The sequence below is a fragment of the Adiantum capillus-veneris genome, chromosome 21 (assembly GCF_014529385.1).
Source record: "Adiantum capillus-veneris isolate H3 chromosome 21, ASM1452938v2, whole genome shotgun sequence".
In the NCBI taxonomy this organism is placed as follows: domain Eukaryota; kingdom Viridiplantae; phylum Streptophyta; class Polypodiopsida; order Polypodiales; family Pteridaceae; genus Adiantum; species Adiantum capillus-veneris.
This window is the reverse complement of record NC_140951.1, coordinates 129339641-129483819: the sequence shown is the minus strand read 5'-3', so window position 1 is coordinate 129483819 and position 144179 is coordinate 129339641. Positions and strand designations below refer to the sequence as shown.

General features: G+C 43.1%; 2 protein-coding genes across 2 annotated transcripts; one reads left to right on the top strand and one right to left on the bottom strand.

The window, feature by feature from the left end:
* Positions 1-23732: 23732 nt before the first annotated feature.
* PDIL5-2 (PDI-like 5-2) lies at positions 23733-57961 on the bottom strand. The gene is made up of 5 exons (XM_086494229.1): positions 57618-57961; positions 52063-52166; positions 51611-51981; positions 24576-24883; positions 23733-24498 (listed from the first exon to the last, which is right to left on the bottom strand). Exons 1-5 carry the CDS (start codon positions 57810-57812, stop codon positions 24151-24153), a joined length of 1326 nt encoding a protein of 441 aa, XP_086350355.1. The 5' UTR covers positions 57813-57961; the 3' UTR covers positions 23733-24150.
* Positions 57962-85462: 27501 nt separating this feature from the next.
* Positions 85463-143448, top strand: LOC147431721 (MAK16 protein-like protein). Its single transcript, XM_086494228.1, has 9 exons — positions 85463-85627; positions 85831-85940; positions 93541-93659; positions 93746-93843; positions 93932-94019; positions 94162-94296; positions 94399-94510; positions 142628-142755; positions 142836-143448. Exons 1-9 carry the CDS (start codon positions 85566-85568, stop codon positions 142881-142883), a joined length of 900 nt encoding a protein of 299 aa, XP_086350354.1. The 5' UTR covers positions 85463-85565; the 3' UTR covers positions 142884-143448.
* The last annotated feature ends 731 nt before the right edge of the window (positions 143449-144179 follow it).

Genomic DNA, 144179 nt, shown 5'->3' with positions numbered 1-144179 from the left:
GCGGAGGGAGGAGAGGCAAGTGGGCCGTGGAGATGGTTCTCGAGGGGTTCACTATGTATAAAACTACCATATCACGTGCGTTCAAGACATGTTTGTAAACCCCTCATCTGTAAATTTTTTTAGGAATATAATGTACCCTTTTCTTTTAAAATCTATAAGTTTTTTTCAAATTTAAAGAAAATAATGCCCTTTTGTATATATATTTCTGTAAGTTTCAAGAACTTTAAATACCCTTCTGTTGAACTCACGTGATAGGTTACATTTTTATTAGGTGACCTCCCCCGGAGATGGTTATGGGTGGGGATGAGGAATTGTAGGCGACAAGGTGATTGAGGTGGAATTTTTCCGGTCAATAGACTGTGGGAGAGGTTGAGGTAACGAAAGGAGGTGAGGTTGGAGAGAGCAGGGGAGATGGAGCCCTCCAAGTGCAAGCCAGAGAGGCTCAAGCCCAGTACTCGTCTGTGACCATGGCAATCGTAGCTCATGCATGCCCAAGTGCACTACGGCCCGCCTTTCTTCCTGGATCCAAAGCGCTGTCACATTTTGGACTCTCTCTCTCTCTCTCTCTCTCTCTCTCTCTCTCTCTCTCTCTCCAAGTGCAAGCCAGAGAGGCTCAAGCCCAGTACTCGTCTATGACCATGGCAATCATAGCTCATGCATGCCCAAGTGCACTACGGCCCGCCTTTCTTCCTGGATCCAAAGCGCTGTCACATTTTGGACTCTCTCTCTCTCTCTCTCTCTCTCTCTCTCTCTCTCTCTCTCTCTCTCTCTCTCTCTCAGGCACAGAGTAGAAGTTGCGTCAATTTATTGCAGCACTTGCTCTCTAGTTGGAACTCGAACGTTCATCCCTCATCTACAGGTAGCTCAATCTCATCACCTTTTCACTTACTTTGATTTACAGCAGCCACTCTACTGCTTTGCACACCCTCATAGTTGTATCTAGCTCATATCAATTGTTACTTGATAGTGTTGGTCTCAGGTTGTGTGTGTGTGTGTGTGTGTGTGTGTGTGTGTGTGTGTGTGTGTGTGTGTGTGTGTGTGTGTGTGTGTGTGTGTGTGTGTGTGTGTGTGTGTGAGAGAGAGAGAGAGAGAGAGAGAGTGAGAGAGAGAGAGAGAGAGAGGGAGAAGAAGAGTATTTTAACGTCATGGAAAGAGAGAGAGAGAGAGAGAGAGAGAGAGAGTTGTTATCTGCATCCATACCATCATGTTTCAAGCAACTATACAGCTCATGCGCAAAACCTTGTGTTCTTAATATATGTATGTAACCCTCAAAAAACTCACTTTTGTTTTGTGTCACAATGAGATAGAGAGAGAGGTCCTGCAACTGTTCTACAAGGGTATGACACGGTGGAGTTGTCGTAGTCATGCGAGCCAAAAATCTATAATGGCAAACAAACAAGGTTATGACACAAGCCTTCAGCTCATTTCCCTTCAACTTCATGTAGTAGCATGGCATGAGCATTGTTATCTGGGGTCACCTTCTCGGCAAAGGGCTCTATAATCAAAGAGCTCAATTATTGTCTGCATTAGTCCACAACTTTGTTGAGAGAGAGAGAGAGAGAGAGAGAGAGAGAGAGAGAGCGGGCACATGCATATGAGCAATGGCTTCTCTCGGCCAAAAAGTGCTCTGAGCCCACCATAGGCCCGCCACGTCCTTGCACCTAGCCACTATGACTCTCACCATTGGTGTCGAAACATAACCCCAATTGCCTTAACAGTCACCCGTGACGAGAGCCATTTGCTTGGAGAGAAAAGGCTTTATTGGTTGCTACAGACGACAACACGACTGAGAGAGATGACTTGTGTCATTTGCATTGCTATAACGGCTAGGGTTGCAGCATGTGCGCTTATTGGCTAGGGTTGCAGCATGTGTGCTTACTGCCAACGGGTGGTGAAGTTCATGACTCGATCGGCAAGTCATCGAGACCCTTTGCATGTACGCTCCCTAAGAGAGAAAATCCGTCAATTGCCTTCACTGTTTGCAAATTATCAATCCACAAACATACAAAATTCCCTTTTGGGTAGATTGAAAGAGGAATTTTTTCAAAATAATCGGCATATTCTGTAATCTAACTCTCTTTTTTTGAATTTTTCAAGTGGATTTTCTCCTTCTCCCTCTCCCTTAGACTGGTTTTTTTTATTTTCAACCAACTCAAGGCCAAGCAGAGTCCTGAACCTTGGTTGCCTTGCTATCTGAGTTGTCATGTTTCTTGATTTGTTGACATGTGCCTTCCTCTCATGTGCATATGTAGGTTTTCTTGAGTTCTTTCCTCTAAAGTTTCTTATATGTAGGCTTTCCAAGCTTTTGGGAAAAAGTTTTTCTTGAGCATTGGGCTTCTCTCCAAATGTAATCAAGATGTACATTTATATTCTTTTTGAAAATGCTTTGGTCTACTTGCAAGCATAATGTCGTACTTTTTGAAAGTACAAGAAGTTGTCACGAGCTCTCTACTTGGAATGTTGTCTCTTGAAACTTGGATGGTACTAACTATAGAATCTGGTCACCACCTGGTAGAGCAAAGAAGCTTTAGTCTGTTATCATCGTGTGCAAAAGTGATGCCTTTCCACAAAGTTGATTACTTGTTGAAGGCATGTGGGATTAAGCAAAAAGTTGGCATTGGGAGAACATGCAATGGCATGCGTAGCACAAGTTAATGGCAAGCTTTGGGCTTAAGGTGTCTCTTCTAATCCCTTCCAATTTCTAATCATGAACCATCAATTTGGCATAAATATTTATTCGTACTTGTTGCCACAAAATGGATATAATGAATCTACCTTTATTGAATCTCAAAAGGTTGCAAGTGGCTATGCGAGGATGTTATTATTGAACATTTGGGTGACCTTCCTAAGTTTGTGGTGGGTTGTGATAGGAGGTTCATGGATGATGGGTATCAAGGCGGCCTTTTGAGCTTGGTGTAGGCTTGGGGTTTTGAGGTTATATCTTTTTGTAGCACCCCTAGCATGTTGGTAGCATCCCTCTCCGAGGCTCTTTCAATTTTGCACTTGTAATTGTTGTCGGTTCTTCTGTGTTTGTCTATGCATGAATGAATTTCACCCTTAAATCACAAAGGCCTATTGCATTGCAACTTCCTTTGGTTTGTTCCTTCTCGCTAGCCACAAGAAAAAACGATAAGATGAGGTTTTGAGAGACTAACCGTATGTATTTTTTACATGTTTTTTGTGCTAATCTTTAACGTTGAGCTAATTGTCCCCAATGAGTACAAAAGTTCCATTGACAACTTGCTTATTGTATAGATCTCAAAATGGCAGGCCTCGTGATTTTATCGCTTGTTTTCATTATAAAATCTCTTGTTTTCATATATCATGCGTTTAGAAAGGAAATCTTAACTTCCTACAAAGTTATATAGAAAAGAGAGCATTAATGACCATTCTACTCTCTTAGAAACGATCAATTATCGTTTTTATCAGTCATACTTTCCAATCCTTAGTCAAGAAAAGCAAGTATCAAGTCTTGTTTATATGATATACAAACAAAAGGGGTAGACAATCATTTTTGTCCAAAAAATATATTTAGTCCTGCTTTTTTTTAAAATCGTACCAAAAGCACCCAAGAGCCCACGTACTCAAGTCCCAACATGTTACAATATCACTCTTCTTCCATGCTTAGGCCACACATGAGATTTTCCAATAGCTCAAAACGTCCCATGGGAAACCATTCACGTATACCATACCTTGCAACCCAAGGAAATCCATTCAATTATACCATTCACCTGTCTCTCTCTCCTCTTTCTCTCTCTTTCTCTATGTTCGTCGTTGTGTGCCCGAAGGCACAGGGGACACTTTCGGGTTAACGTGGTTCCGCCACGTGTCGGGGGGGATCCCTCCCCCTTTTATAATTGTATAGATAATTGAGTATCCATTTGCCACATCAATTACACATGAGTATTGGCATTGTAGACATGCTCGCTTGATTGGTTTGCATTAGTGTGGTGTTCTTTTGTAGCCTAACAGGACACTCGGCTACACGATGTGGACCTCCACACTCATATCATTGAAGAGGTGGTCTCTTAGCGGTGTAATTGATATTTTGGCCTCTTGCCGCAAGAGCAGCTACTTGATATACAGGTTTGACTTGTCCCCAATAGTCCTCCATGTAGTATTGTGAACTTTCTTCAAGCACATCCATCCCATAGGCAATATTAGGATCTATATCTTCCTCACAGCCTTCCAAACAAGAAATAGATGACTCACAACCCACTTGATTCACAGAAGTGATTCTTGGATGTGGTGGTTGCGGTCCTAGCACTGGAGGTGGTAAGGGTGTTGTTTGAATAACATTTTGGGCCCTAGGGACCATGTGTTGTGAAGTTTGTTCAAGAGGTGGGCCCGGCATCAATGCAGGCACTCGAGGTGTGTCTGTCCATGCTAAGGTTGGTCTATTGGCCATCGCGCGCTTAAATACTATACAATCCTTAGCTTGATGACCATACCTTCCACATGCATTGCAATTCCCATTGAATTTTACTCTAAAAGTAGGGCATTCACTGGTACTATGCGGTCCATAGCATACTGAGCACCATTGTTGCTCCCTTCTTGGATACATATGATTGTTTTGCGGAGCACGATTATCTCTAAGACTTTCTTGAATAGCCTTGGTGAGATCTGCTAAAGTCATCTCAGATATCTTTGGCTCCTTAGCAATAGGCTTTAGGGTCATTGGTTGATGCCCTGATGCTTGCGAGCTAATAGATTTAGGTTCAACAGACACTCTTTCTCCTTGAATCATTAAATTATCCTCCAATTGGATCGCATTGGTGGTGACTGCTTCCCAAGTGGTGATACCTCTAATGACTAGGCTATTGTAGATATCCTCATGTCGTAACCCCTTAATGAATCTATCAAGCAATTAATTATTATTGAAGCGCTCATTTGGATTACAATGAGAATTCAAATGCTTCAAACGACTTATAAAGTCTCTCAGGTTAACATATGGAGGCTTTGTGAGCTTGGCACATAGACCTCATACACCAAAGTGGCAAGGGGATGAACTCCGCAAGCCACAAGGGGTGAGAGATTGAGCTTTTTGTGAATTCAAAGAGAGAGAGAGAGAGAGAGAGAGAGAATGAGGTTGCTTAGTTTAGGGTAGATTGAGAGCAGGTCGTTGTTTTGCTCATAACGTGAGCTACAAAACTTCCATTCAAAAACTTTTCTTTATCAAAATGGAGATTGCTTTGAGCTCTATGACTTTGTAGAAGAACTTGTCAGCTAATTTGGAGTGCAGGTATATCTAAAATCAAAAACACAGAAGATGTTTTCTCGAAATAGGTTGTGCATTTGAGTTGAGTAAGAGAGGAGAGAGAGTGTAGAGAGAGAGAGAGAGATAGCTTCATCTCAACTTCAGCATTGAAGGCCTTGAATACACACTCTCGATGAAGAAGAGAAAGGGAATTTTCAGCAGAAAAAGAAAGGGATTGTGTGCATAATACCACACACACACACACACACACACACACACACACACCGATTCTTAGCATCGACAACCCGTTTTCTTGGCTTGCGATATCGATGACTTCTCCTTTGACATTCACATGCACAGGTGAGGTGCCTCTTTCACAGAGGAATGACACTTAGCATTGGCATCGACTTAGGTGATATTGACTACAGGTTTTGGCATGCTCTCTGGCATTGTAGAAAGTGACACATAGGGATAGTTTGTAGGCAATTAGAGGAAGGTTACAAATTGCCATTAGTAGTAGTTCTATGCATTCTTGAGAGGAGCTTGAGAGCGGATTTGGATTTCCATAAGCATGTTTGGCATTGATGTATGTTCTCTGTGGTATTGATCATCCATAGCCATCTACAGCTTCTCAGAGATAGCTCTCAACTACAATTTTTACATGCACAGGGATAGTGGCAGGTTCTTTTGACACATTAGATCTATGAGCATCTTTGGTAGTGGCAACCATTGGGGGTTTGGATGCATGTGATTTATGTGTGACTAGCACTTGAGAGTGCCTGTGCTCTGTTGAGAGTGTTTTACTCCCCACACGGAGCTGGTTCTATGCTTTTGCTAGCATACTCATTCGCGCATGTTCTTAGGATGTTGCAGTGATAGTTTCATGTTATCAGTATCCTTGTTGACTTTATCTATCAAGATCCCAAAAGACAAAATTGAAGGTGGACTGGTGCTGCAGGCAAAAGGTTTGTGTTGTATCGACTCTTGCATGCTTGTCTCCCTGCCTTTCTTGAAAGGGAGAATCTTAATAAAATCCAATAAGATTTTTTTCCCCACTTTTAATAATCCCCCCCCCCCCCCCCCCCCCCTCTCTCTCTCTCTCTCTCTCTCTCTCTCTCTCTCTCTCTCTCTCTCTCTCTCTCATCGTGCATGCAATAAACAAAGACTCCAAAGTCCAGACTCTTTGTTTGCATGCAAAAAAACCTGTGTGTGTGTGTGTGTGTGTGTGTGTGTGTGTGTGTGTGTGTAATTAAAAAAAAATCCCTTGAAGAATCTTCAACAACGCAAACTCTTTGAGGGAACTGTTTTTTTATAACACACGGAAGAGCTTTAAAAAAGAAAAATACACACTCTTTTGCATTTAGTACAAAGAGAGAGAGAGAGAGAGAGAGAGAGAGAGAGAGAGAGAGAGAGAGAGAAGAGAGAGAGATAGTTAAAAGAAACTCTGTTCACTCTACTCGCTCCACTCACTCTGATTACATGGAATCTCACGAGATTCCTTCCAACGCTGGCCTCTCTCAGAGTTGCATCAAAACTCCCATTCAGGCACGGCAATTCGAGTTGAAGATGTCCCACTTAGACTCTAAGTTATTGCCCTGAGCCAGCTCACCGCAACGGGCTTTGTGCTGATTGTGCGATAAATTGCATTTAAAAACAACTCATCGCCAGTTCAGCCTTGCATGACAATGGTGGCTCCTATGTTTGTCACCCACCACCACATCATCTTTTTGTTTGCGCATGTGTCTCCCTCGTCTTTCTTTCATTTATTTTTACTTTCATTTACTAACATTTGAAGAGTATCTTGCCATAGGTCCTCCCAATTTTGGATTCATTAGTTTTGAGGGAATCCAAGGAGATACCTTTGTTTCAAGGGACTAAAGTAAAAGCTGAGTGTTTTAGAGCCTCATCCCACCAAGTGGTTAGAGGAGCTCGAAGTGCTCTGAAGTTGACGAGTCGAGGTCTCGCTTGACACCTAGAACAGTTAGAGCGACTACTCGTACGTAGAAACATACAGAATTTCGTTTCTTGAATTTGCCAAGAGAAAATTGTAGAAAATTAGGTCTATTGTTTAGGTTTTTATACTATTTTTTTCTATTTTGCGGTGTCGAGCCTCGTCCCACCAAGTGGCTAGAGGAGCTCGAAGTGCTGTAAAATTGACGAGTCGAGGTCTTGCTTGACACTTGCAGCACTTGGAGCGACTACGCAGAAACATACACAATTCCGTTTTTTGAATTTGCCAAGAGGAAATTGTAAAAAATTAGGTCTATTGTTTACGTTTTTATAGTATTTTATTTTTTTGGGGGCGTCTGGTGCAATTATGGAAGCGTTGCTCTTTGTGGCTGCCAGGTGGAACAACAACAAGAACAGAGTTTTAACGTCGTGGGAAACTATCCAAGAGACCTTAAAGATCTAGGCGACCAGTAGAGTTGAATTCAAGACCAGTCATCGAAAGAAAGAGAGAGAGAGAGAGAGAGAGAGAGAGAGAGAGAGAGAGAGAGAGAGAGATCTGTGATGCTGCGCGTGAGACAGCAATAGCGAGGGAGACGGGAACACATCGCAGACGGGAGAGAGAGATTTGATGTCCTCTGCGCAGACACAGTGTTGCATGCCAGGGTTTAAGGGAGGGCTGCAGAGCAACGTCGAGGAGGGGCCAATGGTCGTATGCGAGTCAAATGGTTGGTCGCAAGAGGTTCCAGGATGAGCCAGCGGCCGAGGGCTGTGAACGGAACAAACGACCAAGGGCGGGGGTTCAGAAGCAGAGCGGGGGGAGGGGCTGCGCCTCACTGCAGATCTTGCTGAGGAGATGCTGTGCAGGTAGGGCTCACAAGACACGAGGGAACACAGAGCAGAGAGAGACGCTATTGTGCAGGCAGGGCTCACAGGACGCGAGGGAAGAGAGAGGAGAGAGAGACGGTATTTTACCTGTGTTGGGCACGCAGGGAGGACGGGATCTACCATATACACGTCAATGAAACATTTTGGCCTTCCTACCTAGCATTCTATCGTCCATTTCATTTCCATTAGGTGGAATCTCCACCAGATTCCATCTTTGTTGCCCATAATGGAGCGCAAAGCCTTAATGAAATACAACTTAAACAATGAATTCGAACCCTCCCCCATTGAGAAAATGGCTCTAACCTTTAATCGACTCGCCAACCGCTCCAGGCTCTCAAAAATATACAAGCAAATAGATAATAAAAAAGTTTCCCCTCCCCTCTCGCATGTCGCGCATCCAAGTCTCGCGACCCTCTCGTGCCTCTGCTTGCCTTGGTTGACATCTAGCAAGGGTAGCAGAGCGAGTGCATGCTTTTGTTGTGCTTCCCCTTCATGCCTCGTATAGCCACGTGCACTTGTCACTCTCTCCCCTCCTCACCTCACCCGCCATCTAGCATCTCCCACTTTCTTATACACTCACAAGATTGGTATCTTCTTAGATTTGCAGTAATGAAAACATTGTGTGACCTTGCTCACTTTGCTCACTTTGTATTCACTGTAGAAGAAAGAGAGGAGAGTTTTTTAAAAGAAAGCCTCGTTAAATCCCTTAAGGACTAACAAAAAAACAAAAAACTTCCCTCGGGCGCACAGATCCTTAAGCTTTTTTTTCTTTTTTTAATCTCTTTTTGTAGTCCTTTTAGGGAGGCTTTCTTTTTATTAAAAAAAAAAACTCTCTCTTCTTTCCTTGTATAGTGAAGTACGTGTGGCTCATGAAGGGGCATCTTAATCGATACCATTTGGAAAAAGTAGTAAAAGCAAAGGGACGAATTGAAACGAAAAAGTAGAAGATGGAGGTACTCGACGCATGGAAGGACGTGTGGTTGGAGTGATAGGGTTGGACATGTGGCGGAGACAATGGAGACACTGCCAAATGTTACCACAGGTGATGGGTGAGTAATAAAACTTTTTCTTGTATGGAGGGGTTCGCAAAGACAACAGCAACGTCCTCAAGGTGGCTTGGCTTAGCTCATCATGATATTTCTGACAGTGACATAGTGGGTTCAATGGTGGAGGTCTACATGTGCAAGTCAATGCTTGATGCGATGCTTTGAACGAACCTTGAGAGATTCCATAATACAAAGTGAATAGAGTTTTCTTTTATTGGTCTCTCTTTTTGTACTAAATGCAAAAGTGAATACACTTTTCTTTTTTAAAGTTCTTCAATGTGTTCTTTTTTTTAAAACTCCCTCAACATTAGCGCAGCATGCCAACGCACACCCTTTGAGGAAGATTTTTTTCTACTACAAAAAGAGAGAGAGAGAGAGAGAGGGAGAGAGTAGGGCAAGAAAAAATCATTTTCCTTGATAATTGGTGAAGATAAGGGTAAATGTGGATTTCTCTTTATTTTCATGTCAAAATTTAAAGCTTTTGCTAGTAATTACACTAAACTTGTACAAATTTCTTGGTTTTCTTAAAGGCCAGCTCAAAATCTAGCCAAGATTTTATAATTTCAATCGGTTAAAATACATTGGGCCCCTATTAGAGTCTCACTTCTTTTCTTTTAATTTTTATTCACATCGAAGAGTTTCAGAAAAAAAGGTCCATTCACTTTTGTGTTTTAGAATGGCTTCTGTGTCCCTTGTCACACTAGGATGCCTATCCCACCCTCCTTTTACAAATGTCCATTAACACTGTTATCACACTAGACTTGAAAACAAAAGTTGTGCATTTCAATGCATGGGCTTAGCGCAGGTGGTTAAACCTCCGACTTAAACGCGGTCTGTTAGGGTTTGATGCCTCTAAAATGAATTCACGCGTGCACTTTTTGCAATTGGCCACAGCTTGGAGAACTTGACCGAGGATGGAAGGCCGTTCCTTTGACAACGGGTGGAGGCCAACTTTTTTACAATTAGGTTTCTGACAATTATAAGAGTCTTAGAGATGAATAGACACCATCTCAAGGAAAGTTACCCTTTTGTGAATTTTAAAATTCAATATCGCTCAATCAAATGACACATGACGCTTCTCAAGCCCTCATTCTCCCTCTTTTCAGTGTCCTCATTACCTATCTCTCTCAATTATAAGAGCTAGATACTATACATATTATAAAGGTTCTCTCTCCCTCATTTTTTGCCTAACTAATAACCCTCGCCTACACGTACGCCTTATCTAGCCTTTGCAGCACTACACCTTGGGGCTTGCCCTACTCCTCTAGTATCTTCCACCTTAGCCTACATTCACGAGCACATGTGCAGTATGAGAGAGAGAGAGCATGTGAGAGGAGACACAGTCTTGTGTGATATGGTCAAAGAGAGAAGAGGGCACATTTGTAGCAAGAGAGAAAGATTGAGGGGATGTGATAAGAGAGATAGAGAGTATGCGGCATGTCTTTGCCCTACAACTCTTGGAGTCAAAGCCTCATGAGTCACGTCTCTTGAATAAGGGCCTGCAGACAAGAATGGGCACACATACATCATTGCTCTATCAAGCTTTGAAGGCGGTTCTCCATATGCTAGAGAGAGAGAGAGAGAGAGAGAGAGAGAGAGAGAGAGAGAGAGAGAATATAGAAGCAAACTATAGACATGGTTCTTAGGTGGCATGCCCCCCTCTGTTTCCTCCTTGATGTTCGAGGATGGGGTTCAAATTGCACCACATAGGACAACATGCGCCAATGCCGTATAAATATTCGCTTGGATTTTGGTTTGCTTGAAAATGTCCCTTGATGTATGGTAAGACTCTGTTTAGTGCACAAAATTTGTGAGGCCTTTGAACACAAAGCAAAATGGGGCAGGGGAGGCATCTTGCTTTGAGTACATCAAACACTACACCTCTATCTCATGGCCATGCATTAAAAAAAGGCCATGTTTGCCATTTTAAGGCCATAGGAACCCTTAAAAAGAGGGGCCACAAGGACGCGCAAAATGGCCAAACAGTGCCCTTGTGGCCCCTCTTGTTGAGGATCCCTAGGGCCTTCAAATTGCAAATACAAGCAGATTTGAACTGCTTGAACTTTAGGTTGTTTTCAACAGCTTGTAACTCCCAATCGGCTCTGAATCTGTACGAGCTTGTCTCACATGAATGTATTCATCTCATCCCGCTCTTCAACCCATCATGTAATGCAAAAAAGTCATATCTTACTTGTACTCTCTAACAATCAACCGGTTAGTTGACAATTTCTAGAAAATAATGTAAAAGAAACAATTCTTAATTTTTCCTTAATCTACGGGCTCCAACGAGCATCACCATGGAATCTGAAAATACTCAAAAAACCAATTTTTCCTTGTGTTAAGGGATGTATTTTCTACATACAAAACTTTCCCCAAATCTCACCCTAACACCTTCAAAAGTGGCTTCCAAGGAGTGCCATCGGCAAAATTTGAAACTGAAGGAAAACAATCAAAATGAACTCCTAGAACGTGTACAAACTTTTAAAAAACCAAAATTTTCTTCAAACAAAATTTATTGCTAAAAATTTGAAAATAGGCCCCCCTTAGACTCCCCACAACGATAGAAATCAAAGGGTTCAAGGAGGGATATGGTGTCACAAGTGCATGGTAGGCATCTCACCGAGGTTTATTCCTTAAAGATCTCTTTTACTTTACCATGTCTTCTCATGTAGAATCTTACCAAAAAATTTGAAAATAGGCCCCCCTTAGACTCCCCACAACGATAGAAATCAAAGGGTTCAAGGAGGGATATGGTGTCACAAGTGCATGGTAGGCATCTCACCGAGGTTTATTCCTTAAAGATCTCTTTTACTTTACCATGTCTTCTCATGTAGAATCTTACCAAACAAACAAATTTACACTTTAAGTGACTACAAATCTTATTTAATTTATCAAACAGTCTCAAAATATGGTAGACCTAGAGTGCTCTTACACATCAACAAACAAAAAAGTTCAAATCTCTTCTCTTTAAATTTGATAAGCATACATTCATGAACAACTTACAAGGGGTAGTGCAGTCATAGTAAACAAACAAATTTACACTTTAAATGACTACAAATGTTATTTAATTTATCAAACAGTCTCAAAATATGGTAAACCTAGAGTGCTCTTACACATCAACAAACAAAAAAGTTCAAATCTCTTCTCTTAAAATTTGATAAGCATACATTCATGAACAACTTACAAGGGGTAGTGCGGTCATAGTTCTTGAGTCCATTCCATGACATGGTATGCTCATGGAGTGACCTATCACATAAAAATATCTTTGGTGGGGGTGCCTTCATGTTAGGAAAGGGTATGTTGCTGATGGAAAGTTGTTGTAATGTCCTAGTAGGGATCTCTCCATGTTAGCATAATGGTTCCATGTGTAGTGAGAGCCGCATTGCTTGAGGAGAGTTGTTGTGCCAGTTCCTTGAGTCATTGTTGCAAACACCACCACTCAACTAACATAGTAAGGGGTCACCCTGTATCATGACGCGTTAGAGACATGTTCTTAAACAAAAACATGTCTGAATTCCACATTTGCAAGTTGTATAATAAAGACACTTTTTAAGTATATGTTGTACAAATTTGCAAGTATTTTTGTCCAACTGGGAATACACAATCCTAAAATACATATTATGCTCAGATTAACCACCTCTAATAAGCATGAATTTGAAGCACCTACCTGCAAGATGTAACAAAAAAGGTTGTTTTAGAGGAAAAGTTGTATTTAAGGTCTATTATGTCAAAGATTATAAGGTTATGCATGCTCTACAATGAAAGAGAAGAAGATGAGTGAGTGCATGTGTGTGTGCTGGGTATACACATAGAAAATTTTGTTTCAAAATGGTTTGAAATTTAAATTGAACATTTTAAGAGAAACAAAGATTATATAAAATGAATTAGAGTGTATAGACTATCACTTACATCCACACAACAATCAGCATTGGTGTAAACATGTAGCATGGCATTGTTGTGATGATCTTTGGTCACCCATGTGCGTGACTTTTGATGCAAACTTTGTGGGCAAGCAAATATACACACTTATGGTGTGCGGGATTCATGGTTTGCAATATTGTTGGGCAATATGGCTGCTAAACCTAAGGTGCAAAGGGGGAAGGCAATGGAAGGGAGAAGAGGGAAGTAGGGGAGAGGGAGGGAGAGGTACGAGAGATGCAGAGGAGAGGGAGAGGAGGAGAGTTATTTTTTTGGAGGGAAAATAAAAATTCAAAAATTGGCCTTCTAGTGAGTGTAAGTCCAAAAAAAGGTCCAAAAAAACTTTTTTTGATATGTAAGTAGGTTAAGATGAACTTTTGAGAAAAAAATATGTAAAAATGGATTATTTCTTTTTTAACACTTTTTAGCTTAAGGTTATACACGTTTTTTATGATGTGGCATGGGAAAGGGATGGAAGGAGGTAGTTAATGCCACAACACCTTTTTCCTTCACTTTTGAAGAGCTAGAGAGAGAAAGGGACCTCTAGGAGGACCACAATCTAAATGGCCCTAAAAAAAAGCTAGAGAATCCTACTCAAAAGTAACCTATTGAATACACTTGTTCCCCAAAGTCTACACAAAATTAGGTTTAATCCCTTAATATCAGGGATCTTTACAAGGTCCATGAAAAGTTCATATTTTTCCTAATGCTTGATGATGATCAAGATTTTTTTGTTGCACAAAGAAGAGGTAACAATAACAATGCTACTACTTTCAATGTTTCTTCTCATCAAAAGGGCATTGATTATGAAGAAATTGTTACTCCCACTTGTCATCTGACTAATGTTGGTTTCATAAGATGGATGATAGTATTGATTGCTAAGACAAGGCTTTTATGCTCATCAAAAGGGCATTGATTATGAAGAAATTGTTACTCCCACTTGTCATATGACTAATGCTAGTTTCATTTGTGCATTAGTAGCTCATTTTGGATGAGATGTACATCAATAAGCCATTCAAACTTCTTCCTTGAATGGTGTCAAGAAAGGACAAAAAAAGAATATTTGCAGATGTAATAAATCATTCTATGGCTTAAAAAAATATTCTCATGCTTGGTATGAGAAGATGGATAATCATTTGACTTCATTTGGCTTTTAAAATAGTCCAACTGAGAGCACTTTGTATGTAAAACATGTGGATGATGTATATCTTATCCTTGTTGTATATGTGGATGATTTACTAGTCACTGATCCAAATGAGACACATATTGTTGAAATGAAGGCCGATTTAATTTCCATGTTTGAGATGTCTACCTTGGGACTTTTACATCATTATTTAGGCATTCATTTTAAGCAATGTGATAAGCGTATTGCATTATCTCAAGCAAAGTATGTGCAAACTTTGCTAAGAAGATTTGGACCTAATGATTGCAAACCAATTGACAATATTCTTGGAAGAAGTTTGAAATTAAGTCTACATGATGTTGGAGATCCTACGTATGTTACCCTCTACTAGATGGTTGTTAGTTGCCTCATTTATGTGTGCATTATAAGGAAAGATATTCAATTTGCGGTCTCACAAGTGAGAAAATTTATGCACAGCAGCCTAGGGTTTAAGCATTGGCATGCGGTTCAAAGATCATTTACTACTTGAGTGGAACTATATATCTTGGATTCAAAAATTTATGCACAGCCTAGGGTTTAAGCATTGGCATGCGGTTCAAAGATCATTTACTACTTGAGTGGAACTATACATCTTGGGTTTTTCTATCCCATGGGGAATTATTATCGCCAGAATTATTTGCTTTTTTTAAATCTCAACAGGGATCAAACTACCAAATTTACGTGCTTTTTTTACTCAAATTGGGATGGCTACTATGACACATAAATTTCCATTAGGGCTTTTTGTTTCATGCTCGGTAGTCCATGCCAAGGTTAAGCAAGAAGAAACCTATTGTGGCCAACTCTAGTTGTGAGGATGGGTCTCAGATGGGTACAAGAAAACTTTCACAACTACGGTTAGTATGTGCGACTCAGATGCCTTTGGGCTAATTTGGGAGTTTGTGGACAGCCACAATGTAGTCATCTTGACCACTGGAGAAAAGATCTCATCAAAGTCTATGCCTTTATTCTGGTTGAATCCTTTAGCAATTAATATAGCCTTATATTTAGGCTTGGGATCTTCTGTCGTGTACTTCTTCTTGTACACTTATTTGGAAGGCAATGCTTGTTTACCCTCTGGTAACTCTATCAATCCCCAAGTCTCATTGGCAAAGATCAAGTTATACTCAAATTGCATACCCTGATTCCACTTCACGCTATCTTCCATCTAAATGGCTTCTATATAACAAGTGGCCTCACCCCAGCCAATGACTAACAAATAGTCCAAGTGGCTCAATACCCTAGCCTTATTTTTTTTAAAAGGACCTTTCGTTCACCAAATAAAAATGGTCTCTGTTGGTTCCCTAATCTATCCAAGATGTTTGAAGAATTCTTGCAAGCTAGTCACCAACGTGCAATCCTTGTACTTCACCTCTCAACAGCTCTACCAGCGTGCCATCTTCACCAACATTGCTGCCTTGTAGTTGCGGGGTACACCATTCGCATGTAAGACTTCATTGATGGCAGCGAGTTGCTTGAGGGCAAAGTTCTTTGATGCTTTGGTAAAAGGTTCCAGTTTTATGCTCAATCCCGGTGGTCACATGGGCAAAGGATTGTAAGTGTAAAAGGGGTGATTAAGGTGAGGCTTCAATCCTGTTTTAAAAGACATTTCAAAGGTTTTTATCAAAGGCTTTGTTATTATCAAAAGGAATCAAGGTGTAGGGAATTGAAAGGCTTAGAAATATCAACAGTGAATGCCGAGCCAATTGAAACATGCTGAGAGCCAAGCCATTGCTTTATAACCAACGGGTGTGCTGAAAGCAGAAGAGATCCTCTACAGGCTCTCTCAGGAATCCATTAGATGTTTTCTTGGACTCCACTATTAATCTTGCTAGTGCTCGTTGCTCTCAATATCCAAGGCCTCTCTATTGCCTGGATTGACTACAACACACTCAACCTCAACCTCGTCAACCTGTTTGTAGGGCTTATAGCGAGAGAGAGAAGAGAGAAGACGAAGAAGAATTCACAAGAAGTTTTGGACAGATTCTCACAATAATTCCCACATTATGACTTACCTCAACATCATGAGCTTCTGTGAGGGAGGCATGGCATACCTAGCTAGGTACGATTGGGGACAGAGGACCGCCGGCCCAGTTTAATGTCTTGAATGTTGACCAAGAACAGAATAGTTCTTCAGACATTGGACCGAGGTGGGAAGACTGGAAAGCTCCAGAGCAGCTTTATTACCAGCCACGAAGTGGCTTATCTGATGAAGATGATATAGATCTGTACACTCTTGCTTGTTGCCACAAAAATCACAACAAACTAATTGACAACACAGGTAAACCGCCATCCAAAAACCCTAAAGGTATATGCTGTGTGAAACCTCCCATTTTTTAGAATTGTTCTTCTGCAAAAGCACCCTAATTTTCTTTGTGAGGGTGGCTAGGTAAGGGATATTCCAACTGATCCAATTTAGGCATCCAAGAAACTGTTGCTCGGTGATATTTTTCAGTTGATTTGGAGTATTAGAGATTTTGGCTAATACATGCTCTTGTAACTTTATACATCCATTACAGATAGTAATTCCTAAAAAGTCTACTTCTTCTTTACCAAAGCTGCACTTTGTGTAAGATAGGACGAGACTTGTTTTTCTCAAGAGCTCATAGAATTCCCTTAGATGTTCTATATGCTCTTTCATGGTTTTTAAGTATATAAGGATGTCATCCAAATATACTAAACAGAATTTCTTAATAGGGCCAAATATCATTTCAACCCTGTGTTGGCACTCTGAAGGGGCATTTGCTAATCCCATGGGCATAGATATCCATTCATGCATTCCTTGGGGTACCACAAAATTTGTTGTGTACCTGTCTTTGGGATGCACCTTGAATTGCTAGAATCCACTTTTAAGATCAAATTTGGAGAAGCCTTTTCCGCCATTTATTCTTCTGATCAAGTCTTCCTGAAGAGGGATTGGAAATTTCTTTGGAACCAAGAATTTGTTCAGAGGTTTGTAATCAATTACTAATCTCTTTTTCCCTCTCTTCTGTTCGCTGTGATTGTTGAAGTAGAAGGCTCTGCATGCCCAATTTGAGTTGGAAGATTGGATTATACCTTTCTGCAGAAGATCTTCTATTTCTCGGCGGCAAAGCTCCGTATCTGAAATTGACATTCCTGGGTGTGAAGCTTTGGTTGGATTAACTTCGGGGATAGTAGGGAGAGTGATCATGTACTTTTCTTGATCCCAGAAAGCTAATGGGTTGTTGGAGGTTCTCTGCATGATTTTCTCTTTTATTTCTTCTATTTGGGTTTTATATTTTGCTTTTTCCTTTTGGAACCATTCTCTAAATTTGCTATCACAATAGTTGATGGAAACCAAACAGCTATTGCTAGCTCTCTGCTTAATTGGAGTAGAACTTTTACCCATATAAGAGAGCTGAAAGCTAGATTTTGTGAATGTGCTAGGGGCTAGTTTTGACACTAGGTCAAAACCAATTACCAAATCATAGCACATGTTTGAGCTGTGTAAAGATAGTCTGATGGGTAATTTGGCATTACCTAGCTCTATCCATGCATAGATATATTCCCTGATAATTGCCTTGGAGCCATTGCCATATTTCACTTGCCTAGCTTCTTGATATTGCTTGATCATTGTTCTTGGGAATGAAGCTTTTTTTGCAAAGCTTCCTCCTGCACCTGTATTGACTAAAGCATCCAGAGCAATTGCTTGAAAAACCTTTTGGCTTGATTAGTAATCCAACAATAGGGATAGCTACATTATTATCATTGATGATTTGTGTTTCATTGGCCATATTCATTTCTGTAGATTCTTTTGTTTCCTCTAGCTAAGGCTTAGGTTGCTTGAACAGGGTATCAACTCTTTAAGATTTTGAGTATCTTCTTCCGTTAGTTGATTACCTTTTGAAGTTGGCTCAGGTAGTTGTTCTTTTGGTAGCAAGATATCCCATGCAATTGGAGCCGGTGGAGTTGGCTGAGGTTGAGAATTTTGAGAGAACTAAGAAGTCAACTGAGAAGTCTCCCCCCCCCCCCCCCCCCCCCCCCCCCCCCCCCCCCCGAGAAAGGAAGGTGGTTTGTTGTGTAGTGAGATCAGCTTCCCATCTAAGGAGAGCCTGCTGCTTTTCTAACATGAGCTCGCGTTGGCGTAATTCCTGCTCTTTTTTATAAAATTCTTCATAAAAGTGATCCTATGTATGACAGGATATTGATGGAATATCTCAAGGGAAATCAGAACCTTCTTCATCAAAACTAGAGGAATTAGAGGGTGTTCTTCCTGGTGGCAATTCGTAGAGAGGTCTAGCTTTGATTTTGCCTGAGACTAGATTGTTGATGAGGTTGTGATCACACAGAGGCTGACTTGCTTTGATTTGTTTTAGTTTCATTTTAGTGGCCAAAGCTGGAATGACCATTTACTCTAAAGCCAGTGCTTTGGGTTTGTCGGCTTCGTGCAAAACATTTCAGAGCCGCTTGTGATAAGTACATGCTTCTTTAGAGTTTTGTTGAGAAAAGGTCTTTTTACCTGGAATTTAGAATCTGAATTGCTTGAAGTAGAGTCATCAAGTTGAAATTGTTGTTTTCCTTTGGAAAACCTTTTCCATTGTTGCGGGTTGAAGGGAGTAGGCATGAAGTCTTCTAGGCTCATGACGTTCATTGCAATAGGGCAATCTTGAAAGCTTGAGTCGGAGTCGTAACTGCTTGCTTCTATTGAAGGCATTTTGCCTTCAAGTTGAGCAATACTGAATTCAAAATCAGAGATATCTGAGGAAGATATCTTAGAGTAGCTATATCCATCTTCAAGAATAATATTCTTGAATGTAACTGATATTTCTTCTTTGGGCATTCTTTGTATATGCTCTCTATCAAGAGTAAGAGAGGTGAGGCGTACCAGTAGGTCGTAGGATAGAGTTTTTGATCTCTCGAGGTAACATTTTCCACCACTGTTTAAGGATGCCTGTAAAACCATTAACTGCAGCTTCTATTGCAGTTTGTTGTCGCATTCACCCAAATAACATTTGCTGATAAATCCAATTATGCATGTATTTCAAAACAAGAATGATGTCTTCTTGTTCTAAATTATCAACGTTGTAAAAGGTAATGTCACCTACCTTTTTTATACCTTGCACAAATTGGGGATGTTTAGGAGCTTGGGCTGCACTTATTGAGGCTTCATCCATAGGTTCATCTTTTTCCATTTGTAATGGCACCAGAGGGATTTCGACTTGTGAATCATCAATTTTTTATTCTTCTTGAGAAAAAGGGCTGTCAAATTCTATTGGAGGAGATGGAAGGTTGTCAGGAATGATTTCTGCTTGAAGACCATTGTAAATTCTTTCATCATAGAAAGAGTCAACTTGGTTCCAATCACCATGGAAAAATACAGGACCATAATCTTTAATTCCAACTCTGTGTTCTGCCATTGACATATCCCATATTGGCTCGAGTTGGTCTTCAGTCCATTTGTAGTCGATGGATTCTATGGTTACATCTTTCGGGTTTTTGGATGGCGGTTTACCTGTGTTATCAATTAGTTTGTTGTGATTTTTGTGGTAACAAGCAAGAGTGTAAAGATATCTATCATCTTCCTCAAATAAGCCACTTCATGGCTGGTAATAAAGCTGCTCCGCAGCTTTTTAGTCTTCCCACCCAGGTTCAATGTTGAAAGAACTATCATGTTCTTGTTCAACAGTCAAGACAGATTTTTGCCAGAGTGACCAGAACACAGTGCAATGAGGGTTTATACAAGGAGAAGCAGGGTAGCTCTAGGGAAGAGGGGATAATTAAATTTGTATGTATAGAGGAGGAAGATGTGTCAAGCATTTATTGTAATTGAATTTGCATAGTAGCAATTTTATGAGCAGACTCAGTAACTAGCTTATACAATCATTCAATTGCTTTTCAAGTAAATGCAATTTGACAATATGATAATTGCTTTGTAGCAATTCCAGGCGAGGTTTTGCTTGATCAGACATAGCTACATAAGGAGCTATAAAGATTTTATCAGTGTCAGAGACAATAAAATCTTGATCATGCAAAACTGGATAGTAAACGCAGATGAGGATGAGTCTAGTTTGCCAATTAGTCTTAAGCAATGTCTGCAAAAGGTTTTATCTTTATTTTCAAAGGTTTCCAAATGTTGGCAATCCTTTATTCCCATAGCTCTAGACTTTGTGGGGGTTTTATGCAGAAGAAATGAGCTTTTGTGAGCTAATTAAATAATTAGAGGAATCTATACTATTTACACTTAGAACTTTATTTATAAGTTCTGTTGTAGTGTAAGTTGTATATCTACTGCCCAATTTTTTGGTAGTTTTACTTTGGACCATGCAATTTGATCACAGCGAAGCATCTGAGAATGATCGTCTGAGCGCATTTTATGATGTTTTTTCCTTTATAATCTTTTTTCTCATTCGCTGTCAATTTTCCTTCATATATTGCTGGTAACCCAAAGTTAATTGCTCTTCCTAAGACAGAGAAGGCAATTTCTACATTGAAAGTTAGATGCTTTAGATCACAACCAACAATTTTTATTGCAAGAGTTAGGGCTTCGCCAAAATAGGGATCGTCTAGCGACACATTATAGTTTGGGTGAACTTGCAAATAGATAGGTCCATCTGCAAGGTTGCTTTCAATCCCTCCAAGGAATTGATCCTGCAAATTTTTGTGTCTGGTATCTAAAATCATTACTAAATATGACACAGCTATGCCTGCTCTAAAAAGGGGATTTACATCTATTTGTATACAGCCAAGAGGAACAAAGTGATAACCCTTTTTTAGGGCTTCTATATTATCATGTTGGAGGATCTCAGTAAGCTTAATAAAATGCATTTGATTGTCTGAGGGAATAGATGCAACTGACCTATTATCTAGATAGACAGTGGAGGCTTTAAGCTTAAATAAGTTTTTATGTTTATATCCTTTTAGGATTTGCCATTGAGCAGAAGGTTCGGCTTCTTCTACTGCCATAGAGAGGTGTGCAAAATCCTTGGTCACTTTTGACAAAGATCTGTTCAAGAATGTCATTGAAAGTTTTACATGGTAATGTGCCGACCAGTAGGAGTGTACTGTGGGAGTTTCTGCAGGAATTTACTGCGGGAGTTTATCGAGGATTTCTTGCTTATGGCTATACCAAGTGCCTACGGCGACCATCGGACCATGCGACCACGCGACCTTGCCTTCCATCACAGTACAGAAAAAATGGCAATTGCTTCTTGGAGCAGACGTTGTTAAAAGGAAAAAGGCTTTGCTGACCTTCTTGGTAGTTACCAAAGATAACCTTTAATGAGGAACTTAAATAATTGTTTGAACAAGAGTTTAGCTTGGCTCTAATACCAAAATACGCACACACAATAGATTGCAAGTGAAAGGAGTATATTAAGATGTATTCAACATACAAAGTATGAATAAGGTGTGCAAAGGATCGCTATAGGAATTACAATATAAGGCTACGTTTCACTTGAGATAATTTACAATGAAGGGACGTCACCCTTTTATAGGAGATTGGGTGGCTTCCTCTACAAGTTTCATGTAGTGCGCATTCCTTAAAGTGAACATTTATATTCCACTAAAATAAAAGTGGACATGTGTATTCCACTAGAGTGAACATGTGTATTCCACTAAAGTAGAATCTTCCTATGTCCATTATGCTCACGTGTTTTTCCCGTCATATGTGTTGGCACAGCCGTGGCATTGTGGATGTCATCAGTGCTTATGTCAACTAGGAGTTAGTGGAGAGGAAATAATATTATTCACCGGGCCGACGGTCCCCTGTCCCTAATCGTACCTAGCTAGGTATATCGTGCCTCCCGAACAGAAGCTCGTGATGTTATGTATTGTATGAAAAACACTGAAGAAGACTCCCTTTTCCTACATGAGAAAATTTTTAAATCTTCTTGTGGAAGAAGAAGAGAATTTTAACGTCGTAGGAAACTATCCCAAGAGACCTTAAAGATCTATCTGACGAGGAGGGTTACCTAGATGCGTGATATCCATGCTACAAGCCAAAGGTATGACATTGAGATCCTTCTTGCAGACCCCTTCTGCAAAAGCTCTAGAAAATAAGGTTGTTGGCTTCGCAATGATGTTTACAAAGCACCTGAATTTGCACAGGACTTTCTTGTGCATATGATATAAGCAAAAAGCAACTTGCGTTGGAGAATCTGGGCTCTCAATGACAACGGTTAGCATGATGCCGAGTGGCCTTCTCTAGTATCAAGAAAGCTCAAGAGCACATTAGGCTCACCAAGTAAATATTTTTTTACTGTCAATGACAACGGTTAGGATGATGCCGAGTGGCCTTCTCTAGTATCAAGAAAGCTCAAGAGCACGTTAGGCTCACCAAGCAAATATTTTTTTTATTTTTCAAATAATTTGCATTATCCTAGGGAGACAAACAATACACATATGGTACCTAATGTACCTAACTACAAGCTAAGGGGAGAGAGTTCTGGAGGGTGGGTAGATGTGGCTTCATCTTCACAAGCTTATTGCATAGGCCAACATTATGTATCACTATTATGCCTACATGGTTATGGCAATCTCCTCGTTGGACCTCTCAATATATACCAAACACAAAGCACAGCTCGACTCGCTAAACATTGCCAAAGCACGTACAAGAACCACAGTGTAACACATTACAATTAAGGATGTGAGTAACCTTGTTCATGAGTCCATTTGTTATTGAAGAATATCTCAAAGGACTAGGATTTTTGGGTTTCATCAATGAATGACTTCGTGGAGAAGCAGGATATCAAGCAATCCCCCTCACTGCCATATTAATTGCATTGCAAGAATGGAGGGTAGCAAAGGTCAAGGGCACAAATTGTGAAAGCAACACTAAGCAAGTCTAAGGGCACACAACACTCTTCTCAAGAAAACTTTCAGCTTTACTCCATCACCTTTGTTATGCCAATGAGGCTCTTATTCTTGTCAAAATAAAGCTCTAAAACAAGCCTTAGAGGACAGTTAGTCAACACTTCATTATTTCCTACTCTCATTGGACCTGTCTTTTCATGTGAACCGTTGAAATCTTCTCTAGGTTTTAGTTTGGCAATGTGTCCTTGAGCCTTACATAGGTACATGACTTGATTTCCCTTTTAATGTAAATGTTTTAGAATATCAATGTGACCCTTCACCTTGTATAACTAAGTGGAGAAAGGGATGCAAAGTAGGTACAAGTTGCATTGCACATTTGGAAAGGCTTAACTCTGGATAGTGAATAAGGTATTGTTCACTATTTTGAAGACCCTAAAAAGAGCTCAATGAGAAGCACACCATGGTAAAGGGGATTGAAGAACGCTTGAATGTCCGAAAAGATAAGATAGCATTTATGGCAAAAGGAATCGAAGTTTGCAGTTACACGTGAATTATGAAAATGGGAACTAGCGGGTTTGCACCTGTTAAGTAGGGTCAATAGATCGAGGCTTAGTCCATATCCTTGCCAACAAGTTCCTCAATCATGAGGAGAAAGACACGGCCAACAAGAGCATTTGGAATTTGAACAAGGGTATGAAGGCCTCTACTTGGATATGAAAGGGAGGGCATTTAAATACTCGTCCCTCTTTCAATATCTCATAATACCTGCAAAATGTTCAACAAAATTCAAGAGTAATTCTTGCCATACCATACCAAATGCTTGCTTACTTCACAAGGAGATAGCCTTAGGCTGTCAAAACACACATAACAGCTGCTCTTTCAACAAAAAGAAAGAGAGCTGATGCTCATGTTCATCTTTATCAATAGTACTTAAGACAGCCTGTTTGATCCACAGATCCAGATGACGTTTTGACTCAATCTATGAGAGTAACCTATTGCATATAAGAGGCCTGGAACAAATGCCACTAACACGTCTAATCATGTTCTGTACACCATATGCATAAGCCGATTGCTGAGTATGAGTGGCATCTGGGGCATCTTTCGCATATCTGTTTAAAGCTAGGCAAATAAGGCTCTCTGCCAAAAACCTCTCTAGAATGACAATACTGGTATCAAACGGACAGTCTCGCTCAGATGTGGTTCGAACTCCAAAAAATTCAGAGCTAATCCTCCTTGATGGTGCCATGTGGGTCATTGAAATTGCCCTCTGCACCGCGATGACTTGAAAGGCTTGTGTGTGTTTCTAAACCATCATTGTCATCTTCTTGATGCAGCTGCCCTTTTCGACCATCGGTCGATTCTGACCTCAACATGCTTTGGGCCAAAAAGAAGACTGCGACTATCAGTACTAGAATGTACACGCTCCTCATACTGATAAGAGACCAGAGAAAGTCTGTGAAAGAGGGTCCTTTCATATTCAGCTGCTTGGCTTTTCCTTCCTTGTACTCTTGTAGAAAGAATGTTATGTAAGATTCTGCTCTTTCACCACCAAAATCATAGTTTTCAGCACTCTGCAACATCAAAAGAAGCTTCCACTTAGGAAGAAACTTCAGAGACTAAACATAAACAAAAAAGTGAGAACACTCACCAAAAAATAGGTGGAGTCACCATTCCAAACAATAAAGGCAGGAACCCCTGGCTTCACATCAATGTTGAAAGAATCAACAAAAGAAGGCCATTTACGTGAATCCACATAAGCGAAGAGAAAAGCACGGTTGGCAGGAGCCGCAGCTTTTAGCTTTTTGACGAATGACTCTGATTGTTCAGATGAATCATTATCTAGAATTGCAAGAGCTATAGGTCGCCCATCTTCTCTTAAACTTCGTAAACTTTCAGAGCTCATTAGGTTCACAGGTGGTAAAAGGTTCTGCTTTACAAACAGAGTAAGATCATCCCCTATCCAGCACAAAAGAGCGAGTCAGCATTAGCATCATTCAGGAACTTCAAATCAAGCTTTTATCCATTGAAATACGTGGTTTTTTTTTACAAAATATTCTTGCATAGCCCAATGTATCATGAACTACAATGCATGGTACAAAAATTCCTAATCAGAATCTGCTTTCAATAACCAAAGATTGAGATTCGAAACCTAAAAGTTAGTACTAACACTCAACCATTAAAAAAACTCTTGCTACAGCAACTAAAAATAACAGAGCTCACTTTTATGTTTGTACGGGCCATCCATAATGTTCTTATACAAACTTTTTAAGGTTCAAAAAAACTTACACGTTTATCAACGTTGCATACTATACATCAAGTCGTGTATCTTCAATATAGTACACGTACTCTAGCTGCTATGTCTCCTTCTAGGGGCTAGATCTTGTGTCTACTAGGCTGAAAACTTCGTCTTCACAGCTAAAAACTGAGATCTAATGGACTAAAGTGAATCTGCAGCTTCTTTGGCCTCCTTCGGCAATGATCTGGCAGTAACAAAGGGGCTGATTGCTAGCAGATCTAAGGTCTGATGCAAGGCTGCAAAAACACAGACAAAAGGGCTGGTTTTGGCAACATGTATGCGACAGACCTGACGCAAGGGCAAGGCTGCAGTCCCTGCTGACTACAGCCTCCAAAAAAGCAGGTAAATATGAGGCGAAAACTTTCTTCTTGGTTGCTAGAGGGTCACAGTGGCTGGCTAGATGATAGGCTGAAATGGCTGGCTGGATGAATAGGGCTGATCCCAAAACACAGGGGGATGCTGAGAAAGTAGGACGCCCAGGTTGAAGATCTCAGTCTGCTGCTTCTACTTCTCCTACCTTCTTCTTCTCCACACACTAAGAAATGAGGCCCAAGAGACCTTTTCATACTTGCATTGGGGAATATTCTAAGATATTTATTGAAAAGTCCCTCGAAGTTGCCAGTGCCCAAGTGTATCTATTGAACCTGCACCGAGTGTATCTGCAATGACACAGTGGGTCAGACAATCACATGCTCGCACAAGCTTGAGCACTAGGCTCGCTAGTCGATGAGGAACCAGAGCTAAATTTTGGACACTCCTTAATGTGTCTTAAGACATGGCAATGACAACACCCACAATCCTTCCCCTATTGTGCAACTTCATCTTTGATGATTCTACCTCCTAGAATGTTTTGTGGAATTTTCTCTTGTGAGTCTATGCTCATCCAAGCATTGTTCTTTTCTATGCTCGTGTCCTTGTTCTTTCCTTATTCTTGTTCTTTTCCTTAGATGTGTCTGAATCGTGAGACGAAGAATGTGGCTTTACCATTACCACTACCAATGGTCTTGAAGGAGTCTGTCGAGGATGAATCATACTCAATTAGCATAAGGCATCACAGGTTTAACACTTTGTGACAAAGTCCAAAAGTCCTCTTTCAATCTCTTCAGAGGCAAGAAGTGCACCTTAAGATCCACTTGGAATTCCTCCTGATTATATGTGAAAGGGGACACTAGGCGAGAAGTTTGACCACCTTGTGTGCAGCCAACCCCTCCTTCATTAATTCTTTTTCTAGATAATAGCACCATCCATGGAATGCATAGAGACTAGTGGAACCTTATGATTTTCACTCTTTCAAACAACTTTCAAATGAGAATTCCATTGATGTAACCAAGAAAAAATGACAATTGCATCCATCTTACCATCATACTTAGTGAACTCGATCTTTTCATGAAAAAATGATGATACCTTCAATGCATATTGAATGAATGACAACTTGGCACCGGCTGACCAATACACAAAGATTTGAGACACAAGCTGTGGGAAGAACTGGATTCAACGAGTCTCGTGACATGCACATTTTTTGAAAACTGAAGCTACAAGATCATCGGGATCTCAAAACTATCACAAAGTGGTGACGTGGCATGGCCTAAAGGACACGACCCGAAGAAAGGGGCCTAGAAACTCTTGGAGCTGAAGAAGTTTATCCAACTTATGGAACCTTTCTGAGTGCCCAAGTCAACGGAACTAATTTAATAAGTTGTACCAACTTATCATACCCCGACCGAGGGGGCCTAAAGCCATGAAAATAAAAGCAAGAGCCAAATTGCGTAAACAGTTGCTAACATGGCAAGCTGTTGGTGCAAATCGCGACACATTTTGCGGCGGTTCGTACAGCCTACCATGTCATCAACTGTTTACGCAATTTGGCTCTTGCTTTTATTTTTACGTTTTAGGCCCCTCGAAGGGTACCATAAGTTGGTACAACTTATTAAATTAGTTCCCTTTGACTTGGACCACTCAGAAAGGTTCAAGGTGGAAAGGTACGTCAGGTAAAGTACGGTATCCAAACGTAAGGGACATACCTCTATATCGAATACTCTTTTAGGTACATAATCAATACATACCATTTGTAAACAACCGTGCATTTATTCAATTTTTCATGGACCTCAACCGACCGACCTGTTGGACTTATAATAACATTGTACAATGCTGAAAACACAAGCAGCAAGCTAGACACTAAAACAAGTTACAACATAGCATGAAAAGATAGACAAACTCATCTTCTGCATCAATGATGAAACAAACTACAAAGTTCGAACCATGTCCATGGGATATGCTAGAAGTACATACAAACAAAACAAGAAACACTACATCCGAAATAAATCCAATGTCCGTTATGGCGAGTCTAAAATCAATTAAAGCCTCCTCTCTGAAGCATCCTAAGAAGTATGGAGCCTCAAGAGTCAAATGCATCATCAGATGCAGAAGATGAGTCGTTTGAAGCGAGCATGCCTCCATCATCAAGGACATTGCTCTCCTCATCATACTCCAGCTCAGCAACAGTGGCATCCGGCACAGGCTCTTGTAAAGCCGCCTCATCTGACTCAGGAATCTCGGTGTGAATGAGCTCGGTAGCTTCATTTGCACGCCTTCAATTGGTGCGAACAAGGAGCTTCCCCCTACGAATGCTCTCCCGTCTCGCATTCTCTGGATCTACCTACAAGGCGTAAAGGAATGCTGAGAGCTTGTGCACGTGACCGGGTCACATGACGATCCACACTCAAGCTCTCTATGTAAGTCTCTCGAGATCTCCGCCTGCTAGTCTTTGATATGCCTGTCCTCTCCTCTTGGCTAGGATCATCTACCATCTTTAGTTGCATCAGATCCACCTATTAAAATCTTAAAGGTACAACCCATAGCACATTAGAGATGTGAAGAACTGAACAACGAAGTTTCAACATTGGAATTTTTTCTTGGCCGAGAAAGATCAAAGATGTGTAGATCAAACATAAGGTGTTATTAAGTCAAACAAAAAGTGGGCTTTTTAGCTCCCCACTTCTATTGAATTTACTATTGATATCTTGAGCATTCCAAAGGAAGAAACATTAAAAATAAACTTACTACGATGTAAAAATGAACGAACGTTTTTCATGATTCTTTTGAATAAGTATCCTTTTTCAGCTAGTAAAGAAATAAGATGGCAAGATTGAACAACAAAAGCAGGTTTACTAGAACAAAGACGAGAAAATCTAAATAGTTGAGAGCAAATGACACCGTACTTAGCTAAAAGAAAAATGTTCGAAGAAATGTGAAGAAATGTAAGGCATACAAATGATATTTGGATTGGCATATTCTGGTTCGAGGCGCTTATCATAGATATCTACTTCTAATCCCAAGGGAGTCTGAAAAATCTTAAGGTCTAAAAAAAGGCACAACAATCGCTATTTGTGATACAGTTAAGTTCACAAAACTCCTTAGGATAAATTTCTCCGCCTACAAAACTCGAATTCAAGTACATAAAATCTTGAAAAGAAGGAACGTCGAGAACAAAAAGATCATCTACAAAGCGTTTTACATTGCATAACTTGTGCAAAAATATTGTGCAAGTGTTAGCAAGGACAAGACGCTCCATGAAATCAAACTCAAAAGTAAAAAGACAGAAATTAAAGAAAAACTGCACAATTGGTGTCCATAGGGATATCGATTCAAGGAAAAGAGAGTCGCCGATGGTTATATATAAATTGTCCAAAAGAAAATCTAACCAAGATATGATGTCAATGTCATCTACAATCCTGGTGAATCTCTTTCTTCCTTTGTCTACATCTACATTCTTACTTTTCAGCCATAAGAAGTCAAAGTTCAAGGCTTACTTTTCTACTAGCAATACCTTGTACCTATCCTTCTCAAACTCGTACGCAAAAACTTTTGAAATAAGAGACTTGACTCTAAATTTAAGGTCCTCCAAATTTAGCTTCGTATATAGCATTGTAAAGTCAAAAGTTTGGAGACATAAAGGAGAAGATTTCTCCTTAAGACTTCTTGAAGAGTTCAAAAACTTTATAACAGGAATCACACCTACTGAATCATTTAAAATCCAACTTAAATCGGTAGGTACGTCTGCTTCCTTTAGCATATTTTTCCACAATTCATTTACGCTAGGTAAAATGGCTTTGAAACAATAACTAAGCCATTTGGAAACCTCGGTCAAAGAGGTGTTACAAGAAGCATCTAGAAATCTAGGCTTTATAGGATTCTTGTGGAACTTCCAAACAGTATATAAAAAAAGGTAATTTAGGTTGGCACTTGAAACCAAAAGACTTGCAAAAGTCTTGATGTTTCAAGATAACCTCTTGCATCGAAAGATCACAATCATTGTAAGTCTGAGAGTTTACTTCACCTAACAAGCATTCTAAATAGAATTTTTTGCACGTAACAACAAAGTTATTAGAGCACTTATCTACGTAAGAGAATACAAAATAATGATGACATTTCCTAAGAGCATCACAATCAGAACAAGATAAGCTGTTCCTTCCTCAAGAAACGTTCCTAGAGCAAGATGCTAATTTCAAAGAAGCTTTCTTGAGGACTAAAGACTTCCAATGGGTAAAAACACCTTGAACTCCTAAAGCCTCCTCAAACTTTACTACAAAACTAGAAATTCCTTTCTCTATGGCTTTGAAAAGACAAGAGTCATTTGAGGAAGAAAGCCAATATTTTGTACCTCTTGAGAAAAGGTCTTTCAAGGAATCCAAAGGAAAAATAGAACAATCGGCAGTAGCTACATGACGCAAAGCTCCATTTCCATAAAAGAAAAGGCAGTTTTACTACAAGGGCAATCAATACTTGAAATTGCTAGCCTTTCTTGCTTTTTAAGATTACGTCCGATGTCACTATAGTTGAAAGCTTTTTGTCCTAAAGTTTTTACATATTTGAAAGCTACGACGGGATGGTTCCACACCTTTCTCACACAAGGAGGGAGAGCATCCAAAGCTTCTTGAGATCTCAAAATAGAGCTTAATCCAATCTTGTCTAAGTCAGGGGAAGTAAAGATAGTTATCAACAAATCTTTCTTTCCAACCAAGGGATTTTTCACACTAGGACACTTGGACTTCAGAAATTTGCCTAGCAGTACTCGAAGTTGAGTACTATGAGACTCTCTTAGCTCCAAATCTTCATAAGAGTAGTTTTCAAGGGTATACAAGAGCTTAAATAGGATCCTCATATTATACCTTTCAAATAATTTATACGAAAAAGAACCCAACTCCATGGCTCTAGATAGGTAAATCAATCTCCGTTTGAAATCCCTATAAGCAAAAATTCTATGGTTAGAAGGGCCATCACTCTCAATTCTAGAGATTGAAGCCCTAAGGAGACCTCGTACTCTACTAGAAACAGTGTTGTGCAAGACAACTGGATTGATTTCAAGGATAGAAGGTGGATCTGAACAAGAACCTTTAGGAATCCAAGTTCTTTTGAACTGACTTGAAGGGAGAAGTAACTCGGGTTTGGGATGCCTTCGCCAAAGTATAGGTTTCTTATGGTAAATTGTCTTATTTTTACGTAAAGAAGACTTTCCTTCCAAGTTGAAACCTTCAGGGAAAAAAGTATGCAAAGTTCTCATCCAAAACAACTCCCGAGGCCACGCTAATTTATAGAACTCTTTAGAGTTCCTAAAATTACCCTCTATATGCTCAATGGAAAAACAACAGAAAGACTCAAAGACATGTTTTGCTATTGCCACATACAAGGGTTTCGCACTTTCACGTACGGTGCTCTTACTTTGAACTTTTCTCGCTTCTCTTACATGTTCTTGAAAACGGACAAAAGCTGTTCGAAAGGTTTGGCCAACATACATCATAGAACTATCATGAATACTATAAATAACATAAATAACTTGAGAGGTATGAACCGGACTTAAAGGACGATCTACCACAAGATGTTTTTTCCTTAAACGCCTCAAACGATTGAGGGCTTTTATGGAAGAACTTGTGTAATGAGTACTAACTAAGACATTTTAAAAGAAGCCCAACGACTAGGACCATCACGAAAAACATGCAAATTCTTCAAATTAGACTTAGCTAAAAACTTAAATCTTTCTTGATACAGACTATGACTACTTCTAGCTACCAAAAAGAAAGAAGGGTCGAAAAGAAGTACCTGAAAGTCATTAACATTGCTGGTTGAAGCTAAAGAAGAAGTTAAAAGTGTTTTTCATTTTTGTAGTAAGATCAATGTTTCAGATCCACGCCCGCCTGAAGGCTGTAGATACTTGGTACTGTGACGATGACGGCAAGGCTGTGGCTTGATCTGCTATCACCGGGGACGGCGATGGGCTGAAAACTGAAAACATTGAAGAGGCTATGGGCTGAAAACTGAAAACGCTGAGGGTACTGCGACTGCGACGACAACGACGATGCTTGGTAGAGATGCTCGTACAGCGAGGCTATGACTGAACGCAAAAGCGCTAGGAATTTGTTGACGATGAGGCTGAGATCGACGGTGAGGGTAGGGCTGAATGCTGATGGTAAATCGCTGATGTTGCCGGGGAAAACGCTGGTTGATGGCTACCCAAGCGCTGGTACTACTAAGAGGCTCTTCTACTGCTCCTCTGCTTGACTTTGGTGCCCAAGGGCTTCTTTTATAGGTCCTCTAGCCATTTGCCATACCTACTTTTAATAAATGTCGTGTCAAAGTCAATTATTAACAAATGACTTAAGTGATTGTTCGTATGCCTAAGTGACTTGACAATGCAAGTGAGGGTATGCAACTATGACCAGCTTGGACATGCTCGTCTTGCTAGAGGCTCACAAAGTGCCAGGCTAGGTCCTACACTAGACTACGACTGACGCTAGACTATAGCAGAAGCTCGTCCACGTGGCGCAAGTGAAGTGCACACGTGACAATACCTAGGCTATCCTCTCCGATGAAAGCATCATGTAGAGCATCATGCATAGTCGAACCACCTTTCACACTACTTGCACCACTCATTGCAAGACAACATTCCTCAATCATTTGGTCCCTCACAAGCAACGGAATTTTATCACATGGACCACATTCATTAATGCACCCAATGCCTGTCAAATGCTTGATTACCCGAGTAATGGTGCTAGTGTACTGCTACCCACAATACTTGCATTGCCACACACATGTGCATGTAGAGTTTCTAGACCCTTCTGTCCAGGCTCTGTCCTTTAGGCCAGGCCACATCATCACTTTTGTGGCACAAACATCAAGTACTTTTGTTCAAGGGAGTGTAGTTCCTAACCCATTAAGCCAAACGGGTGGTTATACTACCGTAATGATGTCAAGAGGACCACGATTCAGAAGTAGAGTTCCAGAAACAATGCCAAAGTGTGTGATAGAGAGGATCCCACCAGGATTCTCTCCAAAACGACAAATATGGAGAGATGTCTTTGAGAGAGAACCAAAAATGATAAGATATGTGGTTGGACCACGGAAATTGGACCATCCCAAGTAGCAAAATGCGTGATCGAGAAATATGGTGCATTGGGAGATCCTCATGCATTTTATCTCTTTTAAAGCAAGTCTTGAGAGCAGAGAAAGTGTACCCAATACAAAGGATTCCTCTTAACGTTGGAAGGGATAGCTTCACTAGGTTCCAATCACTGAATAGAAAAGTTTTTGCCACGATACAGAATCTCTTAACGGAGTTTGCAAAATAATTTTTCAAATGAGGAATAAGCATAACATTGTGTCACAGATATATACTTTCAAAAAAAACGTTAACGAGAAGGTGAAGGAAGCCTCATTGAGATTCAAACAATGCCTTGACAGATGCCTACCGCGAGAAGGTACCACAACAAGACCGATTACCAGTGCTTTTTATTGAAGGTCTAAAAAACAAAACTTTCAAAAAGGATCTTCACTTAAAAGGTTATGAGCCTCTAGAAGGAGTGATGAAGGAAGCTTTAGATCTTGTGGGCAACTGCAAAGCTCATTGTATTCCAATAAGAAAGCATTCTTGCTTACTAAAAGTACTGAGTTTGCAAGGTCAATAATGGTAATATCATTTTTGCGTTGCATCCTTCAATGTCTGAGAAAAATACTCAGCCTAATCATCTTCATCGATAACTTTCAAATCAACATATTGCTGAAACGCCTGGATGGGAACCACAAGGTCATCTCTTCAACTGCCTTTAAAAGTGGAAAATGCTATCTTCACGTCACTGGACCTCTCCCAATGTCTTGATTTTGCATGGTGATCTGATTTTCGTTCCCATCGTTTGGACTTCTCATACTCAATATATGCTTGCCATCTCGTTTGACATGGTAGTCTTCATCAGTCTCTATAACTGTGTCACACTCCTTCCCTCGACCAGATTTTGTGTGCGATCGTGGTCTCGTTTACTATACCTATGCCTGCTGGTATCAATTGCATCAGTATGAACTTTCACTTCGCCCTTCCAATCTGAATGTCGAGAGCAATGTAATTGAGAGAGTCCTTCACCTCTCTTTTGAGTGTCGTCTTCATGAATGCGTTGAGTGTTCAGAGGCTCGATGCTCCTCGGCCCCTCTTCTACTTGGATTGGCATCATTTTCTTCATCCTAGGAACGTGAATGCTCCTCATCGTAAACCTGCTCCGATTCCTAAGGTATTGTATCCTCAGCAAGCACTGTAGTAGCTTTCCTCCCTCGCACTAGACAACGTGAAGGCATTGCAAAGAGCTTATTGACTCTGAATTCTAAGTGAGAGACTGGTTCTTGTCAAGAGCTTTAGCTCACCACCGTGATCGCCGAAATGGAATGAGATGGTCACTTGACAGCTATTCTATAGTTAAAGATTCTAAGTCAAATGCCACATCTCAAATTAGATCACACGAATAGAATCAGACCTCAGAAGAGCAGATGTTGACAATTCAGACAGACAACTGAATTGGAATAAAAGACTTCAGATAACACAGACTTGACACCTGGTGTTATGTCCCGCTCTTAGGAGAGGGGATCTAGCCCAGACGCCGTCGGGATGGGCATCCAGTGTCCGGGCGGACGTAGTGTGAACCTAGCCAACCATTATTATAAAAGGGACGCCAAGGCCTCATTTGCAGTTATCGACCCCCATTGGCAAAGCGCCAGTGGTTAGCCCGTGAGGCTAGGAGTGCGCGAGGTCACCTCGAGGAGGTGAGGCCGGGTGGTATGGGACGCTCGGTCTTACAGGTGCACGTCTACGTCCCCAGCACGGGGTAGCTGCAAGATGGTGGCTATGGTCAGGTGGTTCATCCGACGCGTGTCTGTAGGCGGTCCGTGTAGCTGGGAGTTCCATTCTCTCCTTTTGTTTTATGGATCAGAGCCCGCTTGGCTGCGCGAAGGACCGTGTGCAAACCTACGGACTGGTTTAAGTCGGATAATCTTTATTTCATGCAAATTTTTATAAATTGGCTATTCAATTAATCGTCTTTCTTCTTATTAGCGTGAGTGCGGGTGGAATTTAATGTGTTTTTCACCTTTTTTTTTTACAAAAATCAGTAACTTGACTGGTGGGATCACTAATTTTCGATGAAAAATCATAGAACTAAACATCTTGCCTGTCAAATTTTCAAAAAACTTATGAAATTCAGCTTACTCTGACTCTCTATGTTTCTCTGTATGGAGTTGCAACACACACACACACAGTACCTCTCTCCTGTAAGCAAGGGGCTGCTCGTTCTTCTGATGTGGAGGGAAGAGACGGAGAGAGCGTGGGGATCCAGCTGACGTGGAGGGAAGAGACAGCGTGGCTTTTCCCTTATATGCTTGTCGCGTGTGGTGCACAAGCGTTCACAAGCCCCCCCATTTGTACCGCGCTCATCTTCTCTCTCCACGCGTCGGCAATATTCGCAGCCCTCGCTAATTTTTATTACGTTGGTAGCCTTTAGGCCTTGCGCTGTTATTTATAAAACACGCTGCCTTGTTTTTTTTTACTCTACCAAGTGGCCTTTTATTTAATTGGCCAAGGACACTTGAGTTATTTTAAAAAAGGGCCTGGACGAGTTTTTTAAGAGAGTATGAAACCTGCAGGCTGTTAAAAATCTCTTACAGAGAGTAAGTTTTGGCAGCAAAACTCAGTTTTCAGCCCTCTGTTTCTCTCCCGCAGCTCCTCTCTCTCACCCGCTCCCGCTCCCTCGCCATCACCTGCTTGCTTTCGGACGCGTACGCCGATGCGTAGCGCTCTTCGGAGTTCAACTTTTCGCGATCGAAAAGCGCAGAAAAGACCAAGTTTCACATGAAACTTCCAGTTTTTCACTCACTTTGCCATGGATTCCTCTAGCTTGGATGTGCAGCGTGATGATGCACCAGGTAATGTTCAAATTCCGTTCACGCATGCTCTATACACATGGATTACAAGTACCTTCCAGAGCTTCGACCAGCGTGTTACCGCTCTCGAAAACGTGAACGTTCAGACGAACATTCGCTTGGCCTCTCTCGAAGGGGTCGTGCAAGGGCTTAGTTCCCAACTTACCGCTTTGGAAAATATGACTCAGTCGACGACTGCGCGTATTTCCGAGGGTGAAACCCATCTCCAACAACTACGGACGCAGGTTGCTGCTTTTAAGCGTTCACAGGGTGCTCCAACTGCCACGATTCCGTACAAAACCACAAATTTCTCAGGGGAGAAGAAGGGATGTACGAAACCGGCGTAAATAACTGGCTGCATCAGTGGACCACGTATTTTACTCTCCATGGGGAGCATGATGAACGGAGGATTCAGACGATTCCTCTCTATCTGAGCAGTAAGGCGCTTACTTGGTGGCGCGACATGACAGAGAAGTCTACGACGTGGGCTGATTTCTGTGTGAAATTTAAGAGGGATTTTGTCAAATTGGATCCTTTGAAAGCTTACGCCAAATTGCAGAGTCTTCGATGAAAGCTCTATCTTTTGATAAGTATACAACAGCTTTCAAAGAGGCGCTCACCTTCTGCAAGGTGGATTCTACACACGCTGTGCACATGTACCTGCTCGAATTACACGAGGATTATCGTTGAGCCTTAATTAAGGACAAAGCCTCGACTAACGTCTAGGATGCAGTGGCAAAGGCTAAGACGTTCCATTTGATAAATGGAGCAAATTATGAGAAGAAAAGAATTTCAGACCATCAATCCGGTGAGGGCGTTCCGAGGAAGCGACCCTGATTACAGCAAAAGTCCAAATCACTGCCGAGATCTTCTCGGGAGAAGAAGAAAGCCAAAAATGCTTCAGTTGTTGCTGATGCAGTGAAGAAGGGGGCTTGCTTCGGATGTGGCCAGACAGGTCACCAAATCAAGGATTGCCCCAAGAAGGAGACAGAAATCGCAAGGCCGTCCTTCGGTTCAGATTCACGAGATCTCAAGTAACTCTGATGTCATTCAAGTTAAAATCCATCATTTAGCACAAAGTTCATGCACTAATTGTACTTTTCGCACCAAAGTGTTTGATAAGCACGATCTTCTCCGTGTCCCCGGAAAGATCAATGGTGACGACGTGACCATACTCCTTGATAATGGAAGCTCACACAATTTTGTGGATGCAAAATTGGTGGAGAAACTGAGCATGCGGACGCGGGACAGTGACCATGAGTATCGCATGAAGATAACTCGTGGCGAGGATACGGATGTATGGAATCGGATGGTTCCAGATTTGTCGCTCGAGCTAGCTGATTACAAAGAGAACCTGGATTTCCACATCATGCGCCTGGACAGAGCAGAAGTTATTTTAGGAATTCCATGGTTTTATGATAAACAAAACTCATTGTATATAGACTATGTACATCACTCTCTTGTTTTTGTTAAGCAGGACATGCCTCATGTATATGTGTCTCTTTGTAATCAGATTTCTGTAAATAATGGTTTTGCAATACCAGTTGTTACTGCTTTAGAAATGTATAAAGATACAAAGTCTTCTGATGTTGACTTTTATCATTGTGTACCATCTGCTTGGTTTGATTCATTAGTGCTTGGTACTTCTGTCATTGAATTTCGTAAAAATGTTTCGTGTTCTTTTGTTGAACTTCCGACAAATCCAACCTTATCCGGGAAATCATGACTGATTTCAAGGATGTTTTCCTCATGATCTACTCCTCGCTTGCCGCCTTCGAGAGGAGTAGATCATGGCATTGAGTTGATGGCTGGTAGTCAGCCCTTCTCAAAGCAACCCTATCGGTTTAATAAAACCGAGGAGGACGAGATTCAGCGGCAGCTGAAAGATTATCTCGAGAAGGGTTTTGTTCGGCCAAGTAAATCCCCGTGGGAAGCGCCAGTGTTACTTTCTCGAAAGAAGGATAATACTATGTGCTTCTGCGTGAATTACAAAGGGTTGAATAAGCTCACTGTCAAGAATAAGTATCCGCTCCCACGCATGGACGATCTGATAGATCGGCTGCATGGAGCGTTGTATTTTACAAAGATAGACCTGCGATCAAGCTATCATTAAATACGGATTAAACTGGAAGATATTCCTAAGGTAGGTTTCTATACGCGTTATGGTCACTATGAGTTTTTGGTCTTGCCCTTTGGTTTGACCAATGCTCCAGCTATGTTTTAGCAGATGATGGATGATCCGTTCAGACCATTTTTAGGCAGCTTCGTTGTTGTATTTCTCGATGATATCTTGATCTACAGCCGAAGTTTTTCTGAACACTTAGAGCACATATACGCGCTGTTTTCGAAGTACTGAGAACTGAGTAGCTTTATGCTAAGGCTTCCAAGTGTGAATTCTTCAAGAAAGAGCTTCTGTACTTGGGTCACATTATTACTCGCGATGGAATTTGCATCGACCCTGAAAAATTGGATGAAGTGCGAAATTGACCCATTCTAAAGAATGTGCGCCAAGTAAAGTCCTTTTTAGGCTTTACAAGATTCTTTCGCAAATTCATCAAGGATTACTCTAAAGTTGTTGCTCCGCTTACGCAACTTTCAAAAGGAGGGGTGAAAGGGCCGAAGACTTTGGGTCCTCATCGTAAAGGTAATCCCCCTGTTGTGCGTCTCAACGAGAGCTTTCGGACACTAAAGCACTTGGTGACTACTGCTCCAATATTGCACATTGTGGATCCTAGCAAACCATTTGTGGTTGAAACGGATGCTAGTGATTATGCCATTGGTGCGGCGTCATACCAAGATGGACGTCCTGATGCGTTTGAAAGTAAGAAACTTTCTGACGCCGAGATGCGTTATCCAACGTATGAGAAGCAGCTTTACACCGTAGTTCACGCCTTGAGGAAATGGAGACACTACTTGTATGGCTCTACGTTTGTTGCATGGACAAATCATCACTCCTTACGCTGTGTCTGTGATCAGGGTGATCTCAGAGGCCGAAAGGCTAGATGGGGTTGAGCTTATGCAAGAGTTTGACTTTGAGATCCGTTATAGAAAAGGATCCAGCAATCGAGTTGCCGATGTACTTAGCAGGATTCCTGACGTTAATGCCTTGTCTATGGCTGAAAACTCGACGGATTTCTATCTCTCTCTCCGAGGGCTATGTCGTTCCGATAGCCATTTTGGCAAGATATGGAACGAGGTCCAAGCGGGGCATGACTCGTGTACAGGCTTGGGTGATCCGCAGACCCAAGTGAGTTATGCTGGAGAGACAAGACAACGACAATATTCCATAAGAGGTGGACTATTGTTCAAAAATGGTAAAGTCTGTGTGCCGGAAATTGATGAGGTTCGACAAAGGATTTTGTGCGAATGCCACGATGTTCCTAGTGCTGGGCACCCACGCATTCAGAGAACTTTGGCTTTGGTCAAGCGATATTCTATTGGCCAAGGATGCGCTCTTACATAAAGAGCTATGTGAAGAGATGCGCTCAGTGTCAGGTCAATAAGGCAAAGCGCCTTAAGAAAGCTTGCCTGCTACATCCATTGGAAATCCTAGATGCCAAGTGGCAGAGTATTTCCATGGACTTCATCGTTGGTTTGCCAAATACTAGTCGGGGCAATGACGCTATTTGGGTTGTGGTCGATAGACTCACAAAAATGGCGAAGTTTATACCAACGATGTCACAAAAATACGGAAGCGTAAACTGACGTTTAATTGCACTTCAAATACTCAAGAGAATTAGAGGGAGAGAGAAAACTTGACACTCCATTGGGGACCAGAAGATGGATTGGTCCCCCCCCATAAAGAGAATATCTTTATTACTAAGGGAGAATCTTTACAAGCACAGGAACGGGGCATACGCCCGTCCTCTATTCTTTCTTCTGTTCTGTTCTGACTACTGATTGAGAAAGTGTTTCCACTTTCTTTCTGCTTAGAGGATTTCCCATCTTCTGCGAGACTGGTTGGAAGCTCTCAAAAAGAGAGTCTATCTTCCAAAACAGCTCATCGGAAGCTCTCACAGAGGAGAGTCCATCTTCCGTTATGTGTTGCCTTCATGCTCATTCATTCATGCATCGAACACAAAAGAGAAACAAGCAAAATGCACACGCACATGCTTGCTGTAATTTTCTGCACATAACCTGAAATTCTTACCTGTGCACACCCCTATGCCGAAACAGAGGTCTTCTTCGCGATGGAATCGCGCCAAACTTGATGTAGACTTAGGATAAGGAGAGAGAAGAGAATTTCTATGGCTGGTCTGCTGAAAACAGCCCTAATCGAGGTGATTAGGGGCTGAAAACAGAGAATTACAGCAGCCGCACTCTACTAAGAGAGCGTCTACGGCAGCTTCTCGCGATGAAACTTCACCAGAAGGTGTCTATGATTGTGAGATCCCTTGTTCTTGACAATGGGAGCACAAGGCTACCACATATGTCGCAAGGGGCTGCTCTCAAGCTTCAATGGAGGGCTCCACCGCGTAGAGCACGCTCACATTAGGGGGGGTAGGTGCACTGCCAGCCCTGAAAATGGGGGAGGGGGGGCTCCTAAATAGCCATCAAGGAGAGGGGACGCTAGGAAGAGAGAGAGGGTGAGAGTGAGAGAGAGAGAGTTAGTTTGCATTGGTAAGTGTGCCACTTGGCACACTTACTTTAAAAACTTAAAAACCATTCAACTTTTGACTTTAAAAACTTCTAGCTCATTAATTAAAAAAATGTGCAACTAACTAACAACTGCTACCAATGATTCTTTTATGAGAACACCAAAGGTCTGCCGGCGCAATGCCGCACGGGCACTGCACCGCCTTTAACTGTTCACACTTGTCCGGCCGCCCGCCCGGGCACGGACCGTTAAATTTAATTTCACGAAACTTACCCTAAGGCTTTATTAGCTTTATTAGCCTTAGGGTCACTGTTCTAAGGACCCCATCTCATTCATGTGCTTGTACTGACGCGCGTATTTTTCCTGAGCCTAAAATCTGAGGCTACTGCTTACCCCTTTCTGAAGACCCAATTTCCCAATCACTAGGGCTTCAGGGTAATTTCTGCTAAGGTCCCTCTGAGGTGTTCTAGCCCGCATTTAGGCTCACCTGAGGCCTTAGAACTGCTAGGTCTATTCTGGTGTGCACACAACTAATTAGATAATTCTTTCCTCGTAAATAAATTAATTATTTACAAAGTCTAACTTAGTTACATCCCTCTTGGTTCTAAACAGTTGACCTCAACTGTAGAGCGTCAACATAACTGTGCAAGATGTCAGGGTAGTCCTTGAGATCGGACTCAGTCATCCACTTTGCATCTAAAGGAGTGTAATTCTTGAACTTGACTAAATACTTTCGATGTAGACTCCCCGACTTGAGTTGTCTCTCCGAGTGGTGTATTATTTGTTCAGGTTGAAGGATTTCCTCAGTCTCTTCGACTTTTGGAGGATCTTCTTGTACGGGCGACACTGGAGGAGGTCCAACATATGGTCGGAGGAGACTGACATGAAAAGCATTGTGGATGCGCCAGTTAGAAGGCAAATCCAATCTGAAAGTCACATCATTGACTTTATCTGTAATTTTGAAAGGGCCGTAAAATCTATGGGAAAGTTTGACAACTTTCCCTTTGCCGACCCGCTTTTTCAATCTAGCTTTCTCAAACTGAAGCAGGACATATTGTCCTTTTTCAAGATTGAGATTCCTTCTGTGCTTGTCTGCTTTTCTCTTCTGTTGCTCTTGAGTACGAAGAATCGCTTGCCTTACTTGTTGATGGGCAATATCAATATTGCGCACAAATTCATCTGCGGCGAAGATGTTTTCTTTGGTCACCATAATAGGAAGTAAGAGTGGCTTCCCATAAATAATTTCGAAAGGGGCTTTACCAGTTGAGGAATGTATGGTATTATTATACGCAAACTCAACTATTGGTAAGTATTGTTCCCATTCGGATTGTCGTTCCGAAACATAGCACTTGAGGAGATCTAAAACAGTGGCATTAGCGATTTCGCTTTGACCATCTGTTTGAGGATGATAAGCTGATGAAAAATCAAGCTTAGTTCCCAAGTTTTCGAACAATGCCTGCCAAAATAGACTAGTCATGCGGGGATCTCTATCGCTGACAATAGTCTTTGGCAATCCATGGTGTTTAAAAATCTGAGCTAGAAATATTCTAGCCATGTGATCAGCTTTGATCGTCTTTTTTTACTGGAAGAAAATGTGCTTGCTTACTGAACCTATCTACTATAGTCCAGATTGCATCATTTCCATTCTTGGATCTAGGAAGATCCGTAATAAAATCCATGGCAATACTTTCCCATGGCGTGTTAGGCACAGGGAGCGGCTGAAGCTTGCCATAAACTTTATGTCTGTCATATTTCACTTTTTGGCATACTAAACACTCACGTACATGTTTTTCAATGTCCGCACGGAGTGTTGGCCAAAAGAAATACCTTTCGAGGGCACTAGTGGTGGAAGCAATTCCCCGATGCCCAGCATAAGGAGAATTATGTGCTTCATCCATCACCTTTTGTCGTAAGGGCTGAGCTATGCATATTGCTTGTTGACGATAGAGTGTATTATCCCTAATAGAATACGGTGGCTTTGAGTGACCAGCTTGAAGAGCTGCCCAAATTGTGGCAAAGTTTGGGTCTTGAGGATACATCTCGCTGAGAGATTCTAGTTCCTCATGATAAATTGTTGTTAGTGCACTGATCTTTGGACGCCTGGAGAGAGCATCTGCAACTGCATTCTTCGTTCGAGAAGTGTGTAAAATCTGAAAATGAAACATTGAAAGAAAGTTGGCCCATCTCATCTGCTTTTCTGATAACTTTCTTTGTGTGAGGAAGTAGCGAAGACTTTGATGATCTGTCTTGATAATAAAATCAGCTCCTAATAGATAGTGTTTCCAAATGGAAAGAGCATGAATTACGGCCATTAGCTCTTTCTCGTATATGGAGACATGCAACTCTGCATCTTTAAGGCGCCGACTTTCATAGGCTATCGCGTGACCCTCTTGGTTCAAAACTGCTCCTACACAATCTCCAGATGCATCGCAGTATACCTCGAAAGGTTTGCGAAGATCAGGGACGGTAAGAACGAATCCGTGACTGAGTAGATACTTAAGCTTTTCGAAAGCTTGTTTTTGTCCAGACCCCCAATGGAATGGAATCCGCTTCTCTGTCAGGTCATGGAGGGGACCTGCTATCGCGGCAAAAGCTCGAATGAAACGCCGATAATAAGAACAGAGGCCAAGGAAACTTCGTACATCATGTACTGTAGTTGGCGTAGGCCATTCTACAACTGCTTGAATCTTATCAGGGTCCATTCTCACCTGGTTGTGAGATACTATATGGCCCAAATAGTGGATTTCTTTTAGAAAGAACTCACTCTTCTTAGCATTCACAAATAATTTGTGTTTGCGTAATTCTTCAAACACTAAGGCGAGATGCTTATAGTGTTCGTCTTCCGTCTCTGAGAAGATTAAGACGTCATCAAAGAAAACGCCTGTAAAGCTTCTGTATGAGTGGAAGATTCTATCCATCATTCTGTTGAATGTAGCTGGTGCATTAGTGAGCCCAAAAGGCATCACTAAGAATTCATACAACCCGAAGGTTGTTCTAAATGAAGTGTTATGCACATCCTGAGGAGCTATGCGGATTTGATGATAACCGCTCTTCAAGTCTATACGACTAAAGGCACCGGCTCCTTGTAACTTATCAAGAATGTCATCAATCCGAGGGATTGGAAATCGATTCTTGATTGTGATCTTGTTTAGAGATCTATAGTCTATGCACATGCGGAATGTGCCATCTTTTTTCTGTACTAGCAAGTCAGGTGAACAATATGGAGAAGTACTAGGCCTTATTAAGCCCTTCTCCAAAAGTTCGTTAACCTGCTTGAGAATTTCCTCTTGCTGCATTAGACTAACTCGATAAGGGGGCTGATTTGGAGGAGAACTTCCTGGGATCAAATCAATGGTATGATCCTCAGGTCGCGAAGGTGGGAGTTCATTTGGAAGTTCATCTGCAAAACAATCTTTATATCTTTCTATTAACTTAAGTCTTTTTTGCTCTAAAGAGGAAGAAAGTTGTGAAACAGACACATCTCTCTCTCTTGCAAAAATCAAGTACGCTGAAACACACTTTTTCATTTCTTTCTTGATGGCAATGTGATTGGCGATAGAAATACGCCAATCACTTGCATCTACAAGTACAAGATACTCCTTTCCTTTATGAGCAAAAGATAAGGTTTTCTGAACATAGTCAGGAATGGGATGCATCTTGTAGTGCCAAGGCATTCCCAAGATAACATCGCATCCTTCAAGTGAAGCTAGTAAGAAAGACTCTTGATCCTTGTAGTCGTCGACCTTTAGATTCAACTTCCCTATGATTGGAGTAGAGTTTGAGTTCTGCCCTTTGAAAGCAGATTGCACTTGAATAGAGACTCCGAAACGATTGGGCTGCAGGTTCAGGTCGTCAGCTAGCTTGGTAGAGATGAAGTTGTCTGTGCTACCAGGGTCAAACAAAATAAGAGCCCGCTGGTTGTTGATACTACCCCATGCTTTGAGAAGAGCTCTTTCTTTTCCATCCTTGGTTGTATTTCCCTGTACATATGGGATTGCATTGGAAGAGGGTGGTTGTGGAGGTTTGGTAGGACAGTCACCCTTCATATGACCAACTTGTCCGCACTTGAAGCATCTTCCTTCACTAATGTATGTTCGCAACTCAGCAGGAGAGAGATATCTCCCTTTCTTGGGCTGATTTGGCTTTGCTTCTGCTTCGGAGGCGGTTCTTTTCTTCTTTTGAGAAGAAGTAGAAGAGGTAGGCTGCTCATGGAGAGCCTTCTGCTTAGCATGGTAAGTGCTTTGCTCCATCTTCCTGGGAGTACCCTTGTCATGTATTCCATCAGCTATGCGGGCTGATTCCATAAGTATCTGCAAATTACTTCGAGGGTAAAGCTTCATAGTCTTTTGCAAGGCTTCATGCAAACCTGCTTCAAACTTGCGCATCTTGTCCGAATCGTCAATCTTCTTGAATGGAGTGACTTTCAAGAGAACGTCCCAAAACCTATCCACATAGCGTGGAACAGTTTCGTTCTCTGACTGTGAAAGTCGATCCCATTCTTTCTTTACCTCTTCCTCATAGTCTGGAGGAAGGAACTGTGCGTAGAACTCCTTCTTCAAAGCGGTCCAATCTTGGGGTTTGCGAACTTCCAGGATAAGGGTTAACCACCAATTGCTGGCGGTGCCTTTCAGGTACAAACTGACATGGCGAAGCTTGGATCTTTCTTTAAAATTCCCTTCAGCAAATGCAACTTCAAATTGGCGGATGAAAGCCAAAGCTTTGTCATTATCACGCCGTCCATTGTAGGTGTCGAATTTCACATCTTTATCTCCTGACTTGAATGTTTTCTGCCTGTGGTGCTTCTTCTTATGGTGCTCCTTCTTTCGATGCTGAAAACAGAGAATTACAGCAGCCGCACTCTACTAAGAGAGCGTCTACGGCAGCTTCTCGCGATGAAACTTCACCAGAAGGTGTCTATGATTGTGAGATCCCTTGTTCTTGACAATGGGAGCACAAGGCTACCACATATGTCGCAAGGGGCTGCTCTCAAGCTTCAATGGAGGGCTCCACCGTGTAGAGCACGCTCACATTAGGGGGGGTAGGTGCACTGCCAGCCCTGAAAATGGGGGAGGGGGGGCTCCTAAATAGCCATCAAGGAGAGGGGACGCTAGGAAGAGAGAGAGGGTGAGAGTGAGAGAGAGAGAGTTAGTTTGCATTGGTAAGTGTGCCACTTGGCACACTTACTTTAAAAACTTAAAAACCATTCAACTTTTGACTTTAAAAACTTCTAGCTCATTAATTAAAAAAATGTGCAACTAACTAACAACTGCTACCAATGATTCTTTTATGAGAACACCAAAGGTCTGCCGGCGCAATGCCGCACGGGCACTGCACCGCCTTTACCTGTTCACACTTGTCCGGCCGCCCGCCCGGACACGGACCGTTAAATTTAATTTCACGAAACTTACCCTAAGGCTTTATTAGCTTTATTAGCCTTAGGGTCACTGTTCTAAGGACCCCATCTCATTCATGTGCTTATACTGACGCGCGTATTTTTCCTGAGCCTAAAATCTGAGGCTACTGCTTACCCCTTTCTGAAGACCCGATTTCCCAAGCACTAGGGCTTCAGGGTAATTTCTGTTAAGGTCCCTCTGAGGTGTTCTAGCCCGCATTTAGGCTCACCTGAGGCCTTAGAACTGCTAGGTCTATTCTGGTGTGCACACAACTAATTAGATAATTCTTTTCTCGTAAATAAATTAATTATTTACAAAGTCTGACTTAGTTACAAACGAAGTCGACAGTTAAAAGCCATGAGTTGGCGGTTTTATTTGTTGATCAGCTTGACAAGCTGTATGGTCTACCAGAGGATATCGTCAGTGATCGAGATACTAAGTTCACTGGCCGATTTTGGGGAGATGTGTTTGCTCATCTTCAGACGAAGTTGAGTATGTCATCTTCTGACCATCCTGACTCCGACGGACAAACTGAGAGGATGAATCAGAGGTTAGAGGACATGTTGAGAGCCTATGTCTCTCACACGCAGTCTGATTGGGAAAGGTATCTTCCACAGTTAGAGTTTGCCTACAATAGTAGCAAGCATTCTGCTTCTAGATTTAGCCCATTCACGTTGATGTATGGATTTGAGCCTAAATCCCCAATTGCTATTGGCTTAGAAAAACTCAAGGAACGCCAAGCTCGTGACTTCTTGTATGACATGCAAGAGATGCTCGAATTGGCTAAGGATAGTATAAGAACGGCTCATGATCAAGTCACTACTTATGCTAATCAAAAGAGATCTCCCAAGACTCTAGAGGTGGGACAATGGGTTTATCTGAAGATACCTTGGACAACTATGTACAGATACCAGCTTAACATGGCACCAGCTCAAAGACCACCGATGGGTATGAAAAGACGACAAAGGTTGTTATCTCGTAGCCGACTATAGTCATGCATCCAATTGATTTCTGTTGTGCAAGGACATTGAGGATTCCAAGACTATGCGAACGGGAAAGCATTATAAACTTTCAGCTAGATATTGTGGTCCATTCTTGATCACAAAGAAACTTGGCCAAGTTACCTATAAACTAGCTCTTCCTTCGGATGTTAGTGTACATCCAGTGTTTCAAGGTCATCCGCCTTAGAGTAAAATTGGACGAAGCCGTAGTTTTTGTGCCTACCAAGGAAAATGTATAGCAAGATATGCAAACTTAGTATATTCCTCGAGAACCAGCGGCAGTTTTAGATCAACGTACCCGCCATTCGTGCCAAAAGGCTTATGAGGAGTACTTAATTAATGGACGAGTCAATCTGCAAGGTTTGCTACTTGGAAACCAGTTAGAGCTCTGAAAGCTCAGTATCCCCACTTCATTGATGAGGACATCAATGGTTCTGAAGGAGGGAAGTATGTTATGTCCTGCTCTTAGGAGAGGGAATCTAGCCCAGACACTGTCGGGATGGGCATCCAGTGTGCGGACGGACGTAGTGTAAACCCTGGCCAGTGTGGACGGCCATTATTATAAAAGGGAGGCCAAGGCCTCATTTGCAGTTATCGAACCCCATTGGCAGAGTGCCAGTGGTTAGCTCGCGAGACTAGGAGTGCGCGAGGTCACCTCGAGGAGGTGAGGCCGGGTGGTATGGGATGCTCGGTCTTACAAGTGCACGCCTATGTCCTCGGACGCTGCCCCAGCATGGGGGAGCTGCAGGATGGTGGCTATGGTCGGGTGGTTCGTCCGACGCGTGTCTGTGGGCAGTCCGTGTAGCCGGGAGATCCATTCTCTCCTTTTGTTTCAGCTGCAAATGTATATTCAGATTCATAAACTGGTTCAGAGGTACAAAAGTTCACATGTACAATTGGTACAGCACTCAATGCTCATAAGCTCTACAAGATACAAAGCGTAATTCTAGAGTTCTAGAGCCGAGCCCAGAATCAAGAGTCTAGCCCCCCAAAATGGGATTAGTGGGTGCTATTTATAGGTGGCCGCATTGGAGTCTAACTAGCCGCACAGCCGCACAGGATCCGGTAACTGATGGTAACTCCGCTAAGTAACTTAGAGCCCGTGTATGTCATCTAAGGACTGGTTCCCACCGTCTACAAATGTGAAGCGTTACAAAGTTTCTGAGAATAAGTGTAAGGTGTGAGATTAGTCCTAGAGAATGATTCAAGGAGAGGAAAGGTGAAATTATCCCAAATGTAGTGGTGCAAGGCTGTAGAGCTACTTAAAGCTCATCTCATGAATAAACTAACCCATTCCATTTTGCATTACATCTCCCTTGTTTATGGTGAGCTTGTGATGGGTTAGCAACTACTCAAGTTCGTGTTTATGTGTCCAAGTTAATTGATCTTGAAACCTAATTCGTTTAAGTGATAATCTAACCTACACACACTCATTTGTGTGCACCATATTTGTCTTTCATCCACCCTAGCTAGCACGATCCCATTCTCATCAAGTGGTAACAAAGCTCCAGGTTATGCTAGCTAGGTTTCCCGTTATCCATTTGTGTGATTAGCATCCCCTAATCTTTATTTGCATTAGCTTAATAATCCCAATCCCTAATACCCGCTTGGGCAAGAGCATGCTCCACTACGCTTTGGTGATTAGGTGAGGGGGAACTCATATTTAGCATTGATCGTGTATGTAATTCTCAATTATTGTGCTTATCTATGACCATTTTCAACTTGCCTTTGCAGCCCCATTGCCCTCACTGTAGGCGCCATCGCTTTACATGATTTCTGTGTGTCTGAAGCAACCAGCAAGAGCTCTCCAACAAATATCCATTTGCTCTAATCGGATCTCGTATGTGTATTTAATTGATTGGTTAATTTCTTGCAAATTAGCCCATCAATTTCTCGAATTCTTGCAACGACTCGAAAAAAAAAATATGTGTGTGTGTACCTAAAAGGCATTTAATGCCCACCATCTCTTTGTAGAAAAAGAAGCCCCAAATAGCTTCAAAGGTCAACCTCCAAGGCAAAGTACATAGTCGTCCCGGGTCCACGACCTGCCCCGGAAACTGGCCACCTGCAGCTTATCTCTGTTTGACAGCGCCCATCAAAGCCGCCACTAGCTCAAGCTCACTGAGCCTCCTGCTCCTGCCGACCGGCGCTGACCCAAAGGCGCTCAAGCCAATTTTAACACTCTTTCTGGTCCGCCCCTACGGGGGCCCCCTTCCCCCGCCTACCTGGTGGACTAGCTCCTACCGGCTTGTAAGCCCGCCGACCCACAACCTTGAGCCAAACCTCCAAGACACAAAGCCCCTCTTTTAGAGGACTTTCTCACGGCCGAGTTCTTGCAAGGGCATTCTTCTTGCCATTAGCCCCCCTTCTCACGGGCTGAATCTACATCAAGAGGCCTCCACCAAGCTTTCAAGGAAGGAATCTCCAAGGCCATTAAAAGACCGAACCTCGAAGCCAAGAGCTTCAAAAGACTTCATTTGGCTACTTCAAAGTAAAAGGCACCACCATTTGTGAAGAGGAGCCTCACTCCAATGAAGAGGAGCTTCACAAAAGGATTCTCTCTCTCTCTCTCTCTCTCTCTCTCTCTCTCTCTCTCTCTCTCTCTCTCTCTCTCTCTCTCTCTCTCTCTCAACCTTCAAAACTTTGCAGCCAAGCACAATAACTTAAAATAAATTTTATATCATCTCTCAAGGGGTATTTGTGCTTGTGTAAAGAGAGAGATAGGCACTGGCTAGGAGAGTCTCCTAAGCTAAGACCCCTCCATAAGCACAATGAAAGAGAAAAGGCTAAGGAAATCTGTGTTGCAGGGAACGGCCCCCCAGCCTCAGGAAACGCGTTTCTACGTTTCTGGCGAGGGAGCACGTTTCTAACTGCCTCGAAACGCTTTGAAACAGCGCCTATTTTGCCCCCCAAAAAAGCCAAGCTGGCGTTGGATTATTAAAAGAAAATCAAGCCTACCTCTTTGAGCATGCGTGTTTGAACCGGGCACCCATCTTTAAAAACTAAGCCCTCTTATCCAAAAGAAACTCTAAAACTTGAGAAACAAGGAACTATTCCTCTGCAAACACACATGGAGCTCCAGAACTTTGCAGAATTCTCTTCTCGGCACGATCGTAGGCGAGGGAAGCTTCCATCAATACGTGTTAATGAAGAGGAAGACTCGAAAGCCACAAGCACTTGTTTTTGCTTTCCCGCGAGCTCAAATTGTTTTGTTTCTCTGTGGTTGGCTACTATCAAATGGGTATACCCCCGCCATTTCCTTGTCCTATAGATTTCCATTTCATGTTCTTACAGGTAGGTTGACGTTTCGTGCAACACAGAAGGAAATTTAACGGGGAGGAATTTCACACTTGGTAGACCAAGTTGAAAGGCTACTTAATGAAAAAGCAGTTATGGGGAGTAGTCAAGCCAACGATCACTGATCCGTCATCCATTGATAAAGCATACATACATACACTAGCTATGAGCGCACAAAATCAAGCCAAGGACGAGCAGACATTAGGAATCATAATCACTACACTACATGACAATTATGTACACTTTACTGATGATTGTGAAACCTCATCAGCTGCATGGGAAGCACTAGAAAAAAGCTTTGGAGCTAGGAAAAAGAAGAGCAAAGTGAGCTTAAAAAAAGATCTATATAAATTAAGAATGGAACATAGCGAAGACATTGCAAGCTTGGTCAATCACCTTAAAAGCATGATCACACAACTAGCCTATGTAAACAGTGCATTACCAGAGGAGGACAAAATTGCAATTCTTCTAGTAGCCATACCACAGAGCTTTGATCAAATTATGACCATCATTGAGGAGAAGGATCAAACACCAGATTTCCAAGATGTAATCAACTCTCTAATGTCAGAGGAGAAGAAGCACAGGGAGGAATGCTACTTCAGGGGGAGGAGCTTTTGTAGTTAGCTCTAGTAACAAAACTTGTTTCAAGTGTGGCAAAGAAGGGCACACAGCAAAGGATTGTCTAGCATCAAAGACTTGCATCATTTGCAGGAAGAAGGGTCATCTTTCTTCCAAGTGTTTCAACCAGAACAGAGGCAGCACCAACAAAAATCCAAGGCCCAAAGTCTATTTGGCGGAAGAAGACAAAGATGAAGATGAAGAAGAAGGCGGCAGTAGCCTTCTAGTCTACGACGACATTCTCTAGCTTTTGTTTTGGCCTTTCCCCTTCAGTTGTATTTGTTTGGAGATAGCTTGGACTAGCTTGGTCTCAATTTTATACATCTGTTTGAGTAGAGATGTTGAGTATCTCTTGGATTAGAGATAGTTTGTCTCTTGGATTGGGGATGGTCTTTTCGATTGGAGATGTTCTTTTTTGCTCCTCGATTGGAGTGTGCCAGAGACGTCAGATTCTTCAATTTCTTCGAGTCCTAAAGTATGAGTAAAGGAAAGAAAAGGTGGAATTATCCCACATGTAGTGGTGCAAGGTAGTAGAGCTACTTAAAGCTCATCCATGAATAAACAAACCCATTCCATTTTGCATTACATCTCCCTTGTTGATGGTAAGCTTATAATGGGTTAGCAACTACTCAAGATCGTGTTTATGAGTTCAAGTTAATTGATCTTGGAACCTAATTCGCTCGAGTGATAATCTAGCCTACAGACACTCACTAGTGTGCACCATGTTTGTCTTTCATCCACCCTAGCTAGCACGATCCCATTCTCATCAATAAGTATTTGAAGAAACCTTCCAATAGTTTTCATACTTCATCATTTCATAAAACAAGTGAGGTAGAAAATCTTTGGCAACAAGTCCCCAGATTTCTACGCCTAGTCTAAACCGTTTCCTAGTTGCAAACAGGTTAATCTCTTTTAAACTTTCAGCTTTAAATGTATCAGATCCCTAATAACCAGACAGCTGACACTAAACAGCACATGCAATATAGGTATATTTGAAATATGTGCTCTTGTGCTTTCATATAGTCCCTTCACATACACATTCAGAAACAACAAAAAGAATGTCCATGAAACCCTTCCTTTCAACCCTTGTCGCAAAACATCTCTAATCATAAATAGCTTAAACGCCTTCCAGCATATTCTACTCCTATGTAACATCCGTTGCTAAGTGCAAGCCTTCACAGATTTAAAGAAGGGTGGATACAGATGTATGATCATACAGTAGGCACAGGGAGCACCAAAATTAGAGCATACCTTCAAACGGGCCATAGAAAATTTCCTGCTCCCTTTGATCTCGGCCAAGAGCTACAACAGCAGGACTTTTATCGAAATCAAACCTCTCCATTATCTTCTCTGTAAAGCTCTCTAAAACCAAAAACCAAGCCTTAATCTTAAATTCTTTGGCAACATCTGAGAACATAGTGTTGGCGGTCCCAAAACCAATAAAGAAAGGGAAGCTATCATCTGCAATTTTCAGGAAGTTATGTAGTTCATCTTCATTTTCCACCACTTTTATGTCAGGACTTGCAAGCTTCTCAAGATGCCACGAGAGAGATGCAGCTTTGCGAGAACCCTTGTAATCCACAGGATAACCGTGGATAAAGAATTTGAGCGTGGGATAACCCCTGAAAATCAAGCAAACGTCATGCTGAAGTCAAACGCGACTTTCTCACACTGATTTTAAAAGAGAGAACGATTGTATGTACCTGACATCAAATCTTGATGCGATTTTTGTGTACTTTTCTGCATTTAATTTGGCAAGCACAATAGGTGGACTTCTCTCAGCAAGTCCAGGAGCAGCCACATCCAACTAAGCAAAGACAACGAAGCATAAGCAGACAAACACAGTACGCTACTAAAAAGAAAAGCTTGTTACAAAACTCATAATTTCGACAAGGTTAAACAGGGTCGAGTAAATACTCATGACAAGGATATAAATCCTTGGATTCAGTTAAGTGCAACCAAGTAAAAGAAATTGAAACCATGTCAACTACAACTTTCTAAGGTGGATAGATGACTAAACCAGAAAGTATGTGAGAGGACTTCACCCTTACAGCTAGAAAGCAGCCCCACCTCCCCAGGTTGCCACAGCCCCAAAAGCAGGTTCAGCATCTGAATCGATATCATCAATATCCTTTTCTTTCTTCTAGCACTTGCTATGCTTGAAGCCTGTCGCCACCCACAACCACACCCTGCTCCAGCCATCACTGCTCAGCCGCCACTGGTAGCCAAAGCCCACACAGCCCACCCTTTTACCCATCGTTGCCGCTCTCCCGCTTCTGTACCCGTTCGATACTCACATTGCAATCCCTAGCCTGCAGCATTATCCTCCCGTCTCACACACTCATGCACACGCATGCACGCACTCACACAAGCGACTGTCATGTGAAGGTTTCATGGACAAGGATATTTGCAACAATCTCTGACGTAACTCGATTGACTTACCAGTGCTATACCAAAGTCACCACTCCAAGAGATGGCATCAAAACCGAGGGTGATGGCATGAACTACGGGTATTGGATCATTTCCCAGCTCTACAAATACTCCACCCTCCAAAATCTGCATCTCCAGTGACCAGTCACATACCTCATGCACGAAAGGCGAATCTCCAAGCCAATACAAGAAAATCCAGATGATCCGGACAACCTTGGCTACTGAGATATGAACTGTCCAACGACAAGGGTCCATGGAGAACTACTACAACCACCATGTGTCATGAGTGCATAAATCTCAAGGAGCTCCATCGGAACTGAGAGTCACGACAACTATTGACCTTCCTCGGTCTGGAACCCCTCCCCAAGCAACTATCACCTTACTCTCGCAGTGAATTGGAAACATACATCAGTATACACATCATTACTGAGATTAAAGCTACTATGGTAACATCAAGAGACAGAGACCCTGCTACCAAGTTCTGCACAAGAAGAAAAGGAGCTCTAGAAAGCCAGAAGTGGGATAAAGTCAGAGGAGTGTTGGAGATGGCTGAGCTTCTATGAAACCAACAGAACAATGCACGGTTAGTACTTACTCCATGAGTGAGAGAGAGAGAGAGAGAGAGAGAGAGAGAGAGAGAGAGAGAGATGAAATGTTATATTAAATGTCGCCAAGAATGACCTACAAGACCAAAAGTTACATCAATACTCTGTCTGAAAGCTATGAAATAGAAAATGAAAACATCCAGACAATGGATAACTTCCACAACCTTTCAACAATCTCTTCCTATGCAACTAAATCACCCAAGATGGGTGACTCCCATAACATGTACATGTGGCCTGGAACCAAAATCAAAGAGAGTAAGAGAAAGTATCCCTCTCCACTGCCAAAAGATGTCCGGACAAACTGCAACTAATTCCTAGTCCAAGACGGACCTGTATGCAACTCCATGCCAGTACATGAGTAAGGGAAGTAGGTATGTCCTGAAGGGAACAACCTCCAATGACCAGTGTGGACGTCAAATCATAGGAAACTTTGTTGCATGCACTAGGAAGAGCAACTATCACACCACAAATCTAAATGAGCATGCAACTGCCAAAGTGGATCCATCTGCCAAAATGGCTCAAGAAGACACCCACCAAGATACTAACTGCACTATGGGCTGAAGCACTCCATCCAAAAGCTGCACAAAGTAGGCAAGGAAACCAACAAGGACTATGAGACTTTGTGCACAGTGCTCTGTTGTATGGAGCACCGGAGTCATTTGAAGATCATAATTTAGAAGCTGCCTCTTAGAGAGAAGATCATCAAAAATACCAGCTGAGGTAGTTTCTATCGCAATCCCCACATCGGACTATGCAACTGTTACAGGCTTGGACACTCCAAGCCAGAAATCAATAGCAACACACAAACGAAAACTGCAACAACTGAACTTGAATAGAGAGAGAGAGAGAGTAGACACAAATCCACTTCCAAATGCACGAGCCCCAAAGTCTGGCACCCCTTCCGGTATTTCTTTCTTTATTGCTCGACAAAAGTAGTAAAGTACAATTGTCGGCTCTGCTCTACTTCTACAAACTCGTAATGCTAGAGAGAGGACCAAGTTACAATATTTAAGGCCCCTCGCCTTGAAAAGCAACTCTCTTCAAAAGCTTTTTTTTTCCCTTTAGCGAACTGGGACGTCAGACCCAGGCCCGACCTACTCTCGCAAGGTGAAGCTTTTGTCACTGATTTCAGTCCCATGGAGAGACCTGAGACACCGCCTTGGGGATGGAGAGCCCGTTCAATCTTTTAGAACTTGCGCCCTTGTTAGTTTATCCAAGAGATCCCTGGCGAACCCCATTAGGGGCGTGACAGCGCCCAAGAGTCCCGTAGGGCCCCAGAGACTGCGAGACTTGGTTTCCCTCACCCGCCAAAACCTTGAATTACCCCGGCGGGTTTTCGAGAAGAAATTGCCATACCCAAAACCCCAAAAGCTGCCAAGCCAAAAACTGGTGCAAAAATCCAATTCCCTAATTTGCAAAGATGTCAATATAGGACTGCCATGTCAATAGCTGCTTCCACAAAGCGCAGGATTGTCTCTACAATGTCCACATCAGCAATTAGCCCCATTTTTTGGGCTGGCCGTCAACAGACCTTTTAGGTTTTAGGCCCCTCGATTGTTGTCCCCCAAGTTAGTCAGGGTTAGAGACCAGGGTTCCCCCGCCCCTAAATGTCCTGCCACGTCACTAAGAACACCCCTCTTGAAAGAAGAGTAATCACCCTCGATTACGCCTTCAAAACAAACAAAGGACATAAACTAGCTCAATAGACACCGACTCTATGTACTCGTGCAATAGACTACACACATCCAACACTTGCACGAAAATGACAATCATTGAACAATCGCATCTCATTTCCATCAAGATCCCAGATACAAATCATGATCATTGTAACTTATTTGGTAATCACATCCGAATCTCACTGATCTTTTCACCAATGTCTTGTTCTACTAAATGTTGTCACTGTCATATTCATATCCTTTCTCACATTTCAAGCAGACATGCCATTGACCATCTCAATCAAGACAGTACATTCACAGAGCATTTAATTCACAAAACTTAGTTCACACTCAACACAAAGGTGCAAACATTCAATCTAGTCATCTCATCTAGTCCAGAAATCTTGATGCACCTGGATCCCTGTGTAGCCATCTCATTCTTCCAAAACTCTTGATGCAGTAACAACAATATCCAGTCATCTCATCCAGAGAGAAATCTCAATGCACTAGAATCAGATTCCTGACTCACTTAGCCATCGCATCCTAATCTCACCAATCTCTACCAGATGTCTAGATGCAATTATTTCATCATATCATAAGCCAAGGGCCTTTAGATATGAGCCAAGGGCTCATTCTCTGGCACGCTTCAGTGTGTAGGTGCAGAGGATGGAGTACCGACGATGTACTGAGTTCAAGCAATATAAAGAAATACTGAAAGGGGCACCAAGGTTTGGGGCCAATGCTCTCTTGGGGTGGAGCTCCACCACTCCCCGTCTCGCGTGTCATCTATCTCTTTCAGTTCAGTTGTTATTTGAAGTGCTTAAAGTTGTTCAGCCTGTTCTTTTCCGTTGGCACGAGGTGCCCATCCCCATGACAGTGGTACTATACAGCTTCATTATTGTTGAGGAATTGCATCATGCCGAGGAAGATCAGAATGAGCTACCCCAAAGTTTAAGCTCTCCAAAGAGATATGCGCAAGAAGCCTCCAACTGTTGCCGACTTCAGCAAGGACTAGATGTGCCCATCAATAGCCAACAATGCTTGCAAACTTGTTACCCAAAGATCTCAACAAAGCTACGATCGGACATCAAGAGTACCGCCCATAAGAGATTGCCAACCTGCCACACATATGGTACACACAAGCTCACAAAAGGGCATAGATATTCCAAATTTGTAGGGCCACACTACTGTCGGTGAAGAGAGCATGGAGATGGAGTAGTCCACACTGCAAGAGTACCTCCTCAAATTGGTGTCATACTCAACTAAGCAACTGGCACCAAATGCCCCACCTCTGGCCACATTGTCAGAAAGTAATAATGATGCACTACTTGACCCAACCGAAAGAAAGGGCAATCCGTACGAACGTGGTGATGTGGCAGTTGGACATGGGGCAATTGTTTGATCTCAATTATTGGAACCGTTAATTAATCAAACTTTTGAGGCCAACTTTTGATAGGAGTTTCTTTAAAGGCCACATGCCTGTAAACATGTAGCCTTGGGGGAGGTTCTGCAGATCAGTGCAAGTTTGCAAATGCAGAGAGGCTCTTCCCGGCAGTTATGTATGCCAAAATCACTAATTCAAGAAACACCTCAAGGGGGCCCTCCCTTAGGGGCCACCACATTTGAGTGGGGCACTCCACCTCAAAGTGTCTTGTCTCTAGTTCAATTCTCTTTCAAGTTCAATTTTTAGAGCTCGTAGTCTTGTTCTCTGTTGACCGCCATATCAGTGACTTGCCGGTTAGAGTGGTATCAAAGCACCAGTCGATTCTTCCTCTAGGGAAAGTCCCAACTTGTTGATGGCTAGTCCACAATCAAGGGTCAACGGGCCCACATAAGGACATGTAGAAAGTGTTAACATAGAGTCAACTCAATCACCCTTGATGGAGGGGCCTGGAAGAAACCAACAAAAAGCACACAAACACAAAACATTTGCACAATATGTGCTCACATCCAATAATCCTTATCATATCACATTGCCATATTCTTGAGACATTTCAGTGAAGTGATCTATTCAAACACCACACTTGAATTTGTAAAGTATATTCCAAGAACCCTAAGCCAGGCTCAGCACATCAAGGATACCCCTTAACCATAAAAACGGGAAAATAACCATCCCAACTACCAATTCAACAGTTCTTCTTCTCCATTGATTGCTTGGACAGATCTTTTTTGACCTTCACATCCACATTGCCTGGACTAGTTCATTCATTCACCTCTTTTCTCATGATTTAAATAAATCAATCATGTATAAAGATAGGAAAAATCTTGTCAAGTTAATTCCATGCTGTAGTCCATCGTTCAGGCTCTCACCCCACCGAGATCAACAGAATCACTTGCTGACGCTGGCTTTAATCATCACCCAGTAACAGCAGAGGAAAGCTGACATCTTTTGGGTGTATCAGGTGCGAGGTACTATTCCCTCATTGTACATACGAATGTGATGAAAACTGTTGGTAGACACACAATATCCACACCTTCTCTCTCTACACACAATATCCACACCTTCCGAGCCCAAGATCGAGCTGAGCTTACTGTCAAGGAACAAAAATCAAGAAGAACGAAGATTACCTCGGGAGATAGTTTCTTGCAGTGAAAGCACCAAGGGGCATAGAAATCGACTAAGATATAGTCGTGCTTGGCGATGGCAGCGTCGAAGGTGGCATCCGTTAGCTCAAGAACTCGGCCATTTTGTTCTTCGTCTCCCTGAGCATCCGCCACGAGTAGCAGGACGAGCACGGAAATGATCCCCCACGGGCTTGCCATCACAGTAAGTAACCAAGATTGAAAACAACATAAACGAACTTTATACTTGGCACAATTCGAAAAAACTTTGCTCGTATGTTAAAGACGGGGTCGCACCCCACGGGAGTCTAAAGAACGCTCGTTCTTACATGATCCATCATCCCCCAGCCATGGGATCCATGGAGGAGAAGTGCACGCACAAAAGCAGAGGCGCCAGGCACTGTCAGATTTTTGAAAAGTAAACTTGGACGCATTGTGTAAACTCGGACACATTTTGTAAACTCGGACACCCAATGTGTAAACTCAAAGAAGTATAAATAAATGCGAACACACACACATTACAGCGAAATGCATACACACGCTTGGGTAGCCCATCAGGCTGCCACATCGCCTGTTCGAGTTCAAATCCCCGACCCGCACATGTTGCTCGATTTTTGGTCACTATCCAATCTCCTCGAGATCGCAGCCCTCAGTCGTGCGCCGTCGATCCCATAGCTAGGTCATTTAAGACCCCATGCCATTTAGTCACGATGGGAGTAGGGGGAGGATCTTTTCACTATCCAATCTCCTCGAGATCACAGCCCTCAGTCGTGCGTCGTCGATCCCATAGCTAGGTCATTTAAGACCCCGTGCCATTTAGTCACGAGGGGAGTAGGGGGAGGATCTTTACCATTTTCAACAAAATTGAAAAGGTTGCACGAAATCCAAACGCTACTAGTAACCCTACTATTTGGTCTCTAATGATGGCTATAGGGTGTTCTTTGAAAAAAACCATTTGTTTTTAAGATTCCTCCCATCGACCGTCTAAGGTTTTGCTTGTGTCCCACCTTCAACACTGCAGCCATGAAGAACCATTGTCCACAACCCTCACCAACCTTGACCTAGTCCTAGTGCCCTGCCCTTCCATCCCGTCATCCCCCCTGCACCTTCCCGCTCTGTTGGTCACTCCTTCCTCGGCCCACCTCTCCTCCCTGAGTGTAGAGACCACTGAAAACCCTCCTCTTCTCGTTTGTCAGCCCCTATAGAGCCTTACAAAAACCCTCCATAATGCATATTTCTTCCATCACCAACGTCAGCAAACCCTTTGCATCCTTTCGCATTTAATATCTTCAGTGCACCTGCCTGTTGCTATACCTAGATGCGAGGGCAACCCTCCGGGGTCCTCTACAGTAGACGTCGAGTGCACTCGCCTACTGCTAGACTTGGATGCAAGAGCCATGGAGAGAGGTTTCTCCAAGCGCAGCAACGAGAGAGAGAGAGAGAGAGAGAGAGAGAGAGAGAGAGAGAGATGCCAAACTAAGAATAAAAAAGCATGGCCTCCACGTCCATTGGATCCCTGCCTTCCTCTCGCCTTGACGCCTTCTAAATCTTTCACTATCAATACTATTTGAGAGTGCCTTCTATATATTCCCCTTTTTTTTATTACTTTCAATCGGTACCTCCTACTATCACTTTGAAAAAGGGAGGGATTAAGGGAGATTTGCTTCGTCCTTCAATGTAGGAATTTGTGAGCCAGTCACATCAAAGCACGAGTGCTAGTCTCTTTTGAGCTAGTCTTTTCTGTATCAAAAGGAGGTAGGGTGCGAGTTTCGGAAACGTGGAATAAGAATTCCTATAGCTCTCTAAATCCTCGATAGAGTTCCTACAATTCCTGTATTTGTAAGAGCATTGTATCGAACTTCGCATAGCCTAAGATGGAGGCAAGATACTCTAAGAGGTGGAACTAGACCCAAAATGGCAAAAAAGGCCCTCTAATTTATGAGATTGGGTGAAATAAAAAAGAAACTACTATTTCTCTACCACCCCTTACATTGTACGTCTAAGAATGCTTACAGTGCCTTCTAGTAGTCTGACTAAAAGTGCCTCATTGGAGAAAGGGCTTTCATAAGGAATCTGCAAGCCCATAGCAATGCCATTGGAGCGCACCTCGTCAAAATGTCACCATTGCTGAATATAGATAACTATATTTGCGGCGCGAGTCGAAAACAATGCTAAATATATTCATTCAACTAGTGGTACCTAGCATTCACGTGTGAAGAGGAACATAAGTGAATGCGAAGGGTGATTGAACCACCCTCATTTCAACTGCGCCTTTCTCTACGAAAGCATTTGTAGATATTGTACGGTAAGGCCCTATTTTTTTCAAAACACCTCTCGGAGGCACTTTCATCTAGTTTACGGGAAGGCACCCTTGTGCGTTTAGTTCAAGCTAAGGATGTAGTTCTTGAAGGCTTTTTTTTGTTAAGAAGAATTTCTGTCATGTAAACTTTGCTTGCGTCTAAACATTCATTCCTCATGTTGAACTTTGCTTGCATCTAAACTTTTATTGCTCACATGAAGAAATGACTTAATCTCTCTCTCTCTCTCTCTCTCTCTCTCTCTCTCTCTCTCTCTCTCTCTCATGCGCGCGCACACACACACACACACACACACACAAAAAGTCACACAAATGTATTTAGCGGAAATAGTGTTTATATGCATCAGTGATTCATGCAATTTTTGAGGTTTTATAGTGACCTTTTACTTTTCAATCATTCTTTTCATCTTAAAAATCTATAGAGACTAAGTATGTTGCCGCAATTCTGTAAGCATGACAAAATAAAGGGTATCTCATGAGATACCCTTCAAAAAGTGAAGCAAAAGGAAGAGAGAGAGAGAGAGAGAGACATGCCACGTGTTCGCAGGCGCTTGATCAAAGGCAGAGATTTTTTTTTTAATGCTAGGTATCGCACAGCCGGCTCAGCCAGAGCACAGGTCTGACGGGGTTTGCCTCGCCAGAAGGCGGTTGATGTCCCTGTTGAATTCAGCGCCCATGCAGATTGGACCTCCTCTTGCTTAGTATGGCCATCGCCAACGTGTAACTCTCCTCAATGGTCACCCTCTGTAAACTGTGTCACCCCTCGCAGATGCAACCACCACCTTTTCTGATGCAACTGGCGCAGCCTCTACTGATCCTCTGCATGCCTGTGGCGGCCTCCCTTTGCCTTCACCGCCTTCCTCTGCAGGGCGACGGACTGCAAGGCAGATTCCATCGCCTTCAGCTGCGAAGCATAAGCTCAGCTCTCCCTCTCCCTTCTGACCATGTGGACCGCGAGGCTGGTGAACATAGGGAAGGAGGTGCAGGCGGCGCAAGGGGCATGGAGGAGGAGGACGATGCAGATATGATGCACGTCTGTCTGCAGCCCCAAGGCAAACACGACCAAGCGTGTGCATCGCCTCCGACACAGACGCTAGTCTTCAAAGTTAAGGATTTGGAGGAATCTCCTAACAAATTAATTAATGAAAGTGATAACGACCCAGTATGCAAATGAGTGACTACATGAAGTTATCAACCAACCAATGACTTTCTAGATTTTTTATGTGAACACTTGAGAAGAAGAAAATGCTAGATATTCTCTCTCTCTCTCTCTCTCTCTCTCTCTCTCTCTCTCTCACACACACACACACACACACACCACATGCATGCATGTTGATGAAAATTCATCTACATGTGCTTGTGTGTCTGTGTATGTGCGAGCATGTGTGCATGTTGTGTTGCCAATCGTGGTGTAGCAGTGAGCTATGAACACTGGATCGACACAATAAATGTCAATCCAATGAGCTTTAAACCGGCTCAGGCATGATGGCACCATACAATGAGTAAGGGCGTCCACAAAAGCTTGATGCTCATGACCAAACTTGATCTCATTTACCAAAACAAGCAAGCAAAGGGAGGATCTTCTTGTGCTCGCACTGAATTGTAAGTTATAATCACATTGTTTCTTTAGCAAAAGATGCATCAACTCAAAAAACAAACAATGAGAACGAGTGGAGAGATCTTTGCAATAAGAGCCGTCTTTGAAAAGTGTGTTAAGAGGGCTATATGAAGTCCTTAAAGAAGCCATCACGACTCTTTCTTACATAACATACTTTTTTTCCATACCTTTTGAGTTTGCATTATAGGGTGTCTCACCACTAGTAGGCAGCCAAAACGACTTTTTCCCAAATGCATGAATTAGTTTGGGGAGGGGGAAGAAAGGGAAAGGGAAGGGTGGGGGAAAAAAACGGAAAGGAGTTGCACTTGTTGATGTATGCACGAGTCATGATTCAACGGTGTCTGACAGTGAGATACTTGCAAGACACAAGTAAGTTTGGCCAATGGGGTTTCCCCTGCAACAAAGGTTTAAGTGATAAAAATAGTCCATACAAGGGGTGTTACCCCTCACCTAGTCTCTTGAATGAAAAAATCTATCAACTTGTCCTACCAAGAACCACCAATGTCAGCAACACCAAATTCAAGCACAAAGCCCAAAAAAACCCCATAAAAACAAGGATAAATTATAGTCAACTTTGATCATCACAAGAAACTTCATTAACATAGCTCACACGCTAATTTCCATGCCAAAGGTTGGTTGCCACTAACCTAGCTTTTCTATTAACATCATCCCCACCATGGTTTAAAAAATACAAATTTTATGTAAATAGAATCAATGAGCTTTTCAAACATTTCTCATGAATGCCAAAATGTTTGTTCAAATTGATCATGCCATACATGACTCCATCCATTTACTTCTACTTTTGCTAATAAAGTGTGGCAGCCATCTAATGGCTAGAAAATCCACCAACAAGTGACCCTTGACAACCATACCTTATTATTAGTACCCACTTTCCCATGGGCACCGATGTAAATCCATTGGTTGCACATGAGACACATGAGAGTTGAACGGTGATATTCATGCATTGTCACTTATCGCACATGCAGCATCATAAGTGGGTGTAGCAACATTCATGGAAGAGTGCAAACTAATTTTGTGAACTTGAATTGGATGTGGAGTGATGGTGCTGACTACTTAAACCATTTTGTCACCTATGCTATGCCTCCATTGTAAAATGGGTGCAAGGTAGTTCATTCCCAAAACCATGGAGTGGCACTAAAAGCAAGCTTGTAATTTCCTATGTTAGTCCAGGATCTTTCAAATTCTAATATATAATTTCACATCTACTAGAATATACCTAGATTAGGTTTTGTTAGTGTCTAATTGTGAGCAATGCAAAAGAAAGCCCAAGGTGTATAACCTATTTTTGAAGATTTTGCACGCTAAGCAATACAATCTCTATTGTGTGCCTTGAACTTCTTCATCTTCTCCAAGTTGTGTGTGCATCCATGTAACCCTAATTCCAACAATTCATATGAGAGCAAGTCGTGTCCTCTCGAGCATGGTCGCCAGCAACCCCCCTGCTGACTTTCTCCGATTTGGATGAGCTTCACAAGTTGAGTAATATTGTGGGCTCACTTCAATCTCTGTTTCCATTACACACACTATTGACCAGACATTTTTTTCCTTTTGTGTAGAACTTTTTTCACTGCAATTTTCTATAGAATACCCTTATAGTCCTCTTTGGGTTCTGTTATATAGCATGTAATAGTCCTACTTCATTTTTCCTCTTTCGGAGCAATTTTCACATCAAGTGCAGTCACTCACCATGGTTGACAACATGTTTTCAAGGTGTTTGCTGCTATTGAGGACAAGTTGGATGGGGATAAATACCCAATGTGGGCTTACATGATCATTCATGTTCTTGTGTGAAAGGGCGTGTGGAATGTTGTGCATGGCATGTATGTATGTACTATGAATACAGGCTCTGTCGAGGATGTTGCACGTTTTAGAAAGTCTGTTGTTGCTAGAGTTTTTTTGCCTACAATTGAGCATTCTCTTGGGGATGTTAGAGATGCATAGGCCCATGCATTGATTGAATTATTTGTGAAGTGCACTATTACTCCTCACATTCGCTCAAAAAAATTAGCAAAAGAAGCCTAGGATACTTTGGTTGGTCTTTATGCAAGTCGCAACAATGAGGCTAAAATTGCATTGCTATGTAAAAGAGCTCGAGTCAAAGCTTATGCAAGATGAAGATGACATGGACACTTTCCTTGCCGGTATCAAGGATATCAATGAGTAACTCATTTTTGCAATTGAGGTTATTTCTCACAATTCACTTGTGCAGATTGTTCTCGATGTGTTGCCAAACTATTACCAGACTTTTGCTAGTACTTGGAGACCTAAAACCAAAGGAACCCCTCAAGATGTCAAGTTTGATGCATTATGTACATGTTTTCATAGGAGTCGCTTTCAAGAAAGAACATGGCTAGACAGTGTGTAGTTGAATAGGCTTTTGTTGTTGCTCAAAGAAAAGGTGGTAATAGCAATGCAGTCACTTCTCATGGTTCTTCAGTGAGTAGCAAAACACCTATCTAGTGCTTTTTCCAATAGCATCTCATCTGGGAATTTTGGTGAAAAAGGCAAGAAGAAGATGCATTGCCATTATTGCAAGGCTAATGATCACTCAATAGAGCAATGTCCTAAGTTGAAGGCAAAAGAGGGAAAGAAGAAATAGGCTAGAAGTAGTACCAATGTAGCTATTGTAGAATCTTTGGAAAATAAAGATTGTGTTATTGATGTAGATGCAGAGTGGGCATTTAGTGCAGAGTGTACTTATGATCCTTCTGTCCATGATACATGTATGTCAATTGCTACAAAGTCCCATGTTTGGTACTTTGATAGTGGTGCTACAAAGCATATTACTTCACATTGTGACTTGTTCAAGGCTAATTCTCACAGGAATATGGCCACTTGTGCCAACAATGCCTCTTATCCAGTCAAGGCAGTCACAAAGATTGTGCTAACTACTGTGAATGGCAGTTCTTAAGACTTGGTCTTATTGTCAAATTTGTGGATGACAGATGTACAATTCATGTTCTCTATTTTGGTATGAAATTGATGCATCTGGCATTTGGTGTCATGGGATGTATAAGCTCACTTTGTATAACAATGTAGAGGTAGAATTTTTCAAAGGCAATTGTAGATTCAAAGGGTGTTTCAAATGCAAAACTTTGGTATGCACATTTTGGGCATCTAAATTTTGCCAATTTACTACGTTTGTAGAAATTTGATATCGTCGCTTCTTTGCCGCCACTCGAAGCACCTTCTAAGCATATTTGTAAAGGCTATATTTTGGGTAAGATGCAGTGTTCAAAGTTTTCAAGATGGTTCAGTAAGGGCTACATGCAGGTTGCAACTTATGCATAGTGATGTTTGTGGGCCTATGCAAACTCCATCCTTGGATAATTACTTGTACTTTGTGACTTTCATTGATGATTACTCTAGGCATGCATGGGTGTATCCGCTAAAAGTTAAGTCTGAAGTATTCACGTGTTTCAAGAAATTTCTAGTTATGGCTAAAAATGTCTCTAAATGTACTATGGTCACCCCCTGTTTAGATCAAGGGGGGAGTATATGTCTCCTGAATTTAATGCATTTCTCGCTAGTTGTAGATAAAACACCAATGTATAGTGCCATATACACTGTATCAAAATGGTGTTGCTAAAAGAAAAAACAAGTTACTTGCAAAACAGCATGATATATGGTCAAGAGTCAAGCTTTACCACATTCTTTTTGGCTCAAGGCTATCATGTGTGCTACTAATGAACATAGCATGTGTCCTACCAAGTCAGTCTCTATGACTCCTTATGAAGCATGCCATGATAAGAAGACATCCATTGATCACATGTGCATTTTTGGTTGTTTAGCTTATGCTTTGGTGTCACAAAAACAACATAAAACATAGGATGATAAGGCTATCAAATGCATTTTTGTTGGTTATAGTCTTGAAAGTAAAGGTTACAGGTAATACCATCTACAAATAAAATGTATCTTGGTTTCACGAGATGTATTTGTGGAAGATTCTCTTCAACCTTTGTTATCATGTACCAGAGACTAGTGTAAGCTTGCAAGACATTTATGACACTTTCTTGCCTCTTTTTAATGGTGAAAAATTAAATGTAAATTCCAATGAGGCACATGTATAGCCTATGGGGGTTTCTGAAGATGTTACAAATCAACCTATTATTGATGTAGATTATAAGATGTAATTGATGTGAGAATGAAGAGGCTAGAGGTATGCCAAAATGGGTGGTGCATACTTTGTGTGACAGTAAATTAGATGCACCTATGTCTACTTGTACTTGTTCAGGTTCTCGCCATGCATCTTATGCGTTGGATTGTTATGCTTTGGTTGTTTCTAGTTAATGTGATCAGGAAAAACCTCTTTCTTTTGATGAAGCATAGACTTCAAAAAATTGGATGGCTACCATGCAATCAGAGTATGATGCCCTTATAATAAAGAATGACACATGGACTTATGCGATTTTCCTCTTTGCATAGAGGCCATTGATACATAGTGGATTTACAAGTTGAATCGTAAGTTGGATAGTGAGATTGATTGCTACAAGCCTAAATTTGTTGCAAAAGCTTATGCACAGCAAAAAGGCGTTGAGGATGAAGAGAAATTTTCCCCGACTTAGTGTATGACTAATGTTCATTTTCTATGTGCATTGGAAGCTTATTTTGGATGGAATGTACATTAATTAGACATTGCTACTACTTTTTTGAATGGTGATATATTTGAGAGAGTGTATGTAATGCAGCCTCGTGGTTTTGTCAAGAAAGGACAAGAGAATAATATAAGAAAGCTTTGTATGGGTTGAAGCAATCTCCTCGTGCTTGGTATGAGAAAGCTGACACTCAATTGGTTAAACAAGGCTTTTGTAACAATCCAATTGAGAGCACTTTGTATGTCAAACGTGAGGGTGATGTATTTCTCATTGTTGTTTTATATGTAGATGATTTTTTAATAATATTAGTGCGAATGAGACACACATTACTGAATTAAAGGCTGAATTAAATGCCACTTTCAAGATGAAAGACTTAGGGATATTGCATCATTACTTGGGAATATAGTTTAAGCAATGCAATGGAGGGATTGCTTGTGTCAAGCAAGATACATAGAAGCATTACTATGTAAGTTTGGACTTGAGGACTGCAAACCTATTGCTACTTCAAGGTTTGAAATTAAGTTTCCATGATGCTAAAGGTCTTCTTGATGTCACTCTTTAACAGTGGATGTCTTATTTATGTAGTTAATACGAGGTCTGATATTCAGTTTGCAGTTTCACATGTCAACAAAATTATGCATAGCACAGAGTCTAAGCATTGGCACGCTATTAAAGGCATCTTTGGCTAAATGAGTGGCACTTTACATATTGGGTTGTTTTATCCCAAGAGGAACCCAACTGATTTGAGCTTCCATCACCCTATGCTCCTACCACTCATCCACTTCCTTGGCTTTTGCCTTTGCCTTCTAGACAACCCTTTCTTTCTCCCACTTTTGAGCCTCCTTGATTTGCACTCACTTGGTATCTCTTTGATGACAACACTAGTGCTCCTAATGATCCGCACACTGCAACTAGTTCTGTCACCTCTCCCTTGGCCACTTTAGTTTTAGATTGTTAGGACATTGGGTTGCAAAGTGTTCGTACTTTCCATACAAGTAGCATATGAAATTACATCTAGTAAAGTCGGCTCTACCATGTTGGGGGTAGTTGTAGCATAGGCCTAATTGTAACCCAAGACCAACAAAATCATCAATCCATGGCGCAACAACCCGGCTAGGGTTTGGATGTACGAGCATCATCAGATGCATCAAAATAGAGGATTCGAGGGATCACTCTACCCATCATAGTAGAGAGAAGCCATGAAATGGGATTCTATTCAAAGATGCAAACCTACTTACTAATCACTTTGCACACATTATGTAATTGAAATTAGCCTCTACATTTATCACCCTATTCACAACTCTTAATCATACACATACACAAGCAATGTAATTAACATGCCTACTTCACATTAGTGTGGTCATTCCGCTCCAACCCCTCAATTCTTGCATGCACACTAATTACACACTTGTAGAGAGAGAAAGAGAAGGAAGGAATAGCCCTCACACACCATGGCCAATTGTGTGGCTAGAAGAGATTAATCAAAGAGAGATTAGAAATCTAGATTCATTGATATAACTTCACATACACATAATCAATGCTAAGTGGATTAACAAAAAAAAAAGTATTTGATTAAGAAGAATCAAGAATTCAAGGGCATGGAAAGCCCAATAACCTCATGACCATCAACCCACAAAGAGCAAAGCTCACCCAGTAATGCCTTATCATTTAGCATAGGCTACTTTTTTAGACATGAACTCCAAGACTTTTTACAACGAAATTAAATTGAGAGCTTTAACCTATAGCGTAATACAAGTTGGAACTCAAATGAGTCCAAGAATCTATACAAATTAAGTAGAAAATATTATGATGCACATCCTTTGCTTGTGTACGATCGGTGACGTGTTAGCCACTACTAACATTCCCCCCTCCTAATTTGGCACACGTCCTAGTGTGTCACTGAAGCAGAGCACAGTGACATCATGGAAAGTATGTCTTTGGAGGAATGTTGAGTTGTCATGACTTAAAGGAAGTTGTAATCATTAAAGGCCAACAATTATACATAGGACATGAAAGTGCAATGGAAGATCATGCAAAGTGAATTTTGCTTCCAAAAGATGGGTCCAATCATAATCAAAGCATCATTTCTATTATATTACGCAAAGGCACTCGACTTGAGAAGAAGCAGAAGCCAACGGTTGGACTTCCAAGACTTGCTTTCCTTTTGCCATAGTTTAATACACTCCAAGCTCAACTACTTAAGCACTAACCCTCAGTTACACACACATAGTGTACAAAGAATACAAAAGCACATACTCGCTAGCTAAGTGAGGGAGACCCTCACCTTTTTATATTGTTGTTGCTCGGAACAGGCCGAACTTCAACATCCCATACTTAGAGTCTTGCAGATCATCTCTAGCTATGCACTCGGTGGAGGTAGATAGCCTTGAATGGCCCGTGTGCTTCGTCAGCATCCCTCACTACAGACGCTTCCCAATTTCGTCGGCAGAATACGCGCACTGTAGAGCATCCCCTAATTCTTTCTACTCGCTCTGAGTATGCCCCAAATTTAGTAATGCCCACTTAAGTGAAAATTTACCTTTAAAGGGATTTTTTAAAAACCTAGTTTCCCACGAAGCAAGCAATGTTTTTTGCCACGAGAGCCTAAATTTCCCCAATTTTAAGTTAAGACTCCTTGACATGTGTGTGTGTGTGTGTGTGTGTGAGAGAGAGAGAGAGAGAGAGAGAGAGAGAGAGAGAGAGAGAGAGAAGAGAAGAAGAAGAAGAAGATAATTTGAATGGAAACTATCCGAAGAGACCTCAAAGATCTATCCGACGAGGAGAGTTGAACTCAAGACCTGTTATTCAAGAGGGAAATGGCATAACCAATCTACCATACTTGGGTGATAGAAAGGTTATACCATTTTCGTCTTCTTATTAGCGCATGCATGCACACAGACGCACACACACACATGAGAAGAAGAGAATTTTAACATCATAGGAAACTATCCCAAGAGACCTCAAAGATCTATCCGACGAGGAGAGAGAGAGAGAGAGAGAGAGAGAGAGAGAGAGAGAGAGAGAGAGAGAGAGAGCACCGGAGAGAAGTGTGTTTGTTTATTGATTTTTATATATATATTTTTGAAAATTCTTCTCAAAGAAAGGTTCCCATGAAGAGCAATGAAAGAGGGAAAGTGAGTGTATATGACGAGTGGTTGAGCCAAGGTGGGCAATGCACGAGCGAGACGCGGTGTATTTGAGTTTGTGACCCTTGTATTGCAAGCGGGCAAATTGTGAGTGGATTTGTGTGAGCATGAATCAGTATTAAGCTATGGCCGAGAACAAGAGAGAGAAGTGTGGGTGGGTGTGTGTGTGTGTTTCAATGGTAACACCAAGCTCCTTAAATTTGGTTTTAGTGAAGCACTGATTTATTCTACCACTGCAGTCATTTCACTTATGGACCAATGCACCAAAGCGTTTCGCAAAATCCTTCATTTTTAAGCTCAATACATACAAAAAATTGATTAAAAATCGATCCAATTTGTGCTTGTTTGGGAATACTTTCTTTAATTTAGAGCAATTCTATGCACCAATTTGATTTCAAATCTATCAATTGGTTATTGCATGCACACACACAAGTGATCCAATGTCCTTGGCCATTTCAAGCCTAGTTAACAATCATCGCAAAATCACTTGCTCATATCTGACAGCCCTCATCGTCCAAATCCAATTGGATTAGTCATTTGGGTTTGCAAGGCTACAAATGAGTGAATTTTGGGTACAATTACACAACATCAATGCTTCTTTGCCATTTTCATCACATTGATCAATCATTAACGTGGAAATACAATAAAAATCTCCACAATTGAGTGATTTATCTCAATCTTCAAACAATTTGTGATACACACATCAACTATTTGGCCAATCCATCATCATAATTGGTAATGAATACCAATTATTCCTTCACACATTGGATTGTACATGCCATTGATTGGCATACACACCAAAATTTTGATCAAAATTCTATGCAACTATTCCATCAATTTCTCACTGCATTGCCCTATTTGCATACTTGATCAAGCATATATGAATGCACACATGCTTGATTTCTCAAAATTCTATCTTAATTTGACATAATCAATCAATGCACACACTCCAAAATTAAACACAAAAACTCCAATTTGGCTCAATTGGCAATTTGGCCTATCCCTAATACTTTCACACACATTTGATGCACATTCCTCAATCAAAGAGCATTTAGGTGTGCCAATTGACCATCAATCATTGAAAATCAAATGGTATTGAATGGGCACACCCGCTCAATTTTTGCTCAATTTTTTGGCATTTAAACATAATTAATGATTGGAATTGCCTAACATACACATTAATCACATGATTTCACACTCACATATCATCAATTTCCTTGATTTATATGCATGCAGACACTCAAAATTAGGTGCACACACTTGAATTTGTTGCAGTTTTTTCTCCTTTTCTTGCACTACATACACATTGAATTTATGGCAAATTTTTCCCTTTTTCTTGCACACTACACACACACGATCTTTATACCACATGAATTCTTGTTGCAAACTAAGCTTAATATTGACACACACATGATTCAACAATCAAGGTTGACTATTAATTTCACTCCAACTCGAGCAAATTAGGCTCAAAGTGTATGTGATTTGATTTACACGCCTAATTCTAGCGAATGATTAGCACACATTAGAGAGCCACATTGACAAATCAAAAAACCAATCGAGCAAGTTAGTGCACTCACATATCGCTCTACCCATCATAGAGAGAGGCCATGGAACGAGATTCCTCCAATCAAAGATGCAAATCTACTTACTAATTACTTTGCACACATTATGCGATTGAAATTAACCTCTACATTAGTCACCCTAATTACAACTCTTAATCATACACATATACACAAGCAATGTAATTGGCATGCCTACTTCACATTAGTGTGGACATTTCGTTCCAACCCCTCAATGCTACTTTGCATGCACAAACACTAATTACACACTTTGTAGATAGAGAAAGAGAAGGAAGGCATCCTCACACACCAGGGACAATGGTGTGGCTAGAAGAGATTCATCAAAGAGGGATTAGAGATCTAGAATTCACTAATACAAGTTCATATACACATAATTAATGCTAAGTGGATTAACAAGAGAGAGTGAGTACTTGATTAAGAAGAATCAAGAGTTCAAGGGCATGGAAAGCATAAGAACCTCATGACCATCAACCCTACAAAGAGCAAAGCTCACCCAATAATGGCTTATGAATTATCATAGGCTACCTTTATAGGCATCCAAACCTTTTTACAATAGAATTGATTTGAGACCTTTAATCTATAACTTGACACAAGCTGGAACTCAAATGAGCTGAAGAACCTATACAAATTATGGTGCACATCCTTTGCTTGTGCACAATTGGTGATGTGTTAGCCACTACTAACATACCCCTGCCTCGACCAAAAAAAATTCGGGTACCACCCTCTTCCATCCATATTGTTGGTATTGGCTCCATTGTTGATGTTTTTTGATACCTTCTTCTATTTGACCAGCTCCGAGTTTGTCAGAGCTATCATGGAAACATCTTTTCCCTCCTTGAAGTGATGTATTCTAGTTTTAGAATTATTCCACATGTTCCCAAAAGCTTTCGAATAGGTACATTGGCAACATTCATCAGACGGATGTTCTTTGAATTTACATTTTATACATGAGATCTCTACTTTTTCCATCGAGGTCTAGTCTTAGAGATCTCAAATTTATGCTTGGATAATTCCTCGATCTTTATACTACATGCTCCCTTCTTCTTGCTCTTGGATTTATCTTTTAACTCTTTATCATGTGATTGATGACTTTTCAGTTCACTCACTGGAATTGGGGTTTGGTTTTCCTCTCCAACCCTTCTCCTCCTTAAATTGTTGTTTCAGTTTTAAATCTCTTTGCACTATATTGCTAAATTTTCTCGTAGGTGCTAGCACTTTTTATCCACTTAGAAACCAAGCGTGCAAGTCTAAAGGTGGCTCATTCAACTGTTTGGTTTAATCTTTTCCACATAACTCCTAACCAAAAGCTTACCTTGCATGATTTTATCCAGATCATAGAGGATAATCTTGTCCCCTCAATTCTCACTGTATTCAAGTAGGAAGGCATTCTTCAACTTGTCGTATTTCCTTAGCTTACATACTGGATAATAAAAGTATCATTTTCATGCCCCATCATTTCGATTTTGTGGAAAGTATTCTACCTCATCCCCATGCCATGATTTCACATAATGATTTGATTCCCTTTCTCAATGTATGGGTTTATCACTATGATCTAGTTTTCTCTCTCGGTGTTTGTGCATGTCGTGATGGTCAGTGTTTGCCTCCCATCTGTTATTGTAGTCATCATCATTCTCTGTAACTGTGTCAACTTCTTTTCACTGACTAGGCTTTGTCTAAGAACTCCATCATTGATGTCTGAATGTTCTTGCATTGTTGGTATTAGTATTCACTTTGGCTTTCCTTTCGAAACTGAAGATAAGAACCATTTGATTGAGGTCAACTTTCAGCTCTTTTTGAATGTCATCTCCTGGCTTGCATTGAGTGTTTAGAAGTTCATGTTCGTGACCACCTCCCCGACACCTAGATTTCCTTTGGTTTCTTCACCCCCTTGAGATTGTTATTGCCCATCGTCATATTCTTGTTCTGATTCCTTTTCCATTGTACTGATGTGATCTTGATTTTTGGTAAACATTGTGATAACCCTTTGTCCTCGTATTCAGGCATTGTGAATGATTAATTGACTCATAGTTCTAACTAGGAAATTGGTTCCTATTAAGAGTTTTAGCTCTCCACTGTTATCACCAAAATGGAATGAGCTGGATTGCTTCGATCACAATTCTAGAGTTAGACTCAAACTACTGAATTGACATATTCAAATTTTGACGAACTTGACATCAGACCAAAAGGATAAAAGAACTGAACTGAAAGACTTCAAATTATAGATATGGAATGACAATATATTCTGATTTCAAATTTGGTCCAGGTCTAAGGGTTCTAGAAAGATTGATCTAAAAGTACAACTATTATAAAGCTCAACATTGTATGCTCCTAAGCTTCAAGTCATGAATCTAAAATGTTAAGATTATAATGCTTTAATAGTCTAGTGTCCAAAAGTTTCCAAAATAGGATTAATAGGTCCTATTTACAGAAATCGGGTAACAAATTGTAACTTCATCAAGTAAACCCCCGTGCAAGGAATCTCTAGGATCTAATTCTCAACTTCTACAAAGACAAAACCATGATTTAAGCTTCAAAGTCTATTTTCATTTTCTTAAAGCATTGCAAAATGTTAGAAATTGAGTTCTAGTAATAAAAGTCTCATGGGGCTCTTACCAAACCACAACTTTGGTGACATTACCCTACCCTTACATCATAGTCTTCCTTGACTATAATTCATTGTAAGGAAAACACAAACATGGTTCTCATGGATCCTCATTCAAGCGATAACACCTCTCGCAATAGGTGGTGGCTACTCTACTTGGTTCTTGAGAGACATAGTCTATTGCAAGCGTGTTTCCATACTTTTAGCCTACACACCTTACCCATAATAGATGGCTAGTCTATGTGGTGCTTGATGGACACAGTTCGCTCCAAACGTGTCTTCTTGCATGAAAAGTATTTATAAAAAAAAGAGCTTTATTGAAGACATAAGAGATAATTACTTCATTAAAACCATTTTTTCATCAATGTCTTGTTTGGTGTTCAACTCTTATGAAAGTCTCAATTCATTTACATTCAACATTGGATCATCTAGATTGGGGTTACAGTTATCCTTATCAGCATACTTGAGGAACATTGGAAATGTTTTCAATCTACTCAAACTCATGAATAACACGCGTTTCCATAGGAAGAAGTCATAGGCTTACTTGAAAGGCATAACTTTTAGCCGAATAAGTGGTCACTTGAGCCTATCAGCCAATCATTTATCCTTTTTTGTAAAACTAAAATACTTTTGTGACCGTCTGAGTAATTTGCACGACATTGGTGATGTATGTATTTCTCACCCTTATATTCCTTGCTCATGTTTACTCATTTACAAGCCTTATTGGGCATGACACAACAACCATTTATTGAATGCATCTCAAAATAACTTTGATGTACTAGCCAAAAAATTTATCCTTGGTATCATGTAATATGGTGTGCTTTTATCTTTAGAATAATAATTAGAAGATCACACATACACTTTTGTAGCAAAGTTAGTATACTTTGTGACACTTCAAATATAAAGATATTGCAAGTTAAGACATTGGCATCATAACATTAAATGTAGCTTAAAAACCATAGTGCCCCTTTAGCAAAAAAAGACATGGCTTTTCAGTGCAATCTTCTCTCTCATCATTGATGCTTAAGTACTTCATGACGCAGACCAAGCTCTCCGACAAACAAATGAGGTGGGCAAATTTACTTTCGCAATTTCATTTTCATATTGCTCACATTGCTGGCAAGCATAATCAAGTAGCCGATGCACTCTCAAGACGACCGAGAGTGAATGCGGTTTCCATAGCGACTCACAATGATCTATCTTTAATGATAGATGAGTATGCTATTGATCCCGATTTTAGAGATGTGATTTCAGCCCTTGCCTTAGGGAAGAAAGAAGAACCATTTACTTTACAAGATGGCTATCTTCTCTATGGCAATAGACTATGCGTTACTAACTCACTACGTGAGAAAGTAATGTATGAATCTCATGCTCCCCCATATGCGGGGCATAGAGGGATTTAGTCTACCCTAAAGGGAATTGAAACATATTTCTATTGGCCTACCATGAAAGTGAACATACATGAGTATGTTTCCAAATGTGTGGTATGTCAAAAGACAAAATTTGATAGAGGGAAGCAACTTGGATTGCTTCAACCCTTGCCAATCCCTAATTCACCATGGGAGAGCATATCCATGGATTTTATCTTTGGATTGCCTAAGTCTATCCATGGGAATACGGGAATATGGACGATAGTAGACAGGTTCAGTAAACAAGCTCATTTTATACCTGTCAAAAAGACTATCAAAGCCCATCAAATGGCAACCCTCTTCATTTCACAAATTTTCAAGTACCATGGCCTGCCAATGTCCATAGTGTCGGATAGAGATCCTAGAATGACCAGTAATTTCTGGAAGGGTCTCTTTGAGAATTTAGGAACAAGGCTAAACTTCTCTTCGGCCTATCATCCACAAACTGATGGCCAAAGTGAAATAGCTAACCTAACTATTCTCGATCTACTAAAAGCCTATGTAACGGAAGTAGATCAAAGATCCCAATGGGAGAAGTACTTACCCTTAGGAGAGTATGCTTACAATAACACTGTACATACTTCTACAGGAAAAGCACCTTTCGAGGTAATTGAGGGAAGATCAAAAAGTCCCTTGCTACTTAAGGTACATGGGAAGATCTTCGCTGCAGATGAGTATAGCCGAGACCTACAAGAATCTTTCCAAAAGATTAAGGATGCTATCTCTATCTCACAGCAAAGGCAAAAGGCTGCTGCTGACAAGCACAGAAGAGCCCAAGCCTTTAAAGAAAACGATTGGGTTTTGTTAAAGTTTCCCAAGGCTCGATTAAGGCACACGACGGGCAAGAATCCTACGGGCCACCAAAAGTACTATGCTAAACTAGCAAAAAGGTACTATGGTCCCTTCCAGATTCTTAGGCCAATCAATGAGATGGCCTATCAACTTAAGTTGCCCAATCATTGGCTCATACACAATGCTTTTCATGTGAGCCTCTTAAAGCCTTACAAAGGAGAGCCGCCTCAAGAACCAACTATTGAAGACCCACCGGAGATCGAGGACCACGAGGAGGTGCTGCAGCCCGAGTCCATTCTCCGACATGAAGACAAGGTATTAAGAGGCGGTAAGACTATCCGACGATATCTTATTAAGTTTAAGAATTATCCTTTTGAAGATGCTAGATGGATGCAAGGCATACAATTAAAGGATAACCTAAACCTTGTCAATGCTTACAATGCTTCCCAAGAGTAAGCAAATGTACAAAATGTTAAAAATGAACAAAAATTTTTGTCTTATAAGACTCTCTTTTTCTTTATTTGTGCACAAAAATGAAGTAGTATGCATGCTTAGATCAAGTTTGCGGAGACGACGTCTCCCGAACACCAAGTAGAGCTTGTCACTCTACTATGGAAGATTGATAGGACTAATGTGCAGACATGCTTGCGGCAGCCTCAGGCTCTCAAGCGCCAAATGGACTAGTCATCCATTATGGAATGATGTCGTAGGGTAACATAGGGATCCTCTACCCGCTAAGAAAAGGACTCATGCATATGCTTTATCTTCTCTACACCATAGTCGAGGACGACTATGATTTCAAGAGAGAGGTAATGTCATAATAATCAATATCTAATTCTCCTAAATGATTTTCTCATATTAAACTGATCATTTAATGTGGGGAAGTGCCAAGGGAGAAAAAGCTAGAATATTGGTTAAGTTAGCAGACCGGCCACAGTAGGGATCCAAAGGAGGGAAAATAGGGATCCAAAGGGGGGGCCATCTGCAAAAGAGCCATGTGAAACAACGGGCTAAAAAGACCCTAAGGTTCAGCCCATTAAGACTTCCAAAATGCTAAGGTTCCAAAATTCAAAGGTTGTGTCCAAAGGTCAACCTTAGGGAAAATTGGATGCTTAGTGTGTGCCCAAAAAGTCTTTCTACATCCCTACATGGGAGGGGGCGAGCCCCAAAGCTAGGGGATGAGAGAGAAAGCCACACACACACACACAGGCTCCCTTTACACAAAGGGAATGAGGGACACATGTCAGCTCCCTAGGCCAGATGCCCACAAGGTATGCCCAATTCCTATTGGAAGACCCTTGAAGTGGACCAATGAGAATTAGGCTAGAGTAAATCTAGTTTAATTAATTTAAAAACATTTAATAAAAGAAACCAATAAGAATTAAGTGTCCTAGAAGACTATTGGGCAGTCTCCCAAGGGGTCCAATGAGCATTCAGGAGCCCCATGGCTTGCCTGATTCCTATTGGCCAGGAGGCAAAGGGGTCCAATGAGAGTTTAGTTTAATTATTTAATTATCTAAAGCTCTCACAAAAGGGGAAAGGGGGACACATGTCAGAAGGCTATCACTTATGCTGCTTAATCCCTATTGGCTTGACCTGGGGAGGTCCAATGAGGCAAAAGCCAGACTAACTTAGCAGCTAGGGCTCGCCCAAGAGAGAGAGGGGGCTGATTTTTGCTTGGCATTGACACACACACTCTCACACTTGACCATGTGTGAAGGGAAAATACTCTATCTCCTCCCAAGCTTTAATGGAGAGCTCATCACCTACTCCAAGCTTGTGAGATAGAAGCCTACATCAACACTCTCTTGGCATGTGGATGCAAATCCAACCAAGAGCCAAGCTTCAATGCATGCTCATCTTCTCTACCAAGCTAATTACTAAGCTAAGCTATGCTAATATGAGTGATTATGTGAGGAGATGTACTTCTTTCTCGTAAGATACTTCTTTTTCCTCTCAATCTACTCTCATACCCTGCCTAGCTCTCACCATCTTCGAAGGTGTGTGAGGTCTTGGGTCTGAGAACGGGGATAATTCAAGTTGTGTTTGATTAAGTGTTTTGCTTGGTGTATGAAGCTTCCATCTTCATTGCACTAGCTCGTCTTGAAGGAACACAAAGAATTGTATTGTACAATGTCTCTCTTGATGGGAGAAACCATAATACAAAGCCTTTTGGAGGGGGGACCGGCTCCATGCAAATCCGGTCCTCAACTGTTGTCAATAGCTTAATTGCTCTCTCTTTTGAAAGTATTGTCGATGCTATCTAACTAGGTGTTATGCTTTTTGTTGCTCTCTCCACCCAAGCACTCTTGTAATTCTCATTAGGAATCAACTCTAATGAAATGCTCACTATGTTCATGCTAATTTCCGCTACACATAAGATTTTAGGCCATTAAATGTTACAACATTGCATGAGCATCTAGCAAGATTGAAATTTGTTTCTAGCATATGTTCAACCACAGTAGCGGCTTCCTACTGGTTTAGGATTGACTCTTCATGTGGACAAGGTTTCACGTTCGAAACAATCACAACCAGCTCCATCACCTTTACTACGTTACTAGGAGTCAACGGTGCGATCTGGTCCACCCCCAAGTATACCACCAATTGTAGTTCCAAGTTGGTCAAGCCATGGTCAATCGCTCTATAAACCACTATTTCCCTCGCTACCCATGGGCCCCCACTAGCACACACCCCAGTAGCACAACCGCCACAAGAACTGCGGCCATTAGGAACCTGAAATCCAAAATGTTTTGATCACTCCATATGCCCTTATTCTCTATATAATGGCACATTAAAACTTGGTACATGTTGTTCTCACTGTGTTTTGATTTTTGCTAAGGATCGCGTTGTGATGTTAAATAATTGTTGGTTTGAAGGCAGTTAACCAAAGATGTTTAAGCTTTAAGCGATATTTTCTTAAATATTTTATTTTATTTGAAAAGCATACAGAGGACATGGTGCAAATGGTCTTGGAAGTAAAGTCACCAATGATTCTTTATAAATTGCCAAAATGTCACTAGTTTCATTCGTTTGCAAGTTAATATATGTTTTTTTTGCAAGTTTCTCCTTTAATCTTCTCGCATTCACATATTTACAATGCCAAGGGGAATCGTGGGCAACGCGATCAGCGTGGGCAAGCGGCACAATGCGGGGATGACCCTCAGCGTGGTCGTCCCCCCCCCCCCGTGTTGACCTCATCAACAATGCACACGCTGATCACATTCTTAACAATATGTATGCAATGAATATTTTATGCATAGCACAAAGTGTATGCAACTACAGAGGCTTTTCGTGCAATCAAAGATGCCACAATGTCCCTATTCAATGCCATGTATGAGCTTGATTTAAATGCACATCCAACCAAAGAGGATATTGAGCAAGTTGTCGTTATTGCGAACAATGCAATCTGATTTGGGGGGAGCATGGTTATCACACCCCACATGCGTGTGTAGCCTTTGAGAGACATGTGGAGGCTTGGGTAGAAATGAGAATGACATACATTGTTGCACAAGGATAAGCCAGTGGAGCCAACAATGAGAACGATGACAATGACAATGACAATGACAACAACGATGACACTAGCAATGAGGTCAACTAGATTTCCCCATTGTAAGCTAGTGTTAGAGAAATACGCTTGTGAAGCCATATGAGTATATTATACGATTTTGTTTTGCTCCATATCTATTATTTTGTAATTGTTATTTTAAGACGTGTACTTATAACCCTCGTACTATTAGTTTATATGGCCTTGTTTTAGTAGTCTTTCAATGCTGTTCATCCATTGATTTATGAGGACAAAGTCCAATTGGATAATTTGGGATTGAAAATTGTTGAAATTGGTTGGTTGCAAATGATTCAGGTGTATGTATCATTGTCCGGTTGATGGCTAATTGTTGCATGTGTGTGTGTGTGTGCGTGTTCAGATTTTTGTGTATTTTTGTGCTTGTATATGAGTGTGCATGCGTATGAATGCACATGAGTGACATGGAAATGAGAGAGATTTATTAGGACAAAAGTTGGATTGGATTATTTTGGATTGTAAACCCTTAAAATTGGATTGTTGTGAATGATTTGAGTGTATGTCTCATTGTCTGGTTAGTGATTAAACTTGTTGCTTGCGACGCATGTTATGACATTTGAAAAGAGTACATGTGCAATGAATTGGGTATATTTTTGTGCTTGCATATGAGTGTACATGAGTGAGGTAGAGAATATCCTCGGGTGTAGCATCATCCTGATTTATTCACCTCTCTTGTGACTATCCCTAATAGGAATACTACCACGTGCCAACAATGCCTCTTATCTAGTTAAGGGATTTAAAAAAGTTATGCCTACTATCCTAGGTGGAACTTCTTTCATGATTTTTTATGCTTTGTATGTACATGGGATCCAGAAGAACCTTTTTTCCATATTTTCACTTGTAAAACTTGTTGCTAAGTTTGTGGATGATAAATATACCATGCATGATCTCAGTTTTGGTGATACTATTGTTGCATTTGGCACTTTCTTTCATGGTCTATATAAGCTCAATGCTTAAAAGAAATGTGTTGATGATTCAACATGCATAGTTTTTTATTCAAAGGTTGTTTCATATGGAAAACTTTGGCATGCACATTTTGGTGATATGAATTTTGCTAGTCTGGCATGTTTGCATAAATATGGTATGGTTGCTTTGTTTCATCCTCTTGAGGTACTATTGAAACCAAGGAATTCATATTCACTTGATCATGAGAATTTATTTTCTTTGTGATTACAAGTGGTGCTCACAAAATTAGATAATTTAACAATTCATATTGGTCACCTGCAAAGCTGTCTTGGTACCCTATAAAAAATCCATTGGCTAGCTGCTTGGCCCATAGGGCTACCTGTGCAATCACGAGATCTGCTTATGTGCTTCCAAAGGTTGATCATGTAAACATGTTAACAAGCAATTTAATAGTGGGAAAAAGTGGCTTGATGGTCAATGTGGTAACCTTGAAAAGCCTCATGGCATAAAGCACTAACAATGGAGTCAACATATTTAATGTATCTACAAGTGCATCATAAGCAAACTTAATTACTATAGAATAAACAATGACCCTTTGGTGCACATCCTAGATATCACATGTGAAAAAGGTCAAATAAAAAGCTCGTCTTCACATTTTCCAACTTTGAATATAATGACCCCTGCTTCTTCTCAATCTTATAGGATTTTTTGAAAATTGAGTTAAAGATACCTTCTTGTTAGTGTAAATCTTAAGTATACTATTCAATGCAAGCAATCATGCAAAGTGCAATAGGCCCAATACATCCCAACAATAGGAACGATGACCCAAGCAGCTCACCTCCTATATCTCTTCAAGGGAAGCTCGTACCCATATCAAATGGCAATAGGATAGACCTCCCAAAATGAGAAATACTATTTGAAGTAATCACACATGTGATGAGATGAATTTAAATTAACTTAGTATTTTGAATGTGAAAGAACTCAAAGCTAAAGAGAAACAAGAGTGGAAACTTGACTTCTTGCAAGAAACCAAAGCCTAAAGAGGGGGGGGGGGGGGGGGGGGGGGGGGGGAAGTGGGCTCTCATTTTATTGTTGTCCGATATCTTGTGTCAATTTTAGCCTTCCATGCCAGCCTCGTGGCCCGTCAGGCTAGACAATAGTGAAGTGCACGAGCGGGAGTGTGTGTGTGCATATGTGTGTGTGTGTGTGTGTGTATGCAACAATGGAGAAGAGAGAAGAAGAGGAGACATGTGTTTGCAAGGGCTAAAGCTCACTATGAATATGTGAGCCCCTTATTCTATTATGTACGTAATGAATAAGTGTAGTGGGCGTGTTGGGGCTTACCCAACAACCTCTTGCGTAAATGCCAATATGGCCATGAGGGAGAAAACAAAAGCAAATCGTACAAAACCTGTACACAGCCATCCATGTATGACCTTAGCCAATGCCAATTGGCTCATTGAATATGTGTGCATCTAGATCTAATTGTAGAGGAAGTATAGAACGATCAATCACATACTCCTCACCAAAGCCGCACACATCCTGTAGGTATCTCACCGTACGTTGCAAAGTGACCCTATGCTAAAGGCCAATACTAGCCATTGCACAACTAACTGCTCCCACTACAAATGCACCTACCGCAAATACAATCTCGGGTCTTGAGATCAACATCTCTTACATCAGACTTCAGAGCGCTCATGCAATCCTCGTAATCTCTGCCAATCTGACCATCTCAATCAAATATGGCTCAGAATACCACTCATGGCAATCACCCTGACACCCAAACTCCGACCCCAAGAATCCATCCTCATGTCCATCGTGTGTCACATGCGCACCAAGAGCATCTGTTTGTCCTGAGCCCTGTGAGGGAAGAGCAATGTCTAGCTCCAAGTCAAATTCATTAGCCTCTCGCCTAAGCATATCCATGAATGATTGAATCACGTCTGAATCCTCAATGCTCAAGCCATCCATATCTATCATCGCATCCACAAATGACATGCCCTGTTGCACAACTGTCTGCACGACTGGCTCAACATGCTCACAAACTAGAGCATCATGCAACCTATCCGCAAAGGAGACACACCTTGTCTCTCTGCATGGCTGCATACTCACAAAGATTGTGTCGTCTTACACGTGACGTACTCGCATCACATGAATCGTGCTAACATTAGCACCTCTCGCTACTACGACTAGCTGTCCATGATGCAATCTAAAACTATGGTTGTCTAACACTACTTGACATCCACTGTCTCATGACTAACTCCCATAGATCAAGCACTACATCAAAACTAACACGTGGCGTACATCTCGCAACACGTGTGATGCACCACTCGGCAACAATAGTTTGACATCTGCTGCACCCAGTATGTCATGCATTGAACCATCAGCTAGACACACACGTCCAAGCATACCACTAGTATATGTGCTAAAGCACTCACGACTCGGAGTGACATGAAATCTAGCACTCACATCTAGTATCCAATGCGAAGGTAATGTTTCATCAAAAAACGACATAAGAAAGTCAGGAGTGAACATGAAAGCAAAGTTGACATCTCCATCATGTGTGGCCACATATGCTGCATCTGCTCCCACATCATCCAAAGTGATAGCATCCATCCTGTGTTGTCTCCTGCGCTATCTCATCCATAAAAAACAATGCCTATGTACATGCCCTGTATGACCACAATTATGTATGCAACGTCGTCCTTTAACTCTAGACATCTCTCTAGACTCATTTGTGCCAAAAGCATTGCACAATCTTTTCCATAAATCTCTAGTTGTACATACATCCAAACCAATGTGATAGATAGACTCACCAAGGTGTAACATGATCGTCAAACGTGCAAGCCCGTTCAAGTTGTCCCACTCATCATCAGCTATAGACTCTGGCATAGCATCCATGCCCTGTTGTAGCAACACTTGGCCCAACTGTGTCAATGCATCATGCATACTTGCTTTCCAACGCTTGAAGTTTGAACCATCAAACCTCGTATGGAAAAGCGTAAACTCTGACAATGATGTACTTTCCAAATCCATGGAAATAATAATTTGTGAACAAGATCAAGCACAAATCGATCAGCTGACAATAGCCAAAGCCTGGCTAGCTCATACACCAAGAAAGTCAAATACATATAATACATTTAGGCATAAGCTATCCAAGAGAACTATCAAAAAATAGCGACAAGTAAGCAAAACCACTCAAATGATGCCAAAGACCCGCTCTAATCCAAGAGCACTATGCGATAACTGGTGAATCTATCGTCAACAATCTCCTTCCTGAAGAGACTACAGCATACATGTCAAATGACATTACAATCAAACATGATTGCAAACCATGTGCATGAACACACAAAAGCACGAAAAAATATGACAGTTTTAGTAGTATGTTGGCTATCTAACCATACATGCCATAAACATGCTCAAAACCATGAGAAAATCATGCACAAAATCTGCACTCAAGCATACATGGGATGCCCCAAAGTCTCAACTCCCTAAACATGAAAACAACCCTGTAATCCAAAACACAAAGTGCGTCAATTGCACTCTGCAAGAGCTAGGCAATTACTGGCAAGAACATGGATATAAATGAGCCAAAATGTGGCACAAATTGATGCTCAAAATATATGAGAACCAACCCACATATGCCATTGTAAAACAGAGAATATCATCTCCAAAAAGCACACATCATGTGCATCCACATGGCAATACAAATGAGCATCAAGCCTGCACAAATGTGCATCAAATGAGCATCCAAATTTTACCTCTCAATCATGCCAAAAATTCTTAGAAAACTCTCTGCAAAATCGTGTACCACACTCTCCGAAATTTGCTTAATCACACAAGTCAATGCACATAACCTGTGATGAATCCACTCTCGAATCCGGAGAGTCCACGAGAGTGCATATATCCACAAAATGTTCTCGATGTATGCGCATAAATTTGCTAAAATTCTCAGCCCACACTCTCTTCACTGAGAGCAAACCATATATGCACAAAACAAGAAAACCAACAAGCTCAATCCGAGCTCTCTAGATGTAGCAAATCAGCTCCGAAAGCACTCAAAATCACCACAATATGCATACATCTACATATCAAGCTACAAGTGTATCTTTGTTTATGCATACATATACACATGCCAAAGGAACTCCTGTAATGCAAAGGCATGTATGCAGAAGAACTTGCAAAAGTACACCACCATGCTGTTTGAAGTAGATATCTCTCAAACCGTGATGAAAATTTGATTAAGAGATTATGACTTAACCACATCTCTTGATTTTTTATTTCTTGTATGAACATGTGCAATTGTAAACTGACAATAGTTTGGCCAAAATATATACTACATATCTTAACTTCTTTGGGTTAAAAGACTGGGTAAGACACTTGGATCAGAAGGGGTGATGGCCTTCTGATCAGAACATAATCAATTTAAATAAATATGTATAAATTTCTTTAAAAAACGGGGTTACTACTAACCTTAATTATAACCTATGATCTCATTTGGGTCTGAAGGAGTGATGACCTTCAGATCACAAATTAAAACAAACTAAAAGTAATTAAAAGTGTAACATTTTACACTTAATCAGGAAGGGTAATGGCTTTCTGATTACAAAAACATTTATAGCTTCATATCATTTGTTTTGGAATAAATACTTGCGGTTGTTTTACACTAATTGGATAGTAGGCATAAGTTAAAAAGGTTTTAAGTAGGACATGGATAACAATTGATAGGGTTCGTTGACACTTGTAAAACATATTCAAAACTAACGAATCTGTTGTCTTGTTTATATGGATGCAAGTGAGGACTCTATCTTTACTTAGGATCTTTTTTGCTTTGCTATGCTTTGCCTACCAAGGCGAGACTAGCTTCTACGCATATCATGGCTTTGCTATGTAAAGCATGCAAGTCCAATCATTTGATGAAGAACATGTTTACCATGTCTTTGTTTCTCTCCTCTTCGTCCTCATCGATAAATGTAGCCCGCTTAAGATCCTCGAGGAAGCTAGAGCCATCATTGTAGGTTGGGTTGTGGCGTTGTGGCCTATGGCTCTCTATCCTTCCACTTTACTAGTACTTCTTTGTATGATGATTCCTAAAAAAAGAAAATAGATACTTGGGCAAGGCATATAAGCTAGTGGCTATAATTCACTCCATTCTTTGCTATGGCACCATAGAGTGTCATAACGGACTCTGGTTTGCAGCAAGGTGCACAAAGTTTTTTGATTCAATGGGCTCTCTATGGTATAAAAGTTGTTGAACTAAACAAATATTTTGATTCACTGGGCTCTCTCTTGTAACCGAGCTTTAAACTAACATTGCTGCGTCGTCCTGTTTTACGAATTTATTAGACTCCCCCCCGCCCGCCGCCTCTCCTCTCTCTCGAGTTCGATATGCAGCACGACGAAGTCATCTGGCAGGTCATCAACCATAATCATTGCAGCTTCAAGGCAAGGTATGCTCGTCAGGGGGCGCGTTCAGCTGCACGAAGAGAAGAAAGCATTATCATTTGGTTCTTTACTGCGAATCTACACACACACAGAGAGAGAGAGAGAGAGAGAGAGAGAGAGAGAGAGAGAGAGATATTTTGTATTGTAGATGAGAATCATTCCATATGATACTAAGTAGAATCTAACCCACCTGACGCATTTTGTTCAGAACCCAAACTCAAAATTTTTGCCGCAATGTTTACAATGTGACCGGACTCTGCAACAGGAGCTCTTGTCCTCTGGCCAACAGTCGATATGCGACTATTAGGGAGCATGATGGTAATCCTTTAACTCGCAAGTAGAAATGGCAGGTTTATGCCCAATATGTGTTTGGACTACACAATGAACTAACTCATAAAGGGGCTGAATGAGCTCAGATTAAGAATCATCACATGTACATGGGCTTTTCCTTATATGAGATATTATTGACAGGGCTTAGCTTTATGTTAGCAAGATTGTAGGAATGGAGAGATCACAAAGATCTATAGTGAGAATGGGTGGTTCTTGATGTGATTTTATCTGTTACTTGTGGATTAATGAACATTTGGCATGTACTTTTGTTATGCTGATTGATCTCTTTGAGTTCATGTGTGTGCCGCTTGTTAGTTGTATATATATTTCACACACTTCAGTTAGAGGAAAGAGTACTCTTCATTTACATGTAGAGAATAATAATGCACCCTAGACTTCATTCTCTGGTGATTCATGATGGGTTCAATGAGGCACTTTAGGAAACCAAAGTTGGGTTCAATGTCACCTGGGTTAGTGGGAGAGCAACTTCCTGAACTTAGATCTATTATTCGATTTCAAAATTGCCGGTCAACGTTGGTCAAACTTGTCAAATTTGCTTCCGACTGTTTTCTTTCATTTTCTATCATGTATCGTTTGAAAATGGCTTTTTTCTTTGCTCAAATTCTTCAATTATACTACTTCTCTTCATCCTCTTTCTGAAGCTGGAAGCTCTTGAGTGGGAGGGGGAAAAAATATAGCAGGGTTCAGTCAAGTTTAGATTAGCAGTGATTTGGCACTTTTGTGAGTTTATTCGTAGACCGTGCATGCCCGGTCACTTAGCATAGATGCATATCCTCCGATCGCACACAGCATGATCATTGGAATTCCCATCAGAATCCATTAGCATCAGTTAGGGGAATTTTCCAGTGCATTTAGCCTATTTTCATATTTATTGGAATTTTCACTTATTATTTTTAAGTGACTTTCCTACAAAAGTAGGTAGGGCAATTTTGCTAAGTTAATATATAAGCAAACCAAAGTTCACACTTTTTGGCAGAAGAGGCAACATGAGCACCTTGCTCAACAGGCAACTTCTCAGCAAGACCAACCCCCCGACTACTCTGGCGTTTTCTCCACAGAAGACCTAGCGTTTTTGCATTAGATCAGCCTTGGCGATTTGTGCACAGCAGATCAGCCCCAGCGTCATCACGACACAGCAGATCAGCCTAGCGTTTTTGCATTTGCAGAACCCTGGCGACAGAAGGACCAATTTCAGCCCGTGGCGTTTTTGGATTTCAGCAGCAAATTAAGACCGGCATCATTCACCTAAAGTGTAGCAGGTTTAGACCGTAAAGACCATCAGTTTTCAGCCCTAAGAAACCTCATTTTTCAGCCATAAAAACGCAGCCAAAACAGTCATTTTCAGCCACCGAAACAGTCCCGAAATTCAGCGAATAGAAGAACTCAGATTTTAGCCATCGAGTCGTCGTCGTCATCGTCGTCGGCAAAGTCCCATTGCATCAATCCGTTGCATACGCATTGTACACCTTTGTGCAATCAAAGATTAGACCACTCTCGCCGACGAGTGGGGCCTTTGGAGGAGGGTTTTACAACCTCTCGGTGTCGTATATCTTCTCTCTCCTTCTGTCAGTCTCATTCACTTGCACGCACAATATCCACTCACTTTGTTCGTGATCATAGCATTCTTCATAAGACGGAAAGCTCTCCCTTTCCCTAAGAACTAAAAGGAACCTTGAGCAATAAAGATCACTAATCTTGAGAAAAAACAACATTCATTCCGTTGCACCTAACAAATCATGTCGTAATAAGATAAAGGCATGGCTTCGAAATCCAATTGATCTGTATACGTTTGAATTTCAAACTGCAACTGTTGAACTGTCTGATCACAAGTCAAAATTGATCCATCTGCTAATTCCGCATCATATAAGTGAGATGTCTTCTGAGTTGGCAAACCAAGCTGTTGAACTATCTGAGCGCTAATGAAATTATTAGAGCATCCGCTGTCCATCAAAATGTTGATGGAGCGACCATTGATAGTTCCAAGAAGGCTCAAAACTTGCTTTGAAATAGGTTCCAAAACTGAAGAATTGCACTGAGCATGTTTCATAAGAATAGTCGTATCCTCTGAGACAAGAATTGTATTGACCACAGATTTTCCTTTATCTTTAGCAGAATCTGGTTGTTCAGAATCCGATGATGTTTCCGTGTTGGAATTTCTTTTCAAATTAGACGGATTTGGTCTCTTTGGACATTGTTACTATCTATGGTTACCACCGCAAATTGTACATAATCCTTCCTTCTTTGAAGTCGAAGATGCATTTGACGAAGAGCCTTGCTGAGTATTGGAATGCCGATTTTGAGAAAAATCACGTTCTTTACCACGATCAAGTGGAGGAACATTTGAAGAAGATGCTTTGAGATTGTCGATCTTGAGAATAGAACCTTGAAGCTGAATAAGGTGATGTGGCTTGCTGTTTGAACTAAGACTGATGCTGCTGACTTTGGCTATAGCTGTCTCTGCCATCGCGCTGTGAAAAGCAAGCGCTAGTTGAAGATCTGTCACTAGGGAGAAAATTCCGTGCAGGGTGTCGATTATCGCCAAGACGCTCCACATAGGCAATTGTAGCATCCAAGGTGACAGGGTTGTATTTATGCACATCGTCCTTCAGGTTGGGTTCGAGTCCGTTGATAAAGCTTTGAAGTTTATCAGAGGGACTAAGGGTCTCTATCTCCAGAGTTAGCCTTTGGAACTCTGTGATGTATGCGGCCAAGGAACCTATTTGGCTCAAGCGGAGAAGAGAGGATTGGGCATGAAAATCCGCATTGGTAGGTTCGAACGCCGTGCGAATAGCACGCTAGAATTTATCCCAAGAAGGTGTGTGTTTACCATCAGCAACCCGTCGTTGCCACCAAAGAAATGCTGTGTGCTTGAGCAGAGAACTAGCAAGTGTAACTTTTTTACTCTCGACTAAGTCCGTGTTGAATAAGTAGACCTCCATTTTGAATAGCCATTGGTCCAGCACGTGCTTGTCACGGCGACCATTGTATGGTTCCGGCAGTTTAACATCAAGCTTCTTCTTCTCTGCAGCATTAAAAATTTTGTAAAGTAGTTGAAGTTCGTGATTGTCTACATCCTCAATTGAATCTGGTTCATTTGCTTTGTCCATTGAAGCTTCGGAAGAATGTGTGGAAGATGCTGCATGTGTAGTCCGAGAAGCAGCAGGAGGATTTCGAGAAGTGTTGTGCGTCTGCATCTGATCCAAGCGAGTGTGAAGTGATGCGAGGCTTGTGGAAAGTGTGGCCATCTGCTCCTTGATAAGAGTAAGGGCGTCATTAGATTGACCACCTCCGTTCTGAGAATTCGGCATGGTTACGCCTCAAAGGGAACTCTCGAACAGATGCAAGTTTTGGTTCGGGGACAAGTTTTGGGTGCTCCGAGAACGGAAATTATGTTTAGAATGGGTTCCGGCTCTGGGGTCAGGTGATAATCTCGAATGATCTACCACTTTGGGTGCAAAGTGTTATTTTTAAAGTCAGTTTATCTGGGGGTTTATATGATCAAGTGAGTGAGTTCACATGGGTTTTTTTTAAAAATTGGGTGTTTTCACATGGGTTTAAAAATTTGGGGCTGGTCGGCCAGTTTAAGTGATTAAAATTGAGTCTATTGTATAGCATTAATAATATACTCTGATGGTTGTTGTGCGTAAAGAAATAACTAGCGAAAGGTTGCAGCCCAGCCAGCGTTTCAGAAATTCAATGTAATGAGTCCAACGTTTTCAGCCTAATCAGCCGAGTGTTTTCTGCCTACCCGAGAGGAAAGGGGTGCGCAAGGGGCAAGCAGCTAGCAGCGTTGCAAAAATTTAGCCCAGCGTTTCAAAATTTTCAACAGCCAGCAGTGCTAAGAGGCATAATTTGCGCGTAAAAGCACTTTCAGCAGCCAGCGCTGGGGAAGAGGGGTGACTCCTGGTGAAGGGGTGCGGGCAAAGAGAAGGTGTGGTTGCTTGCAAGGTCAGTGCCTTTTCGCGTGAAGGGGTGCGAAACTCCCGGAACTGAAGGGGCTTCCACTCGAACCTCCTCATTAAGGGTACGTCCGCACACACACATTTATACTGCTGTCCATTATGTATAGAATTGAAACATAATAAATTTAAGTTACCTCATACATGTAGTAGAAGTACACCATCTTTCCTTTGCGGCCATACAACACACTAGGTGAGGGTTGTGGGTAGGGTTTGCAACGGCGAGGCTAGGTAGATGCCAAGTCCAAAGGCCCGGGAAAAAGATTTTACTTTGATACCACTGTAAGGATTCTAGGTACTAATCCTTAATTAAGTACTTAAACTCATGATTAAGACTTAAGAAACTTGAATTGAACTTAGAAACAAGACTTAGAAGACTCTGTGTTGATTGATTGAATGTGTGATACAAGGGCTCCTTATATAGGAGACGAAGAGACACAAATGAAAAGACATGTCTCCTGGTGAAGAGACATGACTTTAGACGTAAAGACACATCCTTTCGGCGAAGAGCTGCAACCATTGGGCGAAGAGTCGCAGCCATAGAGCGAAGGGGTGTGACCAGTCGTTGAAGGAGTGTGGCTTTTGGCGGTGAGGCACGTCTTTTGGGCGAAGGGGTGTGACCATCCAAGCGTAGGCACTTCCCGTATCTGCAACTAGGAGTAGATGTAATACTGTTAATATAGTCACAATCGTGATAGTGTGTGCTTAAGTGTTAATTCCCGTCGTAGGTTACCTTTCCAAAGTGCTCCGTGTGTGTGTCTAAAGTAAAGAATTTTGGGTGAAAGCTAAAGCCTACCGCTCCACAGGCTGGTTTCAAGGTTCTGTTGCCGGGACATAAATCACTTTTTCCTCAAGAAGTGAGCCTCTGTTGTTTTGGGTAAAGACATAGAGTATAGAAACGCGGGATTACACTATGGCCGACAAAGAGAAAGGTATTATGGAAGAGGGTTCCTCTTCGAAGGACAGACAAGAAATTCCTATGGTGTTCGAGATTGGCGAGAGTTCACGGCCACGATTGTCTGTACCTCTTGTTGATGTGAATGTTCCTCCACTATAGGGCTTTATGACTAGGCAACTTGAGGATGATGCGTTCAGGACTCAGTTAGATGCCGCGGTGAATGTGTTTTCACAACTAGTGTAGAACCCAAGGTTGATGGAGTTCTTGCAAGCGCCACCAGTGCCACAACAAAATAGGCAACCTACACCGCGAACAGAGCTTGGTGAGGCTCAAGCCCAAGTACTTCATGCGCCCCAACAGGATAGGGAGCACTCCCATGTTGCGGAGTCAGGGACTCCAAAGTAGGTTCCTCCCGCCCTTGAACAGGTGGTTAGAACGCTTGTTTTACAGGCTATGCCAGTTCAGCCTGCCACCTTTCAAAGGCCGCATGCTGTCTTTAATGGACAGGGAACTGGTTACCAGGCAATGCATCCAGTTTTTCCACCACCCATGGTACATCCTGGGTATTTTGGGGGTGGATCTGTGTTCTAAAGTATGGCTGGTTATGCGCCTAGAAGCCAGCCGTACATGCCAGGAACAGTGTTTGGGGGTATGCAAGGCATGATGCCAAACCCCATGTATGGTAGCATCGGCATGCAACAAGGTTTTCAGAGCAACCAAGGCCAGTTTAGAGTGCCACAGGGTAATTTTGGCATGGTTGGTTTTTCTGGACAGCAACCGGATATGGCACCTATGACACTAAATGTCAATGGCCAAGACGTGCCGATGATCCCTACTACAGTGCCCATGTTGTAGACCATTCCTTATGACAATTTGGGGGCACTGGAAAAGCCGAAAGCTTACAAAGAAGGCAGTGCAACTGTAAAGTTTAGCACTTTCAGCAGCTTCGAGGATAAGGCAAAGGCTCTTACCTTCCTCCAACAGTTTGATACAGCTTATGCAGGAGGGAATTTTACAGAGGCCTCTAAGGTCAGGAAAGCTGCCACTTTTTTGGAAGGACAATGCGCTTACATGGTGGACGACATTGTTAATGCAAGGACAGGCACCCGCCACTTGGGTCTACTTCAAGCAAATGTTTGTATCTGCTTGGTTGTCAAATGAATTTGAAGCCAACGTCATGACAGATTGGTACCAGCTTACTTTGGCTGCATGCAAGAGCTTGCTGGAGTACAATCGGAGGTTTTGTAAAGCGTTACTCTCAGTAACCTCCTACAGATTTGTGCCATTGACAGAGCAGATAGAGAAGTACTGTTTGGGCTGCCTAAAGGGCTTTGGGACTACTGTACCAAGAACAGAGTAGCTACCCTCACCCAACTCATGGAAGTTGCTAACACTGGTCTTGCCTTGTTGAAAGGAGAGGACAGTGGCTTTCCGAGCAACGAGAAAGGAGGGTAGCATAAGAAAAATTCAGCGAAGAAGCCCTTTGTGAAAACGGCTCCTGAAGCGTCACAGGGGTCAGAAAAGGCCAACAAAGATAAAGATTTAGCGGGACTTCTGGAGCGCATGCAAAGAAACAGAAAAGGAAGCCTTTTGTGTGTAAGTCGCTCGAGGAAAAGAAGGTCTTAATGGTTGAAAACAAATGCTTTATATGTGAGCAACCTGGTCACTTTGCTACAAATTGTCCCCAAAGGAAAAGATCAGCTGACTCAAATGATAAAGAGGACCAGAAAGGCAAGAAGCTTGAACCCACGGCAGGTTTGGTGCTAGATATGGTGGGTGACATGCCCGGTACAGATGCCAGCGAGTTATGCAGAGCATGGGGTAAAGTTAGCGATCAGACGGCACTCATCTTCTTTGATCTAGGTGCCAAAGCAAACTTTATCTCACCAGAGTTAGCTATGCAGCTGGGGTACACGGCAGAGGCAGGGTTGGCATGTCTTGGCTACTCAGAGTGTGTTACTCCCATTATTGGAAAGCTGCGTCTATATATTCAGTGCTTCTAAAAGCATCTAGCCAAAATCTTGCGCCCTGAGGGCTGTCTGTACAGCGTTGCCATACCATCCTCAGTTTCCGCAAAACGCGGGCCAGTCGTTCTACGCAATTTTGTGGCTTGAAGGGTCTAGTCCCCTCGGCCCCCTCGGCCGGGTTTTGGTAAGATGGTAGGGTCATGTTTTTAACCTTAACCCCCTTTCGGCCACTTGGCCATAATTTGCAAGTTATTTGGGGTTAGGTTTTAAAACCCTAACCCCCAAGTGTCCTCTTAGTCAACATCTGCAAGTTTGGGCGTATGAGTTTGTGACACTAGGTAGGCTAGGATTCTATATATGATATTGAGGAATAGCTTGAAACAAGTCTTGATCTTATATTATGGTAGTTATCGTGCGTAAGCTTAAAATGTGTTTGGTATGTCTAACTCTACGAATGGTTTGTTTGAACTACAATTTTTGTGTAGTAGAAAGACTGGGTAGACTTTTTTGGATGGTGCAAGATAGGCGATATCAACTCTTTTGACATCATTTCCTTGTGCGGGTTGAATTCAAGAACAAAAATGCAACAAGGATCTGCAAGGGGTCATTTATATTTGGCTGCTTCGCCAACAACCAAGTGTATTTGCAGATTTTAACTGGATGTTTACTGACTTGTATCTTAAGGCTGAAGAACTTTACTTGAGGTCAATTAATTTATGTGTGGATTGGCTGATGGCTTGCAGGTACCCTTTACTTATATATGAAGAGCATTGAAAGAGCTCACACCCCCAAAGAATTATGGGAGCGTGTGAAACTCCCCCGAAATTATGCAAAGGCTTTGGAGATAATTGATAAGTACTTGGTAATCAGTAATTGGTGCCTCCCGTCTTGTCGAGCCTAACAGCTGAAGTACAATATAACATGTGTTCTATTTATATATTTCCACAGGAGTTCTGGCCAAAATTTTTGGTGCACAAAAACAAACAACGCCTGACAAAGATGACCCAGTACCTTATTCGAAAGAGAAAATTAGCTTTGAAAGTAAGGTGAGGCTGCCAAATTTGATGGATTCACCAATGAAGTTCGTGATGTGTCCAGCTGTCTGCCCTTACGGATGAACTAAACTTTTGTCAGGGAGAAGCTTGTAACAATGCCCGCTAAACAAGTCAAAAGAGAGGCTCGAAGAGAAGCTAAGGCTGAGGTTGCAGCAGTTTTGGACAAGGTATGGGGGTACCTTTGTATGCGAAGATTTGGTTATTGCAATATCACAGTAGACCACTTGTGCATGTTTTGTTAGCAGCTATGTTCTCCTTTTTGAATATAGAAGCTTTTCGTGAAAGTGCTAACACTACTCATTGCTGCAGGCAATAGAGAAGGAGCTGCTTCAAAGATTGCAGAGTGGCACTTATGGTGATATCTATAATTTCCCCCTTAAAGAGTACCAGCAAGCACTTGACATGGAGGAACTAGAAGAGGAACAAGAGGAGGAGGAAGAGGAGGTTGTTTCTTTTGTTTGACCAAGTCCTGTTTAATTATTGGTGCAGTGGTTAGTACCTAACCTTTGTTATCACTTCAATGCCTTGCATCTTTGTTTCTCAAAGGAAGAACAACCAGCTGTTGAATATGTGGAGTATGAGATGGAAGACGAAGAAGAGCTAGAAGATTTTCTTCCTCGTGAACTGCATGTGGGCAAGTTATCTTCTGTGCAAGAAGGTATGTTCAACAAGTGGGATTCTTTAGGTGTGTCATAAGTTCCAATGCCCATTAAGAAAGATGTTTACTCGTTATTATTGTCAATCAGAGTTTTTTCTGCAAAGTAACAGGGAATGATTAGATAGTGTAGACCAAATGCTGCTCAAACCTTCTCCTTCCCCTTCCCCTTCCCTTGCCTTCTCTGTCTTCATCATTCTCTGGCCATTTGTCAAAGTGATGGGGGAAAAGGTGAATCGGATGATGAATGGGGCTGCAACCGGTAAGAGTGAACAGCCACAAGGGTGCAGACACTACGTCCTCGATCTTGCTCCAAATCTTCTCCGCACAATGGACAACCATGTATGTGTGTAGATCTCTGTGGAGGGCTGATCTGTCAGTTCGTATGCGACCTGATCTAGAAGTGTAGGCTGAGTATATACTATACACTTCGATGATCATATACAAGGGGCAAAGGTCCCTATATAGGGGACCCCATCTACATGCTTGACCGAGCATAAAATACATAGCCCACGACCCAAAAATATGGGGGCGCCTCTGGAAAAATGCCACCTCACCATAAAATTGACTCTCGGTTGTTGAGAAAAGCCTTTAGCTTCTAACAGAGCTTTGTGCTTGTCCAGTGAATTGTCTCACTTGTACTTGGTCGTGACTAGAGTAGGGAAAGATGCATGTCACAAATGTGATGACATCGCACTTCAACTTAAAAGGACCTGTTAAAGCATCTGAGAGTGGCTGAACTCGGCTGGAACCAACTCTCTCATAAAAATTGACGACGAGGCATGCTGTACAGATATTTCGAATTTTGTGGCGGATTATTAGGATTTGCCTTTTGGAAACCAGCTTTTCATATCTAATGTTTTTTTTTGACTTGGGCCTTTAAATATGAGCCATGGGGGCTCTTTGTGGCAGTCACAACACACAAATTGCAGACGAGGTGCTCCCCGGCTCTTATACTTTGTGAACCATGAACCATCAATAAGCGCCAGTCTTAAGGGCTAGTGCATCTACAAGTGGAACTCTGCTGCTTCATCTCTCTCTCTCTCTCTCTCTCTCTCTCCAATTCAGTTGGTTGTAGTTACTGTTCATGTGTTGCTATTGATTTCTTGCTTGGGTGTCCAAGCGTGTTGTAGTGGTATCAGAGGGCAACCAATTCTTCTCCTAGGAAGGACCCAATCCGTTTTCAGCAGCACACATGGGTTTCAACATTGAATTTGACAGACAGAAAAGCAATCCACCTGTTACAATCATGCGGGAGGATGAAGAGCATTCCACTCCTAGTGGGGAAATGGAGAGAACCAACAGAGACCCCCATTTCAAGGTATTGGGAGAGGACAATGGCACGTTTTCGGTAGGGGTTCTTGACAAAGCAGTGTACAAGTGCAAACTTCATGTTGACACATGTGCGAAGCGCTTGATCAAATACTCCAAGTGTCAAAGTAGCAGCAGAAGATGCAATGAGGACAAGAACTGGCTTGTGATCCGGTGGGTATCTCGACTCTGTTCTAGAACACCTGCAATGCCAACAGCCAAACACATGAACAAGGCACACTTGTGGAAAAGACAGATCACTGAGGTAGAAAGAGACAAGACATCAGAGAGAGAGAGAGAGAGAGAGAGAGAGAGAGAGAGAGAGAGAGAGAGAGAGAGAGATTTGGAAAAGGCTCTCCATGGTGATAACAATCTGCTCATACAAGTGACCAAGGGTGGTCTGGCATAGAACTGACATGCCCAATGGATAGACCCGAGGACACAAAACTGCGACTGCTCCTGACGTTGCCAACTGCTCGTGCACATGAAATCACTGACACAGCCACAACATGGGCTGGGCTCTCTACCACTGATCCATCTCCTGGCAAGGGAAGAACTAGGATGCCCATGGGATGGGCTGCCTTGAGAGGATCACAAGGAGAAGAAGACCTGCTGCCCATCTGTGTCCTAGCAAGAGATCTCCTCCTGCACAAGCGTGCCATCATTTGTTGTAACAGACTTGGACTCTCCAAGTCAAGAATCAACCGCGACAACACCAAATAACCACTTCAAAACAAGTCATAGATCACAATAGATTTACACTGGCTTGGTGGAGTTCCGTGTCTAGAGATATTGGCCCCAAAGATTGGTGCCCCTTTCGGTATTTCTTTTTGTATTAATCAATCATCAAAGTAAAAAGAGAGCTGTTAGGGTTTCACTCTTAGACTTTGCATCCAGATGCTCCGAGAAATAAGGCCCTCACCACTAATTTAAAGATTACAAGGGATGCCCAAAAGCAGAGCCCCAAAAGCTTGAAAGCAAAAGCAGATTCTCTCTCTCTCTCTCTCTCTCTCTCTCTCTCTCTCTCTCTCTCTCAAAAAACGCAGCCGTTTTTTGACCTAGTAGACAGCAGTCCACTCTTTTGATCATAACTTCTTCATCCGAACTCCGATTTGGGTGATCTATAGCCTCAATCGAAGAGCACGAAGTCCTCTACGCATTGATGTAAAGACAGAAATTTTCAGAGTTATGGAAGGCGTTTCTGTAGCAGCATTTCCGAAGTGAACAGGTTCAACAAAATTGATTCTCATCTCCTATTTTACATACAATGTCTTCCGGCACTCGCAAGGGTTCTTCTTCTTCAACAAGGTCCACAACCATTGTGGAAAATGATCCAAAATCTCCTAAGTGTGGAGATAGCGACACAACCACCCAACCAACGACATTGGAAACCATGATCATGGCGTACTTGGTATCATTGCAAGAGATCGTAAACAAACAAGGCGAAGACTTACGAGCACTTGCAATGGAGAATGGCACACTAAGGGTACTTGTGGTTGAGAATGAGAATCTCAAGAGGACACTTGAGATTCAAACAACACGTTTGATGCAATTTGAAGAGGAAGTCAAGGAATGTAAACACTCTCTTGTGGACTTGAATGCTTTGAAGGAGCGGATGAGCAAAGTAGAGCATGACCATGTATTGAAAGAGGAGAAATTTGACACTATGAGCCGGGATGTATGCGACATGAAAAATGTATGCACAAACAAGTCTTGGGCTGATGTATGTGGTAGCAATGTGGTTTCTAATTCCTCACTCATGCAAGCTATGGTTCAAACAAAGAATGTTGAGAATGTGGATGTGGAGGAGTTGAAGGAACGAGAGCGACGTTCCAAGAACATTGTTATTCGTGGAATTCCCGAAGAGAAGTTAGAGACACCTCCTTCTCTTGCCATTGTTATTGAAGATTTCTTCAAAACCCACTTTGGCATGTCCGGAGTTATGGTCTATCGAGCACATAGAGTGGGGAAGCAAGGAGCTCCTCGCTCGGGAGAACGGCAAATTGTATGCACCATGCCGGATGAGACCAAGCGAAAGATTATCCTTGATAATAGTTGGATCTATTTGAGGGATACAAAATGTTTTGTATGTGAAGATCGCACTATTAAGCAACAAAATATGCGTCGCAAGGCATATGAGGAAAAGAATAATAAAAACAAGGAGATCTCTCATGAAGAAAATGTGCCCAAGGAGAAGGCAAGTCTCTCAAGCAAATAGGGATGCGTGACCTATGAGACCGAGTTAGAATTGAAAATATGCTTTTGGAATTGTAATGGATACCCATGGAATGCGGGGGTTGGCATTGATGAACTAACAAGCAAAGCCGATGTTGTACTTCTTGTTGAAACATGGGAGCATGATACACAAAGGATTAACGGCTTGGAGGATTACAATGTACATTCATTGATGTGGTCAAAGAATCTCAAGCAACGAAGAGGACAAGGAGGGTTAGCATGTATGGTTAAGAAAGGATTAGAAGATTTTGTATCAATTGTGAAAGATGACAAGTACAAACGTTATGTATGGCTGAAAATTATGACACCAAAAAGAGCACCCATTTTTGCAGCCGGTTGCTACATTCCTCATCATGATTCTCCCTTTTATTCTTGCATGGATAAAGATCAACCATTTTCTGATTTGGAAGAGGACATTGCTTATTTCAAAGGTGAAGGTGATGTTATTGTATTTGGGGATATGAATGCTCGCACAAAAACATTGCAACATGATACTCAACAATTTGATATGCCATACATTTCAAGGGAGTTGGAGGAAGTTCACTTGTATGATCGTACTTCAATGGATGAGAAAGAGCCGGATCACTATGGAAAGTTACTTTTACACATGTGTAATAGCACGGGTATGCTCATTGCCAATGGTGTATCTTTGTGGAGTGGAACCAATGGATTTACATGTAGGAGACATAATGGGAATAGTGTGATTGACTATATGCTACTCTCTGAAGCCATCATGTATCGCATAAAGAGTTTTATGTTTGGTCAATGGACCCCGGAATCCGACCATCGCACGTTATGTATTGACCTTTCATGTGGAGAAGCAACTAAGCATGATAATCGCAGCCAAAGGAAAGAGAAGTTATCACTATGTATGGATTTCAAACGGGCACCAATGTACATTGAAATGGTTGAGCAAAAATTATGGATGACAAAGCTTCAATGTGATGCACCATTGGAAACTAAATGGGAAGCTTTCAAGAAAGCTATTTGTTCTTGTGCGGAAGAATGCTTTGCCATAAAGCATCTCCATGGTATCAACAAAGATAGATCACGCAAAAGGTGGTTTGATAAAGAATGTCAAGATGCTCGAAAGTCCTTGATAAAGCTTGATGCAACTATGGACAAAGACAACTATCGAAGTCATTTGCATACATACAAGACATTGATTCAAAAGAAGAGAAGAAGATGGGAAGTAAAGCAACAAGAATTTCAAGTCCAAGAAAAGGCACATGCATGTGGAAGATTTTGGAGAAACTTGAGAGGCAAGCGGGTTGAGAATTTTGGTAACTTGAGTCTAGTGGATATGTACACACATTGTAGGCAATTATATGAGCAAGAAAATACTGAAAAAATGTTATTTTATGGTTCACTCCCATGTATGCCATCTTTTTTTACTATTGAGGATGTATGCGGTGGGCTTGAAAAGTTGGCCACTCGCAAAGCGGGAGATCTTCAAGGTATCAAGCCGGAGATGATCAAATGGACGGGAGATTTTACCTATGAGTGGATGTGTGATATGTTCAACCTTGCACTTTAACATGGTATGCCTTATGATTGGAGTACTAATTGGGTTAAGCCTTTGCATAAAGGAGGGGATGTAAAGAATGTAAGCAACTACCAGACTATAATGATTGGGTCTCTTATGGCAAAGTTGTTTGGGTGCATAATGGAGATGAAATTGAGTGATTGGGTTGAAGAGAATGACAAGCATGCAAAGGGACAAGCGGGTTTTCGTCGATGCCATAGCACCATTGATCATCTTGTCACTCTTCGTGTTCTCATGGAGGAAAGTCGGTTGAAAGGCAAGCGATTGTATTGTTGTTTTGTGGACTTTAAGAAAGCCTTTGATATGATTCCACGTAACAATTTGTGGAGAAGGATGGAAGAACTCCAAGTGCCAAGTGAGTTTATGCTTGCGGTTTCTCGAATCTATGAGAAGGTGATTTGTCAATTGCGCATGGGAAGAGAAATTTCAGAAATTTTTGTAAGCACTATTGGGGTTAAACAAGGACGTCCATTGTCACCAACTCTCTTTGGTCTATGCATCGATCAATTGGAACAAATGGTACTTGACTTTATGCAAGAAGAAGGCATTGAAGAGGTCACTATTTGCAATGCGGTAATCATGCTTTTGTTGTATGCGGATGATGTAGTGCTTCTAGCACACACTTTAGAAGATGCACAAAAGCTTATGGTTGTCCTTGAGAACTTTTGCTTGCATAGTGGGCTGATTGTAAATGAATCCAAAACAAAGGTTATGCTTGTGAAAACCAACCATAAGGAGAAGCCATGCATTGTGTACAACAACGAGACACTTGAAGTTGTTGAGAGCTTTAAGTACTTTGGCCTTGAGGTTCCATCCAATCACAAGTGGCATGAATGTGCTATGCGTCGTTTGGAAGCGGGAAAGAGAGCATATTATGCATTTGAGAACATGTGTAATGCGGGAAACATCAAGTGTTGGGTTCTCAAGAAGTATCTTTTTGATGCATTGGTGACACCGGTTCTTCTTTATGGAGTTGAAGTGTGGGGCGGGAGCATCTCAAAGTCTACTTGGAAAGAGTTTGAGAATGTCCAAAAGTGTTTTCTTACAAACTTTCTCCAAGTTAAGACACAAACACCATATATGCTCCTACTTCTTGAGTCGGGATCTCTTCCAATTGAGGTTATGGGCATGGAAAGGGTTGTGGAGTACATGATAAAGATGCGTCAAAACCCCTCACATCGACTTCCTACAATTGCATGGGAAGCAAGCAAAAAAGTTCAAAAGACGCATAAAAGCAAGATCTTGAGCACGGGATGGATGCAAGACATAAAGAAGTGGTTTGAGAGATGGGATGCATTACACTTGCTACATGATGCTTCAATTGACTCTCAAGTGAATGAAGCTTTTCTACAATGCCAATGTATTACGGCTTGGGAGAAATCCGGTGGGTCACGCTTCATACATTACACCACCTATATTGCCCCCAACTACAAAACCATGTTCTTCGTTGAGAGAGGAAACCGTACTCACACTTGCATGCTCGAGCCTATTCCCTTGTCCGCGATACGCACTATCGCAGCAATTCGGCTTAGCTCCCATTTCCTTCGATGCGAGATAGGGCGTTGGGGCAATGGAGAAGAGTCAAATCGATTGTGCACATTATGCTCACTGCAAGTTCGAGAGTCTGAGTACCACACACTACTAGAGTGCTCAGCTTTTGATCACATCCGAACTTGCTTCTCTCACATTTTCAGCCATAACTTAGACCTACACACTTTCCTCTCCCAGCCAAAGTGTGGGCTCTCCATTGTGACTCTCATCACTACAATTTTGGAGCATCGAGAGTCACTCATCAGCCATACACATACTACATCACATGTAACTTTGGTCCCATAGGTCATATTTGACCTCCGAGGACGATAATAAAATCTATCTAAATCTCTCTCTCTCTCTCTCTCTCTCTCAATGAGAGTCAGTAAAAAGCAAGTTCTCTTTTTCTCTCTCTTTCTCCCAAAACATAGCAAAAAGCTGAGATTTGCGTCGCTCATTTTTTTTTGTTTTTTTTGTTTCACCTCCGCGATTTCCGAAAATTAGGGTTTGCAGGAATTTTAGGGTTTCTGGCAGAAATTAGGGTTTCGGCTGTCCGTAGCCACGTCATCACTTTGTGACATACCCCCCTCTGGAAAGCATTGTAATCGACCACGATTACGTTTGTAAAACCGACAAAAGCCATAAACCGTCTTAGCAGACACTGACTGTTAGTACCTACGTACTAGGAACACACATCTAGCACATGTACAAAATCGACAGTCACATCACACGACATCATTAGACATCACAGGACATCACATGACATTTAACATTCATTCGGATCTTAGAGCATGATTTATCGGCAATGTAGCTAGCAATCATCACATCTAGGTCCAATCGGGACCTCATCGATGTCCGATTGACTAACCCCTATTGCAACCATGTCTATTCGAGATCAAGTAGACCAAAATGTTGCAGTCATTTCGTCTATCAGTTCGTGCACTCAAAAGAAGTGAAGAAACAAATCAGTATCATTATGAGGAATTCCATTTCGTAAAGTCATCCAGCAGAATACTGTCAGCTCTTAGTATCCCTGAAGCTCAAAGAGACATCAGTGACTTTAGTATCAAAATCAAGGCATCTGTTGACAAAGGAGTGGAGTGACTCCCCTCTTGTGCATTCCACTGCACCAGATCTCCGTCCAAGCTGAATTCTGGGTTCCATTTGGAGTAGACTATGCTAAACCAAAACATCGAGGTAAAGTTTCACAATCCGAGGAGTATCTGCTAGGTCCTCCTCCTCCATCCACTTCGCATCAAATGCAGGAAAGTTCTTGAACTTAACCAAGAACCGCCTTCGGACTTTACCTTTCTTCGTATCATTATGTGCCAAAATCTGTTCAGGAACAAGGATCTCCTCGTTTTCTTCCACTTCGGGTTGCTCATCAGGCTCCCCATCATCAGGCACATCATCCTTAACAGGTTTCAAGAGACTCACATGCAATGCATTGTGAATCCTCCAAGTATCTGGCAGTTTCAATCGGAAGGAGACATCATTTATCTTGTCAGTGATGTGGAAAGGTCCGTAGTATCGCATATTTAGCTTTGGAAAAAGCCTCTCCTTTCCCTTTTTCTTTCGTAGGCATGCCTTCTCAAAACGCCCAATCATCCTCCTTCAATTTCAAGTCGCGACGATGGTGATCCGTTGCCTTTTTCTGTCGTTCTTGAGACTCTTGCAAAGTCTCGCGAACCTTGGCAAAAGCCGTATCCAAATCTCGCAAATATTCATCCGCTTTAAATATCTAATCTTTCGTGCTCAAGAAGGATGGAACCTTCGCAACACTTTCAACAATCTCACATGGCGTCTTCCCCGTCGAAGAGTGTATCGTGTTATTGTAGGCAAATTCCACCGAAGGTAAGTTCTTTTCCCATTTGAGTCTTCTGATCCGAGATACAAGACTTCAATAAATCTAAAATCACTGAATTGGCAATCTCAAATTGCCCGTCAGTCTGCAAGTGGAACGATGACGAGAACTGCAACCGCGTGCCAATGTTCTCCCAAATTGCCTTCGAAAACAAACTCATAAATCTAGGGTCTCTGTCTGAGACAGTCGTCTTAGACGTGCCATGTAATTGAAAAATCATCGTGATCATTCTGTGTTCTCGAGAGATCAAAAATGAAATCCATTTCAATATTTTCCCAGGGGTGGGTGGGTATGGGTAAAGGCTGTAACAATTCCTGTGCCTTATGCCTGCCAAACTTGACCTTCTGGTATACTGCTCACAAACTCTTCCACATCCTTTTTGAGTCTCGGCCAAAAGAAGTATCTCTCTACCCCTTCATGGTGGTAGCAATGCCGCGGTGACCCGTAAAAGGTGGACAGTGGCATTCAGTCATAATCTTTTCCCGCAACGGCTGTGTAACGCACAACATAGTCTTTCTCATCAAGTAGCCTTCCCGAAGGGAGTATCCAGCTACCGTTTCCCCATCCCGTATTCGTGTGAAAATATCTGCAAAATCTGTATCTGTGGCATACTGATCGACCATATCCTCGAAGCTCCTATGATGTATCGCGGAAATAGCCAGAACCAACGGCTTCCGAGACAAAGCATCTGCCACCACATTCTTCTGTCCCTGCACATGGACAATCTGGAAGTGGAACTGTGACAAGATGTTCGCCAACCGCATCTGCTTTTCCGAAAGCTGCTTCTGTGACAAGAAGTAGCGCAAACTTTGATGGTCAGTAAAGACAATAAAATTCGCTTCGAGTAGGTAATGCCGCCACTGAGTAAGAGCATGGATAACCGCCAAAAGCTCTTTCTCATATATCTGTGCTGTCATCTCCGGCCTAGAGAACAATCGGCTCTCGTAAGCAATGACATGGCCTTCTTGCATCAAGACCGCACCCAGACTACGACCATAAGCATCACAAAATACTTCAAATGACGTCCGGCAAAGTCAAATTTGGTCCTATAGTCAATTTCTCTTTCAATGTCTGAAAGGCAGTCACCTCTGTGGATCCCCATGAGAAAGGGACTCCTTTCTGTATCAAGATATGCACAAGGGGAAGCAACCTCTACAAACTTTCGTATGAACCGCCTGAAGTACGAACACAGTCCCAAGAAGCTTCTAACTTCATGGACATTCTTCAAATCGGGCCAATCACAGATAGTCTCTATCTTGGCCGGGTCCATTTGCGCTCCTCTTGCTGAGACAAAGTTTCGCAAAACAAAAAGAAAAGTATCTCTGAAGCATATGATCTCTGTGTTTTGCTTCATTCTTGGAGAAAACAATGATATCATCAAAGAAAGTGCCAACAAATAGCCTGTACTCTCGAAAAATCCTGTCCATCATTTGGTTAAATGTCTCAGGAGCATTGGTTAAACCAAAAGGCATCACCAAAAAAACTCAAATAACCCAAAAGTCGTCCGAAAAGCTGTCTTGTAGACGTCTTCCGACGCGATTCGGATCTTATGATATCCACTTTTCAAGTCAATCCTGCTAAAGCACGAGGATCCCTGTAACCTGTTGAGTATATCATCGATCCTAGGAATCGGAAATCTGTTCTTGATGGTGATTTTGTTGAGAGTTCTATAATCGATGCACATTCTCCAAGATCCGTCTATCTTCGAATCCAACAACAGTGGAGAGCAATACGGTGAAGTACTATGCTGGACAAGACCCTTTTCCAAGAGGTCTTTCACTGGGTTCATAATCTTTTCATTCTGTACTCGGCTCACACGGTAAGGTGGCCGATTTGGTGGCGTGCTTCCAGGTATCAGATCAATGGTTTGATCTTCAGGCCCTCTGAAAAGCAATCGGCATGAGTGTGGATAAAAAATCTTGGCGTTCTTTTGATCATGTCAAAACATATTCAACCTTTATCCATCATTCAGTTCTCTCCCAAAAGAATGAGTAAGAAACTGAAGTTCATCAAGTACAATCTCTAAGCCCTTCATTTATCAAGGTCGCTTTCTCGGCCCGGTAGTCAACCACAGTGTAGTTCTTGTGGTACCAAGGGATCTGAGTAGAACGTCACTCGCGTGCCCTGAACACCCCTGTCATTGCAAACAAAGTTTGCCAATGCTCGGTGTAATGGCAACATCGCATCCGAGTGCCAGTCAAACTACCTCCGCCTGTGGCGTCAGTCTGTCGGGCGTAATTCCAAATTGAGCCGCCAATTCTAAGTGAAAAGAAGTTTGCCTTTGCTCCTTCGAAAGAGTTTCCCGATCCTTCACTTTGCCCCAAAAGCGGCAAAGTTTGTACTTTCATTCATTAGATTCGGTGCAGGTCCCACGCCATGTGGTACCAGTTCTGCTTTTCTATCTGCCTTTTCTGCCACGTTCCTCAACTGCTCTCGGACTCTCAGGCCTGTCGTCGTTCTTATCATTCTGTTCTTTCGGTGCCTGTTTAGGGCACTTCGCGGAGATATGTCCATGTTCCCCGCATCCAAAGCACTTCCCCTCCTGATGAAGCGAGCTTTCTCTTGAGGAGTAAGCTTGGGTTGTGCATCCTTCTTCTCTGGGTTGCTCTTTTTCCTACTACTTTCATTCCCAGAGGTCTGTTCGGCTCGTTGTGTCATGGCCTCATTTGTGGGGTAGGTCAGATGTCACAAAACGGGAGCGTACACGAGCACTTAGAAAATCTGAAAAATAATATACTTAACAAAAGGGAGAGAAGGGAGAAGATCGACACAGTATTGGGGACCAGAAGATGGGTTGGTCCCCCCCCCGTTAAGAGTATTCTTTTATTCAGGGAGAATTCTTATACAAGCACGAGAACCCGAGGAAACCCCTCCGTTCTGTAGTCTTAGACCCGAAGGTCGTGCTTTCCCGTAAAGGGCTTGGGCACAAGGCCGTTCCTTCCCGTGAGGGACTTAGGTGCGAAGCCGTACTTTCTCGTAAGGGACTTAGGCGTGAAGCCGTACTTCCCGTGAAGGGTCTTCCCGTGAGACGGGAGATTCCTGCAAAACAAACCATACAAAGCAGCAATTCTCAATGCGTATCAACACCTTATACCTATCGCTCCTTGCTCGGAGAATCAACCTTCGTACTCAGTCGTCATGCGAGCACTTGCAAATTCTGTTGCCAGTCTCTGCTCCAGAATCCCAGCGCTTGCACTTCCTGCTGCTTCCGACTCCTCCAAACTGAAACGCTGGCTACCCTTTTATAGGGTCTGACACCCGACAGGAATAGGGGTCCAAAAGCAGAGCTTGGCGCTCCTAGAGAGAGGAGAGAGAAAATCGCGTTTTCTAGAGAGAGGAGAGAGAGAGATCGCAATTCAGCCCCCCCTGCGTTGGTTTTAGCGTTGGCTTTTTCTATAAGAGCCTTGCCTGCTTTATTTTATTAATAAAGGGGTTGACCGGTCACTTTATAAAATAAAGTGTGAACCTGTTCAAACTTTAAAAACTCACTCAGTTAGTGAAAACAGTGCTACACGGACACATTCCAGGCGTCCCCAAGTGCAGGACACGACACAGATGCAATGCAAACACAGACTCCTCGCGTGAAACATCTGTCCTCCTGCGACTGTTCTTGGTTTTCGTAAAAAGCTTCATTGAACCCATCTTTATTCTTGTGCTTGCTTTCTTACGCGTATTTTCTTACTCAGTTCGGATTTCCTCCTTAGCCTACGGGATGCCCCCTTACTGATGCTCCCGTCACCCATCATGTGACGCATCAGAGGCACTCGAAACCCGGCCCTTTCCACCGAACTTATGGAAACTCCTTCGCGATGTTTACCGTCACCCATCAAATGACACATCAGAGTTGTCCGTTCCTGATGGCAGTTCCTATAGCTACAATCTTTTTAACAGTTCTTAGTGCACATAATAAAATATCCTAAAAAGAGATTAATCATTAAAAAAAAAAGAACATAGTCCAATTAGCAACATCAGACTGCCAGAGTGAATGGCAAAGCCCCGCTTCGCATGACTCATCAACTCTTGAATAGAAGTTGACTTCTGTTCCAAGCAGTGATCTCGGATCTTTGTAGGTAGACCCAAGGTAAACCGCTCAATCTGTTCTCTGAACGAGATCTTCTTGAATGAAGAGGCGGGTAGAAAAGAGCTCCAGAATCTTTTACAATAAGCATTGATTGTATCTTTCTTGGTCATCCGAAGATGGTTCCAAGCAGCTCGTACATCTCGTTCATATTCTTGCGTGAAACAAGAAGAACTAAAAAGCTTCTTAAATTTCAGCCATTTAACTGGTGCAGTCTATTTTAAGAGAAGAGTGGACCACCAAGTGCGAGCATTTCCTTAAAGTAAGAGGCAGCTCTCCGAATCTTGGAGTGCTCTGAATAGCGTCCTCTCGTGAAAGCGATGTCAAACTGCTGTATAAAAGACAAAGCCTTCGAAGCATCTGAGTATCCTGAAAAAGTATCAAACTTGATCGAGTGGCCACCTTCGTTAAACTCTTGGACTCTCTTGCTTTTATCTTTGAGAAAGTCATACTGGTTGGCTTTGTAAAAATTCTTCTTGTTCGCATAAAAGTTTCCGGCATCGGAATCTGAGCTGTCTGTAGACGAGTCCTCAGTAGAACTGTCAATCTCTGGGCGAGATTTAGCCTTCTTTGTCTTTCTCTTGCCCTCCATTCCCCCCCTGCCCTCGTCGCCCGCACCTACTGCGCGTACGCCAGCGTGCTGCCCGCAGCCCTATGCCCGCAGCCCTATGCCCGCCCTGCCCACCTGCTCGCCAGCTTTCCCCCACTCCCGCCTGCCGCCCCGTTTTCTGCCTCAGCCCCCCAGCCCCGCCTCCCAATCCTACCTCACGACGGCCATCCTGCTCGTCGGGCCTCGCCAGTACCAGTGACGGGTTTGGTCCTGCAAAAGCTTCGTTTTTCGACTACGTTTCTCCGCCCCTCCCCTACAGCAGCAGACACAAATGGAGGCTCCAGCTTCACCACAGAGGGACTCTGATGAAGCCCCCTCGCCCGACCCCGCTGAGCCCACCATTCGACTTGCTCTCTCGCCTACAGAGCAAGCGAGCCTTGCCGCAGAGGTAGAGAGATTGCAGGCGACTTCGGTCATCTGCAAGGTTCTCGGCACTCGACCTAGCAGAGGAGGGCTGCGAGACCTTCTCCAGGCCCGCCTTCTCTCAGAGGTGGGCAAGATCTTGGATGTCCAGATTCTCGGACGGGGGTACTACCAGATTGAGTTCGAGACTTCCGAGATGGCTTCCAAGGTCATTGCTATGAGTCCACTGGCCATCCGAGCATCTCGCGCCCACTTTCGACAGTGGCGACATGGTTTTGACCCGACTTCGGATGTGCTAGTAGAGGAGGCAGACATCCCCATCTCAGTCTGCTTTCCGGGTTTACGGAGGGAGTACCTTCCACTTCTCTCCAGGATTGGCTCCGCCATCGGGACAGTCTTGGAGACACCTCGTACGGCAGCATCAGTAGCTGCCAAGGCGGCTGGCATCCCTTCAGTTCGAGTTTTGGTCAGAGATACCCACACGCTCCCGAAGTTCATCCTTTTGCCTCGGGTGAGTGGGGGTTGGTTTCGACAGAGTGTGGAGTACTCGGGTCTCCCGAACCAGTGCTTCATTTGCAGACAGATGGGCCACCTAGCGAAGGCCTGTCCACGGAGGAGACCACGACCCGCACCCCAGCCTCAGCCCCAACCTGCCAAGGCTGGGCCGCAGCCACAGCCAGCGACACAGAGCACAGATTCAGCGCCACCCTCCGAGCCTGGGGCTCCAGCGGAGGAGGGGTGGCAGCAGGCCCGTGGCCGTCGACGCCAGGGGCCACAGCGTCAGCCTGGCACTCAGAGTGGCCCCCAGGTGCCTACTCAGCAGCAGTGGGTTCCCACGGGGAACCGCTTTGGGCCTCTTGAGCAGGAGGAGCCTCCTTCGCCAGCCTCCACCTCCGCTTCACCCTCGCCAACCGCTCCGCCTTCCGATCTCCCCTCCTCCTTCTCATGCCCTCCCCCGCCCTCTGCTACCGCTCACCCCCCACCTCGCCCCCCCCATGTCTCTGCCGCCCCACCCCGCTTCTCCTCTCCCCCGCCCCCCCCCAGCCCCTTCTCCCCCTCCTCCTGCTTCAGTACCTCAGTCGGCTCAGGAGAGTGGACCCTCGCCGGCGGCTAGGAGATCTCTTGGCAGCGCCTTTGCCACGAGTCGCCTAGCGAGAGAGGGTCAGCCCTTCATGCGGCCCCCTCTGCAGATTCAGACATCTTCTCTTGCAGCTATCCCGCGTGGTTTGACGAGCATTGACCTCCGACGCCGCTTGGATCTCTTCGATTACGGGTTTACTCGTTTTCTTGGCGACTCCGCAGCAGACCACGAGGCAGCTTGCTTCAGAGTCAACGCTTTGTTCCTCGCCGCTAGGGGGACAGAGGCCTTGGACTCAACAGTTGGTTTCTCCTTCCCCCTCTGTGGCAGGACTGAGACAGAGTGGTCCCTCGACTCAGTGGTGGGATGGTTGCATACACAGGTTCTCGAGTTCTCTCACCACATGGGAGAACTTGGCGTTACAGATTTGCTGCAGACGTTGTGGCCACTGGCCAAGTTTGCGGTGACACCCCCAGACTCAGCAGGATGTAGACACATTGTGGTGTACTTTTTTGCTGATACGCAGTGTTTGCCTTGCTATGTATTCATTCATGAGGACTCCTGGACAGAGGAGGTTGCTTTACGCACGGCTCGCTCTGCTTGGGCTTGGACCAGGCACTTACTGTAGTCTCGCCTATCTAGAGGACGCTCGGATGCGGATTACTCCCCATCCAAGCCTGCTTCGAAGATAGCTCGTCTTGCTGCTGCGGCAGCATCTGTTCTCTCTCGCTCCCCTTGAGGATCGTCTCGTGGAACGTGCAGGGACTAGGTGGGCCCCAGTTTCAGCGACAGCGGGGCCGATTGCGTCAGGAGCTTCAGCGTTGCCTTGTGGGAGGAGAGATTGATCTCCTTATGCTTCAGGAGCACCATTTGTCTGAGAGCCGCATTCGGCGATGTGGTCAGATTTTGCGTGGACGCTATGATACCTTTTGGTCAGCTGCTTTTGGACCTGGAGGCATCCAGGGTGGGGTATGTATGACTATTGCGGACTCACTTCAGCAGGCCATTGTGGGCAGAGGGATTATTGTACCAGGCAGGGCTCAGTGGATTACTATGTAGGTTCAGGGTAGCCTTGTGGGTTTCCTGAACATCTATGCGCCCAATGTGGCGAGTGCTCGTGCAGAGTTTTGGTCACAGATTGTTGAGTCTTTGCCACAGGTTGACCAGTGGTGTGTAGGAGGGGACTTCAACATGTTGGAGGACCCTTCTGACAGGATCGGAGGCAGCCATGCTGCTGTGCATGGAGTCGAGTTAGCAGCTTGGGAGAGGTTTTGTATGACGCTGAGGGTCTCGGATACATGGCAGCATTCTGGCTTTGTGAGGCCTCCAGAGAGTCTTGCCTTCTCTAGATCGGACCGCAGAGTGGGAGGAGTGAATCTATCGCGCATAGATCGCTTCTACACTAGTGTCCACTTCAGTGACTTGGGGGGATCAGTGGGCATCCTGGCAGGGACATCCTTCTCGGACCATGCACCAGTGATTCTCACAGTGGCAGATAGGCAGAGGAGTGGGAGCACGATGCTTCGCATCCCAGAGCGGGTCTTGTTGGACTCAGCACTCAGAGAGAGGGTCGAGGCTCTATGGACAGAGGGCATGGACAGCCAGGCTCCACCTGCAGACAGAGTGGCCTCAGGCCTAGCTCAGCTTAGCCACTTCTTTCTCCAGGAGTCTCTGGCTCGACGGGCTGCAGCGAGAGAGGAGGAGCAGCGTCTCAGACGAGGCATTGCTTCACTACAGAGGATGCAGGAGCAGCATCCAGACAGTCCATGGTTGGAGGAGCAGTTACAGCAGGCTCGACAGGAGCTTGCTTGCACAGAGGAGAGGCGCCATGAGTTTGCCTTTCATCGACAGGCATCTCAGTGGACTCAGGTGGGTGACAGGGTGACAGGTGGTTTTTTTGAGACAGTGGGACCTCGGCACTCGCATGCCAAGGTCAATCAGTTGAGGAGACCCGATGGGTCAGTTGTTTGTGAGCCTGAGGATATGCGTCCAGTCGCTACTGACTTTTACCGTGAGCTACTGTCGGCTGAGCCCGAGTCAGAGAGACAGGATGTATGCAGGGAGCAGGTTTGGGCACAGATGCCTTGTCTTGTGACTCAGGAGATGCGGCAGAGGCTTGAGTTACCTCTTCAACTTGAGGAGCTGCACACGGCTCTTAGGGCCCTCCCTTGTGGTAGCTGTCCAGGTGAGGATGGGCTGACTCCCAGCTTCTTCTTGGAGTACTGGGACCTGCTTGGCCCAGATCTTTGTAGTGCCTTTCAGTACATTCTGCACACAGGAGTGATGCCGGATAGCATGAGTGAGGGCCTGATTTACCTCATTCCAAAGGAGGGTGGCTCCTTGGATGAGATTCGACAGTGGCGCCCCATCACCATTCTCAACTCAGCCTACAAAATTCTTGCCAAGGCTCTGAGTTTGAGGATTCAGCCACTTTTGGAGAGCCTTATACATGGGACTCAGACAGGTTTTGTCAAGGAACGCAATATCCTTGACAACATCTTCACTTTTTGGGAGGCTTCTGCCCTTGCACGGCTCCATGGGGAGGACCTTGTGATTCTTCTTCTCGATTTTGAGAAGGCATATGACAGAGTCGACTGGGACTTTCTAGAGGGCACGCTACGCAAGATGGGCTTCTCAGAGGCTTGGATCAGAGGGGTGTCAGCTTTGTACAGACAGACTCACAGTCAGGTGCTTTTGGCAGGAGGTAGAGGTGAGCGCTTCATGCTCACACGATCGGTCAGACAGGGTTGTCCTCTTGCCCCCTTTCTCTTTCTGCTCTATGCGGAGGCGATGAGCAGATTTTTGGTGTCACAGCAGGTTGGTTTGAGGGGCTTAGCACTCCCTCTACGGGGAGATGAGCTTCTGGACGCTGAGTTTGCCGACGACTCAGCCTTGTACTTAGAGGGCCAGGAGGCCAATTTACACAGATGTGGGCAGGCTTTGGAGACCTTCTGCTGTGCATCGGGCGCACTGATCAACTGGAGAAAGACAGTGGCTTTCTCGGTTGGTAGTGCTCCTGTGCCAGATTGGATGCCAGGAGAGGGTTTCAGGTGGATTCCTCCAGGGACTGCAGTTCGGTACTTGGGTTGTCAGGTTGGTTTGGATTTGTCCCTCGAGCAGCAGATTGCTCCTCTTCTCCTGTCCATCAGGAGAAAGCTGTTACATTGGAGCTCAGCCCGACTTTCGCTGGCTGGTAGAGTAGTAGTTGCCAACCAGGTGTTGTTGGCGACTATGTGGTACATCACTTCTTGCTGGATCTTCTCGAGTTCTTGCATTAGCCAGGTACAGAGGCTGATTTGGAACTTCCTTTGGTCAGGTCGCGACACTCAGATTGCCCGAGCCAAGGTGGCTTGGTCGATCATCACACTTCCTTGTTCTCAGGGAGGGCTTGGGATCATTGATCCAGCACAGCAGAGCAGAGCCCTTCTTGGGAAGTTCGTCGTCAGAGGACTTCTTCCAGGCGAGGAGCCCTGGAAGGAGTTCTTGTTGCAGAGGCTTCGTGCCAGGGTGCCTCAGTCAGGAGGCCCTTGGCAACCTTCGACCAGATGGATCTTTACAGAGTTGCGTCGAGTTGGTTTGAGCAGGAGACTAGAGGACCGATTCGCTATGAGTCTGCTTCGTTCTTGGGAGCTATTACGGCGTGGCCTAGAGCAGAGACAGCCGACGTGCACGGAGGAGCGCCGATGGCAGCCCCTCGTCTAGAACCCCATGGTTAGCACTCAGCGAGGCCACTTGGTTGGGAGTAGGCCTCATGTTTCTTGGGGTCCCATGGCAGCAGGTCCAGCGCGCTCTCTAGGTGACTGGCTAGAGTTCACAGGTTTGTCAGAGGAGGTGCAGGATGTCCAGCTACAGGGCATGAGAGGGGTTCAGAGCATGTGTCAGGACATCTCAGAGTCAGTTCCAGCTGACTGGCTCACACCTCTCGAGCCAGTGGCACCCCGGTGGATGGGAGCCTTCACACGACTGGAGGTTCTCATTTCAATCAGGGCTTGCTCAGAGACTGTCCCAGCCTTGTTCTTCGAGCTTCAGGGTGGGGGACGACTACAGAGAGTTGCAGTAGAGGCCCCGCAGGTAGCAGAGTGTTGTTTCCAGAGGATCCGAGTTGTGGGCATCTGTGGGAGGACTTGCGTCATAGACCCTGACCCAACAGCTCTTGAGACAGGACACTGGAGGCTATGGGCTTGGGAGTGCTGTCCACTGGCACGAGTACAGTGGGATCCTGGTGAGTGGCTATGGAGGGACCCATTCTCTTCTGCAGACCGCCCAGGAGTCCCTTTCTTTCAGTACACTGTTCGGCTTGGACGTCATATACTTGCAGCACAGAGTGAGGCCCGCCCCGCTGCAGCACGTCATTGGCAGGAGGAGGGTCTCACAGTTGAGTTCTTGGCAGCTTTTTGGCAGAGGCTGTGGGACTCCAGACAGCCGAGGTGCGTCACCTTGTTCAAGTGGTTGGTTGCACACAGAGCCACAGCAGTAGGGAGCTGGCTTGTACATAGTGGTCTCTCGGCCGCATGTACAGCCTGTGACCAGTTGGTGGAGAGTCAGCGTCATTGTCTTTGGGACTGTCCCTCGGCCTAAGAGGTGTGGCTACGAGTTCTTCGGCTGATGCCTGCCCTCTCCACGGCTCGACAGTACACTTGGGGGGCAGCGGCTTGGTCCACCCTCACGGGCCCGGCACTTCAGTTTGAGCTATCTTCCACCAGCAGGATGATAGTGATACAGGGGGGTCGACCTACACTCCAGCCTGCTACAGACCTTACTCCACAGGAGTGGAGCAGTGAGAGAGCGGAGTGTTGGGAGCTCATCAGCGGCCTAGCTCTCTGGTTCATCTGGCGGGCCCGTTGTTTCCGCATCTTTGAGGCTCGCCTTGTACCACCAGCAGAGACTGTTCGTGACTTTTGGCTAGAGCTGATCCATACTCTCAGAGGACAGCTTGAGGGACTACAGGGCAGCTCCGACCGCATGCGGGAGCGCCGCGAGGCTTTCCTTCGACTCTGGCGCCCTGGGCCGTTCTACTCCATGGTCCAGGGGGTGCTCAGATGGCACTACTGTCCACCTGTGTGGCTTTTCCCTCCTTCCATCTCTTGATTTAGCCCCATTGTACATATGATGTTTTTTCATTGGAAGGGTCTCCCCACCATGCTTGTTGTAGCCCTCTCTTGCAGAGGTGGATGTAGCCCTATGGGCAGTTTTCATTAACTAATAGAAGGATCTTTTTTCTAAAAAAAAAAAGAAGAAGAAGAAGAAGAAGAAGAAGAAGAAGAAGTGGGTACTCCTTCAATTCGAACACGCTTCTTCTGTTTCTTTGCCTTGTCAAAAGGCGACTGACAACCCAAATATCCCGGGAAGTCGGTGCTTTTCTTTTGCTTTTTGCCGTGCTTTTTGGCTTTCTTTTGCGCGTCAAAAAGCTGAGCAATCCGTGCATCAACCACCTCTTTGTAATTCCTTCTCTGTATACTGTTTGTGATCAGAAGGTTTCTTGAGAGCGGGTTTCAGTGGTGGTGTAGTGGTTTTTTGCCACTGTGCATGCACTTCGTGAAAAGAAGTCTCACTCATATATTTTGCCAATTTCGGATCCTTCGCAAAACTGAGCATCATCTTCGTTGCATCGCCGATCAATTGACGACGCTTCATCTCTCTTTGCTCCGCCTGAGTAGACCGAGGCGGGCCATACTCTCTGTCTGAATCTTCGTTGTGATCTCTGCCAGCATCTTTAGATGCAGAGGGAGTCGACTGATCCTTGCGTGAAGCCATAGGTGCCGCGGAAAAAAAATTGGGGATCGGATTTCTCGTAGAAGAGAAATCGGCCGTGCTCTGATACCACTGTAACAGACTTGGACTCTCCAAGTTGAGAATCAATCGTGACAACACTAAATAACCACTTCAAAACAAGTCACTGGTGACTGATCACAATAGATTTACACTGGCCCGGCGGAGTTCTGTGCCTAGAGATATTGGCCTCAAAGACTGGCGCCCCTTTCAGTATTTCTTTTTGTATTAATCAATCATCAAAGTAAAAAGAGAGCGGTTAGGGTTTCACTCTTAGACTTTGCATCTAGATGCTCCGAGAAATGAGGCCCTCACCACTAATTTAAAGATTACAAGGGATGCCCAAAAGCAGAGCCCCAAAAGCTTGAAAGCAAGAGCAGATTCTCTCTCTCTCTCTCTCTCTCTCTCTCTCTCTCTCTCTCTCTCAATGAGAGTCGGTAAAAAGCAAGTTCTCTTTTTCTCTCTCTTTCTCCCAAATCATAGCAAAAAGCTGAGATTTGCGTCGCTCTTTTTTTTTTGGTTTTTGTTTCACCTCCGCGATTTCCGAAAATTAGGGTTTTTGGCAAAAATTAGGGTTTGCAGGAATTTTAGGGTTTCTGGCAGAAATTAGGGTTTCTGCTGTCCGTAGCCACGTCATCACTTTGTGACATTTGCAAACATCCCCTAGGCTGCCCACCAAAAACGCTAGGGGCTGCTAGAGAAAACTTTGGTCAAACTAATGAAAAACGTTGGATCCACTGGAGGAAAAACGCTAGGACAGCTTGCTAGTGCACATCTCATGCTGCCTCGTGGGGTGCCCATGAGAGGGCGCCCCTGCCTGGGGCTGAATTGCATATGAATAGGCTCCCACTGCCCCCTGCCTATGTAGGGGCTGCCTGAGCCTGCCTGACCCAAACATGTGCCTCCACGACCCTACATAAATATCCCTAACTAGAGAAAAATAGTGGAAGTGACCCATAGGATCCTGGGAAGGCAGGGAAAGATGTCTGAGGCGTACATGAGCCTATCTGACCATGGAACTGAGCCAAAACCCGAGCTAAACATGGCTAGACACGACCCCACATGAGAGACCTACCTCACATGGCCAGGGGCTGTTACAGACTTGGGCGTTCCAAGTTGGAAATCTGGCACGACACACGAGACAATCACTTAACGACACAACTTGGCATAGTTCCGTGTCCAATGGTATTGGCCCCAAAATCTGGCGTCCCTTTTGGTACTTATTTTATATTAATGCTTGAGCAAAGTACAACACCCATGGGATCTCCGCTCTCAGAATCTGTGTCCAGATGCTCTGCTGAATGAGGTCCCAAGGGTCTATTTATTCTTACAAGAGATGCCCCAAAATCAGAGCCCCTAAGTTAGTAAACTCAAAAGCGGTCAAATTCCAAAAGCATATGGCCTGAATATTGCCCAAAAAGCAGCTAGCGCAATTGGTGGAAATGCGTACAGCAGCCACGTCAACATGTCATCACAATTTGCGGGATCTCTGTACCATTTGCCACGTCATTTGGTCCTGCCCAGGTGGTCATGCCACGTCATCAGTTTGTGACATACCCCCCTCTTGAAAGAATTGTGATCGCCCTCGATTACGCTTACAAAATTAGACATAAGACACTGACTCTAAGTACCGACGCACTAGATGACCCGAATCCAGCACTTGTACAAAGACGACATCACATCACATTCAGATCACATCACATAGAGTCCTTTCTGATCTAGGACCATGATTCCTAGCAACGTATTTAGCAATCGCATCTCGATCCACACCGGATCTCATTGATGTCGGATTAACTAATCCTATTGCGATCATGTCCATAGATTTCTCAAGACCGAAATGTTGCAGTCATTTCGTCAATCATTCCATCTGCACTCAAACAAAATCCTGTGTGAGTAATCATTTCCGAGAATTCCAATCCATCAATCAGACACTTGAGTAGTTCATACTAAACAGAGTGTTTCAATCATTCAGTTCTAGTCATCTCTTCACTGTGTGGCCATCTCATCCCTCGGGAATTCTTGATGCGCTCACGACAGTTCCATTCAATCATTCATCATGATTCAAAATTCGTGATTCTTTCGTTATTAGGTTCATTCTAGAGCTGTCATTGCTCCGAATTTGTCATCATCTCATTTGCAATTTTCACTTGTTATCTGTTCACAAATAGTAGGATCTTCCATAAAACATTAGTTTCATACATAAATCAAAGTCCTACTTCAAAATTATTCATTCATAAATTCACAAAGCAAAATATTGGCAGTTCATTCGTAATTTTCTATCTAGTATTTGTTTTGGAGCGAGTATCTCCTCGCCTAGTTCTATTTTCAATATGTTAGTCATTCTCATTCTTGTGCCTTTTGGGGCACCGTGCATATATATCTCCTTGTTCCGCATATTCAAAACACTTTCCTGATTTGAAATATTCTTCTTTCTGTTCTTTCGTCAGTCGAGGTTGTGTATCTTTGTGTTGTCTGCTTCTGTTATGACTTGTTGAAGATTCATCTAATGGATAAGTCAAGTTACCTGAATGCATAGCAAAGGCTTAGCATGTCCCATCAGCAGCTGTCTGGACTCATATTTCCGTAACAAGCAATAGTCTCGTATCTCTTTGGGCAGTCCACAATCGCTTGATTTACTGCTTGAAATTGATCTTCTTAAGGATGAAGCAGGTAGAAAAACATCCCAAAATCTCTCAGAGTAAGTATCCAACGTTTCTGCCTCGACCATGCGAAGATGATTCGAGTTCGTATGCTTGAGTGAGCCACGAAGAAATAAAGAGTCTCTTAAACTTGAGCCACTTTGTCGGTGCTTCTTTTCTTATCAGAAGAGTGGAGCACCATGTCCGTTCATTGCCTTTCAAAATTGATGTTGCCCCTCTGTATAGCGGCCTCCAGAAAATGCTATGTCAAACTATGGAATAAAGGCTAAAGCCTAAGGAGCATCTCGAAACCTTGCAAAGGTGTCAAACTTTAGTGCCTGTCCACCCTCTTTGAATTCCTTGGTCTTTTTGCCCTTGTCGTCGAGAAAATCATATTGGTTGGTGTAACAAACTTGGACACTCCAAGTCAAGATTCTACCGCAACACAACAGAGATTCACTTCAAAGCAGTTCACAGCTTACAATTGATTCGACACGGCCCGATGGAGTTTCGTGCCTAGAGATATTGGCCCCAAAGATTGGCGCCCCTTTTGGTATTTCTTTTTGTATTAAATCTGAGCTCAAAGTACAAGGGAGTGGGAGGGTCTCACTCTCAGACTGTGCGTCCAGATGCTCTGCAGATTGGGAGCCCTGCCCACACTTATTGTCACGTGACACATCCCAACCCTATGTGTCTGTGGACAAGCTACACCACAGCAGGGTTCAGTCAGTCTAGATTAGCAGTGATCTGGCACTTTGGTGAGTCTATTCGTAGACCGTGCATGCCAAGTCACTTAGCTTAGATGCATATGCTCTGGTTGCACACAGCATGATGATCGGAATTCCCATCAGAATCCATTAGCATCAGTTAGGGGAATTTTCCAGTGCATTTGGCCTATTTTCCTATTTTTGGTTATTTTCACTTATTATTTTTAAGTCACTTTCCAACAAAAGTAGGGAGGGCAATTTTGCTAAGTTAATATATAAGCAAACCCAAGTTAGCACTTTCTGGCAGAAGAGGCAGCAGGAGCTTCCCGCTCAACAGTCAACTTCTTAGCAGTACCCCCCCTCAGCAATAGACCCTCGCCATCCACTCCTTCCCTTTGGCGTTTCCTCCTAGCAAGCCATCGCCTACAAGTCCTCTTGCCTGGCGTTTTCCAACCTCAGCAGATACATCCCAGCCAACGTTTTTCAGCCTTGACAAAAACGCCAACATCACTTGCAGATTCAACGTTTTTTCAGCCTTGTCAAAAACGCCAGCTCAGCAGTAGCAAAAACGCAGAATTCAGCAGTTGGATTCTCGCAGTTTTCAGCCTATGACACAGTAGCAGATCAGCCCCTAGATGATTGCAGATGTTCCCCCCATTTTCAGTCATAAAAACGCAGCCAAAACAGTCATTTTCAGCCATTGAAACAGTCCTAGAATTCAGCGATTAGAAGATCTCAGATTTCAGCCATCAAGTTGTCGTCGTCATCTCCGTCGTCGTCATCGGCATAGTCTCATTGCATCAGTCCATTGCATACGCATTGTACACCTTTGTGCAATCAAAGTAGACCACTCTCGCCGACAATAGTGGGGCCTTCGGAGGAGGGTTTTACAACCTCTCGGGTGTCGTATCTCTTCTCTCTCCTTCTCTCAATCTTGTTCACTTGCACGCACAATATCCACTCACTTTGTTCGTGATCATGCACTCTCCATAAGACGGAAAGCTCTCCTTCCCTAAGAACTAAAAGGAACCTTGAGCAGTAAGGATCACTAATCTTGAGAAAATAGAACATTCATTCCGCTGCACCTTACACTTATAAAGGTTTACAAGGGATGCCAAAAGCAGAGTCCCAAAAGCTGAAAATCAAAAGCATTAAAAATAAAGCAAGTTATCTCACAAGCCTTGCTTGGGACTTAAAGCAAATAGCCCCAAAAGCTTCAAAGCTGCCAAAAAGCATTGCGTAGGATCTGTCATACAGCCTGCGCAAAAAGCGAACGTCCGTACACTCAGCCACGTCAGCAAATCAGCGCCGCAATTCACGGGTCCGTACAAGCCATGCCACATCAACATATCTCCGCCATTTCCGGAAACTGGCCAGAGAGAGGGTGTGTGTATATCTACTGGCTGCCACGTCACTAGGTTGGGACATACCCCCCTCTTGAAAGCATTGTAATTGCCCTCGATTATGCCTGCAAAACAGATAGAGGCCATAAACCGTCTTAGCAGACACTAACTGTTAGTACCGACGCAGTAGGAACACATATCTAGCACATGTACCAATCGACAGTCACATCACAAAACATCACTCGACATCACAGGAAATCACATTCACAAATTCATTCGGATCTCAGACCATGATTAATCCGCAACATATTTAGCAATCGCATTGAGATCCACTCGAGACCTCATCGATGCCCGATCAACTAATCCTTATTGCAATCATGTCGATCGAGATCTCTCAGACCGAAATGCTGCTGCCATTTCGTCTGTGAGTTCCTGCACTTAAACAAGTCAAGAACAAATCAATATCATATTATCGGGAATTCAAGTTAATAAAGTCATACAACAGAGTATTGTCAGCTCACAGTATCCCTGAAACTCAAATGAGACATCAGTGACTTTAGTACCAAAAATCGGGGCAATCTGTCGCGACAAAGGAGTGGAGCGATTCCCCTCTTGTGCATACCCACTACACCAAATTCCGCCCAACTGAGTTCGCGGTTCAATAAACCAAAAGCTTCAAGGTAAAGGTTCACAATCTGAGGAGTATGTGCCAAGTCCTCTTGCTCCATCCACTTCGCATCCAATGTGGGATAGTTCTTGAATTTAACCAAGAACCGCCTTATTTCTTTATGTGCCAAAATCTGTTCTGGAACGAGTATCTCCTCGTTTTCCTCCACTTCGGGTTGCTCATTAGGCTCCCCATCATCGTGCACATCTCCTTTAAAAGGCTTCAGGAGACTGACATGAAAGCATTGTGAATCCTCCAAGTATCGGGCAGCTTCAGTCGAAAGGAGACATCATTTATCTTTTCGGAAATTTGGAAAGGTCCATAGTATCTCTTGCTAAGCTTTGGAAAAAGCCGCTCCTTCCCTTTTTCTTTCTCAGGCGTGCCTTCTCAAAACGTACGAGCACCCAATCGTTCTCCTTTAATTTCAAGTCGCGACGACGATCTGTTGCCTTTTTGTGTCTTTCTTGAGATTCAAAGCCTCCTTGACCTTGGCAAAAGCCGTGTCCAAGTCCCGCGTGTACTTGTCGGCTTCGAAAATCTTACCTTTCGTGCTTAGGAAGGGTGGAACCTTCGTAGCACCTTCAATAATCTCAAATGGCGCCTTCCCCGTCGAAGAGTGTATCCTGTTATTGTAGGCAAATTCCACCAATGGTAAATACTTAGTCTTCTTATCTGAGATGTAAGACTTCAATAAATCTAGTACCATTGAATTAGCAATCTCTGATTGCCCGTCAGTCTGCGGGTGGAACAATGACGAGACTACAACCGCGTGCCAATGTTCTCCCAAATAGCCTTCTAAAACAAACTCGTGATTATGGGGTCTCTGTCGGAGACAATCGTCTCAGGCATGCCGTGTAATCTGAAGATCTGGGCCACAAACAATCTCTCTCAGTGATCCGGCTTGACTGTCTTCTTTAGTGGAACGAAATGAGCTTGCTTGCTAGATCTGTCAATAACAGTCGAGATACCATCGTGCCCACTCTGTGATCTTGGGAGATCAAGAATGAAATCCATTGCATTACTTTCCCAAGGGCGGGTGGATATGGGTAAAGGCTGTAACAATCCCTGTGCTTTATGCCTGTCAACCTTGACCTTCTGGCATACCAAGCAACTGCGTACAAAATCGTCCACATCCTTCATGAGTCCTGGCCTGGCGAAAAGAAGTATCTCTCCACACCTTTCAAGGTGGTAGCTATGCCGCGGTGACCCGTAAAAGGTGGACAGTGGCATTCGGTTAAAACCTTTTTACTCAATGGTTGTGCAACGCACAACATCATGTTCTTCATCAAGTAGCCATCCCGAATGGAATATCTTGCTACTACCTCCCCATTCTGTATCTGAGTGAAAATATCTGCAAAATTTGTATCTGCGGCATACTGATCGACCATATCCTCGAAGCTCCTATGATGTACCGCGGGAATAGCCAGAACCAACGGCTTCCGAGTCAAAGCATCTGCCACCAAGTTCTTCTTTCCCTGCACATGGACAATCTGGAAGTGGAACTGTGACAAGATGTTCGCCCACTGCATCTGCTTCTCCGATAGCTGCTTCTGTGACAAGAAGTAGCGTAAACTCTGATGGTTTGTGAAGGCAGTAAAATCTGCTCCGAGTAGATAATGTCGCCACTGAGTAAGAGCATGGATAACCGCCAAAAGCTCTTTCTCATAAATCTGTGCTGTCAATTCCGGCCTTGAGAACAATCGGCTCTCGTAGGCAATGACATGGCCTTCTTGCATTAAGACCGCACCCAGACTACGACCACAAGGATCACAATATACTTCGAAAGACTTCTGCAAATCCGCCAAAGTGAAAACTGGTCCTGTAGTCAATTTCTCTTTCAATGTCCGAAAGGCAGTCACCTCTGTGGGTCCCCACGAGAAAGGGACTCTTTTTTGTGTCAAGATATGCAAAGGGGAAGCAACCTCTGCAAACTTTCTAATGCACTGCCGGTAGTACGAACATAAGCCCAAGAAGCTTCTAACTTCATGGACATTCTTCAAATCTGGCTCGGCCGGGTCCATCTGCACTCATGCTGGTGAGACAATGTGTCCCAAAAAGTGTATCTCGGGTAGGAAAAATTCACTTTTCTTTGCATTAATCACCAACTTGTGATCTCGTAATGCTTGAAAGACCTGTAGCAGATATTCTCTATGTTCTGCGTCATCCTTGGAGAAAACAATGATGTCGTCAAAGAAAGTGCCAACAAATAATCTGTACTCTCGATAAATCCTGTCCATCATTCGGTTAAATGACGCTGGAGCAATTGTTAGGCCAAAAGGCATCACCAAAAACTCAATTAAACCAAAAGTCGTCCAAAAAGCTGTCTTGTAGACATCTCCTGGTGCGATTCGGATCTGATGATATTCGCTCTTCAAATCGATCCTATTGAAACAAGAGGATCCCTGTAGTCGGTCTAGAATATCATCGATCCTGGGAATCGGAAATTTGTTCTTGATGGTGATTTTGTTTAGAGCCATAGCAGCTACAGTACGGGACGGGATATTTAATACGCGGTGTACAATACGCGTACTAGACGTCTTTTTGAGAATCAAAAATAAAATATGTGAACTTTTTTCGATATGATACTTTAATAATAACAAATGAAGCGGTTTATGGACCTCCTCAATGACTCTTCAATATTAAGCCATAGCATACATAAACAAGTACCATGAAGCTCTAAAACACAATTGATCAATTAGAAAAAGACATACGTTTTGAGCAAAAAAACGTTAGAATATAAAAACGTTATGAGACGTATTGTACGTTTCAATACGGGACGTCGTGTATTTTCTAAATAGAATACGCGTATTTTAGCTGCTACAATGAGAGCTCTATAGTCGATGCACATTCTCCAAGATCCGTCTTTCTTCAAAACCAACAACACCGGAGAGCAGTAAGGTGAAGTACTCGGCTGGATAAGACCCTTTTCCAAGAGGTCTTTTACTTGGTTCAGAATCTCTTCATTCTGGGCACGACTCAAACTCACCTGGCAGGCCCTCAGAAAAGCAATCGTCATGAGTGTGGAGAAAGTCTTGGCGTTCTTTTCCTAGATCACACATTTGTCCTATGATCATCATTCAACTCTTTCAAAAAGATCGAGTAAACAGACAGACTGTATTTCATTAATTTTGAAACGGCCGAAGCCGATACGATAGGGACAAACTCGCCCTTAAGTTTTAATGGTTCGGCCCTTTTCTGTAGTCAAAGTCGCTTTTCTCGCCCGATAGTCGACCATGGTGTTTTGCTTCTACGTCCCTGTCGGGTGCCGCTAGAACTGCCTCTGCTAGTGGTCCTGTCCGATCGGGTATAATTTCGAGCTGTGCCGCCAATTTAGGTGAAACGAAGTTGGCGTTGGCTCCTCCATAAAAGAAAATCAGGGCTTCTTGATCTTTCATTTTGCCCCAAGCTCGGCAAAGTTCTGTACTCTCATCAATCGTGCTTGGGTTAGTACCCATGCAATCTGGAACCAGTCATGCTTTGATCTTGCCTTTCCGTCCACGTTCCTCAGCCGCTTTTGAACTCTCTGGCCTTTCTTCATCTTGATCTTTCTGTGCCTTTTTAGGGCTCTTCGCGGAGATGTGTCCTTGTTCCGCGCATCCAAAACACTTCCCCTCTTTGATGTAGTTGGCTCTCTCCCGCGGAGTGAGCCGGGGCCGTGCATCCGTATCTTTCTGATCGTGGGGGCTCTTCTTCTTTCTTTTTTCATTTTTAGAAGTCTGCTCGGTTTTCTGTGTCATGATCTCATCTGTGGGGTAAGTCAAACTTCCTGAGTGTATGGCAAAGCCCCGTTTCGCATGACTCATCAGTTTTTGAATAGAAATTGACTTTTGCTCTAAGTAGTGGTCACAGATCTCCGTAGGAAGTCCCAAGGTAAACCCTCAATGTGTTCTTTAAACGAGATCTTCTTAAATGAAGAAGCGGGTAGAAAAGAGCTCCAAAATTTCTCACAATATGCGTCCAAGGTATCTTTCTTGGTCATCCGAAGATGGTTCCAAGGAGTTCGTATGTCATGTTCGTACTCCCAAGTCAACCAAGAAGAAATAAAAAGCCTTTTAAATTTCAGCCATTTAACTGACGCTTTCTTGTTCAATAGAAGAGTAGACCACCATGTTCGAGCATGTTCCTTGAAGTAAGAGGTAGCCCTCCGAATCTTGGAGTGCTCTGAGTACTGTCCTCCAAAGAAAGCTATATCAAACTGCTGTATGAAGGCCAAAGCCCTCGAAGCATCTCGAAATCCAGAAAAAGTGTCAAATTTAATTGACTGTCCACCTTCTTTAAATTCTCTCACTTTCTTGCTTTTATCCTCCAGAAAGTCATACTAGTTGGCTTTATAAAAATTCTTCTTCTTTGCATAAAATCTGTGATCATCGGAGTTCGAACTATTCGAAGACGTCCTTTGTAGAATTGTCAGAGATCGGGCGAAACTTAGGCTTCTTCGCCTTTTTCTTGCCCTTTCTGAAGCTTTGCTTTGTGCTTCGCTTTTTCCCTTTACTATCTTCTTCGCTTGAGTCAGAAGAGCTAGAAGAACTGTCAGAAGAAGAAGAAGAAGAAGAAGAAGAAGAAGTGGATACTCCTTCAAATTTGACATGCTTTTTTTGCTTTCTTGCCGAAGCAAAAGCAGATTGACGACCCAAATAACCGGGGAAGTCAGTTCCTTTCTTCTACTTTTTGCCGTGCTTTTTGGCTTTGTTGGTTGTGTCAAAAAGTTGTGTAATCTGCGTATTGACCACCTCTTCTAATTCTTGCTTTGTAAACATCCTCGGAGTAGGAGGTTTCTTGAGTGCCGGTTTGAGGGGTGGTTCTGTGGCCTTCCGCCACTGAGAGTGCACTTCGTCGAAGGATGTTTGCGTCAAAAATTTTGCAAATTTGGGATCCTTCGCAATGTTAATCATCATCTTTTTCGCATCGTCAACCAATTGTTGAGGCTTCATCTCTTCAATTTCCGCCTAAGTAGGCCGAGGCGGGCTATACTCGTGAGAATCTTCTTCGTGATCTCTTCCCGCATCTATAAATGCAGAGAAAGTGGACTGATCTCTTTTTGAATCCATAAGTGTCGCGAGAAAAGGATCGGATTTCCCTGTAGAAGAGAAATCGGCCGCGCTCTGATACCACTGTAACAAACTTGGACACTCCAAGTCAAGATTCTACCGCAACACAACAGAGATTCACTTCAAAATAGTTCACAGTTCACAATTGATTCGACACGGTCCCGGCGGAGTTCCGTGCCTAGAGATATTGGCCCCGAAGATTGGTGGTGCCCCTTTCCGTATTTCTTTTTGTATTAAATCTGTGCTCAAAGTACAAGGGAGTGGGAGGGTCTCACTCTCAGACTCTGCGTCTAGATGCTCTGCAAAGTGGGAGCCGTGCCCACACTTATAAAGGTTTACAAGGGATGCCAAAAGCAGAGCCCCAAAAGCTGAAAATCAAAAGCATTAAAAATAAAGCAAGTTATCTCACAAGCCTTGAGTCAGTTTGTCCTTATCACTTGAGTCAGAAGAGGATGAGCTGTTCGAGCTGTCACAAGAAGATAAGGACAAACTGGACAATCCTTCGAAGCGTAAATGCTTCTTCTGTTTTCTTGCATTCACAAAAGAGGATTTTCGGCCCAAATAACCAGGGTAGTGAGTTCCCTTGTTGGGTTTCTTCAGTTGCTTCTTCCTTGCCCCCAAAAGTTGGTTGACTTGTCTTTCGACAAAGTCCTCAAGTTCATCTTCAGTAACCATTCGTGGAAAAGGAGGTTTCTTGAGGGCTGACTTCATTGGGGAATTGATGGCTTTCTGCCAATGCAAATGCAATTTATCAATCGAGTGCTGGGTCAAACATTTGGCATTGTGGGGATCCTTTGCAAACTGAAGCATGTGACTCTTGTTCTGATTGTCCCTTCGAATTTTCCATACTTTCACCCGATCCGGAGTTGTTGGATGGGTTCGATTCTTGCAGGATTCGTCGTTTGAATCCACATGTGTCGCTGTAAGAGGATCAAATTTCCTGGTAGAAGAGAAACAGGTTGTGCTATGATACCACTGTTACAGACTTTGGCACCCAAGTCGGAAATCTGGCATGACGTACGAGATAATCACTTAAAATACTTCACAACTTTAAAATTTGAGTCGACAAGGCCCGGTGTAATTCCGTGCCGAGAGGTATTGGCCCCAAAATCTGGTGTCCCTTCCGCTATTTATTTTTATATTAATGCTTGAGCGAAGTAAAATACCCGGGGGACCTCCGCTCTTGGACTCTCCGTCCAGATGCTTTGCAGAGTGAGGCCCCAATGGTCTATTTATTCTTACAAGGGGTGCCCCAAAAGCAATCAAATCCCAAAATCATCTTTTCTAAAAACTGCCCAAAAAGCAGCCAATATAATTGGCAAAAATCGGTACAGTAGCCACATCAACATGTTAGCGCAATTTGCGGGATCTCCGTACAACTTGCCACATCATCTGGTCCTGCTCGGGTGGTCATGCCACGTCATCAGTTTGTGACGTGCACAACCACAAAACAACCCTCACTCCCTAATTTGGCCCTGGGAGATACTGAAGCTACCATCGAACAGGAAAATGAACTCTTAACACCCCCTCTGAGATCCTGGACGGGAAAGGGGTCCAAGGAGCTGGAGTGAGCGACCTGCAACTGTAAAGAGCAGGTTTCGTAGACGAGGATATTTTCAACTGAACTCTGAGGTTGAACAATACAAGGCACCATAGTATCATCCAATCACTACCCCCGAAAGACGTCCAAGATGTACTATGCTGTCTGCTCAAAGTAAATCTAGCTCCATCAAGAATCTCCTCAAGCTAACCGACTCACAAGTCGCACAACCAGCATCTGCAGAAAGTACTGTTGCTGACCGCTCCAAGAGTATACATCCAAACTGAGGGTAAAAGGCATAAAAAGGACAGACTTTCAATAAGTCCCTCCCTCGCCAGCGCCCCCCCCCCCCCTTCTTCCCCTTTCTTCCCCTGCCCTTGCGCTGCCATCAATCCCTGTTGCGCATGCGTTGCCCCTCGCCTTCCCCTTGCCTTGCGCTACCCCTGTCTGCCCCGTTGCCACTTGCTACTCGCTGCCACTGCCAGCCCGCTGCCCTCATCCATTGCCATTTCCAGCCTCCCCCCCCCCCGCTCTCTTCGTTCTCTGCCATTCTCGCGCCGAAGGTTTCTTTCGATTGACTCTGGCAGTGCTGGTTTTTGGACAGTGCTCGTCGGGGCTTTTTTGCAGAGAAATTATTCTATCCGTTTCCTCTCCGACACAGTAGCAGACACAGATGGAGGCTCAAGCTTCGCCACAGAGGGACTCTGATGATGAAATCCCATCGCCCGACCCCGCTGAGCCCACCATTCGACTTGCTGTCACTTCGACAGAGCAAGCGAGCCTAGCCGCAGAGGTGGATTGTCTGCAGGTGACTTCCGTCATCTGCAAGATTCTCGACACGAGACCCAGCAGAGGAGAGCTGTGTGACCTTCTCCAGGCCCGCCTTCTTGCAGAGGTGGGCAAGATCTTGGACGTTCAGTTCCTCGGATGAGGCTATTATCATATTGAGTTTGAGACCTCCAAGATGGCGTCCAAGGTCATCGCCATGAGCCCCTTGACCATCCGAGCAGTTCGAGCCCACTTTCGATAGTGGAGACATGGTTTTGACCTTGCTTCAAATGTTTTGGTAGAGGAGACAGACCTTCCCATCTCCGTCTCCTTTCTTGGTTTGCGGAGGGAGTACCTACCACTTTTGTCTAGGATAGGTTCAACGATTGGGATTGTCTTGGAGACACCTCGCACGACAGTCTCAGTAGCTGTCGATACGGCCGGCATTCCCTCAATTCGCGTTCTGGTTAGGGACACCCACACTCTCCCGAAGGTCATCCTACTTCCTCGGGTGAGTGGGGGTTGGTTAAAACAGAGCGTGGAGTATTCGGGCCTCCCAAATCAGTGCTTCATTTGTCGACAGATGGGCCATCTTGAGAAGGCGTGTCCACGGAGGAGGCCCCGACCTACACCACAGGCCGAGGCCCAGCCCCAGCCTTCAAGGGCTTGCGAGTAGCAGCAAGCAGAGACACATAGGACACAGGTAGTGCCACCCTCTGAGCCTGGGGCTCCAACAGAGGAGGGCTGGCTGCAGGTTGTGGTCGACACGACGGCTGGTGTTACCAAGCGGTGTATTTTTCCTGTAGCCTTCCGTAAATAAGTACTAGATATTTTCTTTATTTTTATTTTGACTTGTTTTCTGCGGAACCCTTGAAAAGGTGCAAGTGGACATTGCATGTCCAATGTGAAACGGTTGCAGCCGAATAGGTTTTCCACATGGGGAGTTTGGATTGGTCAATTTGGGATTGGTCGGACGAGTTAGCATTGAATTCTGATGAGTACTGAAGCCTCTGTGCGCCAAATGAAGTCTGGGCCACTCGGAAAGTCACTTATAACTTTATAAGTCAGTAGGAACTAGGGAATTAACTCAAAGGGCAAACTGGACACTTGGTAGGAGGAGAGCAGCCTTCAAGACACCTCAGCAAGAGGAGGCGCCCATTTGAGGCTGGGGGCTGGATTTTTACACATAAGTGACCTACAGTGTGTGTGTGAGTAGTGGGTGCAGGTCTATAGCTTTAATGGAAAGCTTGCCTTCTCCTCTGTCTCATGTAGCGCGACGACTTGCTCTCTTGCATCTCTCTCTCCCCATTGGCACATATGGTAATGCCCCACTAGTTGGGCTACTCAGATAAAACAGATACGCACAGTTCCATTGCGAAAGATTGCGGAGTTTGGAGAGTTTTCTCGCGTGAAAACTCGTCCAATTCACAGGGAAACTGTCCCATTGTGTGCGGGAGCCCTTGGGACATGCGTAGGCGTGTTCTCTCCGCTAAAAACGATCCGAAACAGGAAATTCCAGCCTGCTATGTTTTTTTCTGCAGGTTTAGGTTTTGCACCTAATTGCAAGGGAACACCAGGGGAGCCTTGTGAGAGCCTTGGAATGCGTGTACAGGCTTTTGGGCACCCGGCAATATAAAACAGAGAATTACAGCCCGCTGAATTTCTGTGACAGCTCACTAGAAAGCTTCCAGATAGCGAGGGAATCTGCCCTAGACATGTGCTTTTGACCTACTGGGGTTTTTGCGTCGTTATGTTGCCGAAATCAGGTCGAAAACCTACGTTTTCAGCCTTCGCGAGGTTTGGACAGCTTTGTGAAAGCTTGTACTAAGTGGTCGGATCGTCTACCTTAAATTGAATAAAGAAATACCGAAAGGGGCGCCAGTCTTTGGGGCCTACAGGGTGTCGGTCTCGTGTGCGCAGTGACATTCTAGTCGCTGGACGCAACTGTGTTCTCTCTCCTTCTCAGTGCTCTGTGTAAAGTTAACAGGTAATTGAAATAGTCCGCCCTCTACGTTGTACAGGCCGGTTATATGGTTCCATCGACGGGATAGTCACTTTTTCTTCAAAAAGTGCAGCGTGGATTGTTGTGGGTGAAAGCAACACAGAGCTTGTCGTTATGGCAGAGAAGAGAGACCAACTACCTGAAGAGGGATCTTCCTCACATGGCACAGAGAAAATTCCTTCAACTCTTTAAGAAGAGGACAGGTTGTTTAGAACTCAACTGCGTTGCTGCATGGACATGTTTCAGCAGTTGGCTACTAACAACCCAAGGATGCAGGAGTTCTTACAGGCTCCGACATAGGGTTTTCAGCCTCCTACACAGGGCATGACTGAGCCATTGCAGGAAAAGGAGATTTCCAATGGGCAGAGGACTCATGATGCTCGAGGGAAAGCCCATGTGGTTGAGCAACTAGCGGTGTCCAATGATCCGAAGCAACTTGCTTTAGCTAGACATGAACCGTTTGTGAATGGTTAAGGGAGTAACGAACAGGCTATGCGTCAGACCCTTCCATTATCGAATACTTATCATGGATATTTTGGAGGTGGTTCGGTGTTTCAAGCTATGGCTCGACCTTCCACAGGTTATATGGCAGGGAATGTGTTCGGGACAATGCAAACATGCATGGGTAACCCTATGTACGCAAACATGGGTGTTCAACCAGGTTTTCAGGGTGCCTATGGCCAGTTTCGAGTGCCTGGAACACAGTTTGATATGGCTGGTTTTTTGCAGCCATATGCCCAAAATGCAGATATGAGAGGTAAAACAGGTGATGGGAGTGCTGGAGTGAACAATCATGGAGCACCAATGTTACAGACACCTGTTTATGACAACGTGGCTCCTTTGAGTAGCCTAAGGGTTACAAGGAAGGTGAGCAGGGAGTGAAGTTTAAAACTTTCAGAGGAACTGAGGATCAATTGAAGGCTTTGACCTTCATACAACAGTTCGATGCAGCTTATGCTGGAGGAAACTTCACAGAGTCTTCGAAGATACGCAAGGCTTCCACTTTCTTGAAAGGGAATGCGCTTCAATGGTGGGCCGCATTGTTGAACCAGGGTCAAGCCCCAACAACGTGGGTCCAATTCAAACAGCTTTTTGCGCCTACATGGTTGAAAACACTTTTGAAGTGGAAGTGATGACAGAATGGCACGAGTTGAATGCTAAACCGTGTGCGAATCTGGAAGAGTACAATAAACAGTTTTGGGCCGCACTGTTGCTAGTTACCTCTTACAGGTTTGTGCCATTGTCAAAACAGATTGAGAAGTACTGTTGCGGATTGCCCAAGAAAACCAGGGACTACTGCACAAAGACTACTGTCATGAATATGTTTTAGTTGATAGAGAATGCAAGAGTGGCCAGCAATCTGTCGAAGGGAGATTCCGATGGATTTAATAGCCACAAGAAAGGGTCCCATGGCAAACAGTTTTCAGCCAAGGGCAACATTGCAGCAAAGCCTTCTGAGCCTTCCACAAAGAAGCCCTCCAATGAAGAAGCTGACACGTCCAAGAAGCAGTCTAAATCTCCTTCGGGACGAGGACAAGGACAAAAAAGGCATTTTTCTGGCAAAACTTTTGAAGAAAGGAAAGCTCAAGAAATGCTACATTTGTGAACAAGAAGAACATTTTGCAAATGAATGCCCACAGAAGAAGTTACAGGATAAGGATGGCAAGTTAGATCATAAAGGGAAGAAGCCAAAGCAGGGTGCAGGACTTGTCCCAGATTTGGTCGGAGACCAGCCAAACATAGATGCCACGGAACTGTGCAGAGCTTGGGGCAAAGTTAGAGACAAGACGGTGCTGGTTTTCTTTGATCCAGGAGCCCGTGCAAATTTCATATCACCAGAATTGGCATCAAAGTTGGGCATTCGTGCCGAGGAGATGGGTATGACAGGGGAAGCAGGTTTGGCATGCCGAGGTCATTCAGAGCCTGTTACTCCCATTTTGGGGAAGCTTCGTCTGCACATTCAGAGCTATGTGGATGCGGAAGAATTTCATATTATGCCACTTGAGGGCTCTGATGTGTAACTTGGTAGCCCATGGTGTTACAGGTTGCATGATATGGTGGATACTCGCAACAAAAAGATTACCCTTGTACATAGAGGAAAGACTCATGTCCTTAATGTAAAGCTTAAAGGCGAGTCTATTCCAGTTGTTTCTGCTTCTGCTATTTCATCTGTAATAAAGAATCATCTTTCTGCGTACTTGATCTTTTCAAAAGAAGTACTTGGAGTTGTATCTAATTTGTCTACCTTAGATAAAGACAGGTCAACTTTTTTGAGTGGTTTCAGTGATTGTTTTTCGGACTCTTTGCGAGGGGAGTTACCTCCTGAGAAACCTGAGAATCATACCATAGATCTTGTGCCAGGTTCTAGTCCACCGAATAGACCACCATACAGGGTTAGTGCAGCCCAACAGAAAGAGATTACGAGTCAAGTCAACGAGCTTTTAGAGAAGGGGTTGATTCAGCCCAGTTCATCTGTCACAAAGTGATGACGTGGCGGACAGCAGAAACCCTAATTTCTGCCAGAAACCCTAAAATTCCTGCAAACCCTAATTTTTGCCAAAAACCCTAAATTCCGGAAATCGCGGAGGCGGATTATTATTATTATTTTTTTTTTTGGAAAATGATGAGCGACGCGAATTTTGCTTTTGCTTTTTTTAAAAAAAAAGAGAAAAGACTCTCTAAGAGAGAGAGAGAACTGATGCTTTTGATTTTAAAAGCTTTTGGGGCTCTGCTTTTGGGCATCCCTTGTAACCTTTAAATTAGTGGTGAGGGCCTCACTTCTCGGAGCATCTGGACGCAGAGTCTGAGAGTGAAACCCTACCCGCTCTCTTGTACTTTGATGATTGATTAATACAAAAAGAAATACCGAAAGGGGCGCCAGTCTTTGGGGCCAATATCTCTAGGTACGGAACTCCGCCGAGCCAGTGCAAATCTATTGTGATCTGTGAATTGTTTTGAAGTGGTTATTTGGTGCTGTCGCGGTTGATTCTTGACTTGGAGTGTCCAAGTTTTTTTCCGCGGCACCTATGGCTTCAGGCAATGATCAGTCGACTCCCTCTGCATCTGGAGATGCGGGTTGGGATCACAACGAAGATTCAGGCAGAGAGTATGGCCCGCCTTGGCCTACTTAGGCGGAGCGGCGAGAGACAGAGCGTCGCCAGTTGATCAGCGAGGCACAATGATGATGCTCAATTTTGCCAAGGACCCGAAGATGGCAAAATATATGAACCAGACCTCTTTGGAAGAGGTACAGATGGAGTGGCAGAGAACCACAACACCACTCCCGAAACCCGCTCTCAAGAAACCTTCTGCCTCCAAGAAATATACGGAGAAGGAACTTGAGAACGTGGTTGATGCACGGATTGCTCAGCTTTTCGACGTGCAAAAGAAAGGCAAAAAGCACGGCAAAAAGCAGAACAAAGGTACTGACTTCCCGGGATATTTGGGTCGTCAGTCTACATTCGACAAAGCAAAGAAACGGAAGAAGCGTGTTCGATATGAAGGAGTACCCAGTTCTTCTTCTTCTTCTTCTTCTGACAGTTCTTCTAGCTCCTCGGATTAGAGCGAAGAAGACAGAAAAAAAGCAAAAAGCGAAGCAAGACACAAAGCTTCGGAACGGGCAAGAAAAAGGCAAAGAAGGCTACATCTCGCCCAGAGACTGACAGTTCTACTGAGGACTCGTCTACAGAAAGCTCAGATTCCGATGACGGAAAGTTTTATGCGAACAAGAAGAATTTTTACAAAGCAAACCAGTATGACTTTCTCGAAGATAAAAGCAAGAAAGTCCGAGAGTTTAAGGAAGGTGGCCACTCGATCATGTTTGATACTTTTTCAGGATACTCACATGCTTCGAAGGCTTTGTCTTTTATACAGCAGTTTGACATCGCTTTCGCGGGAGGACGCTATTCAGAGCACTCCAAGATTCGGAGAGCTGCCTCTTACTTTAAGGGGAATGCCCGTACTTGGTGGTCCACGCTTCTATTAAGCAAGATTGTGCCAGTTACATGGCTGAAATTCAAGAGGCTTTTTATTTCTTCTTGGTTGACTCAAGAGTTTGAGCGAGATATACGAGCTGCTTGGAACCATCTCCGGATGACCAAGAGCGATACAGTGAATTCTTATTGTGAAAGATTCTGGAGCTCTTTTCTACCCGCCTCTTCATTCAGAGAACAGATTGAGCGGTTTATCTTGGGTCTACCTACAGAGATCCGAGATCACTGCTTGGAACAGAAGTCAGCTTCTATTCAGGAGTTGATGAGTCATGCGAAGCGGGGCTTTGCAATTCACTCTGGCAATCTGACCTACCCCACAGATGAGGCCATGACACAACGAGCCGAACAGACTTCTGGGAATGAAAGTAGAATGAAAAAGAGCAACCCAAAGAAAAAAAAAAGGATGCACGACCCAAGCTTACTCCTGAGGAGAGAGCTCGCTTCATCAGAGAGGGGAAGTGCTTTGGATGCGGGGAACATGGACATATTTCCGCAAGGTGCCCTGATAAGGCACAGAAAGAACAGCATGATCACGATGATTTTCCGATTACATGGCACGCCTGAGACGATTGTCTCCGATAGAGACCCCAGATTTATGAGTTTGTTTTGGAAGGCAATTTGGGAGAACATTGGCACGCGGTTGCAGTTCTCGTCATCGTTCCACTTGCAGATTGACGGGCAATTTAAGATTGCCAATTCAATGATTTTAGATTTATTGAAGTCTTGTATCTCGGATCAAAAGACTCAATGGGAGAAGAACTTACCTTTGGTGGAATTTGCCTACAATAACACGATACACTCTTCGACGGGGAAGATGCCATGTGAGATTGTTGAAACTGTTGCGAAGGTTCCATCCTTCCTGAGCACGAAAAATTAGAAATTTGAAGCGGATGAATATTCGCGAGATTTGGATACGGCTTTTGCCAAGGTTCGCGAGACTTTGCAGGAGTCTCAAGAACGACAGAAAAAAGGCAGCGGATCGCCATTGTCGCGACTGGAAACTGAAGGAGGATGATTGGGTGCTCTTACTTTTGAGAAGGCACGCCTAAGAAAGAAACAGGGAAAGGAGAGGCTTTTTCCAAAGCTTAGTATGTGATACTACGGACCTTTCTAGATTACTGACAAGATAAATGATGTCTCCTTCCGATTGAAACTGCCAGATACTTGGAGGATTCACAATGCATTGCATGTGAGTCTCTTGAACCCTGTTAAGGGTGATGTGCCTGATGATGGGGAGCCTGATGAGCAACCCAAAGTGGAAGAAAACGAGGAGATCCTTGTTCCTGAACAGATTTTGGCACATAATGATACGAAGAAGGGTAAAGTCCGAAGGCGGTTCTTGGTTAAGTTCAAGAATTTTCCTGCATTTGATGCGAAGTGGATGGATGGAGGAGGACCTAGCAGATACTCCTCGGATTGTGAAACTTTACCTCGATGTTTTGGTTTAGCATAGTCTACTCCAAACGGAACCCAAAATTCAGCTTGGCCGGAGATCTGGTGCAGTGGGATGCACAAGAGGGGAGTTACTCCGCTCCTTTGTCAACAGATACCTCGATTTTGATACTAAAGTCACTTCGTCCATTTCCAAATCAAGGGCAGCCACTATGGCAAACAATACATGCAAAGTGGTCATCTTCACAACGGGAGAGAACACTTCTTGAAAGTCTATGCCCTTGGTTTGAACATATCCCTTTGCAAGTAGCCTTGCCTTGTACTTGGGTTTTGCATCAACTGTTTTGATTTTATACACCCATTTGTTAGGAATAGCCTTGCTTCCTTTGGGCGATTCCACCAAATCCCAAGTATGATTAGCATGCAAAGCTTTAATCTCTTCTTGCGTAGCAAGCTCCCACTTGTCGTTGTGCTCACATGTCTTTGCCTCTTTATACGTAAGAGGCTCTCCCTCATCTGTCAACATAATGTAATGCAAAGAGGGATCATATCTACTCATAGGCCGTCTTGGACAAGTAGACTGCCTCACCCTATGATCCACATTATCCGGTAACGGGTCTACATCAGGTGGCATGATAAAATCATCAACAATGGGCTGCTGTACATCATTTTCAGCACCATTTTCAGCATTGTTTCGTAGTTGCAAATGCCTTTCAGGAGCCTCAATTTGCTGCCCAACATCTTTTGGCTCAAACACCACTGGATCATGTACATTTTCAGCCCTATGTGGTGCATCCTGAGGGTCAATAATAGGCCTAACAGGTGGCTGGTCATGCTGAAATTTGACCCTTTTATGGTCATGCTTTGAGGCACAATTGTTTTGAAGCAGCCTTGCCTCATTAAAAACAACATCCCGGCTGCGCACAACCCTTTTGAGCTGAGGTAACCAAATCCTGTAACCCATTTAGCCTTCTTCACCATATCCCATGAAAAGGCCTTTAATGGACTTGGCATCTAGTTTGCTTCTCAACTTAGGTCTAACATGCACAAAAGCCTCGTAACCAAAAATGCGTAAGTGATCATATGAAGTAGGCTTGCCAGACCAAACCTCTTCAGGGATGTCACCTTGTGAGGGATCGATTGCATATATGCATTGCAGTTTTCAAAGCTTGTCCCCAAAATCCATGAGAGAGATTAGCTGTGGACAGCATGCATCTCACCCTCAAAGTGTCCTATTGAATCTTTCAGCCACACCATTAGAAGAGGGGCTGTATGGCACAATAAGCTCCCTCTTAATGCCCAGATTTTCACAAAATTTGTTAAATTCAGCACTTGTGAACTCCCCCCTATTGTTCGTACGCAAGCATTTCAGCTTTCCACCTGTTTGGGTGGTCACAAATGCATGAAATTTCTTAAACGCAGCAAAGGCTTCATCCTTAGATTTAAGCAAATAAACCCAATTTTTTCTAGAATGATCATCAACAAAGGAGACAAAATAGCATGCACCTCCTATAGACTTAGTAGGCATGCTACATACATCAGAATGTACAAGATCAAGCACACAAGATTTACGAGAGACACCGGAGTAATAAGAACGCTTTACTTGCTTGCCATATTGACATTCATTATAAAAGTCGAGCTTTGTGCCTTTAGCATCAATCTTGTTCAAAGTACAAAGCTTAGAAAGACCCTTTTGGCTCATATGGTCAAGCCTCTTGTGCCATAACTCCATGTGAGAGTTAATTTCAGCCAATGCAATAAACTTGCCGAACGTGGCCTTTCCATGCATGCAGTAAAGTGTCCCTTTCTTTGTGCCCTTTACAATGAGCCTTGAGCCTTTAGGCATTTTCCATGATCCTCTCTCAAACAAGATGCTGTAACCATCCATATCCATTTGACCAACAGAAAGCAGACTCTTTTTGATTCCCGTTTGTCATTTGAGCTATCTTGTGCATCTGTCTTGACTTCCTTCTTCTCTTTCTTTTTGTCTCCGCCATTCTTTTTCGTTCTAACTCGGTATTTGTACCTGCAATTGGGTTTCTTGTGACCTTTCTTGCCACACTGATAGCAAGTCACATCACCCTTGTCTTTGCTGGCATTTCCCCTTTCTTTACTCTTACTCTTACTCCTTTGTGCATAGACATTCTTCTTCTCTGTCCTGCCTCTAACCATGTTGGGGAGTTGCCTCCCTCTCCACTTGCTTTCCTCCTGATTTCCTCATTCAAGATAGAACCCCTAACACCATCAAAGGTCAAATTGGGGTTATTCGACAATGAAACCACCAATGTTTCCCATGAATTAGGTAAGGTCATAAGCAAGAAGATAGCTTTCAGCTTATCATCAAAAGGAGGCAAACTTGAATCCTGTAACTGCGACAAAGTACCCGTAAACAACGACAAGTGCTCTGCAGTGCTCTTGGAGTCATCTAGCTGCATGCCAACAAGTTTTCGCATCAAATGCACTTGGTTGACAAGCGTTGTATTCTCATACATCGCCTTTAACTTCTCCCACACATCAAAAGCATTTGTGAGACCTTTCAAATCAATAATTGTCTCATCGGTCATGGCCATTTTAATGTATGTAACTGCCTTCCTGTTCAGGCTAACCCATGCTTCATCCGACATATTCTGTGGCTTTACCTGTTCAAGTGTCTCTTCACAATCCCTTGCACTAAAATGTCTTCCACTATAGGCTCTATGCTCTCCTTCACATCTGTAACAAACTAAATGCCAACATCATCTAGCTTCTTCAACAACAAGCCTCTCAAGATCAATCAAAACCTCCTCCTTGTAAGAAATTGGATTCCCTGGATGCTGTCTTTCCAAAGGTTGAAACCTGTTCCATCGAACCTCCTAATCTCGAAGAGATTCTTCACATCCGAAGAAGATGAGGCCATAGATGCACGAATAAGAGGGCTACAACGTTGAATTTTTGGGCAAAAATGCCCAAAACCGGAGTATAGCCTTACAGAAGTGTGCACTACAGCTCCAAATGGTCACATGAGCAATTTGGGACAAAATGGGTCGATTTAGGCACAAAAAGCAATTTTTGAAATTTATGCGGAGGAAATTTCAGCGAGTGAATTTGTGCTCAAAAACAACAATTTTAGTTGTTTTTAGCCTCACAGAACATACATAAGGCTAATGCACAGCCTTTGGAAGCATGTATGAACAAAAGTCCCAATTTGTAGCGTCAAATTGCAAAAATTGAGCCACAGATGGTCATACATAGCCAAAACTTGTCAAATGTGCATAGATTGCATCAATTTGCACTTTCCTCAATGTAGATGCATCAAAAATACACTCGCAAAAACCTGCGTAAATCTGAAATTTGTTGAAAACACCTGTTTTGGGACTTGTTTTTTGGCAATTTCTTTGTTTTCGGGTGGCCGGGACCTAGGTTGCCACACCTTAATACATGATTTACAAAACCTGTATTTTGCTGTCACAACCTGTAATTTGCTGATTTTGACCTAATTTCAGCCTTGTTTTAGGTCAATTTGATTTGCCAGGAGCCCTCTAGTGTCCGGGGACGAGTCCTTTGGCGATAAAATTGCAAAATCTTGCGTGAAAGTTGACCTCCTTGGCTGAAAATCAACGTTTGCAGGTTTGGAAGCAAACCCTAATTTGGCTCTGATACCAGTTGATGAGCGCGCAGCAATGTGTGCAAGTGATAGAGCGCGAGGAGATGTGCAGGACCTGTGCTTAAAGAGGTGGCGATGGCCTACAGAGAAGGGGGCGCTATGAATCGAAGAAGGAGAGAGAGAGGGAGCGCTACACGATATTGAGGGGAATAAGTGAGTGAGCAAAAATGGGCTCACATTTCCTTAATTAAAAGTATAGGACCATTTTTAAGTTAGTGGGTAAGTTCAATGTGAACTTGGCCAAAGGTTAGTAACCTTTAAAAATGTACATAAAAGGGGTCATTTGGGCCTTTAACCCAACATTCCCTCCCCCCCCCCCCCCTCCCCCCCCTAAAGAGGATATCTTTATTACTACAGGAGAATCTTTACAAGCACAAGAATGGGGCATCGCCCGTCCTCTATTCTTCTGTGTTTTGATCTGACTACTGACTGAGAGAGTGTTTCCACTCTCTTTCTGCTAAGAGGACTTCCCCCCTGCGCAAGTCTTGTTGGAAGCTCTCACAAGGAGAGTCTATCTTCCACAGAATTTGTCGGAAGCTCTCTCAACGGAGAGTCTATCTTCCGCTATGTGTTGCCCTTCATGTGCAATCATTCATGCATCGAGCAAAATGCACACAAACATGCTTGCTGTAATTTTCTGCACATAACCTGAAATTCTTACCTGTGCGCACTCCTACGTCAAAATGGAGGCCTTCTTCGCGATGGAATCGCACCAAAACTTGCGTGGGCGTAGGATAAGTAGAGAGGAGTGAAATTCTATTAGTGCTTCGCTGAAAAAGTCCTAATCGAGGTGATTAGGCGCTGAAAGCAGAGACTTTACAACCTTTGCACTCTACAGAGAGAGTGTGTGCTGCAACTTCTCGCGACGAATCTTCCCCAAAAGCTGACTATGATTGTGAGAACCCTTGTTTTAGACAATGGGAGCATGAGGCTACCACATATTTGGCAAGGGGCTGCTCTCAAGCTCCAATGGAGGCCTCCAATGCGTAGGGCACGCTCACATTAGGGGGGGTAGGAGAACAGCCAACCTGAGAAGAGGGGGAGGGGCTGCACTTTACTAGACTCCAACAAGAAGGGGGCGCTAGAAGAAGAGGGAGGGTGAGAGTGAGAGTGAGAGTCACTTTGCATTGGTAAGTGTGCCACTTGGCACACTTAATAACTTAAAAACCATTCACCTTTTCACTTTAAAAGTTCTTAGGCTATGAATGAAATGTGCAATTCAACTCACAACTGCACTCATGAATGCTACTTATGGAAACGTTAGCTGCTCCCCGACACAATGCCATACCGGCACTGTTCCGGCATTACCTGTTCGCACTTGTCCGGCCATTTGGCCTAGACGCAAAAGATTAGGATAGTTTGACTAACTCGTCCTAAGGCTTTTAAAAATAATTAGGGGCCTTAGGATCACTGTTTAAGGACCCCATCTCATTCCTGTGCTCGCATTGACGCGCGTAATTTTGTGAGCCTGAAATCTGAGGCTACTGTCTACCCCTTAGTGAAGACCCGATTTTCCCAATCACTAGGGCTTCAACGTGTTTTCTGCTGGGTCTCTCTGAGGTGCTCTGGCCCAAGTTTGAGGCCCTAGAACTGCTAGTTCTATGTGCATAGAACTCATTAGATAACTATTTTCTCGTAAATAAATTAATTATTTACACCCACATTGTGTTGTACTAGCCCCGAGTCTCTACTTTCACCCCCCTACTCATATCCTACACAATTCCAGCTAGTTGCTTAGTTCACATCTAGCAGTTGAGATTTTAGTTTTTCACTTCACTTCATTTTATTTTTGTACCCAGACATTTTATTAGATCTGCCAAGGTTGTATTAGTTTGGTCTCATAGGTCATTTTGGCCGTTTGAAGACGTTTAATATAACATTTCATTTTTCATCTCTCTCTCTCTCTCTCTCTCTCTCTCTCTCTCTCTCTCTCTCTCTCTCTCCGGGCTGCCCACTGGCTCGGTGAACATTGACCGGATGCAGGAGAAACTACCACGTGGGCGGGTGGGTGGGGGTGGGGGGGGATCCCTCCCCTCTCTATATATGTGTGTGCGTGTGTGTGTGTGTGTGTGTGTGTGTGTGTGTGTGTGTGTGTGTGTGTCTATGTCTGCGCGTGCGTGCGCATTTGTATGTGTATATGGACTCAGTGCACACTCACATCTATCTTCATAAGCACACACATATTAGGTGTCTGCATGCATGTTTAAGTAAGTATAGGTACTCACACATGCATACAATGAGAGAGCCAAAGGTAGAGATAGAGAGATCGAGTGCCCAGTGTGTGAGAAGCTTGAAAATAACAAAAAAGCAAATCTTGCATGAGGAAAAATGCAAATCTATTCTTTCGTTTTCATTTATAAAGTGTATCATTATGTCGCTAAATATTGCCCAGAAAGTAGTTGAATACAAGCTCCTGTTACAAAGGTATTAACCTCAAAGTCTCAATTCTGTCAACAAGTTTTCCGAGGGTTTCGGGGTTTCAGAGCAGCGAAAAGTGTGACTTGAAACAAGTTTTGTGTTTCGGCCGTTTTGCCAAAACATTTTGCACGTTTTAGAGTTTCTGAATTGTGAAATGCGTTTTTATGTCACACTGATTAAGAGGCAAGGCTCTATACAATCATGAATAATTGAAAGGTTTGAAATGTCTAGACTCAAAATGACTCACTGACTTGTCAAGTCCATGAGGCTAGTCCCACATGCAACAAGCCACGATCCTCCTCCTTGGCCTCTGCATCACTAGCAGAAGTAGCACCACAGGCCCGAAATGCCATCTCCGGTTTCCCGAAGCATCTTGAAATGTTTTCCTGTTTTTTATTTTGCACATTTCAGAGTTTCGGAGCTGTGAAATGCGTTTTTATGTCACACTGATCAAGAGGCAAGGTTCAATACAATCATGAATACTGAAAGGTTTGGAATGTCCGGACTCAAAATGACTCACTGACTTGTCAAATCAGTCCCACATGCGACAAGCCACAAATCATTAAGTCTATTTCTCATCCTCCTCCTCGGCCTCTGCATCACTAGCAGAAGTAGCACCATAGGCCTGAAACGCCATCTCCATTTTCCCGAAGCATCTTGAAATGTTTCCCGGTTTTTGACAGGCCAGAAACAGCACTTCTCATGCACGAATCATGAAAGCAAAATACCAAAACGATGTTAATAGTCAAGGCTTAGTACGATGATAAATAATTGAAAGGTCTGAAACGCCTAGACTCAAATGACTCACTTACTAGTCCATGAGCCTAGGCACTACAGGCTACATGCCACAAATCGTCAAGTCTACTCCTCATTATCCTCCTCGGTCTTTGCATCACTAGCAGGAGCAGCACCACAGGGTCGAAACGCCATCTCCGTTTTCTTGAAATATCCGAATTGTTTTTCATTTCTAGCAGGCCAGAACAGCGTTTCATGCAACTATGCTGCCGGAGATAGAGGAGCATTACGAGATATGGGCATGATCTCATCGTCTCCTCTAGGAGGGCTTTGGACTTCTGCTGAGGGTGATTTATTACAGTGATCAAAGATGCCTAGGGATTTTCTTGCTAAATTTACACAGATAAGACATGCTTTATTATGAAGCTCGACACACTGGAGCAGAGGACCCATATAGAGGCAGGTGACAGATTTCCTCCAGAGCAGTACCCCTCAGCAAAGCCCCAGGGCACATTATTGTTCAGTGCATGGGACTCTCCCAAATAGAGCTACAATGATTAGCAGATTTCGACCCTCTTGCAGATCTCGATGCCCTTGTCCCTCTTGCAGATTCTTGCAGATCATGATGAGTATATATTTAACGTTGCCGCATCCAGGCCATGATTGAGAGGCATAGAGCAGCTCCTACGAGGTTCTTCACATAGCAAGAGATTGCGTGCACGCTCATGCACATGCGCACACGGGCGCACAGCTTGTGTCTGCCAGATTTTCCGTGTATTCCTTTGTGCATTTGTATCTAGTTTGGCTGGGTCTGTCCTTACTTGCTATAGGTTTGTCTTCAGATGAAGATGTCGGGGATGATTTCGAAGATGGTGTCAAAACAACTGCTGGAAAGAGAACCGCATTATTGTTGGATAAAGATGCCAGCAGCACGTTTCCAAAGAAGAGAAAAAAGAAGGCTCACGTTGAGGTAAATTTAGAGAGAAATGATGTAAAAGTATTGAAATGATATTGGCTTATTGGAGACATTGTTTGATTGCAAATTTACAGATTGAATATGAAGGGGAGCCAGAGGATATGCAGCAAAGGCTACTATAGCTGTGGTCAGTGTGGAGTGTGCATACCTGATATTTTTGACAGAGCTTCGTAAACGGAAGCCTGGGGCGCCTGTTGGTGTGACTATTACTGCATGGACCTAAGAGGTTGTAAGGGCCCTCAACTGACGATGGAATTGAAGTTTTCACTAGCCAAGTTGGACTGCCAGTGTCGCAGTCCTCAGGTTATTGGCAGAGAGGGACGGTCCGGCACGAATTATGCAATATTCCAGCGGCTCATGGGCCATGCTTTCAGGACATGCCGTCGGGATTTCCTGTAAGTATTTAGGGACAAGAGATTTAAGATAGGCTTTAAAGCATGTGTACTTGCCAAGAGAGGGTTGAGCAAGGTTCACACTTGAGTGTTCTAGAGCTCTGAAGGTTTTCGGCCGTTATAGCTTTCCAGCACTTCATGCTGAGGCTTCTGATGTAAATGGAACGTCGGGGTTACTTGCATCTGTTCCCTTCCCTGTATTGGAATTCTGGAGGATATTACAATTTTTGAATTGTCAAGTGTCCATCGTCTGTTTTCCCTTATACTGAAGAAAAAGAATGAAAAACTTCTCTTTTGTGTGTGCTCTGATCAGGAGACATGACACAGGATTAAGATAGCTCAATGAATATTTTGATTTGCTGCTTATGGTGCCACATGCTGACGATTGGAAAGCTTTTTTCTTGTACTTTTTCCTCTTGTATATTTAGAGGGGTGGTGACCATCGCTGTAGTGTTAAGAATCCTCATACATAGTTGTTGAGGACGTTTGCAATGAAGACTTGCAAGGGTGTTAAGATGGAGTACTGCTAATCAACGTGTTTTCAAAAGTTTGGAGTGTAAAGACAGATTTGTGCAGGTGAAATATGGCATGTGACCCTAAAGTCGGTGCCTGTAAATTTGAGCCCTCTTCATTTTTTTGCGTAATAACTAAATGAGACAAACAATGAACCATGAATTAATGCTATAAAAAATAAGTACATAGAAAAAAGTTACTCGGTTTTATATAACTAGATGAGTAAATTCGAATCACAGAAGTCCATGAAATCCATAGTTGCCTAAGATTATGGCAGCCATCATGTTTTACATTATCTCGTTCAAGGGAAAGTATTTCAAGATAGCAAATGGATGCTCGTATGGTGATGTTGCCATGAAGTTTGTGGGACAAACATAGAGGTAACAAATGCCCTTGGGATAAAATCCCAAGCTTTGGCCAATCCATCTTCAATTAGGCATATCCATTTGTAGTTCTATAATGACAAGAGTGCTGCTAGTACTTATGTAGTTTCATAAATCTTGAATAATGCAA

What these genes read in the sequence shown, in the direction of transcription:
- PDIL5-2 (XM_086494229.1), bottom strand. Translation starts at nt 57,812, where the DNA reads ATGGCAAGCCCGTGGGGGATCATTTCCGTGCTCGTCCTGCTACTCGTG. An exon ending in GCAAGAAACTATCTCCCGAG is followed by an intron (nt 52,167 to 57,617) that starts GTAATCTTCGTT and finishes GTCTTTGCTTAG; the next exon opens with TTGGATGTGGCTGCTCCTGG. An exon ending in GCATCAAGATTTGATGTCAG is followed by an intron (nt 51,982 to 52,062) that starts GTACATACAATC and finishes CTTGATTTTCAG; the next exon opens with GGGTTATCCCACGCTCAAAT.
- LOC147431721 (XM_086494228.1), top strand. Translation starts at nt 85,566, where the DNA reads ATGCAGCACGACGAAGTCATCTGGCAGGTCATCAACCATAATCATTGC. An exon ending in CATTGCAGCTTCAAGGCAAG is followed by an intron (nt 85,628 to 85,830) that starts GTATGCTCGTCA and finishes CATTTTGTTCAG; the next exon opens with AACCCAAACTCAAAATTTTT. An exon ending in GTTATCTTCTGTGCAAGAAG is followed by an intron (nt 94,511 to 142,627) that starts GTATGTTCAACA and finishes GTTTGTCTTCAG; the next exon opens with ATGAAGATGTCGGGGATGAT.